General features: G+C 36.0%; 4 protein-coding genes and 1 non-coding gene across 12 annotated transcripts in view; 2 read left to right on the plus strand and 3 right to left on the minus strand.

Annotated features, from left to right (window-relative positions):
- The window catches only part of LOC103491238 (RNA exonuclease 4-like), a 20,002-nt gene extending 14,883 nt beyond the window's left edge, over positions 1-5,119 (minus strand). For 4 of the 6 annotated variants that reach the window (XM_051089429.1, XM_051089426.1, XM_051089430.1 and 1 more), the window contains exons 1-2: positions 4,850-5,119; positions 535-648 (exon numbers count right to left, since the gene is read on the minus strand). In XM_051089429.1, coding sequence (XP_050945386.1) covers positions 535-575 — 41 coding nt within the window. In that variant the 5' untranslated portion in view covers positions 576-648; positions 4,850-5,119. Of the gene's footprint in view, positions 1-534; positions 649-1,632; positions 2,263-4,849 lie in introns of those variants that run through there. The other 2 variants (XM_051089427.1, XM_008451106.3) reach the window with 2 other exon arrangements.
- Positions 5,120-19,041: 13,922 nt separating this feature from the next.
- LOC127150729 (inactive leucine-rich repeat receptor-like serine/threonine-protein kinase At1g60630) lies at positions 19,042-38,523 on the minus strand. Its single transcript, XM_051089237.1, has 6 exons — positions 38,353-38,523; positions 37,963-38,040; positions 37,231-37,431; positions 23,188-23,353; positions 19,635-20,693; positions 19,042-19,268 (listed from the first exon to the last, which is right to left on the minus strand). Exons 1-6 carry the CDS (start codon positions 38,521-38,523, stop codon positions 19,249-19,251), a joined length of 1,695 nt encoding a protein of 564 aa, XP_050945194.1. The 3' UTR covers positions 19,042-19,248.
- Positions 38,524-43,827: 5,304 nt separating this feature from the next.
- Positions 43,828-96,121, plus strand: LOC103491258 (TOM1-like protein 5). Of its 3 annotated transcripts, none has more exons than XM_051089378.1 (11): positions 43,828-44,207; positions 44,427-44,666; positions 45,446-45,559; positions 45,896-45,974; positions 64,202-64,249; positions 65,900-66,013; positions 66,798-66,952; positions 83,388-83,463; positions 94,498-94,583; positions 95,281-95,487; positions 95,562-96,121. In XM_051089378.1, exons 3-11 carry the CDS (start codon positions 45,459-45,461, stop codon positions 95,893-95,895), a joined length of 1,200 nt encoding a protein of 399 aa, XP_050945335.1. In that variant the 5' UTR covers positions 43,828-44,207; positions 44,427-44,666; positions 45,446-45,458; the 3' UTR covers positions 95,896-96,121. The 3 variants fall into 3 exon arrangements, with proteins under 3 accessions (XP_050945335.1, XP_050945334.1, XP_008449359.3); XM_051089377.1 differs by having other exon boundaries at positions 43,829-44,207; positions 64,202-64,300; XM_008451137.3 differs by having other exon boundaries at positions 43,829-44,207; positions 44,498-44,667; positions 64,202-64,300.
- A 28,446-nt stretch (positions 96,122-124,567) lies between these two features.
- On the plus strand, positions 124,568-140,105 carry LOC103491279 (uncharacterized). Its single transcript, XM_008451165.3, has 8 exons — positions 124,568-125,001; positions 125,240-125,375; positions 125,605-125,674; positions 125,819-125,912; positions 128,724-128,937; positions 137,025-137,166; positions 138,994-139,164; positions 139,701-140,105. The coding sequence occupies exons 1-8, from the start codon at positions 124,749-124,751 to the stop codon at positions 139,890-139,892; spliced, it is 1,272 nt and encodes a 423-aa protein (XP_008449387.1). The 5' UTR covers positions 124,568-124,748; the 3' UTR covers positions 139,893-140,105.
- LOC127150780 (U6 spliceosomal RNA) lies at positions 126,403-126,504 on the minus strand. Its single transcript, XR_007823360.1, has one exon. It is a non-coding gene; the product is annotated as a U6 spliceosomal RNA (small nuclear RNA).
- Positions 140,106-144,179: the final 4,074 nt, after the last annotated feature.

A 144,179-nucleotide genomic window follows, 5' to 3' on the forward strand; every position in this document is an offset into this window, starting at 1 on the left:
CTTTGTAAAGTAATTTTCAATCAAATTAGAACATAATTACTTGGTGTTCTGTCATAGTCCAAAAACTTTATCTACCCCTATTGGATAGTACACCACTAGAATTAACAACCAAAAAAAGCCAAAAGTTAAGGGATTACAAAAGAGCCCTCCAAAACACCCCTTATAAAGGAAGGGATTCCAACTAACTAAGATGTTACCAAGAGAACAATTAAAAAAAAAAAGAAACTTCGATACAGAAGGCCAAATCAACATGAAAGAAAAAAGAAGAGGGTCACTGCATTGGTATAAATCACAAGATCAAAATCATCTTTGAAAGACAAAAGTTATGGTTGATGTTGACGAAATTATCATCTTCATCAAATACAAAGAGGTGAATGGATGGGAAAAAACATGAAATAAACAACATTGATTCTCTTGAGTTCCACTAAGAATGATGGAGAACAACAGTTTGTTGTTTATACTTCATGTCTATCAAGGAAAGAATGTTGACAATTAAGAAACCTAAAAATAACAGAGTAAGGACGAGAATGCGACCTTAGGCTTGGTGTCTTGAGAGAGTCATGAATGGAGTCCATGTCAAGCTAGAAGTGTTAGTGTGTGTTCCTCTCCTTCGGAATTTAGGGTACCCGCCGGTGCTTTTCAATAGAGCTAGTATACAATGATGTAGAGAACATAACCATTAGAAACTTTAACAAGCAGAAGCGATGTATTAGAAACAATTTCTCAGATAAACTATAAAATCTTTAATTAAAAAAAAAAAAAAAAACAGTTTTTGATGTCTCATGCTAGATTGTCGAACTTTACTTCTTTCAAAACTATCAACCATCACTTAATCTTTCATCACAAAAAAAATATCGAAGAAAGCAAAAACGAATACAAAAATACTCAATCAGCAACGCCCATATCCTTTTAAATTCATTTTCTTTCAAACATGCATAAACGAAACATCTGGTTCCAAATTAGCAAATTCAATTCAAGATTCATAAAAGAAAAAACCCATTCTATCTTTTCAACAATTGCATGTGTGATAAATTTAAAACAAACCTACTTCCAATTCAAAATCAATCAAAACATTTTATTTCAAATTATCCAAAACCGTACTTTGGAATAAAGCATACAAAAGAAATTCGATCAACTTCAGATCATACAAAACACATTTTCAAACAATCAAAATATGATAAAACTCTATCTTTGGTATGAAATTCGTATTTATTTCAATATAGATTTACAATCTGAATTAATAGAATATCAATTCAGAAATACACTTTGTTGATCTTTCTCTCAAGATGCAACAACTAAATTTCACATAAAATGCCAACCCACTTTCCCGCCTAAACAACTCCTATTTATACTAGACAGCTCATCGACTTATCTCCCCCTACCACATTTTACATGTGTTCTTTATTCTTTCTTTTGTAATCAAACTTGATGAGAGGTCTAACAAAATATTCTTTCAAACGTTTGCTAAATTAAAACAATCAAAACATAATTAGGCCAGAATTTATCGTTGAAAAAGGATGTGGAAATTACTAAAGTTGCAGTATGTCACTTCCTAGAAGTCTAAACAATTAAGACAATGCTTAGAGGCTAGAACTCAGTTCATGAGAGATCGTTGAGAATGGGTATTCTTACCCAAAATTAACCATAAACCTTAATTAATCCCTTCGAACCAGTCCAAATCTACAATCGAAGTGTGGGTCAATGCCAAAACTCATCGAGAAGGAGAGAAAGAAGGTTCTGGTGGGTCACTATCAAGACGCCGACAATCATGTTTGTCGTAGTGAAGCCCCTAGAGTAGGTATTGCTGAACCGATTTCTGGGTGATTTCGCGGGAAACTTTCACTAGAGGGTGTTGTGGATTGAAAACTAGCTATACATCGATCACCAAAACGGGGGTGAAGATGTTTGGGAAATTCCAAAAAAAAAAAAGCCAATTTTGGAAGGGTCGACGGCTCCCTAGGATTGAGTTTGAAAAAAAGTTAGAGTTAAAAAATTGGGTGTGAAAGGTCAATTTTGCCCTTAGAAAATTTTTCCTAACGAAAAAACCATTTGATATTTGAGTCTTGCTCTCTTGCATGAAAACCCTTCTCCTTCAACACATCTGCAACGTCAACGGTGAACATTTGCAATGTCGGCAACAGTGGGGCAATTTCCCATTTTACACATTTTAATTAATTTATCATTTGTTCTTGTTGTTTTCCCATCTTCATCACCTCCATTTCAAACTTATACATACAAAAACCCACCATTTTCACCTACCATTTTCCCAACCTCCATTCCCTTTCCCCACCATTTTCATATGTTTATTATGAAGTTTGGAAGTTATGTTAGATCGGTTGTGGTGGTACTGTTCAGTTATAGAATAATTTGTTGTGGACACCATTTATTTGTTAAAATTCCTTAAAGAAGCAGTTGTTGGGCATTGGTAGAATTTTCATTTTGTAAGATTTTATATTTTTTATTTGTCAATGAATGATGGTTTTTGTGTCAAATGGGATGACTTACTAAATTTGTTGTTTGTTGATTATAGCAATTTGTCTATTTTCTATATGCTGGTTGGCCATGCTTTTGTCATCTTCGACAATCAAGATCGCTTACACTTGGGTGATAGAGAGGAAAGCTTGCACAACATGCATATTTCTAGAAAGCTAGCAATGCATGAATAGGAATGCACCTTTCAATGCATAACATCTTTCATCCGCCTAAAAGTCACTCACTTAGAGCCTAACACGACAAATCCTCAAAAGAAACTTATGCATAGATTATATAACAAGCACCCTAACTTGTAATATTTCTCGCCTTCTTTACTTCCCACTTGTATATTTTGTTGTAATGTATATTGTTCATATTGTACAGTGACCTAAGCATATATGACCTAAGCAATATACATTACAACAAAATATATTTTGTTCATATATGCTTAGGTCACTATACAATATGAACAAAAGGATCCCCCAACTCATTCAAGGCAATTAGAAAGGTTAGTTGTTTTGGCAGCACGTTAAATAAGCCTCTACTTTTGATCCTAATCACACAAAGATGACCGACTATCCAAAAATCAAGAGACAGATTTCTAACATTAATCCATCCCCCATAAAAAGGGCATCATTGAGGATCTTCCATGTTGAGCCTCGCTCTAAACTTCAAATTTCGAGTTAATGAACACCTAAAGTCACCGAACCTTTGATTTTAACAAGACGAGATGTCATTGAAGCATCGTGATAAGTCAAGACTTTGTTGGGACAAGTATTATTCTTTTCATTCAACTGTCCTTCAATGCTCCCGACGTTTATTTAATTTTTTTCATATTTTAAGAATGTTCTTAATGTTTATTAAACAGTGAACTTCAATGTTAAATGCTCTAAACTGCCCTTTACTATAAACATCACGCTTTGATTTCCAATCTTGGCAACCATCTCTCAACCCTTTATCAAGGTTGGCACTAACCATCTGAGATCCATTAATAGTCCAATGAAGATCTAGAGTTACATTTTTATGCCCTCTCAAAACCATAAAGTTCTTGCAATCCCCATGTACGTTCCATTTAAAATTCCTTGTCATTAGACCCAGATGCAATCACATTTCCATCAAGATTAAACTTTGTTGTATATATGACAATCTGATGACCTGACAATAACATGATTGATGATTCCAAACTTGATGGTCGATGTTTGCATTTGGTCTAAATCCTCAAGGAGCATTATATGGAACAATTGATCGTTCCATTGGCCGAAGATCAATGGTAGCCAAAGCATTTTCTCCTTTCGAAGGGACTTGATATTGAATTATGCTCAATATTTGACACTGCCTCTAAAATGACAAGAAAATAAATTAAAGTATGCAAGCAAATAGAACAAGATACAAAGAGAGAAAACATGAAATGTCTCTAACACTTGAATTACGTGAGTCTGCATGTCTTTCTTTTTTTATGCATAATTTTAGATACAAATATCTTCTGAAAAGATACGCTAAGCGATGCACTCTCTTCATTCAACCCAATCCAAATGGGAAGTCTAATAGACTTTTTAAGTTCAAATAAAACAGAAAATAAAAGAAAAAAGAACAACCAGAAAATCAAACACTTAAACCCGAGAATACTGCAATACCCTCTACCCTATCTATGTCTATACTTCATAGATTAAACGTAGGAAATGACTTGATAATCCTATCTTATATATTTATGAGCAATTTTTCTATAAAAACTACATGACTAAGAAACAATACCTTTTTTTTATTCTGAAACAAAATTACTTTCTTGAAGAATTGAAACGTAGAGGAATAAGCATTTTCACATTAAACCTCTCATCATAATCAACGCTTCAAAAACATTCAGCCACACAATCTCAGTGACCAAGAGCAGCTACAACCCTCTCTATTTCCCAAATCCCAATCCAGATGCAAGAAATCAAAAAATGAAACATAGGAAATGTGCTAAAAATAACCCGATCAACTAGTTTATATACGAAAAAGCAGCAACCTAGTCTAATATTTTTAGAAGAAATATAGTGCATTAAAACAAGGAGAATGAGCTACAACCAAAATTAGCTAAATTCATTGCTGAGTCCAACTCGATTTCCACATCCAAGGAAAAGCTGAGAGTGCGGCAGCCCACCGCTAATTTCTCTGTTTCTTGTTTCCGGATTTAGAAAGGAAAGAATTTAACCTGTTCTTGTTTTTTATTTCTCATTTTCAATGAACCTTTCCGTTAGCAATTTTGAAATCAAGTTCTTGATTTATTTTGATTTTAAAATTTACAGAACAAAATAATGAAATTACTATAGAGCAAATTACACGTTTCTATTTACTATTCAATAGAAAAAGAAAGACCAAAAGCACAAGAGACATTTACCGATTAAGAAGCACAAATATACGAAGAAGATGATTCCAGTGCGGCGTTAGGCGTTAAGTCAACGAAGAAGCAAAAAGCTGACGGCAACGAAGAAGGCCCGCAATGGCGTCAGTGGCACGCCAGAGTGCCGGTCGGTCGTCGGACAAAAGAAGATGAGAGGGATAGACGAACGAAGAAGAGCCGGTGTGCGGAAATGAACGATGAAGACCCAATTTGGTTTTTCATTTTTCATGAAGACACAAAAGGTAATGCGTTTGTATAACGAATAAGTATGCAATAAGTACAAACGCACGTTTAAGGTACTCTTTATGAAGGTATTTTACAATAAATCCACATAAATTTTTAATGCAGTTTTAATTTTCATGGTATGACTCGAGTGTTTGACCATTTACCTTAAATACATTTTTCTCATCTAAAGAGGTAATCTCTATAGCATCATATGAGAAGATTTCTTTGACCACAAATGGCCCTGACCATAACGACGAAGCTTACTCGAAATTAGATGTAAATGCGAATTGAAGAGTAATACATTTTGGATAATGTGCAATTCGTGTATACAGATGTGGGGATCATGCTCCCCTCACCGACGTCGTCCATTGCTTCCTACTGTTGATCGACCATTCTCACTGCCCGTTGTCTGCACCGCATGTAGATCCACAAGTCATTTCATTTGTAAGTAGCATCTATCTACTCTGTTTTACGTAGATCTACCCAAATCTACTTCATTTCGCCATAGCTTATCGAATCTATTAAGAGGGGTGAGTTTTGGTGTGGTTTTCTTCATGTTTTCTTAACTAGTTTTTGGTGGCCAATAGAAATTAATTTGGAATTTGACTCTTTATTATTGAAGGTTGTTTGGGACTTTGATTTTGAAATTTGGATTAGTTTGTGGACTATCCAACAAGGTCGGGATTGGTTTTCGGACAATAATGGGGTAAATTAATAGAGGATTAAGTTGGTTAATTAATTGATGATTTTGATGGATAAACTTATTAATTTATTTTGTTATGTTTATGATTTGTTTGGGAATTAAATTCAAGCCAATGAGTTTGTTGCTTAGACTATAATTTTGAGGTAAGGGCTTTAACTTTGACTTATCATTGGAAATTCTTGGAATATGATGATTGTATGTTTAGAATGAGAATGTAGATTTAATTTTAGGGAAACTTTTCCTAAAATTAGCCATTTTTTAAATATTCCAGATTTGCCCTTCCATCCTTTTCTCTTCTATGCTATTTTTTAAACAGATGTATAAAGAATCTTGAAAAAATTAGTTAGAGATTTAAATTAGAGTAACCAAAATTAAAATATGTGTATAAAGAATATTGAAAAAAATAGTTTATACCAAATTTTGAAAAAAGAAATCATTTAGATTTAGGGTAGTCAAATCTAAACGATCGTCTACCCAAATCTAAATGATCGTATACCAAATTTTGAAAAAAAAAATTTAGATTTGGAATCCCAAATCTAAACGATCGTGTAGCTAAATGTAAACGATCGTGTAGTCAAATCTAAACGATTGTATGCTAAATTTTGAATTTTTTTTTAGATTTGGAACCCCAAATCTAAACGATCGTAGCCAAATCTAAACGATCGTATACCAAAGGTTGAAAAAAAAATTAGATTTGAGGTAGCCAAATCTAAACGATCGTGTAGACAAATCTAAACGATTGTGTACCCAATTAATTAAACGTCACGTTACCAAATATATTACGCGCATTGTTGATGGAGCATTTTTAGTATTTTACACGGTGGGCCTCTGGGCTTTTTCTATTTTCGGAATTGTTCCATACAATGTAAATACTTTACCTTTTTTTATATTTTTGAAAAGACATGTATTCGACTGAATTGGACTGGATTTGACTAAAATAGATTGTTTTGGACTGAAGATGATTGTCCGCTTTGACTATTAGGTTACAATATCTCATATGTATGGTGTCCTATGTGTCAGGGGCATAATTGTCCAACGTATTATTTACCGTTGGTCGTATGCCCGAATACCCCTAAATCACTTTATCTTTATGTCTTGAAAGTAGTTTAGGTTAATTCTTTCGTTTAGGTGTCCCCGAGTCACAGTGTGACATTTCGGCTTTTTCATATACAAGCCTGCCAAGGCCAAAATTCTCAATATGTACTATAGGGGGTACATGACTAAGTCCGACCCCCGCCCAAGCCTTGTCGCACTCTTTGCATGTTGAGTTATTTTCCTTGCAATTGACAGTCTTCAATGCTTTCTTTATGACGTTTTCAACTATTTACTTTCTCTCTCCCGTTTTATAAAAACATTTTTCCAAGAACGGGAAGGGAGGCTACGTCATACCGCGAGTTTGACCGCGGATTCCGATTTTCGAACGGCTGACTTGCTGATCGAGCTAAGCAAGTGTCGCACAATCGTGTCGAGAAGTTACGATTGTGACAAGTGGTATCAGAGCCAAATTGGCTAATTGACGATTACACCGAAGCATGTCGTCGTCGAATCCATCGGGCAAGGCCCAGAGAGACCGACTAGTAGAGATAGAAGAGCAGATGCTCTACCTAGTCGAAGTTCCCGACTCCATCCGCTACTTGGAGTCTCGTGTCGACGAAATTTCTGAGAAAGCTAACATGATCGATGCGGTAGCTGGCCGTGTCGAAGGGTTGCCAATACAAGAGTTGTTGGCAAGGGTTGACGCCTTAGAAGAAAACACCAACGCCAGAAGAACTATTAACTACGAGCGTGGGGAGAGTTCTTCGGGTTTTGCTGCCCACATGGAAGAACGTGTCAGTGAGCTTGATAACGCTCAGAAGACACTCTTAGAGATGATAAACGGCATGTCGGAGGATTTTAGAGTCACCCTCGATGTCGTTAGAAATGAAATCGCAGACGTGAACGCAAGGCTAAGTCTCACGATGCGAGCAATGGCAAGCCAAGCTCCAGCTGGAGGAGCAATTTCGGTTAGCAAAGTAAAAGTCCCAGAACCAAAGCCCTTCTGTGGGGCAAGAGATGTAAAGGCCCTGGAGAACTACATTTTCGACCTTGAACAGTACTTCAAGGCTACAAACACTGTCGCCGAGGAAGCCAAAGTGACGTTGGCAACGATGCATCTGTCTGAAGATGCAAAGTTGTGGTGAAGGTCCCGATACGTAGACATACAGGAAGGACGCTGCACTGTAGATACGTGGGACGCCCTGAAGAGAGAACTCCGCTCGCAATTTTTCCCCGAGAATGTGGAAATCCTGGCTCGGCGAAAATTGCGCGATCTAAGACACACTGGCGAGATTCGGGAGTACGTGAAGCAGTTCGCAGGGTTAATGCTAGACATCCAGGATATGTCAGAGAAAGACAAAGTTTTCTACTTTGTCGAAGGGCTGAAACCGTGGGCCAGGGCCAAGTTGTATGAACAAAGGGTCCAAGACCTCACGTCAGCATATGCAGCAGCCGAACGGTTGTTTGATCTGACAAGTGACTCTCAAGATGCGAGGCGTAATCAAAGTTCCTCCCCAAGAAGGAACAGGGATAGTCGCCCGAGCTCTCCCAAAGCTGTCGGGGGAGACAAACGTTCTGGTAAGGACCGCAAACCTTACCAGTCAACCACCGAAAATACATGGCGGAGGTCGAATGATCGAAACCCAACCAAGCGTCCCCTCAGTTGTTTCATATGTCAGGGGCCCCATTTGGCAAGGGAATGCCCGAACAAAGTCGACTTCCATGCGTTTCAGGCCTCACTAATTGCGGATTCAGACGATAAGTCAAATCGTGCTGAGGAAAAAGCGGACCTGGTAGATGGAGGCGAGAAGACTCGGATTGGGGCCATAAAGTACATGTCGTCTCTCCAGAAAAAGTCAGGGGGGAGACATGTACCAACAAAAGGGGGCCTAATGTATGTTGACATCTGGATCAATCAAAGACAGACTAAGAGCACAATGGTTGATTCTGGTGCAACCCACAACTTTATTACAGAGGCAGAAGCCAGACGTCTAGGGCTCCGTTGGGAGAGGGATTCAGGAAAGATGAAAGCCGTGAATTCCATTGCCCTACCTACCGTCGGATTGGTGAAGCGAACGACGATAAAGTTGGGAGGATTGAGAGGCCCCGTAGACTTTGTAGTTGTAAAGATGGACGACTTTGATGTAGTGCTGGGAATGGAGTTCCTCCTCGAACATCAAGTCATTCCAATGCCGTCAGCCAAATGTCTAGCGATCACCGGATCCTTCCCCACGGTAGTGCAAGCAGATATTCGGCAGCCTAACGGGTTCAGAATGATATCGGCCATGCAACTAGACGGGAGTCGCACCCAAGGGGAACCACTGTCTGTGGAGATCCTGCTTGGGGCGTTGGAAAAGTTGGGGGAGACAGTCCTCAAGGACACTCTGTGTGTCCCAGAGAAGTGCCATGGTGTGATGCCAAGTAGTTGGCCCAAGTCCTCGTCGAGGCGAAGGAGGACCGACCATGGGAAAGAGCTGCCATTAGAGGCAAAAGCGCATGCGAAGAATGCTCATCGCATGGCGCCGCCGAAGTTGACCAAACTTCGGGAACCATCAGAGATGTTGTCGAATACAGGGTGTAGTATACCCGTACAAGCTCCGTATGGAGCCCGCGTCCTTTCCCTGAAGAAGAAGGACAGAAGCCCACAACAGTGTGCTGATGGCCGCCCACGTGGAGTGAAGCATCTCCCAAAGTCAGACGGCCGACCGAGGCAATGTCGAGTAAGAACAACGGAGGCAAAGGGATTCGAGAAAAATTCTGTCACTAGGCATGAAGCATACGAGTTCCCTGTGGTGCCGCTGGGTCTTACTAATGCCAAGGGAGGAAAGTGTTGTTCTGTGCAGGGCCAGACGAGCGTGCTGAGTCATGTGGGAGAGTGCCACCAAGGTGGGTCGTCGAGAGGAGAAGACACTCAGTGGAGCGAGAACCTCGAGTGTCGGGTCGCCTTCAATGGTTCGAAGCAAACCATGATCGAGGGGCCAAGTCTTGGGGTCGTCGATGCGACCAAGACTCCTGAAGTCGAAGCCGAGCAACTCAGCTGTGTGCTCGAAGAATACCTGCCTCATTGTGTTGATGGCAGACAAAAGAATTGGGTTCAACTGCTGAAGGTAGCCCAATTCGGTAGTAGTGCTCAGACAGACTCGCCGAACAAGAGAAGTCCGTCTGAGAATAAAGGTAAGAGGCATCTTGTATTGCCACCTCTTGCTGATGGTCCTTACGTAGGGGATTGCCCTCAAGTTCACAGAGTCGGAGAAGAATGTGAACAGATGGCCAACATCGCTCGAGTGTGCCTAGAAGAAGCTTTGCCCTCTCGAGTTCAAAGGCGATGCCCTCTCGAGTTCGAGGGGATGACCAAGCTTCCAATTGACGGTGCAACAACGCCGTACGATCATCGGTCAACCTGGACCTGGAGGAAGACAGAGAAGTCGAGCAGCCCTTGCTGACAGAGTAAGGATGGGTAGAAGGCCCACGAGGGAGGTACATAAATTCCTGGTGCAGCGGAAGAAGCCCCTCGTGGAGGTAACCAGTGGAAGACCTGTCGAAGATTTTGAAGCGTGGACGCAGAAGACCGAAGAGCTCCAGCTTCGCCAGTTGACGAGGACGTCAACCGTTTAAGTGGGGGAGAATGTCAGGGGCATAATTGTCCAACGTATTATTTACCGTTGGTCGTATGCCCGAATACCCCCAAATCACTTTATCTTTATGTCTTGAAAGTAGTTTAGGTTAATTCTTTCGTTTAGGTGTCCCCGAGTCACAGTGTGACATTTCGGCTTTTTCATATGCAAGCCTGCCAAGGCCAAAATTCTCAATATGTACTATAGGGGGTACATGACTAAGTCCGACCCCCGCCCAAGCCTTGTCGCACTCTTTGCATGTTGAGTTATTTTCCTTGCAATTGACAGTCTTCAATGCTTTCTTTATGACGTTTTCAACTATTTACTTTCTCTCTCCCGTTTTATAAAAACATTTTTCCAAGAACGGGAAGGGAGGCTACGTCATACCGCGAGTTTGACCGCGGATTCCGATTTTCGAACGGCTGACTTGCTGATCGAGCTAAGCAAGTGCCGCACAATCGTGTCGAGAAGTTACGATTGTGACACTATGCATCACCACTAATGACTGTTTGATGATTGATGTGTGCTCTAATGGGACCACAAGATTATTGTTATGGCACATTATTATACTATGCTTAACTGGAAAATAATAGTAGACCCCTTACTAAGTATTTTATATACTCACATTTTTCATGTTTTTATTTTTTTAGGCAAATTTAAAGGAAAGTTGACGAGTAATAAAAAGAACCACTATTTAGATTAATGCTTGGGGAATTCGTGGAAATGACAAATATAAGAATAGAAAATAGAAAAATAGCAAATTGTTATTTTTTTATTTATGGCAAAACTAACTACCTTAAGTATTTTTCCACTTTTTTGGCCCGAAATTACCCCTCCACGGATGACAATTGTCCATATACAAATACAATGTATTTTGTGAGATTGAAAAATCAAATAAAATATCACACATCTCGATTACATCTATTTGTAAACACACCTACTTATGATAATTATTAACTAAATAAAAAAAAATTATTATATTCTTTTAGAGATCCCTAAACATATTCTCAATATCCCCTAATTATCCTGATTTTTACCTTCAAATTAATGAAAAATAACTTCAAATATTTAATTTTTTATCCAAAGTATTATAGATTCAAAATTATATAATGCAATAATTAATTATTAGGATAAAAAATAAGAAATTAACGAAAAAGAGTTTCAAATATTCATTTTTGAATTATACATTCAAAGTGAATCCCTCCCTAAAAAATGGCAAAGATAACACAATAATTAATTATTAACAAAGACATTAAAAAATTAACAAAAAATAATTTAAAATATTCAAATTTAAATGCATAGATACCAATCCTTTCCTAAAATTAGGGCAAATATAATGCAAATAATTATCTTTGATAAATTAGTTAAGTTTATATTCAAAATCAAACCCTCCCTAAAATCATGCCGAATACAATGCAAATATTAATTATCTAGGAAAAAATTCGAAATTAAGGGAAATGAAATTAAAAGATTCGCCGGAAGCAACGCGTGGAAGACCATATTTACAATCAACTGAAACGCTAATGGCCGTAGAAACGAAAATTTGAATGAAGAATGGAGAAAAGGATATTGTTTTCGAAATTTTAACCTCTTTACTGTTTAAATACCTTCAAATGAAAGGTTGAAGAACGAACAGAAGGTTGAGGACCGATGAAAAGGGATCCTAAAAGGAAACAATTCAAAGCGATTAAGTGGGGAGCGATCTTAAAAGTTCCGATGGAAAGCAATCATTGAAAAAGGTCACGTGTATCTGTAGTGACGGTGCAAAGCGTTTAAAAAAGGAAGGGACAAAGCGATTGTATTTTAAGAAGGAAAAGATAAGGAAAAATTAGGGTTTTCTTGGAGAAGTGGAGTGGTTGCATGAAGAAGATGTGATGTCTTACAGAAGATGATTTATTTTGTTTGGGGGAAAATTATAATATTCAAGGGTGTGCATAGTATATATTAATTATAGGGTATTTGTGGTTTTTCTTACTATTGTATTTAGGAATCTAATTTGTCAATTAGGTAGGGGCATTTAAGGCATAGTTGTCTCATTTATTTTGTACAAATTAACTGTTTTGCTATTTTGCCAATTTAAAAATAAAATTGCCATTTATTCAAAGTAAACCTTATATTTTATTATTCTTTTTGTCGCCCCTTAATGCTTCTGCTATTTACGTTTATTCTTAGGACTTATTTGGCCCATGGAATAATGAAGTGGGCTAACTTTTGGCCCGAGGATTGGATTTAATCTGGGGATTAGGGTTATCATCACTATTTCACTGCCCTCCAAATCGTACGACCATTATTTCACACCTGGCACACCTCTCCAAACTTTACAGCGCACTGTTTCACTCACTTCCAACTCCACGGCATAGTGTTGGGCACACTGTTTTACTCCCCTCCAACTCCACGACGTACTTTGATTTTCTACATGAAGTTTTTTTTTTAATTCTTATTTCCTTTTTAATATAATAATCTAAGTTTTGCATGACTATGAGTTCTAAATTTTTATCTTTACTTAAGTAATGATTTCATCTTAAGTTGAAAAGTATGGTTGTCATAGGAACTCCAAAGTTAAGCATGCTTAGCTTGTACCAATTCTATGTTGTATAATCTCTTGGGAATTTTCCTAGGATGCAGTGAGTGAGAACAAAACATTTTGAAAGGACACATATTTGTTTGTGAAGACAACTTTCACTCTAATACGCATTTAAGACAAGTAAGAATAACATTGTAAGGTTACAAGGAACGCAAGGAAATGCTTAGGCCATCAGTTGTCGAATCTGAATTTTGAACTATGGTCCAAAATCCTAGACCTGAGGTGTTACATATGGTAACAAGATCCATGTACTGGATTGTTCGTAGCGCCACATACTGAATTCAAGACATTCCAACACATAACTTATTTTTGCAACCTTGAAAGGAATTCTTTAGAGGCAATTATTTCTCATACATTATTTTCACAACCTCGAAAGAAATTCTTTAGAGGCAACTATTTCTTATACATTGTTGATCAAGTTGTTTCTTTTAACAAGAGGTTTGCACAATGCCAAGAGTATGAAAAGTTTTGTGTTTTGTTTATTCTCACAAGGGCAAGTTTGTTTTCTCATTATGCTTATTTTGAGCATGCTCTTAAACTAATAGAAAATGGGAAATTGCCAAAAATGGGTTAAAAAAAGAGGTTTAAATGAATTTTGGGACAAGTTTTCAAAAGAAAGACTTTTAGGACAATTTGGGTGTGAATGGACAAAAATGCCCTTCTTTTCATTTCCCTCTTCCATGTTTGCTTTCCCTTCTCTCCACGATCGATTCCTTCTCTTTCGCGTATAGTTCCCTTTCCCTTCTCTTTTCTTTTGCGTAGAACACCTGAACCTACTCCGTCCATCGTCGCTTGCCTTTCGTCGATCATTGTCCAGTACATTTCGTTGCTCCTCTTTGAACCATTCAATCAACTTCGAGCGTTTTCTCTTATTTGGGTGAGTTTCATGTCTAACTGATTTTCAATTTATCTGCTGTAAGTAAATGTTTGGTTGGGGTATTTGGTGCTATTTTCATCCGTAATTGTCTGGTTTTTGAAATTGGACTTATTTGCCGTAAATTAGTTTAGTCAAAGTTTGGTTTTAGGTTCTTAGAAAGTTCAATGGGTAGTGAAAAATGAATTGAACTAGAGGATGAGGATTTAGTTGGATCAAATAGAAGAGGAGTAAGCAATAGGAATAGAAGGAATGAAGGTTTTTTTTTTTATCTCGCACGTATTTTTTTTTCACTGGCACGTATCTTGAAAATCAACTTGGTACACCTCCTAATCCATTTAGAGCTATTCTTTGCATGTTTAGTAACTCGCTTAGGCCCTCATGCTTTATCTCGCACGTATCTTGCACGTTTCAAACTTTCACTATTTATTTCAAAATCAACTTGGTACACCTCCTAATTCATTTAGAGCTATTCTTTGCATGTTTAGTAACTCTCTTAGGCCCTCATGCTTTATCTCGCACATATCTCGCACGTTCCAAACTTTCACTATTTATTTAAAAATCAAATTGGTACACCTCCTAATCCATTTAGAGCTATTTTGTGCATGTTTAGTAACTCTCTTAGACCCGCACACATCTTACAGTTATTTTTGTTATTTCTTTACATCTTGCACGCATCTTATAGGTTTTTAAGTTCAAATCAATTTTTGAAGATACAAAACTACTTAAGGTAGTTTAAAGATGGCACATGTTCAGATTTTAGTGCGTCACGGTGGTGCATGGGATGAGGGACGAAGAAAATATGAAGGAGGAGTGTTAAAAGGCATTGTTGTCCCTAAAGAAATAACGCACAAAGATTTACAGTCTGAATTATATGACCTTGCAGAAGTTGACCCTACAAAGTTCGACATAAAAATAAGATGTATATATGAGATCAAAGGGGAAAAGGAAGCTCCTCCATTTGAGTTAAGCAATGACCGTGATTTGAAGTTTTATATTCTTAGTGAAAATCCATTGGAGGTCCCCCTATACCTATCATTTGAGCCTACAAGCAACCGAAGCATGAAAGTGTTAAACAAAGATTACAATTCAGTATCTGGGAGCAACCAAGTTCAAAATTTAAACCCTCATCCTCTAATTGGAATGGATACATTAGATGAGAATGAAGTTGATATTGGTGAAGTTCAGGTTGGCTTGTGTGATAACATGATAGGGACCAATTCGGCTATATGGGAATCATATGAGTCATATCATTCAAAAGATGATACTTTTACATGGGAGTCAGTTGAGATGTACAATGAATTGTTTGACATCCCAGAACAAAGAGATGCTCCTACAAAAGATTGCAAAGGAAAAGGTAAAGTTGACTACAGCTCCTCTAGTCGGAAGTTGAAGACAAAAGGAAGTGGCTGGTCCGAAGAAAGCTCTACAAGTGAAGAGTTGGATGTAGGACAAATCTTTTTTGCAAGAGAGATTTGTCAATGAGATTAAGTGTGTTGGCAATGAATTTTTTTTTTCAGTTTGTAGTAAAAAAGTCTACAAAAGAGGTTCTTTTCGTTAGATGCATCGACAACAAGTGTGCTTGGAGATTGCGAGCGGTTAGACTGAAGGATTCAAATATATTCAAGATTAAAAAGCATGTGAAAGTTCATTCATGTTCTCTTGAGTTTTTGAATCGTGACCATAGACAAGCAAAATCTTGGGTTGTTGGAGAATTAATAAAGTCCAAATTCAAGGGACCCGGTCGCATATACAAACCACGTAATATCATAGAAGACATGAGGCAAGACTATGACATAAATATGAGTTATGAGAAAGCATGGCATGCTAGAGAAAATGCATATGAACGAGTGCGAGGGTCTCCTGAAGAGTCATATATTCTTTTGCGTAGATATGATGAAGCACTCAAATTTACAAATCCAGGTACAATATTTCACATGGAACTCAAAGATGATCGTTTTTTTAAATATCTTTTTATGGTTGTTGGTCCATGTGTTAGAGGATTCTTAAATTGCATTAGACCGGTCATAGTCATGGACGGAACATTTCTTAAGAACAAATATCGGAATCAGTTGATAGTGGTCGTTTGCTTAGATGGTAACAATCAGATCTATCCTCTAGCCTTTGGAGTAGTTGATAGAGAAACAGATGACTCAATACAGTGGTTCTTAGAAAAATTGAAAGGTGCAATAGGGGAGGTGCCTAATCTAGGCTTCGTGACAAATCGGAAAACATGCTTCTCCAAGGGTATTTCATCAGTTTTCTCCTCTGCATTCCACGGCCTTTGTGTCCAACATTTGAGTTAAAATTTGCATGATAAATATAAGAATGACATGGTTGCTACTTTGTTTTATAATGCATCGAGAACATATCGTGAATAAACGTTTGTAGAAGCGTTGAGGCATCTTCTTGCATTTCCTAATGGTTCAGGGAAATATTTAAATGATGTTGGAAATCTTCTTTCTAAGTGCTAAAATTCAGAAAGAAACAGACCTGCCACAAATGATTACTACCCTTCCACTTGTGAGCCAACCTCTTGCACTTTGTGAATTGGCTTCATTGGATCAAACTGTACAAATTGTAAATGATGAATCTCAACTGGTATGTATACACAACAAATTTGTAGTCATTTGAATTAATAGTTTGTTACTTGTTTAATACGATTACATTGCAGGAAACAACAAAAAACAGGTTGAGATTTAAAAAAATGATGAAGCAGTTACTTTGGTTGAAAAAGAACCAGTAACTGTGCCTGATAAAGATGAACAAGAAAAACCAATAAAGAGAAGAAATCTATGTAAAATAGAAAATAAAAATGTGCGAGATGAAGATGAACAAGGTAATCCACCCACAACATTACTAAGATCATATCAGAATCTACAATACCTGTCCCAAATGTGGAAATCAGAGAGGTAGATAGATATAATCCGATGTGGCAAGTGGATCCAAAATTATGGAAGGAATACTTACAATGAAAAAGATCAAGAAAAACAACCCATGAACAAAGGAAAGTAGTCTCCACAACCAGAAAGAAAGACTTTTTCAGACAGCTTGAAGAAAACACATGGGTATATGGAGACGTAAGTACTCTTCCCAAACGATCGCTTCTATTAACTAAACGATCGCTTATATTAACTAAACGATCACTTCTATTAACTAAACGATCGCTTCTATTAACTAAACGACCGCTTCTATTGACTAAACGATGGTTAAGTTAATATTACACGATCGCTTAGTAAGTAAACGATCACATGTACATTTCTTAAGCGATCGCTTATACTCTCCTTTCATTCACTAAACGATCGTTTATTTTTTCTTTGTAGACATTGGATTTGCTATTGTCCCACTTGCAGAAAAAAATGTTGCATCTCAAGCAACTTTGCAAGCATTCTTTTAGAATATTACATTCCTCGTTTATAGTAAGTAGTTATTCTTTAATTTTTTTTTGTATAGAAGTTAAACTGCATCATTATATTCTGACTAAATTTTTTTACTTGTTCTTCAAGACTGGAATCAATAAACCAGACTGCATTGTTTGGAACCATATTTTCGATACCCATCTGGTGACACCAGATAATAACAAAGCTGAATGGACAGACCCAACAGCACACCTAACTATATGGACAGAAAAAGATGTGGAATACTATTTCAACACAGCTGTTGGTGATTACGACCAAATACCAGGGTGGGGACACTAGAAGAATTTTGGCCTTTAATGTCGGTTTAAAACCGACATTAAAGGCCTTTAATGTCACTTAGCAACCGACATCTTTGTGAGCGTTATTAAAGGCCTTTAATGTCGGTTGGGCTTTAATGTCGGTTTAAAAACGACATTAAAGGCCTCTTTAATGTCGGTTTAAAAACGACATTAAAGGCCTTTAATGTCAGTTTTCAACCGACATCTTTGATGGTGTTATTGAAGCCCTTTAATGTCGGTTGGGCTTTAATGTCGGTTTAAAAACGACATTAAAGCCCTCTTTAATGTCGGTTTGTCAGTTTTCAACCGACATCTTTGATAGTGTTATTGAAGCCCTTTAATGTCGGTTGAACTCTGATATGTCGGTTTTAGAAACTATAACATTTGTCTTTTACATTTGAATACACAAAATAAAATATTAATATTATGTTTATATATACAATTCTACAATAGTACATGAAAAAAGATTCTAATACAAGAATTAAATAATTAAAAATCCTAAATGCCTTCTCAGTCTTCAATTTTCAACGGTCGCTTGACCATTTCTACACAATCGCTTAGCTTTCAACCAAAGTTGTATTCTGACCTCCACTTCAAAGTTGCTTTCAACATTTTAGTTGCCTTCTTCACATTCCAGTTTCTTGCTCTTAGATATCTCAAAACGGATGGATCCGAACAGTAAATTGATGATTTGCCCGACAAGGGTCCTAAAAGCCTTCGCACCTCACATATCTGTAAAGGATGAAATAAAGGAAAACTGTAAGAGTCAAGCAACTAGAAAAATGGCAGCATTTCAACCTTCTTCGTCTCTAGATTAGCAGCAATTAACAGTTGCACTGGTATGAAGAGGCTAAAAGAGGCTGTAACTGTCAGAAATACCTTCATATGTTGTTCTTCTGATAATATAACTTTCTCACAACCCTTTGAAGGAGGTACCTCTAAATTTAAAGACATGGTTTTTGAATTATGCACCTGGCCAAAAAACAAATTTCAGATTTAAGCAATCTCCAGAATTCCAAGACTCAATACCAGTTTGTACCACATTTTTTAATTCAAACTACCCAACAAAGAGAGCATGTATGTTGTATCTCAATAACACTTATCAATATGGCAAAAGATGATGCATGAACCGAAGATAACAAAAGAAGCATCTAAGAGGCACGCACAAGAAGGGAGATCACTACTCACCCACAAACTATAAAGCTTGAGAGATCTGATGAAAGGATTTATACACGTAATAAGAATTAACAAAATGTTAACTAGAACACTTTTGATTTCTAGTTTTTTAAGCTTCAATATCAAAAATGTTAACTATCACAATTTAAACAGTTCTTGCAACTTATTATCATGATCAAGATTATAAATCATAAGGACTCAAAAACTTTTATTTTCATTATCCTTTAACATCCATCCAGATATGTGTTCCTAGAAAAAGAACATGAAATGGGTGAATGAAAAACAAAGCATGTCAACAAAACGAAGGCCCCATAAGATGGAAGGATTAAAACTTGCAAAAGGAGGTCAGCGAGGCAACGGTAAGCAAGGGGAAAGCCACGTGATGTGTGTATCTAAGTTCGAACTTTTGCCCAAGTCTACCGCAAGACACGAGGTTAGCTTTACCAGAGCGTGTCCCCCACGCCTCTCTTTCTATATGCCCAGGGTATCTACCCCCCAGCTCTCCCTACTTTACGCAAAATTAAAATTAAAATTATTGAATGCGGAAAGTTATAAATACTTTTCACTGAATTTTGTCTTAGATGTTTAAATTTAATTTTTATTCAGAAAAAAAAAGGTTCTAAATTTAATTTTATAACAATATCAAATCAAGTTGGGTACGGAAGACCATTTTTTTTTTGTCCCCCTTAGCAATTGCATACATATTTTCTCAACAAGACATCATTCAATGCTAAATACTAACTTTACACTTTACTGGCAGTAATATACTATTGAGTATTAACTATTAAGAACCCAACTCGTGTTCCTAGAAAATATTCAGCAAAAGTTCAACAAAAAAATGATTAAAAAAGTGTAGAGAGTGACCGACACTTACCATGGATGAGAGAGAAGAGACTGCCATTGGGGAAATAATCGTATACGAGCAAGCGTTCCTCCTTGGCCTGGAAATATGCCCTAAGAGGGACCAAATTAGGGTGTCTGAGCCGCCCAAGAACCTCCATCTGCCGTCCGAATTCCTCTGCTCGTGGGTACCTTGAATCCTTCAGCCTCTTCACTGTCACAATATACCCAGATTCCATTACTGCTTTGTATGTGCTTCCAATGGTCCCTCTGCCCAAAGTCTCCGCCGAAGCTTTCAACAAATCTTCCAAACTATAAGTCATTTTCTGATCCCCTGCTCCGCAGAACACTAGACTCCCTAGTCCTTCACTTTCCCACGAAAACCCCCCTTGTTTTCCCCCGTTATTACCTCCTCCGCCACCACCACCGCAACCTCCGGCAGTACCAGGTGTTTCCTCCACCCCCTCCTCTCCAATTCCTTTGTTTCTAACCTCCGATAGGCTTTTTCTTTCCCTACATTTGCAAATCATACATAGTAAAAGAATGATTAACAACAACCCAACAAACCCACCAACACTTCCAGCTATTATCTTGACCAATTTGTGTCGTCTTGAAGACGAGCTTGAGCCAGGGATTAGTGGAAAAGAGGGACTTAATGATGGCGCAACGGAAATATTTCCACAAGGGTTTTGAACTTGTTCTCCGCAAAGTTCTAGGTTGCTGGAAAATGACGAGACATTGAATCGGGCTAAGGTGGGGGTTACTGGGATGTCGCCCGAGAGGTGGTTGTTAGAGACATTGAAGAATCGAAGACTGGTTTGGTTGAAAGGAGGGATGGAGCCGGTGAGTTGGTTGTCTTGCAAGTGTAGAACATAGAGACGCCGGAGTTTAAGCAATGTTTCTGGAATGGGACCAGATATTTTGTTACCGGAAAGAACGACGACCTTCAAGCGGTGGAGATTGGAGATGGAACTCGGAAACTCGCCGGAAAAGTTGTTGTCGCTTAGATAGAGGGATTTTAGATTAACGAGACCCGACAAATCGTTACAGAGATCGTAGCCGAAGCCGATAACTGAAACCGCTTTCTCGACGGCTGATTGAGGATTGAACCGGTTGATGTTGAAAGACATTTCTCAACGACGGACAAACACCAAAATTTCGTCGAATTGGATGGAATACCTTTAGGGTTTTGATGGAAAGGGGAAAAGGTTTAGGGTTTTGATGGAAAGGGGAAAAGGCGACGACTAAAGAGGAAAAAGAAGAGAGGAGGAGAATTTATATAGAGAGAGGAAACTTGATTTTTTACCAAATTAAAAAAAATAAAAAAGAAATTACAAAGGGGCTTTAATGTCGGTTTTCAAAAGGGGGTCGTTTAATGTCGGTTTTAAACCGACATTAAAGCTCCTTCTTTAATGTCGGTTTAAAACCGACATTAAACATCCGCTTTTTGAAAACCGACATTAAAGCCCATTTTTCATTTTTTCCACCCGACATTAAAGGCCAGATTTGTTGTAGTGGGAGATGTCAACAACGTGATTAGCTGCATCAACATAAAAGAATACTGGTTGGCTATTGCAGCTGATATGAGAAAATGTAAGATCTACGTGTTCGACTCAATGCCAAATTATGTTGAGCAGAAACTTGTTGATGAAGCTCTTCAAATGCCTACACGATGCATCGCCTCACTCGTAATTGCAATTGGAGTCAACCTCCATTCAGATCATTTCACATATGGCTCTTGGCCAATACGCAGATCGAAGGCCACATTACAGAAAGGGCATTCATTGGATTGTGAAATTTTCTGTTCTAAATTTGTTGAATGCCTTGTAACTGGTAGTGACCTTGGTTGTCTAACTGTGCCAAACATGAAACTGTTTAGACAACAATATGTGCTGGAACTTTGGGCGAATAAATACTTTTGGTAAATAAAAAAATATATATTTGGTTCTTGTACTTTTGAGTTAATATTTGTATTCGTTTAGATACATATCACAAAACATTCGTGTAGAGAAATACTCATCGCGCACATATGTTTAAGAGATGGTTTAGTAAAGTCTAAACGATCTTCTTAATAAACGTCAAAATATTAAGCGATCATTTAGTAAAGTCTAAACGATCGTTTAGTAAAGTCTAAACGATCTTCTTAATAAACGATGTTTAAGCGATTTCCTAAACGTTCAAGTGAAGAGTATTAAGCGATCGTTTATATGTATGACACTAATGTAAAAGATCGTGCACATATCTTTACACGATCATTTAGTAAAGTCTTAACGATCTTCTTAAAATCATAAAAAATATTAAGCGATCGTTTAGCTACAAGTAGTTTTGCAACATAGAGAATAATCGATACTACTAATTGAAATGCCAATTGATACTAATTGAAATGCAACATAGAGAATAATCGAAAAGCCAATTGATACTTGTGATTTATGTAAATATTTCAATACATAGGAGTGTTGGTCCATAATTGAAATGCTAATTGTTTTCTAAAGTAGGACATGTTTTCTTGACATAATGTATCTAAACCAACACCACCAGCTATGTATTCAAAATACTTAATTGTGAATATACCACAATCACTATTATTTCGTTGAAGTGGAATTGAGCCAACAATGACAACTGGCCAAGGTTCCTTGTATGTCGATGATCTACCTCTCCTATCAAAGAAGCCAGTACTATCTAACAACTTTGGCACCAACTCTCGAATGGGCAGTAATATGTTTGTCATCTCTTCGGCAGTTGTAAGTGACGGAAGCGAATCTCATACCTTCACTTGACAACTTACCAAATCCAAGCATAATAGAACCCAATGGTTGCCCTAGACATTGAATGGAGAATAAACGTAATCAACACTTGCCCAAGGATCTTGGAAGTCCTCTTTTGACCCGACAAATAGTCAACCAACCTATACTCTTCCTCCCAGTCAAACGGGTGATTCTCTTTAATACATTCTTTGTATAGGGGCCACTTCGCAACTAAAATGCGCTGCAAAGAAAAACATACAAACACAAATATCAGACCGAAAGACAAATATCAAACGCAAATACATACATAAAGTAACGTGACGATTCCAAACCATAAAGATTGTGTCTGAAGTTGTGAAGTTCTGAGAAGAAGGTATCCCAGCTGTCTTAATCTTCAAGCGAATGAAAAGAAAAAGTGCATCCAAATGCTAATAGAAACAAAAGTAAGCAGTAAATGTATAGAACCATAACAATGAAAAAATTATAATGGCATAAATGATAAGATAATCCCTTACTTCATCTGCCAACCACCGACGACACATAAACAAGTCTCTGAAAAAAACCTTCGATTTTTTCCCATGAAAGGTTTCATGCACCTCATCGTCTGTACGCTTGTCTGTAATCCAAGCTCGAAATCTATCTAAATGGACGTCAAGTATTTTGTGCATAGGATCATAAACAATTGGTTCAGACTGAGAGGTGCTGGTGGTTGATGTCACAGACCGTTTAGATAGAGTTGTGAATGGGGTTGATAGGTAAACACTTGCACGCTTCCTACGGGCGGGCGTGGTCGTTGAGTGAGAAATGGTTCTATCTCTGTGACGTCTTCATCAAAATGAGTACGAAGTTTTTTCCCACTGTCTTCAATTTCAACCTCATTGTCAACGACATCTATTGGCTTCTCTAAACCAATATTAACCTTCTTCTCCAACACATCGATTGGCTTCTCTAACTCAATATTAAACCTCAACCAAGGAGGTGTACCAACAGTGTGAACATCTTCGTCGCCCTATGGAAGCTCATAATGCATTAGTGTGGATAATGATAGAAATTAAACATCAATATGAGCAAGAACATGGAACCAAACCTTCTTTTTAAGTTCAATGTGTTCATCCTCCTTTGGCATCCTCAACCAATTAGGGGTACCGCCTGTGTCAACATCTTCGGTCTTAGCATTATCCACTTCTTTACTTTCTAATGTATGATCTACTAAGCCTTCAGACACCTTGCGGTCTCCTTCGTCACCCTATGGAACCTCAAAATGAATTAGCGAGAACATGCAACCTAACGTATGAGTAATTACCAAATATGAAACAACTAACGTCAATACACTTAACAGTTTCATTCCTAACCTTTCTTTGAAGTCCAATGTGCTTCAATATGGTTGACATCATGCCCTTCAATTCGTCAATTTTAAAGGTTTAGTTCTTACTTTCACTACTCCAAAGCAACAATCTCTGCTAGTCATATCAACTAAAGATTAAAAAAGATGTAATAAAACTAACACAAGAATATAAGGGGCAATTGCATCATTAGCGAGAAAAAAAATTTTAACTAAATTCTAAATGGGATAATTAACTTACTATAAGAGCAATTACTAACAGGAATAAAAATTGTTAATTAAAAAATATAAACTACAATAAATATTAAAAAAATGAAATAAAAAAATTGAAATAAAATAAATTTGAAAACACTTAGCACTGTGATTGAATATTTTAAGTTTATAAAGATAAAATAAATATTTTTTTCTAAAATTGAAAACAAGTTGTAAAAGTCAAATAGAATTTGTCTCTATGTCCGAAATAAAAAAGGGAAAGCTGAAATTCAAAGTGGGACATGCGATAAGGTAGGGAGATTTTTGCCATATTGAAATATTTAATAAAATTAAATAAATTAAGTTAAAAATTTACCATATTTGTAATTTTAAAAAAATGGGGGTGACACAAGATTTCTTTTTTTTTTTTGAAAATCGATTGAGACAAGGTGCAATTTCTCAAAATAGAATCTAATATGTATTCGTGAGATTCTATTAAAATTAATTTGTACACACTTTCAAATATATCAATTTGATGAATTACTAAATATGTGTGTTGGATTTTTCATTTGTAAAGTAAATTTATTTCTTCTTTCCTAAACTAGGAGTGACAGGTCAATCTTAATTCTTCTTTTGTTTATTCGTTTGTGCTGTGACTTGTGGGTGTCTATTAGCTTTTTATTGATAATTTTCTTTTTTACCTCTACCGGAGGATTTGGAGCGGGTTTTTTCTTTTTTGAAGTCCAAAGAATTATGATTTTTAATGCTAGATCAATATATCCAATTAATTAACGATCAAGTTTATTTTTTAACGTTGGTAAGGTTAAAATTTTCTTCATATTTCCTTTGATTTTCAGTTTGGAAGTTCTACTATTTAAGCCTTTCTACGTGGAATTGTTTATATATCAATGCAATGCGAGGGTGTTACTCATGCAGTAGTTATACCAAAATAGTCATATTCATGGATTCCATCCATATATTAATAAAATGGTTGGGAACGACTAACATACCAAACTCAAACCGTTTAATTAGTTCATTCACATAATTAATTTTTATTACTATTTTACAATTAATTTTTTTTCCATTAATGTTTAAAACATTTCTTTCTTTCTTTTTTTTCCTTACAAAAGACTCATGGTTTTGGAAAAGAAAAAGGTAGAACTTTATTTTTCTTCATCTTTGTTTTTTTTTTCTTTCGTTTCGTGAGCAATTTTAATTTATTTCCAAAACCATTTCTTATTTTTCACTGATCCAATCCCTTTCTCCATGTTAGCGTTCGGGAGTTATGTTAACCTTGTAGAGTAACTATGTCGGTCTAGTATCAAGATCGTATCAATTTTGTTTTCAAGGTATTGGATTTATCCATGGCACAACGATCCGCATTTGATTCTAACAAATTGAAAACAAAATTTTCAACCCAATTAATGTCGATCAAATCAAAACACAATGTGGCATTCTTAGTTTGATTGAAGGGATTAGAACACAGTTATCAAATTAAATTTGGAATTTGAAACATCAGTGAATTGGCAAAAATACAAAAACAAATTTATTGTAGATTGCTAAGCACACTTGCATAACAAAAAAATTTAGAATTATAGAATTATAGAGAAAAGGAAACTTACATTCGTTGTCGTTTCTGAATTCTATAGAATTTCAAATTGGAGTACACTACCACTTTGAGTCTTTTTTATTCTCTAATAATTCGAGATTTTGGTTAGTAGAAACCAAAACTAAAATGAATCAAAATCTCGAGTGGGATGAATAGAAATATTTCTTTTTTCTTCTAAGAGATATGTAGAGAATTATGTTCGTTTTCATTCACACAGAGCGTCTTGCATTACTTACTTCCCTTTTCTTGATCCTAAAGAAAAAGAGATTGGGATATGTAGAAAGCATCTCACATTTTGTATGTTAAATCTCATACATGAGAGTTATTAAATTAAATTAATTAAATCATATTTAATTAATAATTATATTTAAATCACATTTAAATGAATATCTTTCAAATAACATATATAGATAGTTTACATAAATGTATCAAAATTTAAAAATATTTACGGTCCGTGTAACAATTTATTAAAACCCATGAAGCTACCATTATTTTTTTATAAATTTTATATTTGTCATTTGTTGGTTTTGAATATTGGGGGACCATTCTTCACTTCACCTCTTTTTCTTCTTTGCAATTTATTCTTCTCTTCATATTATTAATTTCTTCATATTATTACTTATCCTTATTCATATTCTCACTTACTTTTGTTCGCAATTCTTTCATTTTCTCTTTCAGAATTTCTTCCTTTTTCTTCTTCTCTCATCTTATTTTTTTTCTTCTTGGTACAAGATTTAAACGATGTGCCAATATCTAACCGATCAACTATCTATCCCATATAGACAACTATCATGTACCAGTATCTAAACGATCAGTTCTTTATCCCAAATAGACAGAGATAGACCATATTACTAATAGATCATTTAGATTTGGTACAAGATCATTTAGACTGACTATAAGATCGTTGAGGTTGGGTACAATGGTACAAGATTGTTTAGACTTGGTACAAATGTACAAGGGTACAAGATCATGTAGCACGACCATTTAGATTTGGTACAAGATCGTTTAGCCTAAGTATAAGGGTACAATATCGTTTAGGTTGGGTACAAGGATACAAGATTATTTAGATTGGGTATAAGGGTACAAGATTGTTTAGATTGAGTATAAAGATACAAGATCGTTCAGACTGGGTACAAGGGTACAAGATCGATCGTGTACCAAGATCGTTTAGACTGGGTACACAATCGTTTTTTCATGCGTGTGTGACCAATTAATCGCGAGATATTTTTGTTATTCACATTGTGGGCTTGTGAGCTTTTTCGTTTTTCAAAATTATTCTATACACTGTAAATATTTTCGTGCTTTATTCTATTTTTGAAAAAAAAACTCTTATATAGTTCTAATTTAATCAATCTAATTAAATCAAATTTACTTAAATAGAATTAAACTAAGGTTAAATATTTTCATAAATATAACAAAACACCAAAATATTTACGACCCCTATAACAAAATCAAAATGTCTAGAGAGCCGATGAAATATTTTCATAAATTTCAAATTTGTCCTTGATCTTGGGACAATTTGTCACTTCTCTTTCTTATTCTTCTTTAGGATTTATTTATCTTCTCTTCCAGATTTCTTCAGCTCCTCTTCCAGATTTTCTTTCTTCTATTTTTATTCATTTTTTTTCCTTTCTTCATTGTCTAGAATATCGAGATTATTTAAATATCACTTTGATATGATCTAAACGATCGCTTACCAAGTCAACATGATCGTTTAGCATGGTCAACAAAATTTGAAGTTATTTTTTCACCATTTAAAAAGAACTACACGATCGTGTAGATATGATATAAACGATCGCTTACCTAGTCAACATGAATATTTAGCACATTCAATACAATCCTTTAGATTTGAAGCCCTTTTTCCATCATTTAAATATCACTTTTTTGAAATTGTTCTATAGAGTGTAAATAATTTGCCGCTTTGTTATATTATTGAAAAGACCCCTATAAAAAATAACAATACATTTAATGAAAGATATATGATTAATGTTCATAAATGTAACAAAGCATAAAAATATTTACGATCTGTGTAACAAAAAACAAAAGCCCATGAAGCCAGTACAATATTTTCATAAATTATAGATTTTCCCTTGTATATTGCAGATGATTCGTCACTTCTCTTTCTTCTTCTTGTTTGCGATTTATTCATGAAAAATTGTATTGGGTAGCAATATGAGAATATGTTTTAGCAATTATGGCACATACTTTTCAAATTTTGCAAATATGGTAAATTTTAATCTCAGATAAGCAAAAATTAGAGCCAACGAGTATGGGAAATTATACTTTGAGGCTTGACACATTTCTCTGTATTCTATTTTATCTTTTTCTTGTATTAATTTGTATTTTGTATGCTATGGTGATCAAGAGACCTAAAGTTATATTTATAATAGTAATGCATTTCTTCTATCATTTTCCCATTTCTCTTTTACTATTCATTTGTTATCTGTTTGATTAGTTTGCGAATAATGGAATGTGTTTTTAATATCAGAGAATCCTAATGTACGTGTTATGAATTTTCTTAAGCTAAACGTGAATGTCAAAACATTGTGTATTTGACAAAAAGACAATAGTATTGATCGAAATCACTTGACAAGTGAGAACACGCATTTAACTAAGCAAGTGGTGAGGAGAACGCGATATAATCTTGTCATCAAATTCATCATTCGCTAAGTTATACAAATGCTAAAATGTGTGGTGAATGCATTGAGAGGCTGCCTGCCTTAATCAAGGATCAATTACTAATAGTGTAAACAAGATGATTAGATATAAATCGTAGCTTAGCTTTAAGTATTTGAATCCTGAAAGGCGAGCAAGTATGACAAAGGCACCGAAAGGTCGCTCGCCCTAATTCGAAGTTAATATATGCTTTTGTATTGCCTTGAACTATTAAAGCATAATTCATTGCGATTAGACAATTAGACTTTCCTTCCTCGCCATGCCTAGAAATGAGTTCACTTCCCATCTCTCTTCATTACCATGCTCACCTTATACCGCCAAAGCACCGTAGTGTAAATAACTAAAATAAATTATATTGTTCATATTTATATTGTATAGATTATTGATAACTTGTAGAAATACAAGTTATTGTAGCCTTTTTTATAGAACAGCGAGACCAAAATGTAGAAGAAGTGTATCAAAATGCCATGATTATGTTGAAAAAGCATAAGTATTTAGAAATACACTTTACATAAGCATCAATGTCTGTTTTACTGTGTTTCAGTTCTTAACATAGGAATAAAAGCAAAAAAAGAGATTAGTGAATTGCAAAGGATATCACGCAAGAGCTACGCGAGAAGAGCTCATCTGGAAAGAACAAATGTTACGCAAGAAGCTTCATCATTTCGTAAGAACGGTTCACTAGAAGATAAGAATGGTAGTTGGAGATGATTTGACAATGGCAGCTTTCAACACTGACATGATCAGAAGAATAAAAGTTTTTTGCTGAACGTTGCCTATATAAAGAACCCTTCACCATCAAGAAAAGAAGTGGTCGACTATATGAAAAGCCATATGATTGTGCCTAGCCAAGGTCTGAATAGACCCAAAGGAGGCCTGAATAAGCCAAGGTGGCCAGCAGTATGAAAAAGTCATATGATTATGTCCGGCCAGGGTCTAAATGAACCCAAAAGTGCCTGACTGGGCCAAAACCTAAAGAGTGGCGAAAAAGAGTAGCCTTTCCGCCATCTGTAAAAGTCATCCTTTTCTTCTCTGACCAAGCTGTGAGTGAGAGCTTAGAGTTTGAAGGAAAGGAAGTCGATTTCACACTTCCCCTAACTTGTAACATTTTCCATTCTCTTTTCTTCCCATTTTTGAATACTTTGTAATATATGTGTTCATATTGTACAGTGGTCGAAGGCCTACATTATTTAATTTATCGTACATGTTTACATCTCTTCAATCCATTCATCTTTTTACTGTTTATTCGTCAATATGTTATTTGTAGTTTAGTCTTATGATACGTTTTTTATAAGTTGCTTTGTTTATAACTCTTATCGTGTTAGTTGAGCTACTTTCATCACTTGGTCAGTGCTTATCACCAACTACCCAAGAGGGTAAGTATCAAGGATATGGTTAATGCACACAAGGAGAGGTTTGAGAACAAACTCCACCTTGGAAAGATAACTCCCATCATTTGTACCCTAAAAGGAGGACAAGTGTAGGCAATAGGCGCCAAGAGGTTGTTGTCCTTAATCGCAAAGCCCTATACATTTAATAAGTAAATCCTTCTAGATATATTTTGCCTAACTAGTTCGAGTCATTTGTAACCCAAAAGGAGGATAAGTGTGGCGTATAAAGACTTTAAGAGGAACTTACCTTAATCATAAACTAGTTATGAGAGTCATATCACATTAAGACTTTCATGGTCTAATCACCTAGTCATGCATAGACATTTTCTCACCCATTCTTCATACAAGTTAGTTTGCATATCCATTTCGCATCCATTTAATTCCTCTTTGCAGATATCTAAAGTACATAAATAGTTTTAGTTTTACTTACATTCATTTATTCATTATTCTTTTATACCTCATAATTGATGAGTAAATCTTAGAATTAAGCTTTGATATCAATTCCCTGTGTTCTACTCAGGATCATTCGGATAAATCTATTGTTTCGCTTATACTTGAGGAAGCAATAGGAAAAATTGTATACGACAAGGACTTAACTTTAATATGATGAATAAAGACATGGGAGCATTTTACATGTAATGAACGCATAATGAAGAGATTCACAAGGAGCATTTTGCATGTGATCTTAAATAAATGACATATTATGACAAATGAAATATAGTTTACCTCATTAAGTCTGCAACAACAAACGAAATCGAGTCAATTATACTACATGATTTAAGAGCATTAACTCCCTGTGTTCGACCCTAGACTTACCAGGAAACCATTATTCGCTTGCACTTGAGCGATAGAGAGGAAAACTTGTACTACATGCATATCTTTAGAAGTTTTGCAACACATGAGTAGGTTTGCACCTTTTTGCGCATAACCTATTTCAGTCACCTAATAGTCTCTCAAGTAGAGCCTAAACATGACATAATTACGAGCCATTGCATATGCATAAAAATAAACAAGAAATTTTTTGGCATCGTAGTCGGGAATTTTAATGCTTTTTCTTTTTGAACTTAATCTGTGCGCTAATACACTAGAAGAAATATAGGCTTTAATGTTGGTTGGGAAAAATGAAAAATGAACATTAATGTCGGTTTTAAAAAGGCGAATGTTTAATGTCAGTTTTCCACCAACATTAAAGAGTAAGCTTTAATGTTGGTTTTAAACCGACATTAAAGGTCCTCCCTTTTGAAAACTGACATTAATGCTCCATTTTAATTTTAATTTTAATAATTTTATTTTGTAAAAAAAATAACAATTTCTCTCTCATACTTTACTCTTTCGCTCTTCTCCTCAGACAATCACTTCGCGGCTCGCGCAAACCCATTCTTCTCTAAATGGGATCTGCCCATTTCTTCTTCGAATAACCATCGCTGCCACCATTGTGCTTGTCACCACTAATGTGCTCGTCGGCACCTTTGTGCTTGCCACCACCATTTTGCTTGTCGCCACCATTATCGTTGTGCTCGCCCACACCTTCTAAACAAATTTGTCTGCATTTTCCTCCTTCTAAACAAACTCATCCGCGTTTCCCTCTCACATTCTCACCTGAGACTATTAATGTCGCTCCTACGTTTAACACTCACAGCTTCTGCATCCACCTTCTAAACAAAATCGCCCGCATGTCCCTCCCACTCACATTCTCACTTCTTCGTGAAATCACAGTTGCTGTTGATGAAATCACAGTTGTTGGAGCCTTCACTGTGCCATTCAAGCTATAAATGCATTTGGTGACGGCGTCCCTACTCGACGCTAATATCTAACTCTAGCGGTGTTAGCGGAAGCTTCACAGCAACAGTAATTTCCATCTTTCAAGTGGACACGATTTTTTTGATTTGGGGTTTAAGCTACAATATTTTTTTACTTCGATTTATACTGCAAACCACCCATCAATCTCAAAATTTAACACTCGTTGATTCAGTATTTGAGTCATATATCGAATGTGTGTTTATGAGTTGTAAGTTTTGGGTTTTATAATTTGTTGGATCTTCCCTTCAGTTCGACTTTTACAAATTTGAACCTTCGATGTTGTCATTCTAATCTACTTACTTAGGTTATGGAATGCTGCTGATTTTAAGATCGTGTAGTTTAGTATCGTATAAGAGATTAAATTGTAAATTAAATTGCATCTTATTTCTTTTTTAGATTAAAATTTATATTTTTGTCTAAATCATTAAATAATGTTAGATATTCTCTGCCTTTTTCCATTTATATACGTTCATAGTAAATTCTTTTCAATTCAGTTGTATCTATGTGTAAATTCTTTGCACGATACATTTAATGACTGCTTTATCAAACAAATATACATTTAATCAATTTGTGAGTGTATTTTTGCCCATTTATTTGCATCTGCATCTGCTTCTGTTTCATACCAACCCATTTTTCTTCCTCAAGATCCTTCAATTTCTCACTAATCTTTTTCTTCCTCCATTGTGTAATCAATCGTGTAATGGAGGTTTTACAGGCACTTGATTCTCAGGTTCTCATTGGTTTTTAGCAGCGGTGTTGGTTGCCATTGTTGTTGGTGTTATTTTCCTGTTTTGCATCCAAAGGTTTCTTCCTTTTTCAGATTTGCTTATTGTAAATGAATTTTTTTTGGGGATTTATCCATTTGTTGGGTGTTTTGTTGAACTCTTTGTTCAATTTTTGATGATTTAGGTGTAGATTAATCTAGTTTTTGGACTTTGATTCACTATTTCTTTTGTTTTTTGGACGTGGGGATACTGTTGGGTTTTATGTCCTAAAACTCGTAGATAGTAAATATAATCAATTGACTGCCATTAATAAAGTATTTTATTATTATAATTTCAATAAGTGTTATTGACTATATTATTAGTTTTGTCTTAATAACCTAAATCCAATAAACTAACATCCTAAGCTGTTTGATGAGTCTTGAACAGTATGTAAAGACATACGGGGATCAATGTTCAAGATCAGCTTAAAGGGTCTATAATATAGGGTTAAGGTTGGGTACCTTATCCTGTTAACACTATGGATACGACTCATTTTGTATTTGATACAAACACATTGATCCAATGTGTTCATGTATGCGACATGAGAGTGAGGGTATCCTATGCAATGAGTTTGCATAAGACTGGACCACGAAATAGTAATAATTAGATGTAACTCCGTTAACTAGTTGGATTTCTATTTCATTAGGATGACCTAGGTGACTTAGTCTTAATCCTGAGTGTATTATGAACTCCTGTTTGCGAGGGATTGTCCTTTGATTTGTACGGGTGAGAGTGGCCAAATTGCCGACTCAATATGTTTATCATTTTGGGGACAAGACCGAGTGGGGAGCTGGGAACATAATCACACAAGATGGAATTCACTCCTTCCCACCTTTAGGGTAAGTAGATAAGTGTTCCCTTAAATGGTGTGTCCTCGACTTGAACAAATGGCCCTACCCTCTCTATGGCACGAGAGGAGTTTCTGTTTAGTGGTTGGACCATAAACATGTTGTTCATTAGAGGAGCACTGGTATTTAAGGACTAGAGGTAACACAGGGGTAAAACAGTAATTTGACCCAGCTGGTGTTACGAACACTTGTGAAGGACTAACTTACTGGTATTGGTCTATATCCGTGGACACATAAATATATCTACAGTGAGAAGAGTTCAGCTGTGAGTCTTTAGTGGAGTGTACACACAGTTAATGAATATTGATTAATGTAGTTAATGAGTTTAGCTAATTAATCTCATATCGTTGTAGCTTCTAATCTGTAGGTCCATTAGGTCCCCTTCCTAGCTCATAAAGAGTAATGAGATTTATTTATATTGGTTGTAATTTGAAATGTTCAAGTTTACTTTGGGAATTAATATAATGTATATTGATACATTATAATATAAAGTTTATTAGACTTTATTATATAAATTTAATTTTGGATATGATTCAAAATTAAATTACGGGAGAATAAAATATTTGAATAAGTTCAAATATTAGTTTAATTTGAATTAGATTCATATTAAAACTATAAGTTAAAATTTAATGTGTATATGATACATATTAAAACTATAGGTTATGAGAGAAATTTATATTTGAATATGATTCAAATTATGGATTAAATTAAATATAAGATATTTAATTTAGAAATTAATTAATTGAAAAATTAATTAATAGTTTAGTTTAATTTGATTTAATTAAATTTGATTTAATTGAATTAATTAAATTAAAACTATAGGTTATGCGAGAGATATTCATTTAGATATGATTTAAATGAAAATATTAATTAAATATGATTTAATTAATTATTAAATTAAATTAATTAATTAGTTTAATATATATATTAATTTAATAATTATTATTAAGTTAATAGGGAACGTGGGTGGTTTTCCCATGTTCCCACTTATTATCTCCAACTTCCCACTTCTTTCGTCTGAAGAAGTGGGAATACTTTGCGTAACAAGGAGTGAGTTCTGCGAATAAGTTCTGCGAAAAAATTTTGCTCTCCCATTTTTCTCTCTGACCAAAAATATTCTCTCTGAAAAAATTCTCTCCATTCCCTTATTCCAATTTTTTGTTCCCACAAACCATCTCTTGAAGAGAATAGGAAGGTTTCCAAGTGATGGTGCCCAAATTGGTGATTGGTAGATTCAGAGTCGTCAACGAACGTAAGTTTTCTTCTCAGTATTTTTTATTCAAAGCATGTTTAACCATAAAAATTGTTTTTGTAATTTTTTGCCAATGTATTGGTAATTTTAAGGTTCCAATTAAAATTGGGTTTCTGTAATTTTTCGCTGTAAAGGGTTTTCATCCCTTCAGATACATATTGCTAATTGAAGTGTTGGGGTTTTTTCAGTTGTTGTGTTCTACTCTTTGTGTTCTACTCTAATGCTTGTTATCTTTTTCAGTAGCAAAATGATTGAATGGTTTGATTTGATGGTTGTTGAAGTCTATCTTGGAAGTTTAGTATTGTATAGGAGTGGTATGCTGGGATTTCTTGTGTTTGATCTTGTGCATTATATGTGTTTATTATTGGTTGTCTAGGAGGAGAACATGCATTGTTTGATATGTGATTATATGTAGGTGGATATATTGGAAGATTTGGAGTAATTGGTCTTATGGTGTTGAATATAGTTGTGTTTATTAATATGTGATTATATGTAGGTGTTAAATGATGCATATTTGTTGTAGTTTTATATGGAAGTGTGGAAAAGTGTATGTTGGAATTTTAGTTGTTTAATCTTATGTATTGTATGTGTTTATTACAGGTGGATATATTGGAAGATTTTGAGTAGTTAGTCTTATAGTGTTGAATATAGTTGTGTTTATTGATATGTGATTATATGTAGGTGTTGGATGATGTGTATTTGTTATAGTTCTATATGGAAGTATATGCTGGAATTTCAGGTATTCTTGTGTGCATTAAAGGTGAAATAGGGCCAAATAATGTCAATTTTGCCGTCATAAAAAATATACGATGACGAACATTTCCAGATGTAATTCGAGCCAAATAATGTCAGTTTTACCATCATAAAAAATAGTGTAAGTCTGACATTAAAGATGTCTTTAATGTTGATTTAAAACCGACATTTAAGACATCTTTAATGTCGGTTTAAAACAAAATTAAAGACATATTTAATCTCGGTGGAAAAACGACATTAAAGATATCTCATAAACGACATTAAAGATATCTTTAATGTCGGTTATCCATCGACATTAAAGACAAACCAACATTAAAGGCCTTTAATAACGCTCGCAAAGATGTCGGTCGCCAAGTGACATTAAAGGTCAAATTTCTTCTAGTGATATCATCCAGAAGTTCTATTTCAATTGAATCGCACGTTTTAGCTGAAGAGTGTGTGACGAGTTTATGAGTGAGGGTGAACAACCTGAATTCGTATTTGATCCTAAAACCGAACGAACTTTTTAGAGGAACAGAAGACGATGGCAGTGGAGAGAATGAGTGACTCCAATGGAAAATCAAAATAACCAAGGAATCCCTACCAGTAGAAATACCCAAGAACACAACCCTGCATACCACGACCTAAACAAACGCGTTAGATCATATGCTTCACCAAACCTTTATGATTTCAACCCGAGTATCACTATCCTACATTTGGTAAGAATTCAAGGTTTGAAATTAAGTCAGTAATGCTCTAAATGATACAGAATGTAGGACAATTTAGAGGACATCCACGCGAGAACTCATATGATCACATAAGAAATTTATACTCTATTTGTGCCTCATTCCACATGCCTGAAATTTCACGGGATGAGTTGCGATTTGCTCCCTTCTCGTTAACACTACACGATGGACAAACTCTCTGGATCAAGGAGAGGTAACAACATGGGATGACTTGATTGAAAAATTCGTGAAGAAATTCTTCGCGCCCATCGAGAACACTAGAAGAAGGCATGACCTGATGCTCTTCCGACAACATTACTACAAAATTGGGTTTACTTGACGCTTTTTAACTGTCAAGTATTGTTTTACTTGACTCTTTTCAATGTGTCAAGTAATCCAGTGTTAAGAATAAGGAAGGTTTACTTGATAGTTTTTAAGCGTTAAGTATACTTATTCTTGACAGGTAAAAAGCGTCAAGTATATAAATATACTTGATAGTTTTTATACGTCAACTAATCCGGTGTCAAGAATAAGGGGGTTTTATTTTTTACAGTTTTTACACTACAAGAAATCTGGCTAAAATCGACATTAAATGTTCGTCATTGTATATTGTGAAAAATATATAAAAAAAATTGCTTGCATACTAGCTATAGAATTCCTACTACTCCGTGGCAAACCTCTGTTGAACAACTATCAGTAAAGTTAGATAAATTAGAAGGAAGAAACAAATAAAGAAGTGAAAACAAACCAACAGATATCCCAATAAGAAGTAAAATAAATTAGAAAAAGTAAGACATAATATAATTGTTCATAATATAATCGTGATCAACAAGTTCATAATATAATTGTCATAAACATGTCAATGTATAGTCCAAAGACTCCAAACCAAACAACGAGTGAAGCACAAGCTTCCACAAATAATACCAATTTACTAAACTTAAAACTCTGATTATAATCAGGACATCCCCAACAATATTCGACTAAACATCAATTTCTAATTTCAAATAGCTATCTTGATAGTATCATATGCACACCTACTGAATACATATTCATATTTGTGAATGTAGCAACCTCAAATTCAAGAATTAACAAATACGGAACATCATTCACAAAAATGAATAAACATACAAAAGTAATCACCAAGCTGTTTCAATCCACGTAGCCTGCAATACATTGAACCTTCAAATAGATTGTATTGCACCTAGTAGAATATCGATCTTCTCATCTGACCCAAAGAAAATTTAAAATGAGTTGGCATGTCTTAAAGAATATCAATCAACGTTCAGATATTTATCTTTTTAAGGAAAAAAGAAGAAAGGGGGAAAATCAATTAACAGAATAATGCTTATACTCAAGTGAATTTGGTCATGGAAAATTTATAAGATTTCTTTATTGAAGTATTTATAGTGGGGGGAAACTAAAACTCTTACTGAGACTTTGGGCTTTCAGGAAATGCAATCAAATGAAAATATATATATATATATATATATATATATATATATATATAAGCATGAAAATCTAAGAGAATATCAAGTGCAATGGCAACAGCAGCCACCCTGAACTGGGTGAGCAAATTCTTTCTCTCCGATGGATCCGCATAGTTCTCAGTCCATGATGTCATAATAATGATCATACCAATGGCAAGAAAGCATGCAGCATCAAAAGGTGCCACTGGTCCAAGAGACAGACTATCGACTAGTACATTCCTAAACAACCCAGTAAGAATTGCAACAAGACCATTGCCAAGAAAAATAGCCTTTGAGAACGTAATAGACAACCATTGCTGTTTAAAGTTCCTTTGCAGAAAAGAAAGAGAATGGAGTAAGGAACATGTTATTATATTTAAAATTATCAATAAATAGGTACAATCATTGAAATGTTCATCACCAGGACAAAATTACGAGCATTATGCTAATGGATTAGGGAACCAAAAGAGTGAGCCAAAAAATTCCATAAAGATTATTACTATGCATATTAGTGAAAATGGGTGTCCATCCTATACATAGAATTAGTTACTGCATTAAGGTGACAAGAATTCAAGCAGACAAAAATTATCCAGCAATACATCACGTTCATGAATCAAATCAGCTGAAGGAAGAAAACTCAAAATTATAGTTTTTAACTAGTGAAGGAACACTAGAGTGAATTAGAATAAGAAACCATGGTTGCATCGACGGGCACATTTTACCATTAGTCACAACATCGATGAAATATTTTATTTCTGTAGATAAAATATTTTACAACTCAAATAATTCCAGCTCAAATATTTTACACTTTTTACCCTAACCTTACCACAGTCATGAGGTCCTTTCGAAAGAACTCCATGAGGAGGCTTTATTCCTACTTTGTCAAGCACTTCAGGATTCTTCAAGTATCCTTAACAAACTAAACAAGAAAATAATAAAAGGGTAAATCCACCGCTTGATTAAAACTTACGGCTTTCAATCAATAATAAATATATCAATGTGCATTTTTGAAATAGTAAATTGAGATGAGAAGCCTATCATCAGATACAAAATTCCAACCCACGACAAGATAAATGCCATATAAATGAACTCTTATTATTAGAACTAATTTAGAATAATTTACGTCTCACCAACAAAATTTAGAACTAATTCTCCTTGTTCAACTTTATAGTCTAATACATAAGGAATAACATCTCTTAAAGTACACTTACCTGAAGAAGATCAACATAAGATTTTCCTTCACACCTAGTAGACAAGCTTTTCGACCAGATTTCAACAGTTTTATCGATATTTCCCGCACCTATATAGCACAAAGCTGCTGGAAGTGTATAATCGGGAGCCATAAGTTTTGAAGCAAGAGTATCACAAAGCACAGTCCACATCTTTTTGTGCAAACTGTTAATTGAAACAATAACAACATTAACATCGCAATATAGTAGTACCCAAGATTTATAATTTTATGGAGCTACCCAAGTATAAGATGCAAGAATGCACTACAATTTGTAATGTAAACTGCACGATAATATGTTTAATTGAGTTTTTTAGGTCATGAAGTATATAATCCATATCTCATTGCAAATAATGACAAGCTTGGAAAAATCTTGATTCTCCATAATTTCGACTAACTAGTGCATTGAAAACAAAAGAATCTCACTATTGCTGTGATAGTAAATCTCAGGGTTGCTACCAAACTCAGTAAACCTTCCATCTGAAACTCAGTAAACCTCAACAATGGCAAAATAGAGACAGTAAAAAGAATTAAACTCGTTGTCTCTATGTATGAAGACATTAAAAAACAAAACTCTTGCACTTCTATGTGTCAAACTTATAACATACATAAACAAACCATAGAATGTAGTAGTTATAGCTTAGAAAACTCCTGCACTTCTATGTGACTACATTGCAATTATACTATCCTATTTATAAATCGAGAACAATTCAACCCTTGTCTTCATATATGTTTAATTCTTCTAAAGGCTAAAACTATATCATTCACATATGAGAATCAACAGGTACGAAGTAAGTAGTTTAACCTTTAACAAGATGGAAACAGAACTCATTATATTCAACGAGAAAATAGAGTTCTACTTTCCTTATGTTCAAACCATTGAATTATGAGAAAACGAACTTACAGTCTGAATAGGAATGCTAATTTTGAAAGCCTAGCGCAGAGATGCAAGGTTTTCCTTTTCTGGTCAAATCACAAGTTTCATTCCATCCTCTTTCATGTTGTAGCCTACTCTGCGATGTTCATGCGGCTAACCGATGAAAGTGATGAAAATCTCAAAAGTTCGAATGGAGTTGTTCGAGTGTAGCCGTTTGAGTGCAGCTGATTTGTTAACATCGAGGGTCGTCGCTAGAGTCGATCTTTGTCAAAGTTCATCAGCAGCAGTCGTCAGAGTCGATCATCGTCGAAGTTCATTAGCAGTCATCGTGAGAGTCAGTCGTCGTTGAAGGTCATCAGTGTCACAATCGTAACTTCTCAACACGATTGTGCGGCACTTGTTTAGCTCAATCAACAAATCAGCCGTTCGAAATTCGGAATCCACGGACAAACTCGCGGTATGATGTAGCCTCCCTCCTCGTTCTTGAGAAAATGTTTTTATAAAACGGGAAAGAGAAATTAAATAGTTGAAAACATCATAAAGAAAGCATTGAAGACTGTCAATTGCAAAGAAAATAGCTTAACTTGCAAAGAGTGCGACAAGGCTTGGGCGGGGGTCGGACTAGTCATGTACCCCCTATAGTACATATTGAGATTTTTGACCTTGGCACGTTTGCATATGAAAAAGCCGAAATGTCACACTGTGACTCGGCGACACCTAAACGGAAGAATTAACCTAAACTACTTTCAAGACATAAAGATAAAGTGATTTGGGGGTATTCGGGCATACGGCCATCGGTAAATAATACCTTGGATGATTATGCTCTTGACAATCAACAGCCGTAGTCATTCATGGCTGCCATCATTTTGCATCGTTCGTCGCTCCCGTGGCTGCTATAGTTTTAGGTTAGGTTTTCATAGAAGGAAAATGTGTGGAGATGAAGAGAAAAAAGGGGTTTTATATTTTCTTTTGTTAATTTTTTAATCAATCAATTTTTCAGATACGTCATTCTTGACATTTAAAAAATGTCAAAGCACATAAAATTATACTTGATATTTTTAAACTGTCAAGTATTAAGAAATAAAAATGAAAAATTATGCATTTTTTAGCTTTTTCGTTATTGTTGACGTTTTTTATTCTACTTGACAGTTTTTACTAAAAACGTCAAGAATTTCTAAACTATAAATGTCAAGTAAACCCAGTTTTGTAGTAGTGCAAAGAGATAGAGAGAACTTGAATGATGTGTGATGCATATTCAAGCATTTGATTAAATCATGCCCCTATCATGGCATACCTGAATGTGTATTGATGGAGCAGTTCTATTTTGGATTGAGTGAAGATACACAACAGACTGTTGGGGCTATGTTTGTAGGTGGGGAAATGCTTAGAAGTTCCTATAACGAGATCAGGGGTACGCTGGATGGTATGACCAACAACAGTCAAGAATGGAAGGATGACGGTTTTGGTTCGCAACAGGAAGACAGAAGAAATAGAGGAAACAAAGATAGAGATGATGGAGTGGATAGAAATGTTATAGTGGCACTGGAAGGACAAGTCACCGAAATGAGCAAGCTGCTCTAATCCATAGGTTAGCGCAAGTGAACTTCGGGGGCAGCTCATTTCATGTGGTGTAATAAGTAGTTGAGATGGATTGCATGGGATGCAGTGGTCCTCATAATACCGATGAATGCCCACTTAACACTGAAACAATTGCATATATTAAGAACAACCCTCACTCCAATACCTATAATGATGTAGTGGTCTTCAGAAAATTAGACATTTGAAAATTTTAAATTCTCATACTATAAATATTTATTTTTTAAAATTTTATTAAATATAGAAATAAAATTTCTTGGATCAAGAATCTATATCTGTATGTGCTAAGACGGATTACTGTTGACCAACGATCTCACCGCACTTCCTTGCGTCTTACTACCGGACCACAAACTTAGACACGGACGTACAGGCGGACGTAGAATCTGGATCTTCGAAATTGAATCTCTTGAATTCAACAAAATTTGACGAATAAAATTTATTGAAGAGAACTAAAAATTATCAAACTCTTCTCTCCTGGAAATGAAATTTGAAAACGAATTGAAAGGAATTTGAACTTTTATTGATGGCTCTGATACCAATTGCTCAATGCTAACCGCAAAGAGAAATCAGAAGCTCGAAGTCTTAGAGAATTGGCAGAGTAGGGTTTCAGAGATTTCAATCTCAAGTCTGCTTTCAAAGTACACAAAGCGAGCCCATTGCCTCGATCCAAACCTTAATGACGCTATCAAAATCCTCACTTCCTTTTAGATTCTTTAAGTTTTGTCGACTCTCCAGACAACTGGTACTAGATTCTTCAAGTGGAGTCATTCACTCACATTAACACACTAAAAAAACAATACAAGACTCGCTCTACTATTGCATCCAGATAAGAATCCCTATTTCGATTCTAAGGAGATGTTCAAACACATAGGCGAGGTGTATCATTTTTTATTCGACAAGGTTAGGAGGAAGGAAAGGGGGTAACTTTGGTATCTATAAAAATAAATTATCATTTTTTATTTGTCGAATATTATTAACAATTTTACCATATTTGCAATATACTAAATAAAGGTGATATGAGCTTAATTTTATTGAAAGATTTTGATGTCGGTGCAAAATTTCTACTACTAATTTACCTTCCACCTTTTAATACAATGGCTATTTATCATAAACCGTACACTAATTATTAATAATAAATAATAAGCAGAATTATAAGGCTTCCAACCATCTTGTAAAAAGTACCCTAATGGTATTTTTTTTTTACAATTAAGAACTAAAATGTGTTATAGTTTCATAGTAAAAAAAACATAATCATATTGGTGGTATTTTGTATGTGTATCAATAAGAGTTGTTCACGCTACTTTTGAAGATTTGCAGAAGAGTTGAAGAACAATACTTCAAAGTATTTTTCATTTATTATGTAGTGAGCATACACCAATCTATTGTATTATTTAGTTTTTGTGTTTTAATTTATTGAATTAAATTGAAGCAAAGTGATCACACGCTTCTGCACGTGATTTAATCCCTTTAATTAACCATATGCATAGATATTAAATCACAAAGGACTTCATCCTTATATCCTTATATCTTTCCAAAGTAAAAGGAATAAGAGTTTGTATGTTTACTTTCTCCTTTCTTTGTCGACCATTGAAGTTTATATAGTTTTAAATGTGGATGAGTTATACGTTGAAATATTTTTACATAAAGTCTACTTATCACATTTGTGCAACTTCCAATATCAACCACCAAGTTGTATGCGAAAAATCAAATATCCTCCAATTAGGCATCTTGTACGGAACATATTTATATAAACGAAACAAAATACCTCTATCTCACTTTTATTGTTTCGCAGCAAAATCTTTTAGTGGATGATTCTTCAATGAGTATGGTAGGTCATAAATTGGGAGAATTCGCACCCACTCGAAATTTTCGGGGCATGTGAAAAATGATAATAAACCTCGTCGTTAATAATTAATATTATGAAAAAAAAAGTGAATAGTGAATATAGGTACTTATCGTTCATTACCAAGAGGTAAACCTTATGAATTATGATAAAGAAGAGAAAAAAAAATCAATTTGAAGACGCTTTAGGTCAACATATATGTATGTCCTCTCACAAAGTGCGAAGAGTAATTGATAAGATTCGTGGACATTCCTACGAAGAAACAATGATGTTACTCGAACTCAGGACGAGACTTTCTGATCAAGAAAAATGAATATATTAGAATTTGAAAATTTATTGTAAATGACAAAACTGTTGAAAATATTGACAAAATATAATAGATTTTCACAAGGATGATAAATGAAATTGGAAGCGAAGCAACGAATTCATCACCAACACCGTCTTGCCTGAGGCATCGTTAGTGTGTTGTAAGAATAAAAAAAATTTAGTAATCAAATGCTTAATTAGTAAAGACAACAAAAATTGAATGGTCGTGATTGCCAAATTTCAATGAATCAAGACGGGGGAATAAAAGTATAGGAAAAAAAGTTCTAAAAAGTCTTGATTACCAAGGAGAGTTAAATATTTCAAAGATATGGGCTAATCCTCTATCTATTGCATCAAGTGAAAATATCACCTAAAAACCAAGATCATTCAATGTTTAGATTTGAACTAGAAGTAGTAGATGTAGCATGATGTATGTGTAAAGACAATTTATCCAAATCATCTAACAAAGCTTCTTCCATTGACATAAAAGAACACGAAAAATCATCCAAATGAGTTTAATAATTGTGTAGACATTTAAAAGATATATATTTTAATAACTACACTTTTTAGGTCTCTCTCGATACTAATACAATATACATTACAAATAGAAGTAAATATATATAAAAGACACAAGTAAAAGGTGCAAAAGTGGGGGGTGGGTGGTGTTATTTTAAAGTTAGTTAAGTCAGTTTTTTGAGGCGTGGCATGGGCCACGTGTCAGAAGGAGAAAGGAAGGAGGTGATTGGAGGAAGTGAATGACGGGGGAGGTTAGCATTGCTGAGATGGTTGAAGAGTTTGGGAAAACAAAGATTATAGCGAAGAGAGAGGAGAGTGATAAAATAAAGGGGTTTCGGACAGCGTAGACCATGGCGGTGCCGTTGCTTTCCTCTATAAGCTTTTTTGCTGAAACGCAACAACGCCCATTCTCTCACCAAAGGACAGAGCGACACACGCATACACTTTTAGAGAGAGAGAGAGAGAGAGAGATTCTCATTTCTTTCTCTTCTGTCGTTCAACTCCAAATCTTCATCCCCATTATTTGCTTCTTTATTATCCCTTCAATTCCTCCTCTTAATCATTCATCATTACGCCTACCCACAGAGTTTCCAACCATTTTTCTACCCTTTTTGACCCATTCCCATTTCTTCTTTCTTCCTCAAATGCTCATCCTCTTCCTCTTCTAGGGTTTTTCACTTCTCTTCTTTTGTGTATTCTGGTAACGTTAACTCTTCTTTCTTGCTTTTCACCTGTTTTTGAGTATTGAGTTTTTATTTAGAGATCTGTGTTGCTACTCTTTTCATTTTGATTGAAACTCCTCTTCTTTTTCACACATGGGTTTGCACTTTACTGGATTTGAAGTTGAGTATCAGCTGTATCGTGTTTCTTTTACTTTCATTTAATGTGTTTTGAACTTTTTCTTTTTATTTTTTCCCAGGTGCTAAATCCTCTATTATTGTCGTTAATTTGCTTGGTTTTTAAGCTTGGACTTCCTTTTCCCCATTTCAGAGTGGCTTATGGTTCCCACTTCGGAAGGCTTTCTTGATTTCTATCTCTGCTTCTATTGGTGCAGTATGCCTAAAAAGTCCAAGATATTGTAGAGCATTTTGGGGTTTTGTTTACCTTGACGATTTGTTACTCCCTTGACCATTCAAGCATATAGGAGGTTGCTGATCTCGGTTAGTTATTCTTTTACTCTCTACTTCCTCTTTTTATTGTTTAAGATTTTTCATTTTCTGTATGAAAAATTATGGTCAAGGTGTATTTGTTATAAGCATTAGTAAGTGAAAATTTCATTATTTTTACTAAATAAGTATGCACAGCAGAACATAAAGATAAGTCTGCATTTAATTCTTTCTTTGTAGAACTACAAGGCCTTTCACCATTATGCGCTGTTATTATAGATTGTTCATTTTAGTGAGCGATGTTGCATTTTCATTCAGTTTTTCTTTTGTCATATGTAACGAGTGATAACTAGCTCTGAATTATCTCTTTTCTCTCCATTACCTTGTCCGAGTAGGAACATTGCCTATATTTGGAGTAAGGATGCCAAGACTTATATAGTATAGTTTCTTCTCTTGGAAGTTTTTGTAGTTATTTATGAATATAACAAAATATTAGAGCATATCTGCGGTAGACCATCTGTGTCACGATTGACACAAATAGTAGTCTATCGTGGTTTATCATATATAGATTGTGATATTTTGTTGTATTTGTAAATATTTTAGTACGTTTAAAATATTTGAAAACATCCAAATTTTGTTATTATTATATTTAGATACTTCTTTCAATGTTGAAGGTTTCTGTAAAAAGTTATCACTTGATTGTATTACCTTTTTTTAGTAAATATTTCCTGAGTATTGAAATATTTTAGTTGCCTTTTCACTTTTGAATCTGCCTCTTCTATTCTTATGTTTTTTTATCGGCATTTTATTTTTTTAAAAAAACCTAAATTAGGGGTACTCAAAGGATGGCTGCTGAACTAGTCCACTCTGCAACAAGTGAGAAACTGGCTGAAACTGATTGGATGAAGAATATCCAAATCTGTGAATTAGTTGCTCATGATCAAAGGTGAGTCTTGTATATTCTCAAAGTATATTTTCCCACTTTTTTTGGTTTGATAAGGAAGAAACTCATTTGAAGTCTGCCTACAAAGCATGTGATGATAGATTAGGTTTTAAGTATGAGTTTGACTCCCAAGCCAGACTGCTTATATCAGATGTTGGATGACAATATCTCGTTATGCCTTTATAATATCTCATTGCCACAAGTTCTAGTCTTTGTAGAGGAGATGGTCTTATTACTCTTAGTTGTAAGATTTGTGCCACAATTTTGTCTCCTATAAGAAATGCATTTTATGAACATGTCATTTTCCTCAGTATCGGTTTCTTTTCTGTATTTGTGCAGGCAAGCAAAAGATGTCATAAAAGCGATAAAAAAACGATTAGGAAATAAAAATGCAAATACACAACTTTATGCAGTTTTGGTAAGATATTGGTACTAGTTACGTTAATTCTATTTTATATTTAATACAAAAGTCTGTGTGCCTCCTTTTCATGTTTTATGTACCAAATTCATTCTTTTAGGAAAAAGCATGCAATGAATATTAGGCCTTTTATCCTACATGCTTCCAATATTATTGGAGGTCCTTGAAGAGACGCCAGTTATCCTACATCACGTGTGAGAAAGAGCACAAAAGAGTATGTGGATGGTGAGGTGTAACTGGCACTATTGGCAATATACAAATATTAACATTAAGAATGGAGGAAGAGGGAGATTAGCAAATATTGGCAATATACAAATACAAATATTAACATTAAGAATGGAGGAAGAGGGAGAATAGAGGAGATAGTAAGGTTATTCTTCTTTCTCCCCTCTCTCCCTTCTCCTACCTTCTCCCCTTTGCGTCATCTCTTCCCCTCCTATCATCTTTCTCAGTTCTCCAGCGAGTGTCTAGCCTTTTATTTCGGCCGCTCATTTAGAACTAGAGATGGAAATAGAAAGTTGCAAAATAATCGACTTGTTTTACTGTATTTGGTTTGAGAATGGATTATTCCAAGTTGAAGATGTGGATGCCAACAAAATTCTGCCTTTATCAAATTTCGAACTTAGTTGGCTCCAAGAAGTTTTCTCAGAACTAAGCCAAAAACCAGAAAATCAATTCTTTCTCAAGCTAAGAAGCACGGACACTTCAGTTTGGATAGCGTGTCTGTGTCCGACACGTGTTGGACACTTGAACACTCTGACACTTGGTGGATACTTGCTAGTGCAACAAATGTATTAGACATGCATAGAATACTCGTTGAGTAGACTAAAAAGACACATATACGACATAATAATAACTTTTGAGCATGGAATACATCAAATTAAGTCTTTTAAGCATATAAATGCAACAATTCATTAACTATGAATTTTCTTTTACTATAAAAATGATATATCTATTTTAAAAATGAGTATTTTAATAAAGGTGACCTTGCCGTGTCGTGTCCTAGATTTTTAAAATATGGTGTGTCGCTGTGTCCGTGTCATGTCGTATTCGTGTCTCATATTCGTGTCCGTGCTTCTTAGTTCCCTAGAAAGAAAAGGCCGATAATGGAATAATAGAAGTATCTAAATTCATAACCACAAAAGGTTGCATATTGAGATTCACTGTTTGGTCCTATATTGGTGGTAGATCCTTCATTCATGTTCTTTCAGGTGAGGAAAAATAGGGTTGGAAAACTTTTATTCAATTGCTAGGAGAATTCAAATCGAAACTTGAATACTCAACGTGGATTTCATCCAATTCAATGTCAACAAAAGTCAACATGGGAAAGATATGAAGTCAAGGTGCACTTGGGAAGTCACACATATTCCTCTGTTTTTGACCTGGAAAAACAGAGCATGAGTTGTTACCGGATTATAAAGAATCCAAAAGTTCTCAAGATTGATTTCAACAATCTTTGGATTGTAACAAGACTGTTTGAGTTCGACGAAAGGTCAGCAATAGCTAGCTCACTAAAATTATACTTCGATATTGATGTCATTCTTAATACTTTGTCTGCAGAATGTGCCTTAATCCAATTGGATTAGAGTGAGTTGGAAGCTTTAGCTGAGTTCCCAGGGAAATGGCAAGAACGTGGTCAGTTTCATTTAAATTGAAAAGGGAACAAGCAAATACATGGTCGTCTGAATGTAATGAAAAGGTACGGCCGGTGGATCTCAATTAAAGACTTACCAATGGACTGTTGGAGCCGACAAACCTTTGAAGTTATTGGGTCTTACTTTGGCAGATTAGTATCTATAGCAAATGGAACTTTGAATCTTATTAATGTTGTTGAAGCAAAAAATCAAGTTAAAAGAAACTTACATGGCTTTATGCAAAGTAGTAATTTGTGAAAAAACTTGGAAGAAATGCACCACGGGGAGACGATCTGAATAAGCCAAAAGAATGCTGAAGCACAAAAAAGAACTCCATTCTTAAGTATAAATGTTCTATGTCTCTTAATATTCACGGGAGAATCTTCTTTTAGGACAAAACAAACATATGCACTTACTTTGATCTTTAGGCAAGTATCAATTCACAAAACTTCGACCGAAGAAATCAGCTACACGAGCGATATTAAAGGAGGTCTTCTATCGGATGAAATGATTTGGGAGAGTTTGAATAGATGAGACCTTTATGCTATCAATAGCAATTAGTGAGTCGTTGATCCCTCTCCCACGTGATGATAATTCTTGGAAAGACATTAGTCTGCAATTATTTTTCCTATCAACACCAACAACCTCTGCGTCTTGTATGAAAGTTGAGGCAACAGGTTTACATAAATAATTAATGATTTCAAACTGATTGAGATTCCGGGAAATTTGACGTTGTGTCATCATTGTTCTGATAGAAAACTCCATTGAGTAGGCCTGATTAAATGCTTCATCATGATGCTCCATGGTCAAAGGATTCCAGGATACTCCACCATGACATTCATTTCAATTGGGAAACTTTTATTGTTTAGTCATTTTAAGTCCAGCTAAGGAGAGTCAGGCGAGGGCTCTGTTTTTGCTTAGTTTAGATTTGTCTTTTAGTCTTTTGTTCAGGATAGGTTGCCGTTGTGGAGGTCTTGTGTTTTGTATCACTTTTACTAGCTCTATGTCATTTTACTTCTCTATTTTTTGGATATGATGAGGACGCTAAAAGGGTGTCAACCTAGTTGAGATGATCCCTAGTTCTTTAATGGATCATTGTACAACCCTTTTGTACTTTGAGTCTACCTCATTTTTCTAATAAACGAGCTTTGTTTCTTTTTTAAAAAATTGATATAATGAGTGAAACTAAAGCTTGAAGTACAAAGAAACAAAACTAAATACAACAAGAAAAAATGAACACAAAGGACCGACTCCAAAACAACTAATTCTAAAAGGACAAGCAAATACAAAGGGAAAATAAAAAGAACAGAGACAAAACATCCTAAAAAATAAACCATACAACTTTAGATAACAAACAAAAACCAAAACAAACAAGTCAAGAAGCTGTAGGTCAAGAAAAATTGCAAATCTTCCAAAAGAGGGATGAGACGGCAAAGATCGAGTTCCAAAAGCATAAGATGTCTTGCAAAATCTTGTTCAAGTTGAAATGAATAAACACAACTTCAGACTAACAAAATCCAAGAGAGCAATCTGAATAAATGTTAGCCCAAAATTATTTTTCTTTTGAAAAGGAGACAGTCTCTTTATTAATGTATTAATAATGAGACAACAACTATAGTACAAGAGAATTATACAATGAGTATGTAAACCATGGACTAGGAGGTGCACTTGGACATCTTAAATTTATTAAGGGGCCAGTGGGGGTATGTGCCCTCCTCACATTATTGGTTTTTGTATTTTAATATTAATTTTGAAGTTTTGAATTACAATATATACTAAATAATGCTTTATTTTTAATAAAATATGGTTGTAGTGTAGTGGTTGTGCCCCACCCTTACGACCAAAAATTGTGGATTCAAATCCAACATTTGCAATTTTTAACATTTGAATTTTTTAGTTGCGTTTATTATATAGTGCCCCACTGTATAAAATTTCTGAATTCGCCACTAGACACCCCGTAGCACTCTCATCCCATCCAAACAAGCTAAGACCCAAATAGAGGAGTAATGTCACGCCAAAATTAATTATAGTGGTGAACCAAAACAACTAGGTTGTCAGACCAAAATTAATTACAGTGGATTTTAGATGAGATGAGCTGGGATTTCAAAAAGGGGCAGAGGGGATTTAGTAGGAAACTTCTCTTTTGAAGACAAAAACTCTTCCCGGTCCTCATGAAATAGAGCAATCAAGTCCTCTCCCAAATGATCAGGTGAATCTTGAATTAAAACTTCCTTGTTGCCGGCTGAGTCCTTACAACTAACGCTAGAAGGATTCAACTTCGGAAGCATAACTCTTTTTCTTGCATGAGGACGAAAGAGAAATAGAAAGGTTTTTCACTTCGTAGCATCTTCATTGATTATATCTTCCTAATTCATGACTAAAAGGTTTCAAATAAGGCTTTACATTTGGAAAATAAAGTAAACTGGGGGGGGGGGGATGTACTTAAAATTACAAGGGTGGGAATTCTAGTCATGTCATGCCTCGCCCGACACGCGTCTTGAACCTCATTTTGCTACACCTCAAGATGAAATGCCATAATGGTAAACTTAAGTCCTTGCACTTAACTTTGATCGCCTAGCTTCCAATCAATTAACTTAATACGAACTTGATACTTAGACATTAGGCGATAATAAATGTATAAAGCAAGATATTAATAACGACTTCTCTTATTCCTTAATAATACGCGTTCGAAATATACATATTACTCACTTCCCCTAGATACATAAACTATGAAGTAAAATTTAAAACACCTTGCTCAACTTCGATGCATGTAGCTTGCCTTACTCAACCCAACTTGGCCTTAACCCCTGATTCCTTGAGGGAAGGGAAAACTTAAAACGTAAGTCAAAGATTACTGAGTGATAATTTTTGAAAATCTTTTTAGGCATACAATATATGTGAAATCATTTTCATAAACATGCCTCATTGCCTCTCATCGCCTTATTTCATAAAACATAAATCACACATTAGTCTTTCATATTCCTTCCTTCCAAGAACATGAACCATTCCCACGCATAGACTACTGTGATGTCCTTTTCATCAACAACATCCCTTGGAGAATTTTCTGGTTCACTTCCTGTTGCTTAGGCCACTAAGCTCAATACGCTCCTTTCATGCATTGGCCAGCTTCGTTCCACTATGCAGTCCTTTTTTACATGACTGCCTCTACTTCTTATGTGCACATAATAGTTAGCTTGATTGATAGAAAATAAGACTAATGATTTACTCACAAGCGTCCATACAATTATTAAACATAGAACTTTACTTTAAAACATAACACAAAGCTTTCTTTAGAAATCATTCTTTTCACAAACATTAACATATGAACAACATTACAACCAACAAGAAATTTAGAAGAAAGTTCTTAAAATCGTTAAGCAACTTTAGAAAAATCACTCACAAACTAATGACCTCTTCTCCTACTTATACTAATCCTAATTTGGATTAGTCATCCTTAAGTTCTTATAAACTTGCTAGCTCCTACTTAAAGTAACACATGTGTAAGCTTTATATTTCTCATGACCATGCTTAGCTTAAGTTCTTACATATGGCCCACTAATTAAGCATAATTAGGAAATTTCTCAGAAAATTCGTATTTCTCAATGCTTGACTTTAGCTCGTGTTGAACCTCTAAACGCCTACTGTATCTTGCTTGTAGATTCCTTGTGTCGCCTTGCTTAGCTCCTCACGCCTTCTTAAAAAATCATTTACAAACTTCCTTTCCAAATTCCTCTCTTCAAAATTTCTTACTTTTTGTTTGACCCTTCTATGGGTCTCACAAGTCATACGTGTGGCAGTGTTTAATAAGGTTTTGCACTTTGTAGCATTGACGAAAGTCTCCTTTAATTCCTTTCAAATTCCATTTCTTAATAGAGGTGTGTGGTTTACAAATGAAAGAAATTAGGCTTCCTTTACCCCAAATTAAGACTTAACTGAGGATCTAGGATATGATTTTAAGTTTCTTTGGTTATCTTTTTCAGTTTTTTATCATCCAAAGTTCTTTGGTTTTTTTTTATGAACCAAATAATTTTCATCGAGAAAGAATGAAAGAATACGAGGGCAAACAAAAAACTAGCCCAACAAAACACCCTAACTAACAGAAAGAGGACCAACTAAATAAAATGTTACCTATAGAGTAATTACAAAAGTGCTTCGAAATTGAAGCCTAAAGGAAAACAAGAAATCTAACCAAAGACCAAATCTCACTATGCTCCCTCTTTCTACCTGTAAAGACTTTTAGATTGTTCCTCTCACCCCAAATGTCCCAAATAACAGCACACACCCCGACCAACCATAAAACCCCCTCTATCTTTGAAAGGTGGATAGAGTAGGAACTACTCAATTGTTTCTTTGACACTCCTTGAGCCAGGAAAACTAACACTGAACTTATGCAAGAAAGAACTCCACACAACCCTCGCATAATGGAAGTCCTAGAAAAGCTGATCCAAATCTTCCTCCACCTTTCGGCAAAGCATGCAACAAAAAGGTTCGTCAAGCAAAATCCTCTTCCTAACAAGCCTATCCACGTTAACACGACCAAGCAAGACTTGCCAGATAAAGAAATTAACTTTCTTAGGAACCTTAGCCCTAAAAAACACATCAAAAACCGGTTAGATGGATCTAACAAAAGACTAAACAAGGATTTACACGTGAAGCCCCTACTAGGATTAGGATTCCACACACGAACATCGCGTGTCCTCTCTCTAAAGTTGCATCCCTCTCTAAAGTTGCATCCCTCTCTAAAGTTGAACCCCTCAAGCAAAGAAAGAAGGAGGCCACCTTCATCGCTTTCCTATTGGTCAAATTACGATGGAAACCAAAGGAAAAAGACTGGATTCTCCAAGCTAACCAGACAATCTGAGACCATACAATATTTGAGCAAGGATAAATGATAAAGATGAGGAAATAAAGAATAAAGGGTATTCAACCCTACCCACCGATCCTTCAAAAAGTATGCATCCTTACCATCCCCACATAATGAGTAAATCGAGAAAAAGTGGGAAGCTCAAAGGAAATATCCTTCCAGGGATTTTGGTGTATGCCTTTTAACTCCTATTAATCTTATGCCATAAAGAGTCTGATTCAAGAGAAAAGTGCCAGAGCCACTTAGCCAACAATGCTCTATTGCGGATTCTAAGATTGCCAATCTCTAACCCCCTTGATACACTGGACGCCCCACCATCTCCTAACTCACAAAATGGGAATCGTGAATTCGTCAACCCCCTCCCAAAGATTATCTCTCATGTACTTCTCCGTACTTTTACAGACTGGACTTGGGACCCTAATACACCGGTAAACCACTCAGAACAGATCTAATCAGAGTTACTCTCTTAGCTTTAGTGAAAAACCCTTTCTTTCGGTCTACCAACCTCTTACGAATTTTCTCACAGGATCCTAAAATGACACAACCCTCAGATTCCCCCAAGGGAGCTCAAGATAGAGCGAAGGGAAGGAACCAACCTCACAATCAAACACTTCCGCTCACCTCTATAACTCAACAACATCCATATTAATACCAAAGATAGTGCACTTGCTTCTATTGATTCTCAAACTAGACATCTCCTCAAAGAAAGCAACCATTTAATTGAGAGCAAGAAAGGACTCCTCTTTTCCGAAACAAAACAACACAGTATCATCCAAAAATTGTAGATGCGATAATGTCACTTCATTGCTACCAATCCTAAAAGTTCAACAATATTTCCTTCAACCCCTTTACTTATAAGCCGACTTAAGATATCCACAGCGAGTAAGAACAAGAAAGGGGACAAAAGATCCACTTGTCTAAATCCTTTGAAGCTTGTATTGATCCTTTGGGAGTTCCATTGATGAGAATTGAGTACTTCATGTTCCAACACCCCTACACATCCACATTCACCAATTTTTTGAAAAGGAAATGAGTCTCACGATTATTAATATTGAAAAATAAAAGAATAGAGAGACAACCCAATTTACATGAGGATTATACAAGGAGCAATTGGGGGAATCAACAGCCCCTTAGCGCCCTCATCATATCCCAGAAGCGAAAATAAAACCCTTATACTAGGTTTCTATTCTCAATACAAGATCAAAAGAAAAGGCCACACATACAAGGCCAAACATAATGATAAAATGATCTGTCCAAACTGAAACATAAAACATAGGTAGCAGCGTGAGAACAAAGAAGTATAATCCTTGATTGAGCAGAAAACTGGTTGAAGCAGAGGGTTGATCCGGAAGGCATAATGATCGAGGACTTCAAAGTGGGGAAGCTATAAAGGCTGGCCAATTTGGTAAAATTTCCTGTGAAGAGTAATCCTGAAAATATTTGGATAATGAACACCATGAAGATATGTTCAAACGAATAGAATCATAATGATCCATCCAAGTCGATGGTTTATCATGGAAAACTCTTTGGTCTCTTTCAAACCAGATCTCAACTAAGAGAGCGTTTACCCACAACAAATCCGCTGTCTTCTTCTTCAAGGCTGGACCGACAAGAATTTGAGTCACATTGTTCTTAAAATCTTGATCAAAAACCCAACAAATATTGAATGCTTGTAGAAGGTGGAACCAACATTTAGATGCAAAGACACAGTCAACTAAAAGGTGCTGGATATTTCCCATCCACATTATACATTTATAGCCAAAACTTTTTTCATCTATCACTCGGTCCAAAAATCCCAATCCACATGGTCATACGCTTTCTCAAAGTCAAGTTTAAGTATAACGCCCTCCTTTTTCTTTGACCTATACTCTTCTATAGCCTCATAAGCTATAAGAGCTTGATCTAAAATCTGCTTTCTGTCAAAAAGGCACCCCGAGTGTCAAAGATCGTCGATGACAACACTTTCCTTAGCCGATTAGCGAGAACCTTAGCCAAAATCTTATAAACACTGGTAATAAGGCTGATAGGTTGGAACTTCTTTAGTCTGTTGGCATTTTCCTTTTTAGGGATCAGACAAATGAATGTCTCCGCCATCAAGCTGTTCAAAATGCCTCTTTCAAAGAACTCCTTAAAACCCCCTCCAAATCCCTTTTGATCATATTCCAGTTCTTTTGGAAGGCCATAGAGAACCAATCGGCCCCAGGATATTTGTTACATTCAGAACTGAAGATAGCCTTTTTAATCTCTTGTAAAGGTAAACAGCACCACCAACACCTTATCTTCCCTAGACAAAGTAGGAAATCAATACCTTTTAGAAAAGGCTTAATCCTCACTTCAGGACCAAAGAGATTTGACAAGGATTTTATAATTTCCTCCTCAATGTCCTCACTATCTCTTGTACTAGCCCCATTGTCAAGAAGCAAGAGATCAATTTTTATTCCTTCTCCCATTTGCCACTCTATGGAAAAATCCAGGATTATGTTAAGACACTTAACAATAAAACACCTTACACACTAACTAATGGCTGAAACAGAGACAGTACTATGCTAGTTATTTATATAGCCATAATAGCATGAAACAGTCACAAGAAGATAAGGAAAACAAGAACAAATAACCATAAAGTTCATACTAGCCCTCCACAGTGAGCTGGGAATTCCCAGAGGCTACGGCAGCCTTTACACCAAATGGAAAACAAAATATGACCTCCCATCAAAAAGGCCTAAATGACCCTCTATATAGCACTCTTCAAATTCCTCCCTGCGGGCCCCACAACATGATCCACCTGCAAACTTTTTTTTCAGCACCTTTTCTTTCCAATAACTAATCATTTAATTACCTTTTTACCCCTTTTTTTATATGTATTAATCATGGGAGGTCTTACAGATTACAATCCCCTTCCTCAGGCCATTTGATTTTACACTTTTGGTTCCAACTCACCCTTTCTTTTCTAATCAACTCCGCATGAGCCTCTTTTAAACTAATCCTCTCTTCCTTAAGACCACGTTCAAGGAGACCTTCTGCCTCAATAGTGTCAATCTCATCGATCCTAGCTGTAACTTCTTTTTTCTTCAATCTAATGTCTCCAAAAACCTCTATAATCCACACTTTAAACTTACCCTTTAAACACGTCAACTTCCCCATAAACCGAAAACCTTTCCATCCTCCTTGAATTTGATCATTCCATCAATCTGGCATATTTGCTTTGAAAGACGAATTCAGAAAGGAAATGAACCCCACTTGAGCATACCATTTGTTAAATGGGAAGGATTGTTGAAGCAAGATAATGGTTTTTTTTTTTTTTAAAGTGAGATTTCATTTTGACCTTTTTCTTTGTATTTTCTTTTCTTTCTTTTATCCTTTTAGAATTCTGTTTGAAGATTTGGAGCTTTGATGGGCTTTTTCAATAGTACACATGCAACATTTTTTTTCCTTTTTGATGAGATGGAAGATTTTAGCAAGTCTTCCCAAGCTCGTGCTTGTTTTCTTAAATCAAGCTTGAAGCCGCTTGACTGGTTATCTTGTCTTGGTGTTCTCCTTTCCATTCATTTTTTGAAGCCATTTAGGATTAAGTTTTTAGATGATTTGGGGTGCTTTTTTTGAAAGTTCTTTCCCTGTGCTTTTGTATTTTTTTCTTGTTTTGGTTGGTTTCTAGAAGGTTTTGTCCAGCTCATTGAAATTTTTTATGTTCTCTCTTGTTTTGGTTTTTGTTGTATGTGTTTTTTTGGTCCTTTTTGCTCTTGGTAATCTTTTGTTCTTTGAGCTTTAGTTTTATTGAAAAATAAAGATGAAGAATACGTGGAAATCTTAATACAGGGAGGAAAACCACGATATGTATGTTTCTTATTATTTTTTTGATAATCATAAAGGTACATAATGGGGGAAATTAAAGGCAACACAAGCTTAATTAAAAGAATAAAAAATTAGGGCAAAGTAAATCTTAGCTACCCCTGGGATTTCATCAAGGTCCAATCCCACTATTTCTATCACTCTCCCTCAAGTTGGGAGGTAAATGTTAGAAAGTCCTAACTTGCTAACACATGAATCAAAGCTTTGTCTGAGGAGCCCCTTTATAAGTATATCAACAATCTGTTGGCTCGAGGGTATTTAAAGGATGTAGATGCTACCGTTGTTCAGTCTCTCTTTGATAAAGTGTCTATTAATCTCCATATGTTGGGTTCTATTATGTTGGACTAGGTTATTGGAAATGTTGATAGTTGGCTTGTTACCCAAAATAGTTTCATTGGCATCTCATAGTCCTGATTGGAGCTAGATTTCCTTATAGATTCCCAAACTCATAGCTTCATATTCAACTTCAGTGCTACTTCTAGCCACAACTCCTTGCTTCTTGCTTCTCCAAGTAACGAGATTGCCCAACACAAAGGTGTAGTATTTTTAGGTGGATTTCTATCAACAATATGTCTTGCCCAGTCAGAGTCTGTATAGGCATCGATGCACCTTTTGTCAGTCTTCCTGAATTTCAACCCTTTACAAGGTGTTGCTTTTAAATACCTTAGAATTCTGTTAACAACCTCCATGTGGTCTTTATAAGATGCCTGCATGAACTGATTGACAATACTCATAACATAGGAGATGTCTGGCCTAGTGTGAGACTGGTAAATCAACTTTCCCTCAAGGCACTTATATTTCTCTTTATCAACAGAAATTTTGTCACCTGAGTTTTCAAGTTTGGCATTGAACTCAATGGGCATATTAGCAGGACGACATCCCATCATACCTATCTCAGTTAATAAATCAAGGTTGTACTTTCTTTGAGACACAGAGATGCCTTATCTGGACCTAGCAACCTCCACTCCAAGGAAATACTTCAAATTCCCTAAGTCTTTAATTTCAAATTCAACCCCATCTTTTTTAGTTGGATGATTTCAATGGTGTCATCCCTAGATGGCACAATGTCATCACCATAGACAATCAAGACAACATTTCTCCCAGTTTGGAGACCTTTGTGAACAAAGTGTGATTGGAGTGCCCTTGATTGTATACCTGAGACTTGACAAAAGTGGTGAACCTATCAAATCGAGCTCTCGGTGACAGTTACAACCTATACAAAGACTTTCGAAGCTTACAAACCTGATTATCAAATTGAGCTTCAAACCCTGGAGGGGAAAATGTCTTTATTTACAGCAGTTGACAACAAGACTCTAACAATATTTGACTTTGCAATAGGGGAAAATGTCTCAGAATAGTGAACACCATAAGTCTGAGTAAACTCTTTTTAACTAATTTGGCCTTATGTTTGTCAAGGATATCATCTGCTCTGTACTTGAGTACATATACCCATTGCATCCCACGGTCTTGTGCCCCTTGGGAGTGTGTAGAGATCCCAGGTCTTGTTCTTTTTCAGGGTTTTCATTTCTTCCATGACACCAGTCTTCTATTTAAAGCATTCTAAAGCAAGGTGGATATTCTTGGGTATCGTGGTAGAGTCAAGGTTGACAATGAATGCCTTGAACTAAGGTGAAAGGTTTTCGTACGAAACATAATTATAGATTAAGTGCTTAGTACAGGACTTGGTACATTTCCTCAGTGCAATAAGGAGGTCAAGCGATGGATCATACTTACTGATGTTTCCTGGATGGTCTTGCTTGGTTTTGTTTTCGGTGAACTCTATAATGACCTCACTTTTATGTTGTGATGACCACCCTTCTCAACCATGTTTTCAGGGGCATCTGTCTCGAACCTATCATTCTCAAATCCGTCATTTTCACCCACCTTACTGTTAGTATGAGAGCTAGTGGAATTCGTCTCGAACTTGTCATTCTCATTGATTTTGTTATTAAAATGTGAGTCAATAGAGTCAGTCATATCTTGATCTCATAAAGGTTTAGAATCCTGGACCGGAGTCGGCTAAACACCAGAGGCCCAACTTCCATTCTGAGATTCCTCCTATAGTAGGTTCTCTAGGGAGCTTAATTTGTAGGTAGGACTGTACTGTGGGGATTTAGATCAGGTAAGGTAACCACAATACGACAGGTAGACTCCAAAGGAACCATGTAGTTAGACTCTTCACTCACACAAACCCTATGAAGTAGGCTATCAGGAAAGAAAGGACGATCCTCAAGAAAGGTGACATCCATGGTAACAAAGTACCTACAGGAAGATGGGTGGAAACGTTTGTAGCCTCGTTGATGTAGAGGATACTCAACAAACACGCACGCTTGTGCCCGAGGAGAGAATTTAGTTCGGTTAGGCCATGGCTATGACATAGGCTGTGCACCTGAACACCCGAAGGAGAACATTGGAGATGAGACAGGTGGTGTCTGGAGGTGTACAACACGCGAAGACATTTGGTTGATGAGATGAGCTACAGTAAGAACAACATCACCCCATAGATAGGAAGGAAGGGAAATATACAACATAAGGGAATGAGCACCTTCCAAAAGATGACGTTTCTTTTGCTTGGCAACCCCATTCTGTTGGGGGTGTAAGCACATGAACTTTGATGAACAATTCCTTTAGACCACAAACACTCGTTAAAGGGTGATTTTGAAACTCATGACCATTATCACTACATAGGATTGCAATCTTTGTATTGAATTGCGTTTCTATGGTGTGATAGAAGTCCTGAATGTAGAAACGACGTTGGTTTTGTTAGAGATAAGGAAAACCCAAGTAGGACGAGTATGGTCATCAATAAAGGTCAAAGACCACCTTTTTTAGAGGAGGTAGTGACCTTGGATGGTTCCCAAACATCATTATGAACAAGAGTGAAAGGTTGGGTTGGCTTGTATAGTTGTGAGGGAAAGAAGACTTGATGCTGTTTGGCCCTAACACATACATCACAAGCTAAAAAATTAACATCAACCTTATAGAAAAAATGAGGAAGAAAATGTTTCATGTATTGAAAGTTAGGGCGGCTTAAATGAAAATGCCACAACATACCATCTTTTTCAAAAGTAGTAAAGTATGAAGATAAAAAATCATGCCTAGAACTGCTACTTGAGGAGGCATCATCATCAAATAGGTAGAATACCCTATTGTGTTGGCAAATGCCGATCATTCTCTTTAAGCTCAAGTCTTGAAAGGAAACATAATCGGGTGAGAATGTTGCTTTGCAGTTCAGTCCACTAGTAATCTTGCTTACAGACAGAAGATTATAGGAAATTTGGGGCACATGCAACACATTGTGCAAGGTTAATCCTTCAAAAAGAGTAATCTGCCCCTTACTGGCAATGGGAGCCAAGGAGCCATTTGCAAATTTTATTTTCTCGTTCTCAGCACATAGAATGTAGATCATAAAATTCTTGGAGAAACTTGTCAAATGATTTTTGGCGTCAGAGACCAGGATCTAGGGGTTCTTCCCATCGATACTAATAAGACTGAAGGATTGAGGTATACTTGTCTGAGCAATAGCTCCTAGTGTAGTCGGATTGGAATCTCTAGGTGGTTGAGAGGGGCTGGCATACTCACTGACATAAGTTCGCCTCGGGTTCTGTTTGTCGTCGATAGAGTGTTTCTTACCTTTGATGGGGGACGACCATGTAACTTCCAACACTGTTGCTTGGTATGCAACCGTTTCTTGCAGTGCTCATAGATAGGAATGAGTTTTCCATTGTGCCTCTCACTGTCATGGCTAGGGTACTTTGCACTGAAGGCAACAAAATCAGTAGCGGGGGTCGTCAGACTACTCATAACACTGGTACAATCCTCCTCAAGGCGAACCTTAGAACAAACCTCCATTAGAGAGGGTATAGGTCTCTGACCCAGTATATGTCTGCAGGCAATATAGAACTTAGAGTTGATACCGGCAAGAAAAACATAAATCTTGTCAACCTCTTCGATCTTGAACTACTGTATGCCATTGTTGGGACAATTCCAAACAATTTCTCTGCATAGGTCCTTTTCCTATCAGATAAGGGAGAGTTTGTTAAAAAACACCTCCCACTCAACCCTTTTATGTCTTCAAATATTAGCTATTATCCTACTACAAAATTCACTTCTTTTGGTTTCCATCTGAATGACAATGTCTGAATCCTCTTGGCAAAGTATTTCCTTAACAAGCCTCCTTTTAGTCTGGCCCTCAGACCCCTAACGTTCGAAGAAACGATTCTTAACATTTACACCGAGCAAACCCTACCTTTAAAGAGGCTCTCTTACCACCCTAATTAATCGAGCTATCCAACATCTTTAACTCCCTAGTCATCCTATTGCTGCCTTCTCTCAATTTCTTCTCATCTCTTAGCCCTCCTAATAATTCCGTTAATCGTTTTTCCTTCTTTGGGCTCCACTTTCTTAATGTCCACCGTAGCTTACGTCTCCCACCACTCAAATCTTTTATTTTCACTAGGCAAGGCACCTTGCTTACTAGAGGGGATTTGCTGATCATAAGAATCACCAATAGAGACAATGTTGGTAAGAAGCACCCCACCAACTTCTGAATTGACTCCCACAGCTTGGGCCATTTGATTAAACACCGGCCACCTCTCTTCCAAAGAGTAAACAGGTGCAAAGGGTAAGGCACAACCCACACCTCCTTGATAAGGATACAGATTCACAAAGACAAGAGAAGAATACAGACACTCAATCCTAGGTTGCCTAATCTCCATTCAAATTGCACTGAACCAGAGAGAGAAATCGAGGGGAGAAGACTCCACCATCTCTTTCAAACCCACTGAAGGACAAGGAACCAAAGGAAGGGTACTTACTTGTTTTGTTCCACCGCATTTGAAACCCACCTGATAGGTGTTGGGAAGAGACCCATTTGCCTGGTCAATGAGAGCAACATCCTCCGAAGGCACTTCCACAATATTCAAATTGCAATCCACATTCTTCGACGAAAGGACTTGATTCATCATCATTTCAGATTCCCTCTCTGGTTAACAGCCATTGTTGGTTTCAGAGATTTAGACTGCTTATCGGGCATCGACGACGAAAAGATCTTTAATTCTGCCATCTCCACTTCTGAACATTTCATAAGCACCGACGTCACGGAAAAGGAGTCATCTTCTGACTAACTAATGATCGATGGGTCTGAACCATAATCACCTTCACTCTTCTTCATCAAAACTTGTATTCGAAGGCCCGCCACCCATCTCCTCTTCCAAAGAGCCCCTGGTTTTCTTTAGCCTGGATTGTAGAGTTAAAATCAAGCTTTGACTTTTGTTGTCTGGATCGTAGAGTTAAAATCAAGCCTTGACTTTTGTTGAACAGAGCTAGGGCCGAATTCTTTAACTTGAGTCACCTCCTAGGCCTTCATTCTAGACATTGGAGGCCTTTTTCTGATATTTCCTTTGCTTAACAGATCCCTTCTCCGGGCCCTTGGAAAATGCTCCAAAGAATCTGTGAAGTTCGAAACAATTTGGCCCGTCTTCAAACCACACCCACAGCCCACTTCAAAAGCACTCCCTAAGTCAACCCTCTTCTTTTCATGCTCATAGTGGGCCTTACCCCATTCAGCCTAACACCTTTAGAATAATTCAAATTTGACTTCCTTCTTCCCTCCTATTTTGACCTAATGACAGACTGAATGATCAGAGGGCCGCTACATCCGTACCATCTTTTGACAGTAACTGAACCTCACCTTCTTGACTCCAGCCAATGCAAAACCTCGACGAAAATGAGAACTCTTGGTAATTTACGATACAACACGCCAGAACAAATCCATCCTCATTGCCCAAGGCTTTGAAACACACTTCCCTCATCCAATTGGATTTAAAGAAAGGGTCTTCTTCTTCATCAGGACCACCACATGGAACCACCTATGATTCTATAAATTCCCTCCTTCATAAGAAAGGGGAACATCAAGGGCTGTAACCCACCCCCAACCAAACACCTACTTTCTCTCCTCTTTAATCAACGAAAGTCCTAAGGGTGAAAAGAGAAACCATTAGTTCTGGACAATGACCCAACCCTAATGAGTTTTTGGCCTCCGAATCTGACCCACCAATTCCCACTGCAAGATTTGCACAAAATTTTTTAAAGTTGCAGCAAATAACCGGAGGCTGCTCAAGCAACTGCTTCAGGGCCCCCCAATCTGACGAAGCTCTCAATTTCTTAATTATAACTGTTGATTTCCATTCAAATGCAAATTCCACGTCCTTTCCACTTTCATCTGTTCTTCTCCTTACCATCTTTCCCAACCCTTTGAATGCTTCTCGATTCTGATCCCTCATGTCTCTTATTTTTCTTTAGCAAAGTTACCGGCAGCTAAAAACATTCTTTCCCTTTCTTCGCAAAACCTTAGCTGGTTGGGACATGGAGCCTGTCTTCTGATTGATTGTACCTGACCACGGAAGCAAAGCTGATATCTCCCCTGCCAAAGATCTCCAGCCACTTCCTCTGCTCCCTTCTGGTATGAAGATTCTTGTTTTCCTTTCCTTAAAAGATTCTAGTGATAATATAGCAAACCTACCTTTTTCATTTTCCAACACTTGAAAGAAAATAATGGCGAACTCTAACCTTCTTCGCCAAAAGACCATAGAATTATTCGCGCCTGCAGCACCCACTAAACAATCCCTAACCCAAGCCGAGGTGCCGAAATCCAGCTCCAGTTTACCAAATATCCTTCCATTTCTTTCCTCTATGTAAATCTTCCTCGCCTTCACCATAAACCCAACCAAAAATTCCTTCCTATCGATCTTGAGCTTTCCCATCTCTTTTAGATTTTCTCACATTTTGAGAGAAAAGTTAGAGAGAAGTTATCAGAAGTTCTCCGGTTGAAGCTTCCTTTGAATTCAGTGTATCTTTCAGTGGGTGCACTATTTTTGGGTGTTAGTTCGCCTTGTATTTTGTTTTTTAATTTATAGTGATTTCTGTAGGCAATGGTTTCAGTTTGGTTGGGAATTTTCGATGATTTTTCTCAGTTGTTTTATTCACATCCATTGATAGATTTCTGTGAGGAGTTTCGCTTTGGAGAATTCCTTGAGTTCTTCAAGATACTGCTTTCTTAATTTTTTAGTTTGAGTTCACCCAAAGTTTTGCCTTTTCTTATTTTGTTTATGCTGTTTCAATTTTCTTTTTAGATGTAACACTTCATTGTAAAAAGATTTGTCTATCTTATTTTTCTTTTTTTTTTTTTTATTTTGTGTCTTGAGCATTAGTCTCTTCTTATCCTTTCACTGAAAAGTTGTTTTGTAAATTTCAATTTTATGAATATGTCGATGAATAAATTCATAAAATACCGTTATCAACGGATGTTTTTCTAAAGTTAAATATTAATAAACCATCATGGATTGGCTTAATGGTGAAAAGGGAGATAAACACTCAAATTGTTCCTGGTTTCAATTTATGGTGGTCAACTACCCAAATGTTGTAGAGTCAGTGGGTTGCCCCTTTTAGGAAAAAAAAAGTAGAAAACTAATAATTTATACTTAAAAGTTATTTTTATTTCCATATTAAGTTAAATATTTTGTTATTATTATTCGTATTCATATCATGTTTTTTGTTTCTAATGTTTTATGTTTATTATTGAAAGATATTGGAGATATCAATTAGTTCCTAATATTGAAGTTCTGCCCTTTGATTTGTGGATATATTTATATATTGATGGATTTTTCAATCCTTAACCTAGTTGGCTTTTTTTATTTTATTCATAATTCAAAATTTCTTGGTTAGGAAAAAAGAGAAGCTAATAAGGTCGAGTACTATTATATTATGATTTTGATGAAGTTTCTATCTACTAAATTTGTCCCCAGTCCAAAGCATTCTTCACATACTAGTCTGATGCTCTGTTGCTGGACACCTCACCATCAATATCTTAATCTTTTGTGCAGTTACTTGAAATGTTGATGAACAATATTGGAGAAGCAATACACAAGCAGGTGATTGATTCAGGGGTTCTCCCTATTCTTGTGAAGATAGTAAAGAAAAAGGTCTGAATTTGTTCTATTTATTTTCAACAAATAGTTGACTACAATCTTCCTTTAGAAGTATGGCATGGACATGGTTATGGATATGGCGGCATGTCATATTATAGATAATTAGAACATGAATGCCTCTATTGGAAGTGTTTCTTTTTATTAAATTACCAATCTACCCAAAAGCTTAAGCTGATGGGTGAAAGTAAATTTAATATAATATCTAAACACTCCCTCTCACTTGTGGGTTTGAAATATGAAGAAAGTCCATTAAGTGGAAATCAATATTAAATGCGGAGGAAATACATTGCTGGGTTTGATTTGTTTGAACCTGTTTTGATACCATCTTAAATCACCAATCTACCCAAAAGCTTAAGTTGATAGGTGAAGATAAATTGGATATAATATGTAACACTTTCAAATGTATTTGATTACTTTTTTTACCTATCAACAAATTCACACTAGATCTTGGTTTTATTTTATAATTTACTAGGTAATATAAAAAAGTGAGGTAATTTCCAACATTTCAAGAAGTTGACGGAACCAATGATATATATCTGATGATTCAAGTTCAGTTAACGAAGATTTCCAAATCCAAATAAAAAATTTGTGAATTGTTTTCCTCTCTTGAGAGTATTTGTAACTTTTAGCATTAGTTTTTCTTTTTTGAAATGGAGACGAGCCTCCCGAGAATCAAAGAAGAAGATGGGTTCAAGAAATGTTTCCAACCGGTTAACAATTATTGTTTTTTAGCAGTTCTGTGGTTTCATCCTAGTGAAGATTCAGCAAGGCTGGTTGTTCTGTGTTCCCTCTTCATCTTGAAGCTTATAGTGGGCCTGTTGTTAGTTTACTTTGGGTTCCTTTTGACAATCTGTTTTAATTACTTTGTGCCTAGTTTACATTATAGATTCCATTTGTTGTTCTGGGTTAGAGGATTTTGATTAGGTTGCTATTATTGCTGAGTTTGATTGGTTATTGTTTGTTATCTGTCTTAGTCTGTTTGCTCTCTGTATAATTTTAGCATTAATCTCTTTTTCGTTATGTGAACTTTCTACATTATTGAATAAATTAGAGTAATTGAGAGTCCATAATGACCTTTTACATAGAGGAATAAATAGGCCTAGAAAAACTACAAAAGGAAAATACATAAATGGAAATACCAAAAAGGATAATAATAATAATTGAAAATAATAATAAGCCATAAATCCTAATTTCCTTTTAACACACAATAGCTTTGTTTCCTTTTTAAAATAGAAAAAACAGAAAAAATTTATTAAACAATTCAACATCTTGAAAAAGATGAAAATTGACTTTGATTATGTTCTTACGATCCTATGCTTAAAAAATAAGTGATTTTTTTTTTTTGGTGTAAAGTTATTATATCTCTTGCATTTTATTTTTTGAAAAAGATACAAATTTCAACTTTTTCAAGATGTAAGAGAGGGGAACGACAGTTTTTTTAAAAGAATCTTATGTTTTTCCTACAACTTTTTCAATAAAATATTATGATTCAACATATTTCAACTTTTTCACGATGTCCGGAAAATAAATTTCAAATCTTATGTATTTTGCAACTACTTTTTTTTGCAATTTCCTGATTTTCTATTTTTGCAGTCTGACTTACCAGTGCGAGAGAGAATATTTCTTCTCCTAGATGCCACACAGACAGCTCTTGGCGGTGCTTCTGGAAAGTTCCCTCAGTATTATTCAGCATATTATGATTTGGTGGTAGGACATTGCCCCCATATTTGCTATATATCTCTTTGATTAGAAGTTGTATTTTGAAGCAAATAGATCTAATCATGCTAAGAGAATTAAATCCTTGTAGTTCAACACTATTTATAGTTTGAAGGAGTGAAAGAATAAATTCATCAGTAAAGTAGATCACAATAATATGCTTTCATGGTTCTAATAAGTTGAATGACATTGGCTTGAAGAAATGAGTTCAAGGCATGATGGGACCTTGCATAAGATATAGTATTATATGAATATAGGTTGATATAGGTTGATGCTTGCTAAATAATAGTTGTCCTTGTAGGTTCAGAATGAAAGATATTTTGATTGTGTCTAATCGTCAACTTTATAGCGTGGGATTATACTTTTTGGGTTCGGTGAAAATGAAGGAAGAGAGGGGAAAGTATCAGATTTCATTCCCACACATTATTGTTTATGACATTGATTCCTTTTGTTATGTGTACTTCATAAAACATTGCTGCTTAGATAATTCCCTGAAGAGTTCCATTGAGAAAACCTTAGTACTTCATAAAACAAAAGATTAGGAACTCCGAACATTGTGTTCTGTTTGTTGTTGTTTATTTGCTTTTGGTTTCTTTTGGGTTTTTGGGTTTATGGATTTTGAAGCACTAATCTCTCTTCATTTTCCTAATGAAAAGTTTGGTAATTTTCAAAGAAAGGAACTTGAACATATGTTCCATCTGTTATGATTACATTCAGTAACTATAGAATCTTTGAAGTTGGAATACTCCGAATGAATTTTTCGTTTGTATCTCAGAGTGCAGGAGTCCAGTTTCCTCAAAGACCTCCTGCAGTTTCATCACATAGTCCTACCCAGCTGCAAACTAATAATACTTCACAAAATGGCATAATAAGATTATCTGAGCAGGAGAATGTTGCTAGAGTGGAACCTCAGATATTACCAGAATCTAGGTATATCTTGTTGAGCTTATTCTTCTGCACTTTTCGTCTTGTTAACCACTTGTTTTTCTCTTTTTATTTTTGACATACAGAATAAGTTGTTAAAAATCCTAGAAATTTGTCACGAACTATTTATGAAACAAAAAACACATAACTCCCATCATAAGTGTTGATGATTGTGCAGCTAATGGTTTGCTAAAAGGAACTATTTATGGAATTGTGGTATTGTTGATTTATGCCATAATAATTGATTTTATTTGTTGTAGTTATGTTGTAGGATTCTTTCTTTTTATGTTTTATATATATTTTTTATTTCATTGAGGCTGTACTCTATTTAATTTAGGTTTTCTAACGGTTACAAATGGCAATCAACTAAGGATCAAGCACACCACCTAGAAAGTGGCAGAGGATAGCCATGTTTACAAATTTCTCACTAGCCTCAATGATGAATTCACCAATAGAAACCTCTCCCCTTCATCAATGAAGCTTTGTCTTAGGTTCTGTCACTCCCTCCTAGTATCACGGGCATGCTTGTCCAAGGCGTTGTTTACCTATGGTCGTATGCCCGGATACCCCTAAATCACTTTGTCTTTATGTCTTGTACGTAGTTTAGTCCATTGCTTTCCTTTTTGTGTCGCCAAGCTAGGGTGTGACGTTTCGGCATTTTCATATGCAAGCTTGCCAATGCTAAAAATGTTCAAAAATGTACTATAAGAGAGGCATAGTAGTTGAATTCCCGACCAAGCCTTATCGCACTCTTTGCAAGCTTAGCTTTTCTTTGCAATTGATAGTCTTCAATGTTTTCATTTATGATGTTTTTAATGATTTCCTTTTTCTCACGTTTTATAAAACAATTTTTCCAAGAACGTGAAGGAGGCTGCATTATGTCGCGAGTTTGTTCGCGACTTTCGAATTTTATGCGGCTGACTTGTTGATGGAGAAGAACAAATGCCGCACAATCGTGTTTGAAAGGCTACGATTACGACAAGTGGTATTAGAGCCAAATTGACTAATTAACAAAAAGACGCAAACATGTTGACGATGAATCAGTCGGGTAAGGCCTAGAAAGACTGACTAGTAAAGTTGGAAGAGCAGATGCTCTATCTAGTGGAAGTTCTCAACTCCATCTGCTTCTCGGAGTCTGGTCTCGGAGAAATTTTTGAGAAAGTTGATACGGTCGATGCGGTGGCTGGCCGCCTCGACGGATTGCCGATACAAGAGTTGTTGGCAAGAGTTAACACTCTAGAAGTAAATGTTGCAAGAACTGGTAACTACGAGCGTGGGGACAATTCGCGGGGCTCTGTTGCTCATATAGAGGAACGTGTTTGAGCTAGATAGCTCTCGAAAGACACTTTTAGAGATGAACTGCATGTCGGAGGATTTTCGAGCTACCCTCGATGTGGTTAGGAATGAAATCGCAGATGTGAACACAAGACTGAATCTCACAACATGAGCAATGCCAAAGCAAGCTCCAGTCGGAGAGGCAATTTCTGTTAGTAAGGTAAAGATTCTGGAACCCAAACCCTTCTGTGGGCCAAGGGATGCGAAGGCCTTAGAGAACTTCTTATTTGATCTCGAGCAATACTTCAAGACCACAAACACAGTTACTGAAGAAGCCAAAGTGACATTGGCGACGATGCTTCTATTTGAGGATGCCAAATTGTGGTGGTCCCAATATGTGGACATGCAAGAAGGGCGTTACACAATAGACACTTGGGACGCTTTGAAGAAAGAACTCCGCTCGCAGTTCTTCCCCGAGAATGTGGAAATCTTGGCTAGGCGAAAACTGCTTGAACTGAAACACACCGACAATATTCGAGAGTGTAAAACAGTTTGCGGGGCTGATGTTAGACATACGCGATATGTCAAAGAAAGACAATTTCTATTTTGTCGAAGGGCTGAAACCGTGGGCAAAGACCAAATTATATGGAACAAAGGGTCCAAGACCTCACATTAGCGTATGTAGAAGCCGAACGGTTGTTTAATCTGACTAGTGACTCTCGAGATGTGAGACGTCACCAAAGGTCCTCACTTGAAAGGAACAAGAATAGTCGCCCGAGTTCTCCCAAAGCTGTCAGGGGAAATAAATGTCCTAATGGAGACCGCAGACCTTTCCAATCAAATACAGAGAACACATGGCGAAGGCCCAATAATTAGGACTCACTCAAGCGTCCCCTAAGTTGTTTCATATGTAAGGGACTGGCGAGAGAATGTCCGAATAAAACTACCTTCTATGCTTTTCAGGCCTCTTTAATCCCATATTCAGATGATAAATCGAGTCAAGCCAAAGGTGAAGTGGACCAGATAGAAGTTGAGAACCCTATAATAGAGGCCTTAAAATTCCTATCGTCTCTTCAGAAAAAGGCAGGGGAGACAAGTGTGCCAGCGGAAAGGGGTTTAATGTATGTTGACACCTGGATCAACCAAAAATTGACCAAGAACACTATGGTTGGTTCCGGTGCAACTCACAATTTCATAACAGAGGCAGAAGCTAGACGTCTAAGACTCCATTGGGAGAAGGATTCAGGAAGAATGAAGGCTGTGAATTTCGTTGCTCTACCCATCGTCAAACTAGTGAAACAGACGATGATGAAGTTGAGAGGATAGAAAGGTCCTGTAGACTTTGTGGTTGTAAAGATGGACGACTTTGTTGTGGTATTGGGAATGGAATTCCTCCTTGAACATTAGGTCATACCAATGCCCTCAGCCAAATGTCTAGTGATCATTGGATTTTTCCCACCGTCATGCGAACAAACATTCGTCAGCGTAACAGATTGAAAATCATATCGGCCATGCAACTGGTCAAGAGCCTCGCTCGAGAACTAACATCTGTGGCCATCTTGCTTAAGGCATTGGGAAAATCGGGGGAGACAGTCCCCAAAGACACCGTGTGTCCTAGAGAAGTGCCATGGTGTAATGCTAAATAGTTGGTTCAAATGGTCGCAAAGGACGATCGACCATGGGATAAAATCGCTAATAGAGGCAAAACCGTCTGTGAAGAATGGTTATCGATGGCGCCACCGGAGTTAGCCAAACTTCAGAAACAGTTGAAGGAATTATTGAGTACAGGATTTAGTAGACCTGTAAAAGCTTCGTTTGGAGCCCTAGTCATTTCCCTGAAGAATGATAGAAGCTTACGGTTGTGTATTGACTGCCGTGCCCTGAACAAGCTCACAGTTCGCTATGAATATCCACTTCCCATACTCACCGATCTATTTGATCACCCACATGGGGCGAAGTATTTTCCGTAGATAGACGTCCGATCGGGATGCCGACGAGTAAGAATGACAGAGGGAGAGGGACTTGGGATGACTTGTGTTGCAAGATATGGAGCGTTTGAGTTCCCTATAGTGCCATTTAGTCTTACCAATGCCCTCACAACCAGGAATACTTTGGCAATTCTATCGTGGTCTACCTAGATGATATAATGACTTATAACCCCACGAGGGAAGAACCCAAAGACCACCTTCAAAAGTTTTTTCAGAAACTGAAGGAAAACCAACTGGATGTTAAGAGAGGAAAATGCTGCTTTGAGCAAGGACAAATAAACTTGCTGGGTCATGTGGTGGAGTTTGATCGAATTGGTATGGGAAAAAGGAAGATTGCTGCAATTCGTGATTGGGCAATACTGAAGTAAGTTACAGAGTTATGCTCACGTCTCGGATTGGCTAATCACAACAGGCAATTCGTGAAAGGATTCTCAAAAAGAGTAAACTCACTGACAGAGTTGGGAAAAAACATTTAGTGGGTTGGGAACCCCGAGTGTCGGGCCGCCTTCGATGGTTTAGAGCAAGCCATGACTGAGGGGCAAATTCTTGGAGTTGCTGAGGCAACCAAGCCTTTCGAAGTTGAGACCGAGCGATTCAACTGTATGCTCAAAGAATATCTGCGTCATTTTGTTGATGGCAGACAAAGGAATTGAGTTCAACTACTGAATGTAGCTCAATTTGGTCACAATGCTTAGACAGATTCGCCGACTGGGAGAAGTTCGTTTGAGATTGATGGTAGTAGGCATTCTGTATTGTCGCCACTTGATCGCCCTTATGTACGGAACAACCCCTAGGTTCACAAATTTTCAAAGGGATGGGAATAGATGACTAACATCGCTCGAGCGTGCCTAGAAAAAACTTCGGGGTGGATGGAGAAGATGACAAATTAGAAGTGATGCCCCCTTGAGTCTCGAGCGGAGGATCAAATTTTCAATCAGCGGTGCAACAATGCTGTGCGGTTATATATCGACCTAAAATAGGAAAAAGATAGAGAAGAAGAAATCCTTTCTGACAAAGTAAGGAAAGGTAGAAGACCCACAGTGAAGATACCTGAATTCCTAGTGAAGTGGAAGAACCTCCCCGTGGAAGTAACAAGCTGAAAACGTGTCGAATACTTTGAAGCGTGGAAGCAGAAGATTGAAGAGTTCCAGCTTCGTCAGTTGACAGGGACGTCAACTGTTTAAGTGGGGGAGAATGTCACGGGCATGTTTGTCCAAGGCGTTGTTTGCCTACGGTCACATGCCTAAATACCCCCAAATCACTTTTGTCTTTATGTCTTGTATGTAGTTTAGTCCATTGCTTTCCTTTTTGTGTCGTCAAGCTAGGGTGATGTTTTGGCATTTTCATATGCAAGCTTGCCTAGACTAAAAATGTTTGAAATATACTATAGGGGAGGCATAATAGTTGAATCCCCGACTAGTGTTTTAAAAGGCGCTCTGAGGCCCGCACCTAGGCGCAAGGCGTACATCTTGCGCTTATTTATGGAGAGGTGAGGCGTGGATGATGAGGCGCTGCTGAGGCGCTGCTGAGGCGCGTGCCTTCCTCTAGGCGCAAAAGGCCCAAAGGCGCGGGCTTTTACATTTGGGCGGAGCTTTAATTTTTTAAAAAATTATTATATTTATTCTTTACCTATTATGTGTAACTTATAAGTGAAGAAACAAAATGACTCTTATGCAAGAACATCTTCGTCCATGGCTCGACTTCTTCGACTTCAAGTTTCAACTCTTCCGTTCTGCGGAAATTTTGTCACCAGCGCGGGCAAGGGCCACCGGCCACCTTCTTCTTCTTTTTCCATCTGATCTTATTCAAAGAAAATCTTTGGTGTTGCTGTTGCCATTATTCTGTCTTTTGGTGCAAAAACAGAGGAGAAGACAAGACAAAGAAGCTTCCCGTTAGCCAAATTAGCAATTTTTTTAATCATATTACCTTCTGTTTTTTTATTTTTCTTAGCACAGGTATGTGCTGTTTTTTTTTAACTAAAACAAAAGTGTTAATCATTTAAATACCTTCTAAGTTCTACTTTCTAAGCTATTTATTTTTGTTAAAACAAAAACCTTATGTTTTTTTTTTAACTAAAACAATAGTAGGTTTTTCAATAAGATTGAATACTTATTTGGATTGCTTAGGCCATAGATGGCTGATGAAAGTTCAAAAAAAGATCCAACATGGAAATATGGTCGATCGCAAAATGACCAAGATATAAATAAGTTTGTTGTGGATTTTGTTCGAAAGTAACAAAAGAAGGGGTGTATCGATTGAAACAACACCTTGTTGGTGGTTATAGAAATGCCACAGCTTGTAGAAAATGTAAGGATTATGTGGAAGAAATTAAAGATTACACGTCCAAGAAAAAGGAGATCAAAGAACAAAGAAATTTGATTGTGGACATTGATGTACAAGATTACGGTTCGAGGATGAAGATGAAGGGAGTGTTAGTGTAAACAACAAAGCAATATCAAGTGGCTCGAGCTTGAAGAAGCCAAGACAAAAGGGTCCAATGGATGCATTTTTACTCCTAATCTAGAAACTGTGGTTCAAAATAGAAAGAACGATAAAGGAAAACAAACTTCCGGCGTACAACAAGGAAATGAGGGAGCACATCATCCAAAGAATTGCTCGATGATTATATGATGCAGGAGTGCCTTTGAATGCTTGCATATATAAGATAGTTTTGCCCCTATGATTGAGTCAATTGGGCAATTTGGTCCTGGATTGAAACCACCAACATATCATTAGTTGAGAGTCTCATGTTTGAAGAAGTGGTGTGAAACTAGCAAGCATCAACTCTCTTATGACACTCATTGACCATCTTGAAACTAACTTCTCCTAACCTTGAACAAACTAATAATATAAAATAAAGTAAACCTCAACTTAAAACCAAACTTTAAACTACGCAACGGGAAAAAAATATTTTACAATATACTCATGTACAATATTACTAAGAAGAGGTTAGGAAACCACAAACAAACTCAAGCTCTCACAAAACTAACCCCAAGGCTAATATAGGTATGGACGAGTCAACTATATAGAACTAGAACAAAAATAACATAATAAACCTTGTAGACAACGTAGCAGATTGGTAGCAGTAGGTTAGGTTCTAGATCACGATCACTACGTGGGTAAAAAAGAAATCATTTTGCAGAACATGAGTAGGAAGCCTAGTGAGTGACTAGCTTAAACAAATAAAAACACATGCTATTATACACTTTTCAGTAATAAAACTTAGCAAAAGAAATCTCGTTCCTCTAGTACAAGAACAAGTGGTTGAGCCTGAACTTCCCCTGGGATAAGGGAATGAACTCTAGCTAGGTTGATTTGCGTGCGTGGATCAGTCATTGTGCCAATGCCCCAAATCTAACAACGTTGTAGTAGGGCATGCCCAATACTTCCAACGTCTTTGGTGTTTCGAAGCTTCTCAACACAACAATGGCAATCTGCCTATGTGCATGTAATAATTATCCCCCAAGGGCTAAGCACCCTAGCATACGACCTAAAGCCTATCACACAATGAAGTAGGTCCTAAAGACCTATAAAACTCATCATATCTCTCAGCAACTGCCTCCTCATTTACTTGTCCCTTGGTACTGAGTTCTGGACAATAACTTGGGTATAGAATTATGACATAAAAACAAGCATATCATAGCAATATGGACACATCTTAACTTGATTTAATATGGTACAAGAGCAGGTGGTCTCGGGAGGTCTTGTGTTCAAACCTCTGCATTGTTGTTTCCACTCCAATTAAAATTTATTTCCACTTGTTATGCCTTTCAAATATTTCAAGCCCACAAGTGAGGGGGAGTGTTAGTGATATATAATTAAATTTTTCTTTAACCATTAACTTAAGCTTTTGAGTGAATTGGTAATTTAATACAAAGACTTGGGAAGTTTGAAATACTTTGTAGGCACGAAGGAAGCTTGATCCAAAGATGGTATTGGAATTTCTCAAAGAAAATACATTATGGGTTCGTTAAAAGAGATAGGAAAACTTGAGCGTCGAATTGCAAAAACACTCGTGGATCCAAAATTTTGTTTTAAACCAGAGTGAAGAGACTACTCTAGTTGACAAGGGAATGTATCAAAGACTCGTGGATAAGTTAATTTACCTTTCTTAGTTTATAAATGGGTCTCTCTAAACTTTAGTCTATGGGCAGGGTTAAGACAGATAGGAAAGATTTCGTCTTTCGTAAGGTTGGAAAGGGAAAGAGGGTGGTCATTGAAGAGCATTGAGGTTTGAGGATTAGCAACTTAGAGTGGAACTTGGGACACTAGCCTGGGTTAGGGATTGTTTAAAATTGGTGGTGACTGTAGGGAGGTTGAGGGGTTTTGGCGAAGACGTTGATTGGATGCGGCAATTATTTTCTTTCAATTGTTGTTGAACTCTGGGGGCCGCTTTGTGGTGGTGTCCAAAGAGTGGAAATCTTGTGTCTTTATTCCCAAGTGTCACAATAGAAAGGGTTGGGGTTTGGTGGTCGGTGAGCTCAATAGAGTATCTAAAGTTATGAAAGATCTTGGGAGGTCTTGAAAGGTCCTTTGGATTTTAAGTAAGCAGTGAGTAAGAATGTCGAAAATGGGTTGGTGAAGGATAGTAGTGATTGAGAACATCCTACTTTCTTGATGTTTTTTTAAAGTTTTTTAATATTTCTTTAGCTAATCCTTAAGTATCTTGAATTACCATTTTGTATCTTGAGATTAGTTATTCTTTAGTTAATTCTTGTATCTTGAGTTAGTTCTAAAATAGAATAATTAAATCCTAAAAGTTAGTTTTAAAATAACTAACTTCAACAACTCTTGTAATTTTCCGACCTATATAAAGGCTTCCCCTCTCATGAATAAAACACCTCAGAAGTAGTATTCAGGAAAATCCTTGAAGTTTTTGCATTACTGCATCAATTGGTATTAGAGCGTGGTCTAGCTCACCCTTCCCACAAAAACTTGGATCTTACCACTCATAGCCATGGACGTGGAAGCCTCTTTCGACCAACGCTTGCAGTTGGTAAAACAAGTTGTTGAAGAACTTTGACAAGGACAGTCGGATATACAACAATCTTTAGTAGAACTAACCAATCTTTTTACCCGATTTCATGTCCAACCTGTAGAAGAAGCAATCTAGCCTCCAAGAAACCCAATTGCAACAAATCAAGAAAGACAAGAACGACCAAGAAACTCAGCTACAAACCAAGGACGACCTTGACAGTATGACATAGACTACGTTCATAGAGGTAGTGCTAACACTATTGAATTTTATTGGATGAGTCGTCGTGTAGTTCTCTTACCTATAGGCAGCCTTTCTGAAACAAAAACCCAACCCTAATAAAGAAAAACAACTTTTTTCAGTAATTAAGGGTAAGGAGTTCCTGCCTTAAAAAACACCACCTATATTAGCCTTTGTTATTAAAGGAAACAACACTGTACCTACAAAAAATCACATACCTAATGAGATAACAAACCTTATAGCTGAAATTTCAAAAATTATAGAACCAACTGCTTCACTGCCACCTCTTAGAAATATACAGCATACTATAGACTTAATGCCGGGTAGTACCTTACCTAATCTGCCACACTATCGAATGAACCCTAGGGAATACAAAATCTTACATGAACAAATAGAAGAGCTCCTTAGCAAAGATCATATCCAACCTAGCCTAAGTTCTTGTGCTGTCCCAGCCCTACTTGCTCCAAAAAAAGATGCTAGCTGGAGATATTATGTGGATAATAGAGCAATTAATAAAATTACAGTCAATTAGGTAAGACTTCCATCTTTTCCAAAGTAGATCTTAAGAGTGGTTACCACCAAATTAGAATTAAACCAGGAGATGAGTGGAAAACAGCCTTCAAAACCAATGAAGGGTTGTTTGAGTGGTTAGTTATGCCCTTTGGTCTCTCTAGTGCCCCTAGCACCTTTATGAGATTAATGCCTTTTTTGAATCAATTCATTGTGGTATGCTTTGATGACATACTCATCTATACCTCCTCTAAGGAGGATCACCTAAAACACATCCAGCTACTTTTTACTACCTTACAAGAAAATGAATTACAAATTAACCTTAAAAAATGTGAATTTTTATGCTATATTCATTTTTTTGGATTTATCATAAGTTGTAATGGTATTTCTGTTGATCTTGAAAAGATTGACTCTATTTGTTCTTGGCCACAATCAAAAACTCCAAAAGATATTCAATGCTTTTTAGAGGCAATAGAAGATTCATAAAAAACTTCAGCACTATTGCAGCACCTATGACAAACTGTTTAGAAAAAGGAAGTTTCCAATGGGGTAAAGTCGAAGAGGACAACTTCTGTCAATTAAATTTAGCTTTAGCTAGTCCCCTGTTTTAAAACTACCAAACTTTGATAAACCATTTGAAGTCACTGTAGATGCTTCAGGTTTAGGTATAGGAACTATCCTCAGTCAAGAACACCCCTTAGAGTATGTTAATGAAAAATTAAGTACTTCTAGACAAAATTGGAGTACCTATGAACAGGAACTGTATGCCCTTGTGCGTGCTCTAAAATAATGGGAACATTATCTACTTGCTAATACTCTTATCTGGCTTACAGACCACTTTTCTCTTAAATTTCTGAATTCCCAAAAAACAATTAGTAGAATGCATGCTCGATGGCTACAATTCTTACAAAGATTCGACTTTGTAATTAAACATACTTTGGGTAAGGCTGCTGATGCTCTTAGCCAAAAAGGTATACTTCTTACCACCCTCCAATCTCAAATCATTGCCTTTGATCACCTACCTACATTGTACCCTTCCGACACTGATTTTAAAAGTATTTGGGAAACTTGCTCTAACCATAAACCTTGCAAAGATTACCACATTGTTAATAACTTTCTCTTCAAATGTGATGTTTTGTGCATTCCTCATTCATATTTAAGAGAGGCAATAATTAAAGAAGCACGCTTTAGTGGATTAGCAGGAAATTTTGGCTGAGACAAAACTTTGGCTGCAATTAGCTCTGAATTCTTTTGGCCACAACTCAATAGAGATGTTACTAACTTCATTCAAAGATGCTCTATTTGCCAAACAACTAAAGGTAATTCTCAAAATACATGTTTGTACACTCCTTTGCCTATTCCTTCTACTATTTGGGAGGATTTGTCTCTAGATTTTGTTTTAGGCTTACCAAGAACTCAAAGAGTTCATGATTTTGTTTTTGTAGTAGTAGATCGCTTTAGTAAAATGGCCCATTTCATCTCTTGTAAAAAAAACTTCTGATGCTTTGAATATAGACTTGTTTTTTCGAGAAATTGTTAGATTACATGGAATTCCTAAAACTATAGTTTCGGATAGAGATGTAAAATTTTTGAGTCATTTTTTAAGATCCCTATGGAGAACTTCGACACCAAACTTCTGTTTAGTACCGCCAGCCATCCTCAAACTGATGGCCAAAAAGAGGTGACCAACCGAACTCTTGGCAACCTCATTCGGTGTCTTAGTGGGGACAAGCCTAAACAATGGGACTTAGCTTTACCCCAAGCAGAATTCGTATTCAACCACATGGCAAATCACTCAACAAGGAAGTCCCTATTTGAGGTTGTATATACTAGTCTCCCTTGTGTCACTTTTAATTTAGCTAATCTACCATTTGTTGTTGATGTTAGTATGGAGGTGGCTGAACGTATTTCCAAACTACACCAAGAAGTCAAGAGTCATTTAGAGCTTGCTAATGACTCCTACAAAATAGCCGTTAACTCTCACAAACACTTTAAGGGATGTCAAGTGGGTGACCTAGTTATGGTGTACCTTCGAAAATCAAGATTCCCTGCTGGTCATCATTCCAAAATGACAAACAAGCGCATGGGTCCATTTCAAATATTGGAGAGACTCAGCCCCAATGCTTACTGAGTAGATCTCTTGACAAACTTAAGAATCAACCCATCATTCAATGTTGCTGACCCGTTCCCATACCATGCTCTAGATTCCTTTTCTTTAGCTTCTTAATTCTCACTCGAGGTCGAGTTTGTTCCTAGGGGACGGGTTTGATGTAGAACATCCTCCTTTCTTGATGTTTCTTTAAAATTCTTTAACATTTCTTTAGAAAATTCTTGAATATCTTGAATTACCATTTTATATCTTGAGATTAGTTATTCTTTAGTTAATTCTTGTCTCTTGAGCTAGTTCTAAAATAAACTAACTCAATCTTAAAAGTTAGTTCTAAAATAACTAACTTCAACAACTCTGGTAATTTTCCGGCCTATATAAAGACTTCCCTTTTCATTAATAAAACACGTCAGAAATATTATTCAGGAAAATTCTTAAAATTTCTGCATTACTGCATCAAGTAGTTTGTGGATTAGTGAAAAATTCTATCGTGAAGGTGAGAAGCAAAAGAGCTTGTTGGATTGGGTGCCTGATTTTGCGTTTAAGGTGCCCACTGTCGTCTTAGTAGTGAGACATTTTCTTTGGTTTGGTCTAAGATTGAGGAGGAGATTATACAAAAGAGTGTGGATTAGAGTTATGAGATTTATCCATTCTGTGCAAATTTGGCCGTTTTTATTTACAGCAGTAAATGAGCTATTAAATGAGCTATTAGGGCTTCGATTGGTGACTAGGGACTGGGAGAGTTTTTAGATGATGTTGTGAAGGCATGGGATCTTGGCTTGATTGCAGAAGGCAGAAAAGTTGCGTTTGTTGAGGGTAGGGTTTCAATTTTGGATGTTCCTCCATTTTTTAGGACTAAGGGGTCGTTTGGGAAAGAGTTGGGTTATGGAAGAGTTAGGATTATGATAAAACTAGTGTTATGATAAGATGTGTTTGGGGGAAGGGTTTAGGAAGGTAGTGTTATGATAAGATGCGTTTGGAAGAAGGGTTATGTGGGTAGGGTTATGATAGTGTTATGATAAGATGTGTTTGGGGGAAGAGTTATTAAGTAGTGTTATGATATTTTTTTTTCTAAAATATATAATGTAGATCCAATACATAAATTTCATAAATTTATTTTATTAAATAATCTTATTTTTCTTAAAATCATTTGTCTTAATTTTCTTAATTACCATGTTGTTGACGTTAATTCGAGAGGAATGTATTCTTTTTATCAATGTTATATATTTGTTCATTAAGTTAGTTCATAAATTACAAAATGCTACAATCTCATTATTGAAATTGAAATTTGTATATTTTTTGTTTTAATTTAATCTCCGATTCACATTTTTAATCTAAAATTTCAATATCATTTGTTAAATTCATTTTTATGTTTTTTTTGTATAATATATATAATTTAAATAGTAACTCATAACTTCACTCTGTGCATTTTTTCTAAATTACTTTCACGGTCACCCAAATTAACAATTATGCATTTCTTATTACATAATTGTGAGATGCTTTAGTAAACTAATACTCTCTATAGCCCTTTTCAAACAATTTTGCAAAAAAATGAACAAAAGAAACACCGAATGAATCAAAATTTCTTTACAGCTGAAATTGACAATCAAAATTTTTTTACCCAAAGAACAGTTGAAATTTCAAAATGCTACAATCTCATTATTGAAATTGAAATTTGTATATATTTTGTTTTAATTTAATCTCCGATTCACATTTTTAATCTAAAATTTTCATTAAATTTTCAATATCCTTTGTTAAAAATTCAACTTTATGTTTTTTTTGTATAATATATATAATTGAAATAGTAACTCATAACTTCACTCTTTGATTTTTTTCCAAATTACTTTCACGGTCACCAAAATTAACAATTATGCATTTCTTATTACATAATTGTGAGATAGTTCAGTAAACTAATACTCTCTATAGCCCTTTTCAAACAATTTTGCAAAAAAAATGAACAGAAGAAACACCGAATGAATCAAAATTTCTTTACACGAAGAAGAGTTGAAATTGACAATCAAAATTTCTTTACACAAAGAACAGTTGAAATTGACAATTAGTATTTTTATTAAATAAAAACTTACGTAAGGTATAAACAGATTGTTGAGAAAGATCATTTTGAAGAAGATTAGTGTAAATTAACGACTAATTCTACACACCCACCGAAGAAAATTGTTGAAATATAGTAAAATCCCAAAGTTATTTATCATCTAATATCTCAAAATCAAACCCCAAAAGATTAAGGGTGAAAAAAAAAGAAGAAAAAAACAGTTTCAAGAACAAGAAGAGGAAGAGGCAAAATCCATAGTTTAGATATAGGTTTAGTCACCCTCTTCCCTAAAACTCCATATGTATAATCAGAGAGTGATTTCAATTTTCCAAACTCAAAAGACAAAGAATCCCAAAAAAAGGAAACGAAAAATAAAATCTCTTCCCCCTTTTGCAGATTCTCAAACCCCATCTCTTCTTTTTCTTCTTCTTCCCGGTTATTTTTGTTGTTCTAACGAGTTCCTTTTAAAACCTAAGCGGTGGCGACGGTGCCGGCACAAACAGGGTACTCCGACGGAGGAGAAGATTTATTAAGAGAAGTAGATCTTCTTCTGAGGTTGGGAGAGGAAAACGAGAGGGCTTTAGTGTCGGAGATGGTATCGAATCGAAGAGTAAACTGGAAAGATTTAGAGGAGAAAACGTAGACAAAAACGATGAAAGAGGAAGAAGAAAGAGTTGGACGGAGAAGGGAAGGATGGATAAAATCGGGAAGGATTACCACGGTTTCAAGGGGTATTACGCAAGAGGCAGGAAGAGTGAAGGAGTAGTGTGAAAAGGATTTGGGGGATTATGGAAACCCTAAAACTAGGGTTTTCATAAATTGAGCCCCAATCAAGGGTTAGGGTTATGGAAACCCAATCCTACAAAAACAAATCAGGGCCTAAACAGCCCCTAAAGGTTTTTTTTTTCAGAACTGGCTAGTTGGTGCGGACTTATCAATTGATGGTGATATTGAAGGACTCAATCTTTGGGAGGAGGAGATCTCTTTTCACGCAAAAGGTAAGGAAGATGGCTTTATTTCACTGGTTTGCTCGGTTAACGTTTAAGAAGCTTTTTTCTAATCAAGTTTAGGGTCGGCTAGAGAGAGGGAGAAGGATTCCGGTGAGAAGAAGGTGGAACAAAGCCCAAGGCCTTCTGACACAATAAGCTTGTCTATTTCGGGACATCAAAAGGGCAGAAAGGTGTTTCAAAGGAAAGTCGGTGATGTAGTAGGAACAGGGTATTATGGCCAAATCCTTAATTTATTAGGATTATAGTTAGGATTATTTTCTTTGGTTTTATAGGATTAGGATTAATTTTTTATTATTTAGGATTATGATTGAGTTTCTTTTATTAATTAGGATTAAGATTAGGATTAGTTTGTTTTTGATATAATTAGATACTTGTTTTCTTGTATTCACAACTTTTGATATTCAATCAAATTCTCTCATTTGGTATACACCACAGAGAAGAAACCTCCGAAATTGAAGAAGAGAAACTTTAAGGATTTTCGGAGGGAAGTTCGGCGGTCATCGGGACGGTGAAGAAGCATGGGAAACTGACCTGTTACTGAAGGAGTTTGGAAGGGGACTTGACCGAATTAGGTTGAGAAGAGTTTAATTCTCGTTTAAGCCTGGAATGACTCTTGGACTTTCACTAGGCAATAAAGGAGACTCGGTCCAAAAACTTCTCTTTCTTCATTAATTGAGACTTTTCAATTTCCATACGCACATTCACACCAAAGGCGATTGCTGAATCTGAAACTTCGTGTGGAGTATCATCGGACGGGGAAGATTTTAAAACTTTCCAATGAGGTCTGGACTACTTCTGGTGTAAGCTTCCGCGAGAAGTATAACAAATTAACATTGCTTCCGATCAAATTTTAATGTAGCTCGGCTTGTTCTGTGTAAGAAGAACCCATTTTGGCTGTAGAGTAAAACAATCACTCCATCTTGAGCCACCTGGTTCAAGTGAATTAAATCCACTGTGTTGGTGATATCTGTGAAGAACAAATCTCCTTGGAGGATTTAAAAAGATACTTTCTTCAATTGATACTTGGAGGATCAATACTTTCAAGGTCACCAAAATTTAAAAAGATACTTCCTCTAGTTTCTTATTTAATTAATCTCTATCCTAGCCGATAAAATGCCACAGATATTTTTTTGGTGAAGCAGATTCAATCAGAGGAAGGTGCCACCTTAATTTCTTCAATTTTCTTTTTAGAACTTTAGGGCGAGATTCTTCTTTTTGAAGGGGTGGTTTTTTTGGGGCAAGTTCTTATTAATCTTCATTTAATCATTATGTTGTCCTTTTTACTTCACTTTTAAAATTTTAGTTTGCTTTGGATCCTCAATAAATAAAGAATTCCTCCTTTCTATCCATAAATTTGTATTGGTAATGAAGACTTGAATTTGATTCTTGGAGAATTCTTCTTGTTAATCTCTATTCTACACCATTCATAAAAGAATAGCGGTGGAAAATGTTTTATTCAGACGGTCTTAATTTGTCTGAGGATTTCTCTTGTAAGTCTTCTATTAGGATTTTAGTTGATTCCTCCCCTGTGGTCTGGTTGGTCCTTAACGTTTTATAGAGTATAATGATTCCATAAGAAGTCGGATTCTTTGCCTTACAAGTTCGCTTTGTCGTGTGAATCCATGGATAAGGTTTTGAGAAAGTTGCCTTTGTTAACATGTTCCTTTTCTTGCATTCTTTGTCTAAATGTGGAGGAAAATCTAGATTAGCGTCTTTGTCAGTGTCAGTATGCAAGATTGTCCGATTCAGTATGCGAGATTCGTTTGGAACTATTTCTTGTAGGAGTTCGATTTCTTGCTTACTAGCAGAATGAGTTTGTTGGATGATTGGAGAGTTCTTCTATCCCTTTCAAAGACAAAGGGCGCCTTTTTTGGTTTGCAACGGTATGTGCTTTATTGTGGGATTTGTGGGGCAAAAGAAATAGTGAAGTGTTTAAGGGTATGGAAAGGGACCTTAATGGGGTGGTTTTGGTGAAGTTTCATGTTTCTTTGTGTGCTTTGGTTTCAAATGCTTTTTGTAATTACACTCGAGGCAATTGTTTACCTAATTGGAGACCCTTTGTTTAGTTGGGTTTTTATGGGCTTGTATTTTTTTATGCCCTTGTATTCTTTTATTCTTTCTCAATAAAAGCAGTTGTTTCTCTTAAAAATAAAAAAAAAATAAAAAATAAAAAAACTGAGTAAAAGCACTTATTGCTGATCACGTTTGCCCTTTTTCATGTTATTGTGCTTTCGTAGCCTCTTTTCTCACAAGTTAAATTGTTCTCATTTAATGTTTTTTATGTAGTATAATTGAAAAGGCTGGTAATGCATTAGAAGTTCTGAAAGAAGTTCTTGATGCAGTTGATCCTCAACATCCTGAGGTATATTCTCTTGCCAATTTTGACTCTCTCTCTCTCTATATATATCTATATCTCTTTATATAAATATGTGTTGGCTGTGAATATGTTAATTAGGTGTAATTATCAATGGCTTATTTCTTATTTCAATTCTTTCTTTTTGCGTTTCGAGCCTTTTTTTCTTGGAAGAAGTTGTGCAACTTACTACTGAACTATAGTAATTCAAATATTCCTTTTCATTAAAATTAAGATAGACACTTGATCATGCAAGATTTAACTCTCTAAAACCCTAAAAAATCGTCGTCACCACTTATAGAGATTGCCAAGTTGAAATTCTAGTTGCTTATCCTAACTAGTGCAATCTACTTCTAGTCAAACTCGCAAGTTAAGGTGTTCATGTTTAAGTTGTCATTGGTTGGAATGTGTCAGCAAGAGAAGAGACGCTTGAATGTCTTCATGATCATTGTTGCATAAGCCTTTGCCTTCGCCCTCCATTATTGTGTGTTGCTTCTGCTGCTTCTCCATCACAACTTTTGGTCGTTGATGTGTTTGTGTTACTGTCTGTCTATCGTCATGTGTTGCCATGTGAAATAAGTTGGATTGATACTATCATTCATGGGCTTCATGTTCGTGCTCAATTGTTGACCATCATGACCGTCAATTGAAGGTTTTTTGGTCGTTGACCATAAGTGATGTTCGTACTTCATGCCTCCATTAGGTTTAAATTTTATTTAATCCAATTTGGTTGAATTTGGTTCAACATTTGGTTTAGTTTAGTTCAGAATACAGTTGGTTTCTTTCTATTTTGTTCATGTCGGTCTGTTATGGTATGGTTCGATTTGGTTTTTTGTCACAATTTGTGTATATATATTTATCGAAACAACCACTTCTCATATGTATATATATTGAAACAAGCACTTCCATTGAGAAAAAAATGAAAGAATACAACCACAGGCATACAAAAAGCCAATCCCACAAAAGAGAGAAGCCCTTGTACAAGTATGGACACCGACTATGGAAAAGAAACAAGATAATGAACAAGATAATGAACAAGAGACCAACTCTCACTAAGGTCCTTTTCCCTCCCTCTAAAAGTCCTATTATTTCACTCAGCCCACAGTCCATAAGATCACACACACTCGAAAAGCCATAAAGAGTGACTCTTTTCTCTCTTTGAGGTGGATTGTGGAGAAACTCCTCAATCATACTTGTAGTAACCCTCTAACAAGCCACATAGAAGCCAAACGTTTGGAAAAAAACTGCTTCCGAGTAGAACTGGTATACTCACACGACCAAAGTATATGATCCAAATCTTGCTCTGTCTTCCAACAAAGAAGACAATAGAACAACCAAACAAGTGAAGGTGACTTCCTCACCAGCTAATCCATTGTACTAGCAAAACAATGAAAAACTTGCCCGATAAAGAACCTCATGTTTCAAGAAATCTTAATTCTCTAGAGAATCGAGAAGTTCGAGACACCTATGGGAGATTGATCAACCAGAAAAAAAATTACACGAGAATCCGTCCAAAGGCTTGGTTTTCCAGACTCTCACATTCCTTCTCCCAAGCCTAAAAAGGTGACTTTCGAGTAAGACAAGAAGAAAGGCCACATCCAACATTTCCCTATTGAAAAGAGAAGGATATAGATCAAACATAAAGAAGCACGAGGTTGTAGACTCAACAATATTATAGTTTATAAATTATTCTATTGGAAAGACGTCTTTCCCCCACCAAATGATCTTTCCAAAAATATGTGCCCTTTCCCTCCCCCACCACACAAGGGACTAAGTGAACAACTGAATGGAGCTTCTTTGAAATATCCTTCCACAAGTCCCGTGTGTACCTGTCAGTGGAAAATCCAAATCTTTTAGAAATTTCCACCTTCAAAATTCAATCAGTCTCAGATATACTAGGTCAGTATCTCCTCGTCCCGCTAGTGCTCGTTTTAATTACTCAAGCTTCATAGATTCTAACACTGAAATCACTTTAATCCGAGGGTCTCCATACCAATCAGTTGAGTTAGTGCAGAAGTCAAATACAGAAATTATCTTTCCTTATAGTGTCAACAGTGAAAGATTCCCCGGGTTTAACGAAAATTCAAGAAGACAAAGTAAAGGTTGAAATTGAAGCAGTGGACTTGATTTCCCTTTTCAAAGTGGAATGTGGTAGTTTAGCAATATTCCTAGCTCCTCCCCAATTAATGTTGGTATAAGTAAGTCATTGTAAAGCATGTGCTCAGATTTTTCTCTCATGAAGATCATTTCTTGGAATACAAGAGGCCTAAAAGACCCATCCAAACTTTCTGCTCTTAAGAAGTTCATCAAAAGCCATCACCAGGATATGGTTATGATCAAAGAATCAAAAATGGAAAATCTGGATGCAAATTTCATTAAAACAATCTGGAGCTCATTGGATATAGGTTGGGAATCAGTGGATTCATTTGGCGCATACGGAGGCATTCTTATTTTATGGGATAAAAGCAAAATCACAGTGATGGAAACCATAAGAGGAAGATATTCCCTTTCAATAAAATGTGTCACTTTGTGCAAGAAGTGTTGTTGGGTTACAAATGTCTATGGTTCGTGTGGTTATCGAGAAAGGAAACTTGTTTGGCCAGAATTCAAACTATCACAGAATGTGGAGAAGAGGCTTGGTGTTTGGGAGGAGACTTTAATATAACCAGGTGGGCTTACAAGAGGATTCCAGTTGGCAGAAGCACAAGAAGAATGAGACAGTTTAATGACTTTATAGATTCGGCCAATACAATGGAAGTTTCCCTTCAAAATGGCAGATTCACTTGGTCAAGAGAGGGTGGCACAGCTGCAAGATCTTTGCTGGACAGTTTTTTTTTATCAATAATGAATGGGATGATGAATTTGAAAACTCGAGTGTCCTGTAAAGCAAGAACTTTCTCCGATCACTTCCCATTATTATTAGAGGCTAGTGCAGTATTATGGGGGCCATCCCCATTCAGTTTTTGTAATAGTTGGTGTTGATAAAAGAGTGCAACACAGTCGTTGAGGAAGCTTCGAAAAGCGCCTCAGACACTGGTTTGGGCTGGTTTTGTTCTTCATGAGAGCTTCGTAAAGTTAAACTTGCTGTTAAAAGTTGGCATGGTACTCATTTGATTGATCTAAAACCAAATGTTACTCATTTTGTAGAAAGTGTGGGTTTGAATGAAGTGGAAGTCACTCAAAATCAGGCATCCAAATAGAACTGGTATGTATTTACAGAATTGAAGAAAGAAACTTTGTACAGAAAGGTAAACTAAATTAGCTTGCTGTAGGAGATGAAAATACAGGTTTTTTTCACATATTTCTTAGTGCAAAAAAGAGGAAAAACTTAATCACAGGATTTGTGGATGAGCAAGGGGTGATAACGAAGTCTTTTCGTGACATTGAAAAGGTTATACCGGGGTTCTATGAAGGTTTTTACAAAAGACTTCTAGGAGTTAGATATCTACCTTTTATGGCAGATTGGTCTTGTGTCTCTGTTTCTCAAAACTTATCACTTGTCAACAGCTTCTCTGAGAGGGAAATTCTCAAGGCAATTAAGGCACTAGGAGGCAATAAAGCTCCTAAACCGGATGGCTTTGCCACAAAATTTTTAGTGGCCAAATCTTAAAGAAAGTTTCAAGAGATTGTTCGATGACTTCCACAAAAAATGGAAAGCTTAATGCTTGCATTCAAGAGAACTTCATTTGCTTAATTTAGAAGAAAGAAGATGTGATTCATGTAAGAGACTTCAGACCCATTAGTCTCACATCAATCACCTACAAAGTTGTTGCCAAGGTGCTATATATGCTCAAAGGGGTTATAGATTCAATAATCAGCCCTTTTCAAAATGCTTTCATTGAAGGTAAATCAAAGGGGTTTCTGATTTTGGAAAACTAATTCGACGATTCTTTTGGGAATGGAATTCTGGCAGCAAGATCAATCATTTGGCACCCTGGAGAAAGGTCAAACCTTCCCAGTTAGATGGGGGCTGGGTTTGGGTGGTTTAAAAAATAAAAATAAGGCTCTCCTTGCTAAATGGGGCTGGAGGTTTATGAAGGAAGATTCTGCGTTGTGGCGACAAGTAATTAAAAGCATTCATGGCTGCAAAAATTAAGAGTGGCAAACTCTAAACAAATCAGGAAACAACTTAAGAAGTTTGTGTTTCAGCATATTTAGAGAATGGAACAAGGTGGAAGTGTTGGCTACTTTCAAAATTGAGAATGGAAGGAGAGTAGCTTTCTGGTCAAATTCATGGGTTGGTATCTTCCTCTTAAATTTCAGTTCCCCAATATATTCAGATTAGGTCAGATGCCTAATGATTCAGTTGCTCCCCACTGGGATTTTGTCACAAAATCTTGGTCCTTAGTTTTTTGAAGATTGCTGAAAGATAAAGAACTTCAAGATTTCTAATGCCTATTAACCCTCATATCTTTGAAAGGATTAGCAGATTTGGATGATAGGAGAGTTTGGTCGTTAGAGACCTCGGTTCATTTCTCAGTTAAGTCCGTATCAAAACACCTTTGTCCTTCTTCCCCTTTAAAGCACTTTGGAAAACCAGCAGTCCAAGGAGAACAAATGTTCTGGTTTGGATTATGGCAGTTGGTCTTCTTAACTCCTCCAAGACTTCGCAAAGGAAGCTTCTCAATAATTGTTTGCTGCCATCAGTGGGTCCCCTTTGCTTGGAAGACAGTGAGCACCTAATACACTTATTCATCTTCTGTCTCTTCTCATCTAAATGTTGGTTTAACATATTTTCTATGCTCAAAACAACTTGGGTCTTTGATGGTTCTCTAAGCGCCAATGAGTTTCAATTATCGAGGGGGCCTTATTTATCAAGAAAAAACCTTTTCTAATATGGGTTAATTTGATAAAAGCACTGCTAGCGGAGATTTGGTTTGAGCGTAACCAACGCATTTTCCATGATAAAAAAGGGATTGGGTTGACATCGTAGACATTTCAAAAAGAAATGCAGCAGCTTGGTGCTCTTCGAATTCAGAATTCAAAGATTACTCAATACAAGATATCTACCTCAACTGGAATGCCTTCATCTGAAGAGAATCAGGGCTGTTATCCTCCAGATTAAAAAAAAATGGTTTCTTTAGAACTCAAGAACCAGCACATATTCATCAAAACTTGGGCACTACCATAGTATTCTGTTAAGACACTGCCTCGTTCCTTTTCTTTTACTTTCCAAAAACCAGATTACAGCACAAAAATCCAGTAATAAAACACTTCAAAGATTAAAGACAATAGCCTCTCCAAGGCTTGACAGAACAGACCAGCTGGTGAAATAAAAACACACACAGAATTTAACAACAAAGAACACAGACGAAAACAAGAACACCCTGAATAATTCCTTCCCCACTCCTCTACAACCTAAGGCTATTTAAGCACACAAAATAAACGGTAACCTGGTGTCGCCCCTCCCCTTTCCGGAGGTGGCTACTTCTGCCCTATCCGCTCAAAAACATTCGTACCCCTCTCTGCCCTCCTGTCCCCTTTTTATTGCCCACGACTAACTAACTGTGGGTCCCACTTTCTGGTCCCCATCCTCCTTGCTTTCTTCCCCTTCAACACGTGTTACCTCTGGGTTGGTCTCATGGCCATGATCCTCCTTGCCACTTGTCTCTCTTTCATTGGCTTCATGTTTCTTCTTATTTTCCTATGGTATGTAAATAGGATTGGTGGCCTAGCATCACTCTCCTCTTCCAAATCCACCTTGTCCTCAAGGTGAAAATCTGGAAACTGATATTTCATGTCAATGCAGCTTTCCCATGTTGCCTCGTGTGGGGGCAATCCCTTCCAACTGATCAGGGCTTCCCACTCCTTCGTTGCTGGATTCTTGCGATAGCTATATACCTCTTCCGGTCGTGTAATCCGTTCATGGTTTGCATTCATGTACGGATTCAGTGGTTGTACAGTCTCTCCTCTTCCTACAGCTTTCTTCAGTTGTGATACATGGAACACGGGGTGAATAGCAGCCGCTGCGGGAAGTTCTAGTTTATATGCTACCTTTCCGATCTTCTCTAAGACTCGATAAGGCCCGAAATACTTTGGTGATAGCTTTTCATTTCTTTTTTTTCTGAGGGAGGTCTGTCTGTAAGGCCGCAGTTTGAGGAATACCAGATCCCCTTCCTGGAACTCTACTTCTCTTCTCTTATTATCGGCGTGTTTCTTCATCCTTTCTTGGGCTAGTTTCAAATGCTCCTTCAGGGCTCCCAATGTTATATCTCTGTCTTTCAGCTGCTGGTCTAGTGTTGAATTAGGTGTCTCCATATCCCCATAGTAAATCAAGGGAGGAGGAAGGCGTCCATACACAGCTTGAAAAGGAGTAATTCCAATGGAACTATGATAGGTTGTATTATACCAATATTCTGCCCAATGTAACCATTGGCTCCACTCGTTCGGTTTTTCCCCACAAAAACACCTCAGATATGTTTCAATACTCTTATTCACCACCTCGGTCTGACCATCTGATTGGGGGTGATAGGAAGAGCTCCGGTTCAGCTTAGTTCCCGCCAAGCGGAAGAGTTCCTTCCAGAAATGGCTTAAGAAAACCTTGTCCCTGTCAGACTATCGATCTTGGATATCCATGAAGCCTGACCACCTCCTTTACAAATGTTTCAGCCACCATCTTGGCCGAAAACGGATGCTTAAGCAACAGAAAATGCCCATATTTACTTAGCCTATCTACCACCACGAATATCACATCCCATCCCTTGGATTTTGGCAGTCCTTCTATGAAATCCATGGATATATCACTCCATATTGCGTCTGGAATCTCTAAGGGCATCAGTAACCCTGCTGGAGATAAAGCCGATGACTTATTACGCTGGCAGATTGCACATTCTTCACAGTACCGCATGATGTCCTTCTTCATTCCCTTCCAGTAGATCTCTCCAGTCAACCGTTTATAGGTTCTTAAGAATCCTGAGTGCCCTCCGAACACAGAGTCATGGTATGTGTGTAGTATTGTAGGTAGCAATGCAGACTTGCTTGGAATCACCAACCGGCCCTTAAACTTCAACACCCCTTGATGCAGGGTGTAATGGGGTATCTCCATCCCTTCTTCGATTAGTCGGGTGATTTCTTGCAGTGCGGGGTCAAGCCTTGTTTCTTCCTTATTAATTTCCACGTCTATCATCGGGGGAGCTGTAATTTGATTCAGGTGTACTGCTGGAGATATCCTGGATAACGCGTCGGCTGCTTTATTTTCCAGCCCGGGTTGGTAAACCACTTCAAATGAATACCCCAGGAGCTTCGCTACCCACTTCTGATATTGAGGCTACACAACCCGTTGTTCCAATAAAAACTTAAGCGACCTTTGGTCTGTTTTCACTGTGAATTTCCTCCTTAGTAAGTAAGGTCTCCATCTTTGGACTGCAAGAACTACAGCAAGTAATTCTCTTTCGTATACTGGTCGTGCTCTGTCCCGCATACTTAGGGTCTTACTGAAATAAGCCACTGGCTTCCGGCATTGAGTCAGCACAGCCCCCACTCCAACTCCCGAAGCATCTGATTCAATTTCGAAAGGTAGGTTGAAATCTGGCATGGTGAGCACAGGGAGAGTCATCATGGCCTTTTTCAGCTTGCTAAAAGCGCCCTCGACTTCTGCATCCCATTTGTACGCTCCTTTCTTAAGTAGTTGGGTGAGTGGTGCTGCTATTGCTCCATAGTTCTTAACAAAACGCCTGTAATAGCCAGTCAGGCCAAGGAAGCCTCTAACTTCCCTCACATTGGATGGAGTTGGCCAGTCACTCACTGCCCTTATCTTTTCTGGATCTGCTTCCAAGCCCTATTCCGAGATGAAGTGTCCCAAATAACTAATCCGTGGTTTGGCGAAACTGCACTTCTCCATATTCACATATAACTCCCTGTCTTGTAGTAGTCCTAGCACCACTTCTAAGTGTTGAACATGTTCGTCCATCCCTCGGCTGTAGATTAGGATATCATCAAAAAATACCAGCACAAACCTTCTTAAGTATGGCTTGAACACTTGGTTCATCAGCGCCTGGAATGTAGAGGGGGCATTCGTCAATCCGAAAGGCATTACCAAGAACTCATAGTGCCCCTCGTGAGTTCTGAACGCGGTCTTCTCGATATCTTCAGGGCACATCCTAATTTGGTGATATCCGGCTTTGAGGTCTAACTTGGAGAATACGCTAGCCCCCTTCAGTTCGTCAAATAATTCTTCTATCACTGGTATGGGAAACTTGTCTGGTATCGTGACATTGTTCAGCGCTCGATAATCTACGCAGAACCTCCAACTCCCATCTTTCTTCCTCACTAACAGTACAGGGCTGGAGTATGGACTCTTACTCGGCCGTATGATCCCTGAAGATAGCATCTCATCCACCAATCTCTCCATTTCTTCCTTCTGATGATGCGCGTATCGATATGGTCGTACGTTCACTGGGTCAGTCCCACTCTTCAGGTATATGTGGTGTTCAATGCTGCGCTGGGGTGGAAGGGTCGCGGGCCATTCAAACACGCGGGCAAATTGCTTGAGCAGGGTCGCTATTGGTTCCGCGTTGACCTTTCCCTGCTCCTGATCCTGTTCATCTTCCAACTTCCCACATTCTAATGTCCTGCATTCTACTAGGAATCCCTGATCGTCAGCTCCCCACGTTTTCACTAGATTCTTCAGACTTACCCTCGTTTTGATCAAACTTGGATCCCCTCGTATCACAACCTTCCTCCCCTGGTGATGAAAAGTAAGCACTAACCTCTTCCAGTCGACTTCGGTCACCCCAAGAGAATGAAGCCACTGCATTCCTAGGATCATGTCAACTCCCCCCAACTGCAGTGGTAGGAAGCTATCGGTCACCTTCCAGCCATCCAATTGCACTTCAACACTTCGGCACAACCCCTTACCTTTGACTGCTGTTCCTGAGCCCAGGATTACTCCATAGTTTGGGGTCTCCTGCAATGTCAATCCTAACCTGGTCACCAAGTCCTCTGCGATGAAGTTGTGGGTCGCCCCACAATCGATCAAGATCACCACTTCTTCTTCTCCCACCTTTCCTTTTACTTTCATGGTTCCCGGATTGTTCAGTCCCACCACTGAGTTGATCGACAGCTCAATGTTTAAATTCTCCACGGTCTGCACTTCTACTGGTTTCATCTCAGTTTCGGCATCAAAAAACTCTTCCTCCACAATCTCCAATTCCTCCCCTCCTTCTTTGACTACCAGCATTCGTAGCTGCTTATGCTCCTTTGACTTGCACCGATGCCCTGCGAAATATTTCTCCCCACAGCGAAAACATAACCCCTTTTCCCTTCGAGCTTGGAACTCGGCATCAGATAATCGCTTTGCGGGCCCTTCCCGACGGTTGTCTCCCGTACCCACCTCTCTCAGTGTTATCGTTCTCATTGGCCAACTTCCACTGACCGTTCCCTCCTTCGTGGCTGCTGCGATGGGGCTCTTAGCCTGCTGTTGTTTATGGCCCGCTTTGCTGTCATAGGCGCTGACCAGCCCGCATTCCTTTCGGACCAGCTCTCTATTTTCTATCTTCAAGGCCAACTTCATCATTTGGGCCAGCCCAATGGGCTCCAGGGTTTCTACCTCCGACTTCAACCATGGATTTAACCCATTCATGAATGTTTCCTCTAGCACCACCGTAGGCAGGGAAGCCACCGGTGCCAATAGTTTATCAAAACGGTTCCGGTACTCCTCGACAGTGGACTCCTGCTTGATCGTTAAGAATCAGCCCACCAGTGTACCTTCCCTGGTCGCGCGGAATCTCACCAGCATTTTAAGCTTCAAGTCATCCCAACCGGTGAAAGCTTCCCTCTCTTCTTGTGATCGGTACCAGTCCAACGCCGGCCCATCGAAGCTGATCACTGCCACGGTAAGTCTCTCTGAATCCGTCAAGTTATGTATCTTGAAGTATCGGTCTGCTCGGAACAGCCACGAGTCGGGGTCGGTCCCGTCGAAGACCGGCATTTCAACTTTCTTAAATTTGCTCCGATCCACTGATCGCTCCTCCTCTGTTTTAACTTCTAACTTCGGTTCTTCGGCAGTCGCTGGATATATTGCTTCGGCCATGGTGACCTTGCTCGTGGACCCTTCTTCGGTCCTTCGCCCAGGAGAATCATCCTTAACGATTCCCTCAATATACTTCAGTATCACTTGCTGCTGCTGCGCCTGCTTATCGATTTGAGAGTTCATTTCCGCGATGCTTTTGGCTAGTAATGCTATGTTCTCCTCGATCATCGGCAGCCTTTTCATTTCCATCTCAACCGTCTCCAACCGTTCATCTGTAGCCTTCGTCATTGACATGATCTGCCCAGGTATGATGCTCTGATACCAAAAATGTTAAGACACTGCCTCGTTCCTTTTCTTTTACTTTCCAAAAACCAGATTACAGCACAAAAATCCAGTAATAAAACACTTCAAAGATTAAAGACAATAGCCTCTCCAAGGCTTGACAGAACAGACCAGCTGGTGAAATAAAAACACACACAAAATTTAACAACAAAGAACACAGACGAAAACAAGAACGCCCTGAATAATTCCTTCCCCACTCCTCTACAACCTAAGGCTATTTAAGCACACAAAATAAACGGTAACCTGGTGTCGGCCCTCCCCTTTCCGGAGGTGGCTACTCCTGCCCTATCCGCTCAAATACATTCGTACCCCTCTCTGCCCTCCTGTCCCCTTTTTATTGCCCACGACTAACTAACTGTGGGTCCCACTTTCTGGTCCCCATCCTCCTTGCTTTCTTCCCCTTCAACACGTGTTACCTCTGGGTTGGTCTCATGGCCATGATCCTCCTTGCCACTTGTCTCTCTTTCATTGGCTTCATGTTTCTTCTTATTTTTCCTATGGTATGTAAATAGGATTGGTGGCCTAGCATATTCTTTTTCTTTGAGAAAGAGTTTCATAAAATCAATTGATATTTTCAATGAAAATATTGAAAGAATTTACTTGTTGGGATTTGAGATAAACATGGACATCTCGTGGAGGTAAAAACTAAATTTGAATGGTAGTTTAGATGTTTACAATGTCATCGAATAAGAGAAGCATGTCATTTTAACTGCTACATTGTTATTTTCCAGGGGGCAAGAGATGAGTTTACCCTTGATCTTGTCGAACAGTGTTCATTTCAGAAGCAGAAACTAATGCATCTTGTGTTGTCTTCTCGGTATGGTTCCATCTTCGCCTGTTTCTTCCGCAATGCATCAGTAATTGATTCCATTCAATGAATGGATGTTTTTCCTAACTCAATGCTTTGTAAACAATAACGTACTGTGTTGTGAAACGATAACGTACTATGTTAAGTAAATGAAAAGGAGACATGAAGCTACAAAATATTGTTGATATCATAATTGACAACTTTGGTAAATGAAAAACTGTGCAGTGATGTTTTTGTTTTCGTAACAACTTTGCGTGTAACAGAAAGAATCTCTTATATTGCTCACCCTATGTTAAAAATTGTAGATAGCTCCAAGGATGCTGAATTTGACACATCTGTAGATCCCATAAATTAGTACATTATGAGAAATAAGCTTAACATAAAATGTTGCTTCCTTTTTTCAATTTGCTGACCTTGAACTCTCTGCTAGTTTTGATTTTCCTTTTCTATTCCTATATTGTGGTTGTAACTCTTGTTTGCCTGCCTTGGATATCCACTATTAATATTGCATGAGATAATCATTGTGTATTCTCTTTCACATCTCTCAATAAAACACGGTTATCATTATAATTTTATTTAATTGAAACATAATTGCTGTCACAAAAGAAAAATTAAAAAAAGAAAAAAAAACTGAAACACACTTGCAATAGCTTGTAATTCTATTGGTCTATCATTCTGATTTCCAGTTGCTTTCACTGTGTTTCAGGGACGAGAAGATTGTCTGTGGTGCCATTGAATTGAATGAGAAGCTCCAAAAGGTCCTTGCAAGACACGATGCCCTCCTCTCTGGTCAGTTTATGTCGACTCAAAATCAATTCAACGGCGAAGAAGTCGGTATGTCCAGATTACCTGCCAATCATTATAACCATGACGAAGGAGAAGATGAAGAAGAGGCTGAGCAACTCTACCGAAGGTAATACACTACATTCGATGTTGAGTTAGTATGGGGTGGTGTAAATATAAGCTAAGTGATATGGTCAATAACAGGTTGCGAAAAGGAAAGGCTTGTGTAATGCCTGAAGATGAAGAGGATTCTTCAGAGGAGCGACCATCATTGGGTTTGCTAGGATTGTCAATTCCAGTTGAACGAGCAAACCGTCCGATCATTCGACCTATCGACGAGAAGGTGTCGACGACATTGGAAATTCAGCATGGTCAGGGTGTTGGAATACCACCACCACCAGTAAAACATGCAGAAAGGGAGAAGTTCTTCAAGGAAAAAAAAATGGATGTTGGAGTTGGACATATGAGAGGACTTTCTTTACACAGTCGTAACGCTAGCAGCTCTCGAAGTGGAAGCATAGATTTCAATGAGTCATGAGGAGTGGTGTGAAGAAGTGTTTAGGAGTGCAATTTTATTTATTCTCACTTCAACTCATTATTTGTAAAGTTGAGTCATTTTTCTTTCTTTTCTATGAGTTTGATATCTTTAAATTAAGGTGCAAGGGCCAGTGACTTGCTGAATATATCTTTTATTCCATTCGTGTATAATTTTGTAATTTAAAGGTGGTTAACTATATCAAGTTTGCTGAAGGTGAAGAAAGCAAGGGGGGGGGGGGGGGGGGGGGGGGGGCGCGGCAATTGAAAGACCTTTATTTAATTTAATTTCTTTTTTTATTATAATGCCCGCGAACACATTTTTTGGTTTGACAATGTTATTTATTTATTTATTTGAACCAGCTATTATTCTTTTTGCTGCTCCTTTATACCATTTTGATGAGAAAAATGGTTCTTACCCTTCTTTTATATATGTTTTTCAAAGGATACCTGTTCCCTTCTACTCCAAGTTTGTTTCTTTAATACTATTATTTATATGTTGAACATAAATAATATTTCCCATCTATTGAATACTTACTTTGCTTAAAAAATGGATTATTATGTAATCTAGATTGATTTGTTTTGCTTTTATTAGCAAGTAATATATTCAGATCTCACAATAATGGCAGGGACCAAAGTTGAAGGTAGATGTGGTGAGTTGATATCTTGGGGGCTTAGAGGCTTTGATGAAGGAATCACAATTTGGAGATGACAGAGGTATTACCGTTAACCTAGCTCATCATTTGCAACAAGTATGCTTGGTAGTCCGTGGACTCTTTCCGTACCCCTCAGGCCATTGCTTGGGGTTGAACATAGAATTCATTGGAGAAACTCAGTTTCTTTGTCAATTGTGTAATAATGTTTGGAGTTGTGTTGTTTGCTCTCGCTTCTGGATCTTCAAACTTCTCCTTAGCCTGCTTCTCTATTGGTCGAGGTTGAGGAATTTCATTTTCATGAATTCTCCATGGGTGTCCATCTTGATCAAAATCTTCTCCATTTAGGATGTTTGCTCCATGATGAAAATGGTTATCCTCACAATTTTATGGATATAGATATGATCCTATCACAAGATTTCTCTTCAAAAGCTCAAGTATAAACTTCTAAAGGGTGATTGATTTGGTGAGTACCGAGGTCAGACTTAGGGATTTTTTAACCAAGTTAACCAATCTAAGGTGTTTTTCTTTGGTTTTATCAAATTTCAAATAGAACAATCTTGTAACTTTTGTTAACTAAAAAGTACAGAAACACATAAATGCAGCTGAGATTGAGGTTGCTTAGGGTACATGGCAAAAGAAGATAGGTACGGATGTAAGAAAAATATTAGTGGAGAGAAATAGGGTTGTGATGAATACCACCCATCCTCTGAACATTTAGTGTAATGACCGACTTTCTAACGCGCTTCAAGGGCTTTACTATATATATGCATACACTTAAACATATGTTTCTTATAGATGAATGAAGTAAAATTTGTTAAACTGTTTCATTAAATTAAGTTCCAAGTTCGAAAAGAACAAATCGGGTACCTCTACTCTAACTTTTAAAAAATAAAACAAATAATTGGGTAAACCATCAAATAATTAAATGTCACGCTCCTAAATCAAAACATACATATTTGGAAATATATGTGTAGAAGTGATGACAAAAACTCCCCAGAGGCTCAACCAGCGATTCTTCATGTCATTTGTTTGGTCTGTCCTTGTCTTTACCTAGAAACATGAAAAGAAAATGATGTATACTCAGCAAGTGACTAGGTCATAATAGATGTACCTGTTAGTCTTCTTCATGAAAGTTATGGACATCACAACGTAGTCATAGGGCGAACTTGAGTGCATGCTTTCATAGGTAGTGATTCCAATGGGGTCACTAAAACATAATCGTAAGTATCGAAACCAATAAAAAATACGAAACACCGACTTACGTGGAAACTTGAGAATTGCGAGTAAAATAATGATTTTTTTCTTATTATTTTTTGATGATTTGCAATAGGTACAATGAAGGAGAATAAATAGAAAATACAATGAGGTAAAAAAAAAAGAAAACATTTTAGGGATTGGGTAAATCTTTCCCTAAACACTTTATGGACTAAGCATACTAATTCTAACACTCCCCCTCAAGTTGGGATGTAAATATCAATGAGGCACAACTTGCTAAAACAATAGTCGAAGTTCGGTCTGAGAAGTCCCTTTGTGAGAATATTAGGAACCTATTTGCTTGAAGGGACGTACGAAATGCATATGCTCCCACCGTTAAGTTTTTATTTGATGAAATGTCGATCAATCTCAACATGTTTAGTTTTATCATGTTGAACTGGGTTGTTAGCTATACTAATAGTGACTTTATTATCACAAAAAGCTTCATTGGTGTTCTACACACCTGATGAAGATCAGAAAAGACTTCTTAGAGCCAAATTTTCTCACGTATTCCCAAACTCATAGTTTGGTGTTCAGCCTCAGGGCTGTTCCTGACCATAACACTTTGCTTCTTACTCCTCCAAGTTACAAGATTGTCGTATACAAAGGTACAAGAACCAGAGGTAGACTTTCTGTCTACATCAGATCCTTCTCAATCCGAGTCAGTACATGCCTCAATGGTCTTTCTATTTTTCTTTCTAAACATCAACCCTTTACCAGTTGTCGTTTTCAAATATCTCATAACTTTGTTGATAGCTTCCATGTGTTTCTCATAGGGAGCCTGCATAAACTGTTGATAACGCTCAGAAATATCAGGACAATTATGAAATAAATCAGTTTACCCAGAAGGTGCTGATATTGTTCTTTATCAACTAAAACTTGATCATTAATGTTTCCTAGTTTACAGTTGAATTCTACAGAGGTGTCAGCAGGACGACATCTCAAGATACCTGTCTCGGTTAGAAAATCAAGGGTGTATTTTCTCTTAAATATGGAGACACCTTCTTTAGATCTTTTAAAATAAATATTTCATATTTCCTAAATCCTTGATTTCAAATTCATCACCCATTTTTGCTTTAGTTTATTGATTTTTACCTGATCATCTCTAGACAAAAGCAATGTCATCAACATACACTATCAAACAACAATCTTCCTTGTCCTTGAAACCTTTTTAAATAAAGTATGATATGAACGTCCCTGACTGTACCTCTGGGACTTGACAAAAGTAATGAATCTATCAAACCATGCTTTGGGTGATTTTTTCAAGCCGTATAAGGATTCTGGATAAAGGTCAATCTTTGTTAACAACAAAAGATAGTAGGACTCTAATAGTGCTCAAATAACCATATTGCCCTTGAACTTAGCTAGTGAACTTAGTTAATGTTGAAATTTTTCCACTAACAGTTAGTGGGATAGGTGGCTACATGAGATGTAAACACATAGTCCACTAAGTTTCACTAATTAATAGTGGAATATTAGATGTTGAGATTTTATATACAAATTATATGCATTTTGGTATGTAATTTGCTTATAAATATGTTCTTTTTCAAGTTGGTAAAGATTTTTTTGCCTTTTTTAGAATATTAGGAAATTAAAAGAAAATTATTTCATTTTTTTCTCTCTATCTCAGCCCTTAATCTCTCCCTCCAAATTCCATTTCTTTCTTAAATTTCCTTCATTGAACGAGTCCTACAACCCGGTTCTAAGTCTAGAATATAGCGGGTCAACTTTAGTAGTGGTCCAGTTTGAGTTCGGGAGGAGATTTCGAGATTTCAAAAAGCTACAAAGGTATGTTTCTTTTAACCCTAATTTAGTGTAATTAAGGTTGTGTTTAATGCATGTTAATCTCTAAGTGTTTAGATGCAATTAGAGTAAGATTAGATCATTTTATTCTGCTGCGTTTGTATGCTTTCCATCATGTGGTATCAGAGCATGATTAATTTTACTCAATTGCATATGGCGGGTGTTTCAATTTATTTGATAAGTTATGTGGATGAACTAAAATAGATTAGTGGTTTAGGCCTAAATTAAGTTTTTTTATTGTACTAATTATTGTAATTAGTTTGGTTTGTGGCTTATTTTATTGTTGCAAAGGATCTGTAATTTTATTTGAGTCGTTAAAGTTGTTTTTAGGTTGTAATTGTTACACCGGGAAAGAGAAATTCAAAGAAATTGGTGATTTATTAAAGACAAACTCGAATAGAGGCTTTAGACTCGAACGACTCCCCATAACTAACCCGGAGACCCACACGCGACCTAGTTTTGTTCAGTCCTTCTTGCATCCGATTCGCTTCCACCTGTCTGACCAGTGTATCGCCTGCCCGACCCGGTTGCCTTCTCCCATGTCCTCTTGCGTGCAGCCCACTTCAGCGTCCGACCCTTCTCGTGTGAAACTCGACCCAGCTTACGTCCTTGCGCCACGCGTCCTTTTCTCGCTCGTGAGCTCGTACCTGACCTGGGTTTGACCCGATTTATGATGACTCGCTTGCCTGGCTTGTTGATTTTGGGTCGGTTCAAGCCCAATTGTTGGGTCTTGGGCCAGTTCAAAGGGTTTTTGGCCGGTTCAAGTAGATTTTGATGTTTTTTCAGTTGGTTCGAGTGGTTCGGGAGCATATTTGTACTTCACCAAATTATTGATGTCATAATTTAGTTTTTAGGAGCCAAAGCCAATTTATATTTAAGATGTTCTTAATTAATTATGCATGTGATGTATGTTTTAATTAAATTAAATTGTATGTGCAGAATGTATGTCATATAGTTTTAAAATACCACCATAGGTTAACATGTCATGCATTGAAAGTATGTTATAATGGTTATAATGTATAGTATGAATGTTAATAAATTAATATGGATATTAATTAATATGATTAATTAATTGAATTAATTTGATTAAATATGATTTAATAAAATTAAGGGGTCTTTTAAAAAATATAACAAAGTGAAAAATTATTTACACTGCATGAAACAATTTCAAAAATGGAAAAAACCTATAGGTCCACAATGGAAAATACCAAAAATGATCCGTCAACCATGTCATCAAAACGCGTGTAATATATTTGGTATACTATCTTTTAAATTTGGCTATTGTTTGGTACACGATTGTTTTGAGCCAAATCTAAATGATTTATTTTTTCAATTCTATCGTTTAATTTGGTTACACGATCGTTTAGATTTGGTCATTTAGATTTGGTCATTTAGATTTGACTACCCGATCATTTAGATTTAGCTATCCGACATCTAAACAATTTTTTTACACGATGTTTATTTTTTCAAGATTTTTTGGTTCACAATTGTTTAGATTTGGCTGAACAATTTCTTTTTAATTCTTTTGGTACACGATCGTTCAGATTTGACTACTTCAGTTTAAATGATTTTTTTAAAGTTTCTTTATACATGATCATTTAAATTTGGTTACCTAATCTAAACGACATAAAAAAAGAGGAGGAAAAGAAGAAAGACAATGGAAAGAAATCGTGCGAAGAAAAAAAAGAAAAAAAGAAGAAAGACGATAGAAAGAATCAGATTTGGTTACCTAAATCTAAACAACGTAAAAAAAAAAGAAAAGGAAAAGAAGAAATATGATGGAAAGAAATCACAGCAAAAAAATAAAGAAGAGAAAAGGAAGAAAGACGAAAAAACCGCAGCGAAGAGGAGAAGAAAGATGGAAGACAAAAAAATCGGAGCGAAAAGGAGAAGAAAGACGAAAGGGCAAACTTGGAATATTTAAAAAGTGACTAACTTTATGAGTTTTGTTACACGGGCTGTAAATATTTTAGTAGTTTGTTATATTTATGAAAGTTATGCTAAAATTAATTAATTAATTAGTAATTTATTTAATTTAATTAAATATGATTTAATTGTAGGAAAACTTACATAAATGTAAAAAAACTGAAAACTATTTACGACCTATATAACAAGCCCATTATGGCAAAAAAAATTTAGAATTCCTTATTTGCCTTTAATCTTTTATAACGATCTTTCAAATCTAATTTTCTTCTTCTTCCCAATTTTTTTCACGATCGTCGTTTTCGAATTATTCATCTCGTCTTTTATATATCTTTCATCTTGATCATTATTTGCCTTTTTCGTAATTTTCGACAACATTTGCTCTCATATCCATCATCTTTGATAACATTGTTTCTCTTCTTGTCATCTTGGACAATCAAGATCGCGTATATTGCTCTGTTAATATCGTCCCAGTTATTTTGGTTTCGATGAGTATTCTAAATATTGTTTTTTCTTTGAACTATTTAGTTGATTATTATAAAATTTCGCTTAGAATTATATATTTCGACGTGAAGATAGAATGTTTAGAATATGTAGGTATTACTGTAAGACATCTTGTATTTGGTTATGAAGATCGTTGAAGATTTTGATTACTGTTTACGTTGATTTAAGAATTTATATTTCAGTATGAATGTAGTTTGAGTTTTTTGTTGTTTGTAAGAATTTAAGATTTTTTTTTTCGTTTTGAACTTTTAAGAATCATTATAAGAATTGTTTATTTCATTATGAAGATCGATAGTTTGAAGTTTTTCAAGATAATTTTCATTGAATTACTTGATTGTTTACCTCTATCAACATGATCGTTTAACAATATACAAACGATCATTTTGCTATATGAACACGATTGTTCATCTTTATAAACACGAAAATTTTTAATATTTTGTATGATCAGTGTCTTTAAACGATCGTGTATCAAATTCAATATGATTATTTAAACGATCAGCGTCTTTACACGATCATGTATCAAATTCAATACGATTGTTTAAACGGTCAGCGTCTTTAAACGATCGTGTATCAAATTCAATACAATGGTTTAAACGATCAGTATCTTTAAACGATAGTGTATCAAATTGAATATAATGATCTAAACGATCAATGTCTCTATAGCTTATTCTATACGATGATTTAATTTATTATATACGATCGTCTATTGGTGTTAAACGATCGTTTTGTATTTATTAACTTCTTTGCACGATAGTTTAGTATTCTCTTATTACATATAAATACTTAATTATATTTTCTTCTTTTTCAGATTAGAATGTTTATTCCTATTGTTGTTTTTTATAGAGGTCAATGGAATGGCTGCAATGTTTATGAGAATTTCTCAGTATCTGAAATTTTGGTAGATATGTGAGTCAACTTTAATTCTTTGGTTGCTTTGACATGTGAACAACTTGAATTGGATGAATCGTATGCATTGATTCCAAGATTCTTTGATAAATTGGTTGAGTATAACCCAGGTAAGATCAATTTTTTTAGATAGATGTGGATAGACTAATATCATAGTCTATCTAGATAGACCAATATTGGCATCTTTCATATTCTTTCTGTTCTTTTTTGTTTGTGCTGATAGAAATGTGTTTTTAATTATTATAGGTACATGCACTGCTTTAGAAATGAACGATAGTGGTCATTTCAAGTTTTGCTTTATGACTTTTGGTGCATCAATTGAGGGGTGGAAATATTGTAGACCTATTATTTTTATTGATGGGACATTTTTGAAGTGTAAGTTTGGTGGCATTCTATTAACAGCCTCATCACAAGATGGTAACAATCAAATCTTCCCTCTTGCTTTTGTCATTGTAGATTCTAAAAATGATGTATCATGGACATGGTTTTTTGAGAAGATACGAGGTAGTTTTTCAGACATCTTAGCATCCCCAAAGGAGTTTTAAGAGTGTTTCCCGATGTTGAGTATTGGGTGAGCACAAAACATCTTTTAAGTAACTTGAAACTCCATTTTAAGGATCCACTACTTGATAAGTATTTCTTTAGTTGTGCTTATGCCTACACTGTTGAAGAATTTGAGTACCACATGAGATGCATGGAGTCTGTTTGGTCAAATATTGGAGATTATCTTAGTAGTGTTGGTTTTGAGAAGTGGTCTTATGCATATTCATGTAGACGAAGGTATAGAATAATGACATCAAATTGTGCAGAAAGTGTAAATTCAGTGTTTAAAGATCTTAGAGAACTACTTGTGGCAACAATGCTTTGTTCAATTAGGGATGTATTGCAAAAGTGGTTTTATGGACGAAGTAAAGCTGCTTCTACAATGAAGAATCATTTGACTTCTTGGGCTGAAAACGTTCTGTGTTTAGAACATGAAAAGTCGAGAAGATTATTGGTAAGATTTTTTCTTTATCTCGGACAGTTAGAGATAGATTGCTATCTTTGTCTATCCAATAAATAAAGATAGCAATTTATCTGTTCCTATCTCAGATAGGCACTGATAAATTGATATATATATATATATATATATATATATATATATATATGATGTACACAGATATTGAAATCTATTTCATCTTATTTTATTAATTGTCCTTATTTGTGTTATGTAGTAGGTTGATCCAATAAGTACAACTGAATACCAAGTAACGGATGGAAATCAATAGTTTATTGTGAAGTTAAACGTAGAATGTTGTAGTTGCCGAGTATGGGATGTTGAAGAAATTCCTTGTGCACATGCTCTTTCTGTTCCACGAATGCTTAATTTAGATACCTATTCTTATGTATCTGAGTTTTATTATAGAGAAACACTATCAGCAACATACAATGGTTGTATTCAACCTGTTGGATCTCATTTTAATTGGAGAGTTGTAGATTCTGTCATGAAAATATTACCTCCAGTATTTAAACGACAAGTTGGAAGACCAAGAAAACAAAGAATTCAATATGTTGGTGAATTTAGTAGTTCAACCAGATGTTCCAATTGTAATCGTAAAGGACATAATAGTAGGACTTGTAAGCAAGACAAGGTTTGAACAATTAATGAAAATGCATACTCTATCTCTTTCATTATTATGTATACACGTTTGATATTAAATTTGATGGAGAGTTGATATCATTTAGAAATTAGATGTATAAACGATCGCTTAATATTGTTAATGTGTATTAAGAAGATCGTTTAAACTTTACTACACGATCACTTAAACTTTACTAAACGATCGCTTAAAGATATATGAACGATCTTTTATATTAGTATGATACATATAAGTGATCGCTTAGTATTCTATACATGCACGTTTAGGAAATCGCTTAATATTCTTTTAGATATTAGTGTGGTTTATAAAGGATTGCTTAATATTTGTTATGTGTATTAAGGCGATCATTTAGACTTTACTAAATGATCGCTTAAAGATATATCCACGATCTTTTACATTAGTGTGATATATATAAACGATCGCTTGATATTCTATACATGCACGTTTAGGAAATCACTTAATATTCTTTTAGATATTAGTGTGGTTTATAAACGATTGCTTAATATTTTTTATGTGTATTAAGTTGATTGTTTAGACTTTACTAAACGATCGCTTAAAGATATATTCACGATCTTTTATATTAGTGTGATACATATAAACGATCACTTAATATTCTTCACATGTACGATTAGAAAATCGCTTAATATTCTTTTACATATTAGTTTTATATAAACGATCGCTTAATATTTTTTATGTGTATTAAGAAGATCGTTTAGACTTTACTAAATGATCATTTAAAGATATATCCATGATGAACATTTCTCTACATGAATATTTTTATATGTTTATACAATTGTTTTGTGATATCTATCTAAACGAATACAAACATTCAGTCAAAAGTACAAGAACCAAATATATATTTATTTACCAAAAGTATTTATTTGCCCAAAGTTCCAGTATATACTGTTGTCTAAACAGTTTCATGTTCTCCATAGTTAGACAATCATGGTCAGCATTTGTTACAAGGCATTCAATAAATTTTGAACAGAAAATGCCACAATCTAATGAACGCCTTTTTTGTAATGTAGCATTCGATCTGACTACAGGCCAAGGGCAATACTTGAAATGTTTTTGAATGGAGATTCATTCCAATTGCAATTGCGAGTGAGGGGATGCATTGTGCAGGCATTTCAAGAGCTTCATCAACAAGTTTTTTCTCAACATATTTTAGCATTGAGTCGAACACGTAGATCTTGCATTTCTTATATCAGCTGCAATAACTAACCAGTGTTCTCTTATGTTGATGCAGCCAATTGAAATAGAATACATATTTCTCAAGTATAAAATAAAGAAATTTTCGAAAGTTAAATTTAAAGATTTGAAGCTTTACAAACACTATAAATCATCTCTAAAATACTGAGAAATTTGTAGGTCGAAGGATGGAGCAGTATCAATGTATTCTTGAGTTGACAATCTTCTTTTGTTTCTCTTGCTGCTTTCTTCTTGTGTTGAGACTTTTGTCTTTTTTTGCAGACTAACATTATTTTCCTTTTGCATTTCTTTAATGTCTCTCTTGTTTTCTTTTTTTTCAACTTCTTGTGGTTCTTGACTGCTATCAGTGTCAATTTCTTCTTCAGTTTCAGTTTCGTTGTCATTTGGATAGTGTTTCACCTATTGAATGACATAATAAGTAGTATGTTTCAAACAACAAGGATAAGTTTAAACAAATTTACGAATGCAGAGCGTTATAAAGAAAAAGATACACAAATATACAACGCTATACAGAAAAATATTCACATTCTAGTTTGTTGCCTTTATTCCTTTTTCTTTATTCCTTTTTCTTTCTTCTGTCTTTGCTTTACACCTTATTGATTTTCTACATGATGCTTATTGATTTTTGCTTACCATCTATTTGTAGAAAAGAAGACTAACATAAATTATATTTAATGAAATATATACAATCAGTATAGAAACATACATGTTTGTATGTGGGATAGATCGTGATAGATATAGATTGATCGAAACGAATATAGATTAAGACCTCTTTGTATGCAATATAGATCATGCTAGATATATGTGGATGATGGAGATAGATCAAGATGAATATAGACTCAGACCTTTTTGTACGCGATATAGATCGTGGTAGATATATGTAGATGATGAAGATAGATTGAAATGAACATAGATTCAAACCTTTTTGTATGCAAGTCAGATCGTCGATCGCGATAGTTTTGTTAAAGTAGTTATTAGGATATAAACGATTGACAAGGAAAACGATGACCGAAGTCTGAGAAAGTTCCTTCACCTCTTTATAGCCCCTTCATTTTGATGACATTTTTTTAATTACGAGTTATTGGAGTTTTTGTAAATGTTCGTTTATACTTATATAAACGATCGTTGAAATTTCTCTACACGTTCATGTATACTTAAACTTTTTCGTCATCTTTTACTGTTTATTACCTTATCGTTTATATAATGTATAGAATCGTGTATGATTATCATTTATATTTTCAAACGTGATCAGACTCACATATGAGATAATCGTTAAAGATAGTTTGCGCGATCGTTAAAGATAATCGTTAAAGTATTTTGTTATCATTTAGCGTTTGTTGTTGATCGTTTATGTATTTGGTAATTTACAAGATCATGTATTAATTGTATATTATTCTACACGATGCCATCTAATAATCATCTATTAACATTAGTCGGCGCGGACGATTAATCGCGCGCTTATTGGGGTATTTTTGGTATTTTGCATTGTGGGCCTATGGGCTTTTTTCGTTTCTGAAATTGTTCTATAGAGTGTAAACAACTTGCCGCTTTGTTATATTATTGAAAACACTCCTTAATTTTATTAAATATGTTTTAATTGGAAGTTAAATAAATTAAATCAATATTAATTAATTTGTTTATAAAATGGTTATATATTGTTAATGAATGTTATAGTATTATTGTTTAAAGTTTTTATAAGTGTTATAAAATGAATTAGACTTTTAAAATTTATAACAAAGATAAGTTTCATGCTCACCTAAGTTAAAAATATATCTTCCAAATTTTTCATAGAATTAGGTCGATATCTTGTAAAAATTGATTACAAGAGGCTCACCTGATTCGATCTTGTCAACAAGTCAAATAAGATGACTAAGGTTGGAGGTTCTTAAGTTGATGATTTACGGAACACCTACTACCTGGAGATTCATTTCTTGAGCCTAGTTAACCTAGTTTTTTGAGCATGCATGAGAGATGTGCGGTAATAAAGTTGGTTTATCACCTAGACATCGTAGGTTAAAATATGGTATAATGGTTATGTTAGATGTTTCACATAGCATCGTAGATTAAAATCCGGTATAATGGTTATGTTGGATGTTTCACCTAGACATTAGGATATGTTTAAGTTATCCTAAATATGATCCTATTATTCTGAGTACCCGTTAAAACCGTCTTAGAACACTCCAGCTAGAGAAAAGTAGCCTACTCTTAACTCCAGCGTCCCTAAGAGTTGACACTATGATGTATATGCAGCGCTTTGGGTCGTGCATAGGAGCGGACTCCCTTCGAAGAGTATCTGCATGGATCAATATCAAGGTGAATAGGGAAGTAGTTCATAGTAGGTGGGTGAAGGATATGTGACAATACATCCCATGGTCTCTTCCATTGAGTCGTATCGTGAGATTCCTATAATGCGTCTGTTTGTCTGCCCTGGAGCGACGTTTCCTTCGGAGGATTCAGAACACCGCGAACTCCTTATAGGGATAGGGTCTCTTTTATCAGTTTTCATATTGACTTTCCACTTTCAGGAGCATAATGATTCTTATCTCTGAGATTTGAAAATGGAGGGTTGCACTTACAAGAATTACTAAGTTGTTAGTATATTCTCGATCGAACTAGTGGTACCTAAGCGCTAAGCGAGTATGTGATATTCAGGAGTTAGCATTTGGTCAAGATTGTCTTGGTTCAAAGGAGAAGTAATCGACTACTCTTTGGTGGAGGTTATTCTAAACCTTTGAAACATCGTTGCAAACCATAATAATGATTGGTACGTTATTAATATTTGCTAAATTAATTGGTTCTAAAAGGATTGTAGTTTTTTACTAAATAGAGTATGTTTTATTTTTCAGCATGAATAGCTCAATAGTACAACTCTTAACTTTTGAAAAACTTAACGGCAACAATTATGCAACTTGGATATCAAACTTAAATACAATACTTGTCGTAGATGATTTAAGGTTTGTCTTAACTGAGGAACGTCCTCAAGCCCCTACCTCAAATGCTAACCGAAATGTTTGGGAAGCATATGATCGATGGGTTAAGGCCAATGAAAAGGCTCGTGTCTATATTCTTGCCAGCATGATTAATGTTTTAGCAAAGAAACATGAATCCTTAGCCACAACTAAAGAGATTATGGATTCATTAAGGAAAATGTTTGGTCAGCCTTCATGGTCCCTTTATTAGAGAACATGTCCTAGACATGTTACCTGACTTGGCCGGGGACATCTGCCTTTCTCTTCTTTTGATAATGAAATTCATGTTCTTGTAAGGAAAAACAAAAGGTTTTATTTACTAGAGTTCATTCCCCAAAATAAATATTGCGTCAAATCTTGTTCTACATTCTACCTTCTATTTATAGGTAATTAGTGTATCCACTGAACAATTGCCAATTTTATGATAGGTTTGAGAAAAACAAGAGGATTTTTAGAAGTGGAGATGTCTTGGGGATGATTTGGTCTTTCAATTGGGTTTACTTTTGTTCGTTGATTACAATAGAACTGGCAACGATAACATTCATTATGACCCAACCAAGGATTAAAATATCGATGGTGGTATTGATATCAAGATTTCAATTTTATAGATATATCGTAGATATATCGATAAAATATCTATATCAATGGATATTTTTGTAAGTCAAAATTTTGAAAATTAGTGTAGATTAATATTAAGTTGTTTTACTCTTAACTCAAGTTATAGATATTGTTATTAGTATTTCTATTTATATCAGATTAAATAGATGACAATTTTTATATTTTTCGAGCATATTAAAGATGTTTGTAGATATTTAAAATCGATATCGAACTCTTTGATTTACGGATAAATCGTTCTGTCGATAGATATTTACATTCCTGGACCCAACCTACTGCTTTTGAATCGGTAATATGGATTGTGCTTCACTAGATGGCTAATTTAGGAAACAAGTGTGCTTGAGAAATTTAAAGCGGTGATATGGGGGGGGGGGGTCTATGGAGGACTGTTTTTGTTTTTATTCGTTGTAATTTTTACTATCTACGGATGATTATGTGCTATTATTGGGTGTGTAATGTTTAGTCTTTACTGTCTTATTCTTTTCATATTTGTAATATGCCTTTTTTCCTATATGAGAATTAATTTTGCATATGGAATTATTAAAAAGAGAGTATTTATTTATTTTGTTGTTTCTTGGGTCATCTGGATGAAGAGAAATAATTGTAGAGTGGGGAGGAAGTCTGGTCCTTACATTTAACACCTTGCTTTGGGCTTGTGTCGAAGAATTTATTTATTATTTTTTTAGATCTTATTTTCTTGGATTGAGCCGTTTTCATCTCTGCAAGGCTAGTCCCTGTTTGTTACCCCTTTCCCCTTAAAAAGAACTTTTTTAAAAGAAAAAATGAAAAACAAAATGCTGGTGTACATATGGTGCAAGTACAGCTTCTTAAGATGAATTTCATGTTTTAGTCCTCTTGATTAGAAACATTTTGTCTCACTTGCAGGCTCCTCCTGTGATTGTATTTTCTTCGGCTTGTGCAGGAGTGACAGATTAGTTACTTTGTTGTTATCTAATATTTAATAATTGGAGATGGCTTCTTTTTTCCTTTCCCCAAAATATTTAATAGTACGGTATGGCAATTTGAGTACATTACTTCTTTAGGATGGAGTAGTAGTGAGGTGCACTTCCATTTTGTTTAGCATCGGTAATAGGAACACATCATGAGTAATTACCTTAAAAAATAACTTTGATACAGATTATTTGTGATATTTTCATTAGAAGATGATATAAGTACAAAATTTGTTACTAACTGGTTGGTTACAGGTGGTGCGGTTCCAGCTTTGGCTCAACTTGTTGCTTCATCTTATCATTCGTTAACATCATCTTCAAAGGATGATAAGACTCAGGATTCAAGATCCTCTTCTACCTTTTAGTGGTAATGTATATAGTGGGGATTCTTTATAGTATAGGTTTATATATACATATCTTATATTTTGCTTGAGGTTTGTGGTATTATTTTATTAAATAAATAATTCTATATATGTGTTTACATCAAGGAGGAGGGGGATAAATAAATTGTGTTACATAAATAAGGAAACAAATAAAATAAAATATTTTACTCCTAATTACAAAAATTTTATACATTAATACGTTCCCTCAAAATTAAGGTGGTAGAGTAGCTGTTAGCTTGAGTTTGGTAAGTAACTGATTGAAGCGGGTAGATGGTAAAGCTTTGGTAAAGATATCTGTTGGTTGCTCAGTGGTGGAAACTGGGCGTAAAAGGAGTGTGTTGCTTAAGAGATGATGACGAATGAAGTGACAGTCATTTTCAATGTGCTTTGTACGTTCATGGAAGACATCATTGTGAGCAATCTGGATGGCATTACGATTGTCACAATGAAGGAGAGTGGGACCCTATTGGAGAACACCCATATTAGCAAGGAGCCAACAAAGCCATATGAGTTCAGCAGTAGCATCAGCAAGAGCATGATATTCTGATTCAGTACGGGAACGAGACAACACTTTGTTTCTTACTACGCCAAGAAATGAGGGAATCTCCTAAGTAGAAATAGTAACCTGTTGTAGAACGTCGATCAGTAGGATCTCCAGCCCAATCTGCATCAAAGTAACCAGATAATACGAGGGAGGATTGAGAAGAAAACTGAAATCCGCGCCCCAAAGTTCCCTTGATATAGCAAAGAATATGTAACACAACAGTAAAATGGATGGTTTGAGGAGCAGCCATAAACTGACTAACAATATGAACAACATATGCAATGTTTGGATGAGTCACTGTTAAATAGATGAGACTGCCAATGAGTTGCCGATACAAACTGATATCTTCAAGAGGAACACCATCCTAAGGGTTCAAATGAACATTGGGATCTAAAGTCGTTGAAGCTGTGTTGGAGTCAATGATTCCTGAGTGAGCTAAAAGATCAGAGACATATTAAGCTTGAGACAATAAATACCCATCCGAGCATCGAGAGACTTCAAGGCCAAGAAAATAGTTGAGAGACCCAATGTCTTTCATTTCAAAATGTTGACCAAGATAATGTTAGAGATCGGATATGGCCTGTGAATCATTACCAGTGATAATCATGTCATCAACATAGAGAGAAGAAGAATAATACCCTGGGGTGTGTGGCGAGTAAAGAGCGCAGTGTCATGAGTGCTAGAAATAAATCCAAGTTGAGTGATGGTAGAGCTAAATGTGGCAAACCAAGTTCGTGGAGCCTGTTTCAGACCATATAGTGCTCGACGCAGCAAGCACACCTTGTGAGGAGGAGGAGGAGAAGTACTAGGAGGTGGCTTCATATAGACTTCTTCAGAAAGAGTCCCATTAAGGAAAGCATTTTTAACATCCATCTGAAGAAGAGGCCACTTCTTAGAGGCAGCAACAGCTAATAAACTGCGAACAGACGTCATCCAAGCCACAGGAGCAAATGTTTCTTCCTAGTCAATACCATATTCTTGTGAATATCCTTTTGCAATAAGGCGAGCCTTATAACGCTCAATAGAACCATCAGAGTGAGTCTTGATTTTGTAAATCCACTTGAAACCAATGAATCTTTTACCTGGAGGTAAATCAACAGTCCCAAATGTGTGTCTTTTCAAGAGCCTGTAATTCATCATTCATCGCTTTCTGCCATAAAGGGTCAATACTAGCTTTTGATAAGTGGTAGGTTCAACAAGGAAAAAAATAGTGGAAAAATAGTGATAATCTTGGAGATGGATGAGAGGTTCCCTTACCCGAGTAGAATGACGACGAGAGGTGTCTGGAGTAGGTTCAGGACCATCATTAGAGACAATGGTTGGTTCAGGTTTGTAGGAGCATGTGCAGATTGAGTAAGCTCGGTATCAGGAGTGAATTTGGTAGCAAGTTCTTAAATGACGAAGTTTTTCAGGAGAAGCATGACCAAGACGAAGATGCTACTGATATGTATCAGATTCAGTGACAAGAGTAGAGATGGATAAGGGAGGAGGAACCTGAAGTGATAGAAGCTTAAACAATCTTCCCACTTTGCGACCCGTCCCAATCGTCTGTCTCGTCTACGGATCCTGAACCTGACAACCATTGGGAGAAAAAGAAACAATTAAGCCAAGATTACACAGTTGACCAACAGACACTAGATTAAAGATTAAGTTTGGGATATAGTAAGTATGGGGAAGACTCAAATTGAGGGTATTAATGGTGACAATGTGAAAGATGTTCATACAATTGCCATCAGCAGCATAAATCGGAGGTAAAAATTTAGCAGGACTAGGAGTGTTCATAAGAGAATAATTAGATGTCATATAATTGCAACAAGCAAAGTCAAGCCATTGATTACCTGGTGAGATGGCAAGTGCAGAGGAAGATGATGAAATTAACTGATTTAATAGGCTCTAAAGATCACTTATCTGACAATGCGGGGAGGTGGAATTATCTGAAGCAGCAACAACAATAGAGGAGGTACTAGGTTTAGTAAAGTTCTTTACTTTTGTAGAATAGCTTCGAGGTCGAGGGGGTTTATGGGACAATGATCCAGAATATGACCTGGCTTATGGCAATACATGTATTCTATTTTAGGACAATTAATAAATTTGTGACCAGTGAGCTTACAATTGTTACAAAATGTGCTTGATGCTTCAAACGGTGGATAAGTGCCTGCAAGAACAACATCAAAATGTTTGGAGAGATTGATGTCAAAACGTTTTTCTTCAAATAATATCTCTTGGATAGCTGCATCTAATGAGGGCAAGGGACTTCGGTTTAGTAAGGTGGCCCTAACAGATTCATATTCTGGACGAAATCCCATAAGGACCACCATTTTCAAAGGCATCAAATTGTGTATGGATAGCAGGGATTGATGTGTTACTAAGCCAGCCGATAATCTGATGATTTTTGCTATCCCATTCTTCTAGGCATTCGATATATTTGCTATCATCTTTCTTATCTTGTTTGGTTGGTTTAGTAACGTCATCGGTGACAATACGCCATAATTTTCGTCCAATTAAAAAGCTTTTCATTTCATTTGCGCATGTAATATGATTAGAGCCATCAAGAATCGTGCAAATTGGATGAGCAATTTCAGTTTTCTCCATCTACTCACACAAAAATTCAGCTGTCAGAAAAATAAATCACAAACAAATCAACTAACATAGATTTGAAAGAAATCTTCAGAGAGCAGTGGCGGATTGGGGCAATGTAATTTAGCAAAAGATAGCAGCTATGACAGGCTACTAAAGTAGGGTGGATGTGAATGGCGAATGACGCGAGCGGTATGCAAACGAAGAACAGATGGGCTGAAAGGGGAATAGAGCATAGCGGAGAATAGATGGGCCGAATGGAGAACGAAGCAGGGCGGACGCGAACGGAGAACTGATATGTCGTATGGAGAACGGGAATGCGAATGGATGGTTTTCGTTGATGGGGATGAACGAAAGGGAGACATGAAACGATGTTGATGGGTTTCGTTGGAGATGGAGATCTAGAAACGTCAGAGATGGACTGGGAACATGGAGAGGAGGCACAGCGGCTAGGTCAGAAAATTAAGAGCGCCGGCTAGGTTATTTTTTAGGCTCTGATACCATGTGGTATTATTTTATTGAATAAATAATTCTATATGTGTTTACATCAAAGAGGAAGGGGGATAAATACATTGTGTTGTGTGATAAATAAGGAAACAAATAAAATAAAATATTTTACTCCTAATTACAAAGATTTTATACATTAATAAGGTTAAGCCAAAGTTTTTATTTATTTATTTATTTGTGTGCTACATTCATTTTCCTTTTGAGCCACACAATCTCGAGCCGACTCTTTTTTCAACTTTGAAGATGTCTCTCTTTAGGTTTTGGCCTTCTCTTAAAATGAAATGCATGGTTCTTATTATAGGGGATGATTATCCTTAATTGATATGTGTATATATATATATATATATATAGGACTTCTAAAACACTTTGGGAATCTTAATCCTAGATAGACTTGAGAATAATAATGAAATTGAGAAGAAATTAAATGATTAGAGAGAAGGAAAATCAAAAGTGGTTTTTTCCGCCTTTGTGGATTGTATGAACCTTTATGTCCCCATTCCTGCACAACTAGTTGAAGCATATCCTAGCGCATGTGGCTCTCTATGCACCTGTAACTCACTCTTTTAAGCACGCTGTGAAGACCTTTTATGGTCAGGATCACAACCACAAGGCTCTCACATTCTTTGAATTCTCAAAGAAAACTTGGTTCATAATAACGAAGAGAGAAATAGAGGATAGGAAAGTGAATTGCCTTGTTAAATTAAATGAGAAGTATACAAAGTATGTCACGAAGCATAAAAGCTTAGCATCTAAGATAAGTCTAGGGCTAATAAGAGTAGTTTAGCTAAACTGTCACCTATATATAGTTAGAGTTTAAGAAGTTTTAGGTTCATATCTTTACTCCCAACTTTTATTAAAAAGAAAAAGAAAACAGAAAGAAAGGAATAACTTAGTTATAAATCAATATTTCATATATGTTCTAATTTGGGATTTATTTCGTTACTACATTTGCTCTTAAATTTAACACTAATTTACCCTTATATTTGAATAGGTATTCTATTAAAAAAATTAAATTATTTATCATTAATCGGTGAAACTGGTTGATCGATGGATTTTTTTTTTCAGAATTTCGTGTCAAATATTTAACCGAATCATACACCAAACACTAGTGTTAGTGGTAAGTCTGGGTTGAACTGAATGAGCACTATAGTTTTTCAAGTAAAACCATTTCTAATCGAAGTAACTAGGGGAGGGGTATGGTTGGAAATAAATTGCAAAACAAAAGTGAATTGTAAAATTCAATGACGAAATGATCTTAGCTTGGGTCTAAACAATACTTCTTACTTCAATTTGTTTGATTATGACATTTTCATTACTAGATCTTAATGTTAAATTTCAACCAATTTAATTAGAAACGCTAACCAAATTGTCCTAACTACAAATTAGTGTAATTCAACAAGATGAAAAGCATATGTAAACCTTGGATCCCAAAAAACTTTCTTTCTCCAAATCTTTTAAGGACCTTAAGAGATGATTACACGTTGATTTTAGTGGTTATAAAAATAAATTTAGCTTGAAGATTATTAAACTCGAATCATAAAGCCTTTTAAGACAAGTATGGTGACTTGGACAAAAAGGATTTTTTTTAAGACTTGGTTAAAAAGGGCATTTGAGTAATATCTTCCAAATTTCACCAAAAGCATGTCGCTATAGGAGTGTCATGTTTGGAGAATTATGGAAACTTAAGAGAAGAATAAAGTCAAAGAAAGAGGCTTGGTGATAAGGACAAATCTTAAGAGAGATGAAGAAAGTCAAAGGAAGGGTTTGGTGATAAGAAATAAGCTTGCCATGGCAAGAAAGTTTTGTTCCTATTAAGTAGGAGATGGAGGGCATGCAAGGCACCTAAGATATGCCTAGAGTTGACTAGGAGAAGGCATCAAGACCAAGGTATATGTAAGCATGATGTGAGTGTTAAATGTCAATTTCAGGCCATGCAACCTTTCTATAAATAGGAAAACTTTGAAGGAGAAGAGCATTACATCCACTCGTGCCATTTCCTTCTTTCCACTCACAAAACTTCTTAAATTGAGTCTAACTATGAAGGTGAGGCTGCTGGACTGAAAAGAGTTGAGGAGAAAGGTTGAAATTGGAGTTGAAGCACCAAAGGTCATTCCTTGGGCAGTTTTGAGCAGTGTTTACTTTTTGGAAGCTATAGAACAAATCACTTAAAGTTAAGAGTGAAAATTTTGAGGTAAGATACTTAAGAAAATTCTAAGTAACTTTGCAGAAGAAAGTTTTGTCATCTGAATTTTGGATTGTGAGTTATTAGCCTCTAAAGTTGAAAAAAGGATTCTGGTCGAGAACCTAGTTTTTGGGCATGACACAAGGTGGCCATGCGCCCCGCCGCCAAGCGTACGACACCAGGTGTGTGGCACCCAGTGCGCAACCATGCACGTGCGCATGAGGTTAGCGGCAACCTAGGAACATGCGTGCATGCCAACCCCCCAACTGCCCCTTGCGTGCCAGCTAATGCCAAATGGCATTTTTTTTAACTGTTTTTGGTATTTTTGCCATGTCTAAGTAAAGTTTTGATATTTTTATAATTATAGGGAATTAAATGAAATTACTGTTGGAATTTATGTCATAAAACTCATAGTTTGTAATCATATTCTATCAAATAAAGTCATTATTGAGAAATTGAATACTATAATCTTAAATCCAATAAACTAAGGTCCCAAGGCTATGTTTGAGTAAACTTAAACTTTATGTAGAGACATAAACGTGGATCAAGTTCAAGTATATAGCCTAAATAGTCTATAGTATATGAATAAAGGTTGGGCGCCTTATTCAGAGAAACTATTGATGCGACCCACTTTGTAGTTAGTACAAACAAAGTGATCCTGAATCGTTCATGTAGAGATATGAAAGTGAGGGAATCCTATGTAAATTGTTTACGTAATGCTGAACCATGAAAAAGTCACTTTTACCGAAACCATAAATTTAATACACAATAAAAGGATACGATAAATCTTTGTTTATTTATTTTCAATAGTGAACGGAGTTCTTCCATTCATTCTATCCTATTCACTAGTACTTATTGTTTGGTTTTATGTCCTAAAACTCGTAGAGAGTAAATATATTCCATTGACCGTTATTAATAAAGTATTTTATTATTATAATTTCAATAAGTGTTATTGATTATTAGTTTTTTCTTAATAACCTAAATATATTCTATTGACAGTTATTAATAAAGTATTTTATTATTATAATTTCAATAAGTGTTATTGATTATTAGTTTTGTCATAATAACCTAAATCCAATAAATTAACATCCTAAGCTATTTGATGAGTTTTGAACAGTATGTAGAGACATACGAGGATTAATATTCAAGATCAGCTTAAAGGGTCTATAGTATAGGGTTAAGGCTGGATACCTTATTTTGGTAACACTATGGATACGGCTCACTTTGTATTTGATACAAACGCATTGATCTAACACGTTCATGTATGTGACATGCGAGTGAGGGTATCCTATGCAATGAGTTTGCATAAGACTGGACCACGAAATAGTAATCACTAGAAGTAACTCCGTTAACTAGTTAGGTTTCTATTTCATTAGGATGACCTAGGTAACTTAGTTTTAATCCTGAGTGTATTATGAACTTCTGTTCGCAAGGGATTGTCCTTTGATTTGTATGGGTGAGAGTGGCCAGATTGTCGACTTAATATGCTTATCATTTTGGGGACAAAATCGAGCGAGGAGTTGGGAACATAATCACACAAGATAGAATTCATTCCTTCCTGACTTTAGGGTAAGTAGATAAGTGTTCCCTTAAATGGTGTCTCCAGGACTTGAACAAAGGGTCCTACCCTCTTTATGGCACGAGAGGAGTTTCTGTTTAGTGGTTGTACCATAAACAAGTTGTTCATTAGAGGAGCATTAGTATTTAAGGACTAGAAGTAACTTAGAGGTAAAACGGTAATTTGACCCAGCTGATGTTACGAACACCTGTGAAGGACTAACTTATTGGTATTGGTCTATATCTATGGACACATAAATATATCTACAATGAGAAGAGTTCAGCTGTGAGTCTTTAGTGGAGTGTACACACAGTTAACGAATATTGATTAGTGTGGTTAATGAGTTTAACCAATTAATCTTATATCGTTGTAGCTTCTGATCTACAAGTCTATTAGGTCCCCTTCCTGGCTCGTAAAAGGTAATGAGATTTAATTTTATTGGTTGTAATTTAAAATGTTCAAATTTACTTTGGAAATTAATATAATGTATGGTGATACATTATAATATAAAGTTTATATTTTAATTAAACTTTATTATATAAATTTAATTTTGGATATGATTCAAAATTAATTTATAAGAGAATAAAATATTTGAATAAATTCAAATATTAATTTACTGTTGATTAGATTCATGTTAAAACTATAGGTTAAAATTTAATGTGTATATGATACATGTTAAAACTATAGGTTATGAGAGGAATTTATATTTGAATATGATTCAAATTTGGATTAAATTAAATATATGATATTTAATTTAGCAATTAATTAATTGAAAAATTAAGGGTTTAGTTTAATTTGATTTAATTAAATTAATTAAATTAAAACTATAGGATATTTTAAAACTATAGGATATTTGAGAGATATTCTTTTAAATATGATTTAAATAAAATATTAATTAAATATGATTTAAATGAAATATTAATTAAATATGATTTAATTAACTATTTTAATTATTAATTTATTTTAATATATATTAATTTAATATTAATTTATTTATTAAATTAAGGGAACGTGGGTGGTTTTTCCACGTTCCCATTTATTCTCAGAACTTCCCACTTCTTTTGTCTGAAGAAAATTAATTTTTTTTTTTTTTTTTGCGTAACAAAACAGAAGAACTGTTTTATGATTCTGCAGATGCTCAAATTCTCTCTGGAAAAGAAAATTTTTCTTTGAAAAAAAAATTCTTCCCAATTGGTTCCCACAAACCAAATCTCAACTAGAGAATTGGAAGGTTTCATGGACTCTGCTATATTTGTTGTCATCATGTTATATCGTCTTCCTGGGCAGTGAACACGAGACCACCGTGCTATTCCAACATCATTTAAATATTTTCCTGAACCATTAGGAAATGCAAGAAGATGTCTCCACGCTTCTACAAACGTTGATTCACGATATGTTCTCGATGCATTATAAAACAAAGTAGCAACCGTGTCATTCTTATATTTATCATGCAAATTTTGACTCAAATGTTGGACACAAAGGCCGTGGAATGCAGAGGGGAAAACTGATGAAATACCCTTGGCGAAGCATGTTTTCCGATCTGTCACAAAGCCTAGATTAGGCACCTCTCCTATTGCACCTTTCAATTTTTCTAAGAACCACTGTATTGAGTCATCTGTTTCTCTTTCAACTACTCCAAAGGCTAGAGGATAGATCTGATTGTTACCATCTAAACAAACGGCCACTATCAACTAACCCTGATATTTGTTCTTAAAAAATGTTCCGTCCATGACTATGACCGGTCTAATGCAATTTAAGAATCCTCTAACACATGCACCAACAGCCATAAAAAGATATTTAAAGAAACGATCATCTTTGAGTTTCATGTGAAATATTGTACCTGGATTTGTAAATTTGAGTGCTTCACCATATCTACGCAAAAGATTATATGACTCTTCAGGAGACCCTCGCACTCGTTCATATGCATTTTCTCTGGCACGCCATGCTTTCTCATAACTCATATTTATGTCATAGTCTTGCCTCATGTCTTCTATGATATCACGTGGTTTGTATATGCGACCAGGTCCCTTGAATTTGAACTTTATTAATTCTCCAACAACCCAAGATTTTGCTTGCCTATGGTCACGATTCAAAAACTCAAGAGAACATGAATGAACTTTCACATACTTTTTAATCTTGAATATATTTGAATCCTTCAGTCTAACCGCTCGCAATCTCCAACCACACTTGTTGTCGATGCATCTAACGAAAAGAACCTCTTTTGTAGACTTTTTTACTACAAACTGAAAAAAAAAATTTCATTGCCAACACACTTAATCTCATTGACAAATCTCTCTTGAAAAAAAAGATTTGTCCTACATCCAACTCTTCACTTGTAGAGCTTTCTTCGGACCAACCACTTCCTTTTGTCTTCAACTTCCGACTAGAGGAGCTGTAGTCAACTTTACCTTTTCCTTTGCAATCTTTTGTAGGAGCATCTCTTTGTTCTGGGATGTCAAACAATTCATTGTACATCTCAACTGACTCCTATGTAAAAGCATCATCTTTTGAATGATATGACTCATATGATTCCCATATAGCCGAATTGGTCCCTATCATGTTATCACACAAGCCAACCTGAACTTCACCAATATCAACTTCATTCTCATCTAATGTATCCATTCCAATTGGAGGATGAGGGTTTAAATTTTGAACTTGGTTGCTCCCAGATACTGAATTGTAATATTTGTTTAACACTTTCATGCTTCGATTGCTTGTAGACTCAAATGATAGGTATAGGGGGACCTCCAATGGATTTTCACTAAGAATATAAAACTTCAAATCACGGTCATTGCTTAACTCAAATGAAGGAGCTTCCTTTTCCCCTTTGATCTCATATATACATCTTATCTTTATGTTGAACTTTGTAGGGTCAACTTCTGCAAGGTCATATAGTTCAGACTGTAAATCTTTGTGCGTTATTTCTTTAGGGACAACAATGCCTTTTAACACTCCTCCTTCATATTTTCTTCGTCCCTCATCCCATGCACCACCGTGACGCACTAAAATTCGAACATGTGCCATCCTTAAACTACCTTAAGTAGTTTTGTATCTTCAAAAATTGATTTGAACTTAAGAACCTACAAGATGCGTGCAAGATGTAAAGAAACATGCAAAGAATAGATCTACATGGATTAAGAGGTGTACCAATTTGATTTTGAAATAAATAGTGAAAGTTTGGAACGTGCGAGATACGTGCGAGATAAAGCATGAAGGCCTAAGAGAGTTACTAAACATGCAAAGAATGGATTAGGAGGTGTACCAAGTTGATTTTGAAATAAATAGTGAAAGTTTGGAACATGCGAGATACGTGCGAGATAAAGCATGAGGGCCTAAGAGAGTTACTAAACATGCAAAGAATGGATTAGGAGGTGTACCAAGTTGATTTTGAAATAAATAGTGAAAGTTTGGAACATGCGAGATACGTGCGAGATAAAGCATGAGGGCCTAAGAGAGTTACTAAACATGCAAAGAATAGCTCTAAATGGATTAGGAGGTGTACCAAGTTAATTTTGAAATAAATAGTGAAAGTTTGGAACGTGCGAGATAAAAAAAAAAACCTTCATTCCTTCTATTCCTATTGCTTACTCCTCCTCTATTTGATCCAACTAAATCCTCATCCTCTAGTTTAATTCATTTTTCACTACCCATTGAACTTTCTAAGAACCTAAAACCAAACTTTGACTAAACTAATTTACGACAAATAAGTCCAATTCCAAAAACCAGACAATTACGGATGAAAATAACACCAAATACCCCAACCAAACATTTACTTACAGCAGATAAATTGAAAATCAGTTAGACATGAAACTCACCCAAATAAGAGAAAACGATCAAAGTTGATTGAATGGTCCGAAGAGGAGCGACGAAATGCACTGGACAACGACCGACGAAGGGCAAGCGACGAAGGGCAAGCGGTGAAGGGCGGAGTAGGTTCAGGTGTTCTACGTGAAAGAAAAGAGAAGGGAAAGGGAACTATACGTGAAAGAGAAGGAATCGATCGTGGAGAGAAGGGAAAGCAAACGTGGAAGAAGGAAAGGAAAGGAAGGGCATTTTTGTCCATTCACACCCAAATTGTCCTAAAAGTCTTTCTTTTGAAAACTTGTCCCAAAATTCATTTAAAGCTCTTTTTTTAACCTATTTTTGGCAATTTCCCAACTTTTTGGTCATCTCCATCAACTATTAGTTTCATGTTATTAGTATCATGTTATTAATTTTTTTTTCTTAAATTGTGTAATATAGTATACAACATATAATGAATTTCTTTTCCATTTCTTATTTAATACTTCTGTGTGATTAATGAGCATTTTTTTTAGTTTTTGGACTCTGAACCATTTATTCCTTTTTAGGATCAATGGTGCATCTTGTGAATGTATAACATAAAATATATCATATAGTTTACAGTATACATCATATATCATTAAGCATTACATATTAAGCCTTAAGCATCACACACATAATATATAATTGAGCAACATACATGATATTTCATATATGTTACAGTATCTATTAAATATCATTAAGAAATAAACATTAAACATCACATAAAAATATACCATTAAGCAGCAGACACATAATATCATATGTTATACAGTATATATAAAATATAATTAGCAATACCTCATATACATCCTCTCTTGCAGATTTGCTTTCCCCACCTTTCTTCTCCATTTTAGCTTTTTCAATAATACCCGCATATATTTTAAATATTACAAAGTATATCTACAAGTATGATAGACACAATATATGATATATTATACAGTATATGATGTATATCATTTTAGTTTCTTGGTGATCTATTTGAAGTTCTCTCTATATTTTCTCCTTTCTCTCCACTTATTTTTTCCCTTTTAGTTTCCTTCTCTTTTGATTTATTTTCTTCTTTTCTTGTTCCATTCGTATTCAGTCTCTTCCTTTTCCTTGATATAAATTTGTACTTTCACATAATGTAAAATTTGCTACAAAATTAAAATACAACGTAAAATATGCGCACAAACATTGTTATCTAATATTATGTTAAATATACAAGAGTATATAATGATATATTTTAATTAAAAACAATTTAAGTCACAGTAAGATTTAGAAATTAACTTCCAATATATGAAAATCAAAGCAAATTTGATGAAATATAATAAGTATATATTAGAAATTATTAAATTATTTGAAATATATGAAAAACAATGCAAAACAAAAGAAAATGACGTGATATATATACTTGACTGACTTTAAATAGAAGTATTGTAAGGAAAAATTTATCGAAAAGTTTCACCGACATACTATATTTCGCAATTTCATACACATAATTAATAATATGAAACGAATATGCACTCATCGGAAAAATTTGATGGAGATGAATGAAATAAGAAAGAATGGACGGAGAGAGATCGTAAAGTGATAAAGATCAGATAGAGTGAAATTTTTTTAAACAAAATCACCAAAAGAAAAATAATTAAGAGGTAATTTTGATTATAATATTATCACAATAGAATTAATCACAAACCATATTTACATAGATATCTAATAAATGAAAATCTTTATCACATATAATGATTCACTTACTTATTTCATTTTTTTTTATTTTTTTAATATATTATTAATAATAAAGATGGGTAGTTTGATGTTTTGAGCTCTATATTTGTTAAAATTAAAGCTCAACATTTATGAAAAATTTGGTAATATTAGATCTAACTTGTAACCAAGATTAAAGCCTCTAATTTTTATGGTAGAAAATTTGAGAGCATAATTTTTAGGGGTCTTTTAAAAAATATAACAAAGCGGCAAAATATTTACACTATATAGAACAATTTTAAAAATGGAAAAAGCTCACAGGACCACAATGGAAAATACCAAAAAAAATGCTCTGTCAACAACGCGTGTAATATATTTGGTATACGATCGTTTAGATTTGGCTATTGTTTGGTATACGATCGTTTACATTTAATTATTGTTTGGTACACGATCATTTAGATTTGGTCATTTTTTTTTTCAAAATTTGGTAGACCATCGTTTAGATTTGGCTAAAAGATTTTTTTCAAGGTACACGATCATTTATATTTGTTTACACAATCGTTTATTTTTTTAAGACTTTTGATACACGTTTAAATTTGGGTAAACGATTTTTTTACGATTTTTTTCAAGATTCGATCTTTTAGATTTGGTTACCCTAAATCTAAACGACGACGTAAAAAAGAGGAGGAAAAGAAAAAAATACGATGCACGCAACGAAAAAAGAAAAAGGACGCAACGAAAAAAGAAAAAGGATAAAAAGAAATCAAATTTGGATGGTAAAAAAAGAAGAAAAAAGAAGAAAGATGATTCGCAACGAAAAAGAAAGAGAAAAAAAGATGGAAGAACAAACGTGAAATATTAAAAAATAACTAAGTTTATAGTATTTTGTCCCACGAACCGTAAATATTTTAATAGTTTGTTATATTGATTTAGTAAGTTAGAGATGTGATTGGATAATTTAGTATGAGATTTTCAGACGCAGCAAGTGTCGTCTTGGGTGGAAAAGCCAAGACGGCAGCAGCATCAGCATTTGAGATTTAAAAATGAAGCCTCGGCTTAGTTTGGTGTCAACGCAACGCCGATCTTAAAATATACAAATCCAACTCAACAGACCATCATGCTCAAGCTCATTCCAATCATCCATCTGTATCTCTCTCCAGATTCCAACAATGACGTTTTATCCCTTCATCCGAAGAGCTATTTCCTCTAAGTTCTTCTCTGTTCACAAATCACATCTTCTTCGCTCTCCCTCAACCTTCCATCATGCACTTACTCGCATTAACCATTCCCCTTCTTCTTCGTATTCTTCCTTGCCCTCGTACATGCGTGCTGCTGTGTTTTCCGAGCCCAATAAGCCACTCACCATTCAAGAATTCCACATGCCCCGTCCCAAAGCTGGAGAAGTCCTCATCAAAATCAAGGGTTTCCCCCCCTTTTCTTCGTTCTCTTTCTAATTGTGCTTTTCCGGGATTTACAAACTCTGAATCCTCAAGAACTTCATTATTTTTTTTTTGTTGTTGTTATTTAGACATTTTCTTCTGCATGTGAACCCTTTCTTGTTTTCTTTTCACATATTCTGATCGCGGGAGTGATTAATTTTTAGTTTACTCTTCAACTTCCACTTACTTTTTCTTTAATGACATTACATTTTCAAATGCAGCTTGTGGAGTTTGCCACTCTGATCTGCACGTTATCAAGGGCGAGATTCCATTCCCTAGCCCTTGTGTAGTTGGCCATGAGATTACTGGTGAAGTTGTCGAACATGGACCTCTCACGGACAGGAAAACTATAGAAAGGTTTTGTTCTCTTAATGATTTTTATGATAGTTATTATTTAGATGTGATTTTGCATGAATGAAAAGAAATATTTCAAGTTCTTTCTCATTGCAGATAATTTAAGATAGTTAAGCAAGCTTTTGGTTATCTGCTACAATTAAGGGGAATAATGAACAAACTTATATGTGCAAGAATGGTTGACTAAAAGGGGAGTTGCAAGTTTATTCGTTATGTTTTCCTGGTGTTTCAGACTTCCAATTGGGGCTCATGTTGTAGGAGCTTTCATCATGCCTTGTGGAAACTGTTCCTACTGTTCCAAGGTTAGTACTATTTGCATGCTTTTGGTTCTCTTCAGTTTGTCTTTTATAATCTTTCAATCTTGATTCTTTCTTTTTGAAATGCCTGCTGACAATATCCGTGATAAAACATGTGGAGAACTAATTTGATTACTGAATTGGAGAAAGGGCCATGATGATCTATGTGAAGATTTCTTTGCTTTTAATCGGGCCAAAGGAACACTTTATGACGGTGAAACTCGGTTGTTCCTTCACAGGGATGGTAATACATGTTATTATTATAGAACCTATCAAACATTATATCTTTATCATTCTTGTTTTAGCTGCATAAAAATTGGTGAGTCAACACCAGGGTGAAGCTTTAACCTGAGCTAATTCAAAACATTGTATGGATGGTTCATTTTGAAATTATCACTATAAAGAATGTAGTTTCAGTTATCTTTTGTGGGATGGATGGATCATTTAGGAATTATCAATATTAAAGCTTTCCTGTTGGATTTCATTAATCCAATGACAAGGTCTTGTTTCAGTTTCAAAAAAGCTTCCCTGTTGGTGTTTATTTTCCAATTTCTTTGATAGTTACTGCTAATGATACTATAATAATCTGTGGGATTTTTTAAAGTGTTTGCAGATTTCTTGTCATATTTTTCTTTTTGGTTCTCTTTATGTTTTTTGAGCTATTTCCTTCCCAAGTGTACTTTTTTTAGTTCTTGGAAGTTTGTACTTCTCCTTTTGTTTTTAATATTATCATGTATTTTTGGGACCGTTTCTTGATTTGTGTGTGTGATCCTTGCACAGGGGCATGCTAATCTTCTCTGTATTGTTCCAATTTTATCGGATGTCCCCGAAGAAACTTAATATTGTCATGTTTCTTTTTCAAAATAATACTAATAATAAAGATGTAAGGGTTATTTGTGCAATTTTTCTTAAGAGTTGAATGAAATAACATTTTGTTCGATACCTAGATTGGTATAGGGTAGGGGTATAAAGGTAATTAGTTTTGTGGTAGTTAGATGATTATAAATAGGAAGTTGGGGAGAGAGGGGGGGGGGGGGGGGGAGGTTGGTGAAGGAAAGGACTGCCTTACTCCTTGAGAGATAGGAGAAGCAGAAGGATCAGGTAATCTAGTTCTTGCTATTATTCTTGTTTTCTTTTGTTATTTTCCAGATTGTCGAGTGTTGATCCTCGTTTGGATTCTGTTACTGTTTGGTTATTTTGTTGTTGGTTTAAGCGGCCAGTTCTTGGTTCTTAAGTCTGGTTTTCAGTCTTTGTTTGTAATTTTTCTTGAAAGAAATTAATAGATGTTTAAGGAACTAGTTGGTATCCTAACATTTGGTATCAAAGCATCAAACCTGGGAAAACAGAGGAAATGGTGAAGAAGATGGAAGAAACTTTGAGGTCCTTGGCAGAGGAGATTGATCAGTTTAGGGTTCAAATGGAGAAAAACCAACAGTTGTTGTTGAAGTGCATTGAAATGATTTCGAAGAAAAAAACGACGATGAGAGAAACAGAAGAGTCGCTAATGAAATATATGGAAGATATGATACTTGAGAAATCTACAACAAAGAGAGCAATAGAAGGTTCATTCAGCCGAACAAAGACGAGTGAGAATAAGGTAGAGGAAGCTGAAGCTTCGATACTTGAAATAATTAAGGAATCGAAGACGAGCAAGAAAATTATTGAGCATCAAGCTGAGAAACAACAACAGATACCGTGTATGGAAAGCTTGGCGAAGGAAAAAAATGCAATGAGTGAAGGAAGCACAGCATCGGCAAGTCAAATATCGAGGATGAAGAAGAAATACAAGAGCAAAAGACTTCCTTTCCAATCAGTAAAGGAAGAACTTACCTGCGGACGACTCTTAAAAATCAAACAGAAAAAAAGGGACGAAGATTGGCAAGAACAAGAAGGATCAGTGAGACTTGAAACGAAGACTCGAGTGAAGAAAAAGTTGTTGCTAAAGGAAGCTGAAAATGGTTGGATGCGATGGAAAAGGAAGATGCCAGAATTTTTCGAGATTTGACGGGAAAAGAAGAGGTCGGCAGCTGTCTAGTTGCGAAGGAAAAAGAAAACACCGGTAAGTGACAATTGACGATGGTCTGAGAGGGTGATTTGGAATTGGTGTAAATCGCGTGGAGAAGAAGAAGAAATCGCTCACTTGAAGCTAACGGTGTGGTAGAAGGTGATAGGAAAGAAGGTTAGGGCAAGAGAAATGAACCCTAAAATCTTGGGTCTTACTATTTCAAATGGGCTTCAACTTAGTTTAAATAAAACAGTGGAGGCCCATCATGCTGTAGATGAAGTGGGTGGTGATTAAAAAAAAAAAAGAAAAAAGAAGGGGGGTTCAATTTTGTGATCATATTTGTAAGCACACCTTGAGGACAAGGTGTTTTTGAAGGATCGGGTAATGTTAGATACCTGGATTGGTATAGGGCAGGGGTATAAAGGTAATTAGATATGTGGTAGTTAGATGATTATAAATAGGAAGTTGAGGAGGGGGGGGGGGGTGGGAGGTTGGTGAAGGAAAGGACTGCCTTACTCCTTGAGAGATAGGAGAAGCAGAAGGATCAGGTTATCTAGTTCTTGCTATTTTTCTTGTTTTCTTTTGTTATTTTCCAGATTGTCGAGTAAGGATTATATTACTGTTTGGTTATTTTGTTGTTGGTTTAAACGGCCAGTTCTTGGTTCTTAAGTCTGGTTTTCAGTCTTTGTTTGTAATTTTTCTTGAAAGAAATTAATAGAAGTTTAAGGAACCAGTTGGTATCCTAACACATTTCTTGTAGGGTAATTGGTTAGATTTTGTTTTGACAGTGTATGTAGAAGCTAGCTTCTGATTTATTTGAATTTAATTCAGAAAATTCACATGCTTGTAAAGAATGGTACTGAAGTTGATTAATTATAAACAAACATTTTTCTTGCCTCTCCTGTGTGAGAAATTTATATACGTTTCTTGCAACCTCGATTGTTGTTCAATTTGATTTTAATCTCAGCGCTTTCCTTTCTGGTTGGAGTTAAAATGTGTATACAATTGAATGTCACAATTTTAGGTTGATGATGAGTTTAATTTGTGTAGGCAAACCCATATATATGTATAGTATGGGTGGCCTTGCTGAATATTGTGTCACTCCAGCGCATGGAGTATCAATTTTACCAAAATCATTACCATACACGGAGTCAGCAATTCTAGGATGTGCAGTTTTTACTGCATATGGTGCCATGGCCCATGCCGCTGAAGTCTGCCCTGGGGATTCCATTGCTATTATTGGAATTGGAGGTGTAGGTTCAAGGTAAACCATTTCATTCTTTGTTGTATTCTGTGGGAGGTGTTGGGTGGCCAAAAGTTGGGCTCTTATTTCTCATTACCAATTGTAGTGGATGAGATCAAATAGACAACATATATGTTTTATTATATTTATCATATTTAGTAATGTTATTATTTTTATTATCATTATTTCAATATCTATGAATGTTTTAGTCAACTTATGTGCACCTCGGCTAATCGCACGGAACAACCGACCTGACCCTATAACATTTGGATTTAAAGAAAATATATTGTATTTTTAGTACATGTAATGGTTGCTATACAACCCACACCTAGTTGAGGAGATACATGTAAGACCTGCAATTATCCATACTCAAGCAATTCCCTTTTTACGCCAAGGAGTAGAGGGAGTACGTTTCTGTTATAGATGTGGGGACCATTGGAGTTATGAATGAGGGGCCGACGTGGAGGTTTATAGGGGGTTTTGAGGAAGAAATTGGGGGTGTGGGTTATTTGAGCTGAGACAAGTGGTTGTACTTGTCTTGAAGTTATATCAATATATCGTGTTATCAGGGTGTGTATTACCTGTTTTTCTTATTTGTTGGGCATTATTGCATGCAGGATTACAATAGATGTCTATTAGTAAAGATATAGTACTAATTAAATAGGCACTTTTGGTTATAAATTGAGAGTGGGGGTTTGTGAGAGGTCATATTTTGGTGAATCAATCCGAAGGCTATTGATATTATAATTTTTAATTTCTTTTGATAATGCAATATAATCTTTGTTTCTCCTCTTGTTTGTACTTGGGATCCAAAAACATTCTTTCAGAGGGGCATGCACGGGCTAGTGCCTTTGCTTTCTTTCCGGTATTTGTTTTACTTCGAATATAGCTAGTGTACAACAAGGTCTACTTCTCCAAATTGTACGTTAAAGGCTTAAGGGGAAGTCTTCCGTCAATCAATTATTTTGTTAGAACTCTAACTTTGGTATAGCTTTTCTCTTTATTTCAATATGAATATAGAATCCGAATTGAATGAATATCAATTCGGTAATACAACTTTTGTTGATCTCCTCTCAAGATTCAACAGCCAAACTTTACATGAAAACCATAACCGTCTTTTCCCGCCTAACAACTGGTATTTATACTACCTAACTAACTGACTTACCTCCCCCCCACTCTTTACACGTGTGTTTTATTCCTCATCCTATAGACAAACTTAATGGGAGGTCTAACATTACTCCCCCCTTTCAAATTCACCTTGTCCTCAAGGTGAAAAGTTGGATACAGCCGTTGTATCTCTTCATAACTCTCCCACGAAGCTTCATGTTCAGGCAGTTCTTTCCAACGAATCAAGACTTCCCAACCACCAGCACTGTTCTTCTGATACCCCAGCGTTTCCTCCGGTTGTGCTTGCCATTCTAGATTTTCATTGACATATTATATAGTTGGTTGCACCCCTGCCTTATCTCCCAAAAACTTCTTTTAACTGTGAAACATGGAAAATTGGGTGAATAGAGGTACTTGCTGGTAAATCCAGTTTATATGCCACTGTTCCAACTCTTTCCAAAAACGCGTAGGGCCCAAAATATTTGGGCGATAATTTCTCATTTCGTTTTTTTCTTAATGGGAGTTGTCTATACAACCGAATCTTCAAGAAAACAAAATCACCAACGTTATACTCCACATGTCTTCTTTTACAATCGGCATATTGTTTCATTTGCTACTGGGCTAACAAAAGGTGATCACGTAGTGCTGCCAAAACTGTATCCCTTTCTCTCAACTGCTCCTCCTACGTTGAATTAGATGTGGCACCTTCCCCATATGATAATAACGAAGGAGGCTTATGCCCATACAACACCTGAAAAGGAGAAACTCCCAGCGACCTCTGAAAGGTAGTATTGTACCAAAATTCCGCCCACGGTAGCCACGATACCATTCTTTTGGTTTCTCACTACAAAAACATCGTAGGTAAGTTTCCAACCCCTTGTTAACTACTTCCGTTTGGCCATTAGACTGTGGATGATAGGCAATGCTTTTATTTAACTTCGTGCCGGCCAATCTAAATAGTTCCTTCCAAAAGTGGCTGGGAAAAATCTTGTCTCTATGAGAAACAATGGATGAAGGAAAATCGTGCAATCGAACTATCTCCTTTACAAACAAATCCGCAACCGTTTTGGCTGTATAAGGATGCTTCAGTGGTAGGAAATGACCATACTTACTCAATCGGTCAACCACTACTAATACCACTTCAAATCCTTTTGCTTTTGGTAATCCTTCAACAAAGTCCATGGAAATATCACTCTAGACTTGTTGTGGAATTTCCAAAGGTACCAACAAGCCAACCGGAGATAATGCCAAAGTCTTATTACGTTGACATATTTACAAAGTCTTCACAGTGTCTCTACACATCAGCTTTTATCCCTTGCCAGTACAATTCGCCTGCCATTCTTTTATATGTTCGTAAGAAACCAGAATGTCCACCAACAACTAAGTCATAAAAAGTGTTTAACATTGCTGGAATTAATGACGAGGTTTTTGATAGGACCAATCGATCCTTATAATGCAGCATCCCATTCTTCACTGAAAAGTTATTGTTCTTCTGCTTACTGTCGTTTTTCCCTTTAGTGACTAACATATGAAGTTTCTCATCCTTTTCCACTTCTTCTTTAATAGTTTTTAGATCAACTAGGATTGGAGCAGAGATCCACAAAGCATCAGCTGCTCTTTTTGAGACCAGGTTTATACACCACTTCAAATGAATATCCAAGTAACTTGGCTACCCATTTCTGGTATTGTGGTTGAACCACTCTTTGCTCTAAGAGAAACTTTAGTGATTTTTGATCTGTTTTAACAATAAACCTTGTCCCTAACAAGTATGGACGCCAACGCTGGACAGCAAGAACCACAGCCATCAATTCTCTTTCATAGGCTGGTTTTGCTCTATCCCTCATGGCTAACGTATGGCTGTAAAAAGCAATTGACCTTTTCAACTGTGTCAGTATAGCACCAACTCCAAAACCCGATGCATTTGTTTCGATCTCAAAGGGCTGATCGATATTTGGAAGAGCTAATATTGGTAGAGATAACATAGCTTTCTTTAACTTTTCAAAAGCTTCTTCAACTTCTTTATTCCACTTGAATCCCCCTTTTTAAGTAGCTGAGTTAATGGGGCTGCTATGAACTCGTAGTGCTGCACAAATCTTCTGTAATATCCGGTTAAACCGAGGAATCCACAAACTTGTCTAACATTCGTCGGTACCGGCCAGTCAGCTATGGATCTGATTTTTTCCGGATCAACTTCCACTCCTCTAGATATTATATGCCCCAAATATTCAATTTTCAGCTGAGCAAAGCTACATTTATTTTTATTAGCATATAATGCATGATGCCTCAAAGTTGAGACAACCTTTTCCATATGACTCACATGCTCCTTCTCATTCTTGCCGTAAACCAATATGTCATCAAAGAATACTAGAACAAACTTTCTCAAATAAGGTTTGAAAATAGTATTCATCAAAGCTTGAAAAGTGGCCGGCGCATTTGTCAATCCAAAGAGCATGACAAGAAACTCATAATGTCCTTCATGCATTCTAAAAGCTGTCTTGTGAATATCTTGCTCCACCATCCTTATTTAATGATATCCAGATTTAAGATCAATTTTTAAAAATAAGCTGGCTCCGTTTAACTCATCGAAAAGTTCCTCTACCACCGGAATCGGAAACTTATCGGGCACAGTAGCATTGTTGACCGCTCGGTAGTCTACACAAAAGCGTAACTACCATCCTTTTTCTTAACCAGGAGTACCGGGCTGGAAAAAGGGCTTTTACTCGGTCGTATAACTCCTGAAGTCAGCATTTCTTCAACCAATTTCTCCATTTCTTCCTTCCGGTGAAAGCCATATCTGTATGGTCTTACGTTAATCGGATCAGTCCCCTCTTTAAGATGAATGTGATGTTCAATTTCTCTCCTTGGGGGAAGTTTTTCCGGCCACTCAAAGACATCCTCATACTGTTTAAGAACCATCTGCACCAGATCAGATTCATAGAGAGGAGTTTTAGTCATACAACGTTCTGAATATTCAGTATTTCTTACTTCTATTGCTCTGCATTCAATTAAAAATCCCTCATCTTGATCTCCCCAGGATCTAAACATGCCCTTTAGACTAATCCAAGCGTTAGTTAGACTAGGATCGCCTTTGATACATATCTGTTGTCCATTTCCGTGATGGTAAAAGTCAAAATTTTCCAACCCACCACTGTAACTCCCAAGGAATGGAGCCATTGCATCCCTAAAATAGCATCCACCCTCCCAGTTTAAGAGGCAAAAAATCCTCTTTCAATGTCCCATCTGCTAGTTGAATTTCAACGTCTTTACAAACGCCCTTACCTTGGATGGCTGTGCCAAAGCCTAGGATAACTCCGTAATGGGCTGTTTCCTTGGTTGCTATCTGCAAGGATTTAACTAGCTTCTCCGAAATGAAATTGTGCGTGGCTCCGCAGTCAATCATAATGATTATCTCCATGTCCCGTAATTTTCCCCTTACTTTCATAGTGCCAGGACCATTTAAACCAACAACAGAGTTGATAGACAACTCTACAAAAGCCTTGTTATCATCTTTCTCCTCTAACATTGTCAGTCCCTTCTCTGTTGGCTCATTTTCCTCAACTATCTCATATTCTTCATTTTCACCAACCACTACAAACATTCTTAGCTCACGTAACTCCTTCATTTTACACTTATGGTCGGCTGAATATTTCTCGTTGCATCTAAAACAGAGTCCTTTCTTCTTTCGGGCTTGGAATTCCGCGTTCGGTAACCGTCGTGAATTCGTTTCTTTTCTAACTTCATTAGCATTTGAACTTCTCAAGGTTATCGTTCGAATAGGGAACGTAGTATTTCCATTATTTTCGGACAGAGTATTTTCCTTGGTAGACTTGCTGGAGGGTATAGTTTGAGGAGGATATTTGCCGCTAGAAAATCCATTCAAACTTGCCTCATTCCTGATTAATTCTCTGTTTTTAACAAACTGAGCAACCTGCATCACTTAGCTAACCCTTTCAGATGACAGAAAGCGACCGCGACCCTTATCCATGGAAATAACCCGTTCATGAACGTATCTTCAACTACTTTTTCTTGTACATCAGATAAAGGAGCAACAAGTTTATCAAAAAGATTACCATATTCTTCTACGATGGTTTCATGTTTGATACGAAGAAATTTTCCCAAAATCGTTACATCTTTACTTGATCTAAATCGTATTAGTAATCTTTCTTTCAAATTCATCCAACTGAGGAATTTTTCTCTTTCCTCTTGCGAACGATACCAGTTCAAAGCTGGTCCGTCGAAGCTTATCGTCGATACTAACATTTTTTCCAATTCAGTGAGTTTATGAATTTGAAAATGCCTTTCCACGCAAAATAACCATGAATCCGGATTATCTCCTGTGAATACTGACATTTCCACCTTTTTGAATTTGCTCCTGTCCGCTGCAACATCATCGATATAGGATTTCCTCTCATTTCGGCATTCCCCAAAATTTGGTCCAACTTGGCCAATTTGCTCGACGTTGCTTTGTTCTCATTCCCTTTTGCTGACGCAGACTCGCACGCAGCTGATTCTGTCGTTTGTTCGCTGATTGCTGATCGCTCCTTTCCCATCGACTCCATCATTAGCAGAAGCATCTGTTGCTGCTTCTTCGACTTTGATCGCATTCCAAGTTCTTAACAATATCGTTTAAACTCGATTCAACCACTGGCATTTTACTTATCTCTTTCTTCATCACGGCGATCTCCTGCTCGATCAATTCTAACCTTTCTTCGATCTGCGTCTGTACCATTATTTCTCCAGAATTGTTGCTCTGATACCAAAATGTTAGAACTCTAAATTTGGTGTAGCTTTTCTCTTTATTTCAATATGAATATAGAATCCAATTTCAATTCGGTAATACAACTTCTGTTGATCTCAAGATTCAACAGCCAAACTTTACATGAAAACCATAACTGTCTTTTCCTGCCTAACAACTACTATTTATACTACCTAACTAACCGACTTACCTCCCCCCACTCTTTACACGTGTGTCTTATTCCTCCTCCTATAGAGAAACTTAATGGGAGGTCTAACATATTTCTCCTTCTGGATCTAATATAACTTAATTTAAGGGGTTTTAGCTCTTCTCCTCCTATGGAACCTGTCCCTCTTCACATATTCACGTTTCTTGATTCCGGTGGAGATTTTGAAATAAGTTTGAGTAGTATTGCTTGAATATCCTTATCTTGTGGACTTATTTCCTGATGCTTTTGTGGCATCATTTAAAGATGATGTCCAGGATAATTTGACTGTGACTTCTCAACCTCTATCGCTAGTGTAATTCCTTCCTCTATTTCTTCAAAGTTTTCATCTTTCATTAAGGCTTGTAAGATACAACTAAAAGAAATTTACACTTTATCATCTCTTGTAAACTTCTAAGAAGTTGAGGCAGCTTGTTTGTCAATCAGAGTTGGATTTTTGCTTTGAACATTAGTGATCGTGGAGTACTTTCTTTGGGGTTGCTTTTTAATGGTTGACTGGTTTCTTGTTGATTGTTTTTCGAAGTTTTAAGTGCTGGTGGTTTAATATCACTTGTGGGGCTTTGTTTTCGTTCTTTTGTGGAAGGTTTTAAAGTGTTAGGAGAAAGTTTCTTTTCAGGTTTCTTGCTGCTGGTTCTTCAAAAGCTTCTTTCATTGGATTTTTAGTTCGTACATCATCTAAGAGTTTTTAGCTTGCTCTTTGTTGGTTGGTCCTTGTTTTCTGGGTTTCTTAGGTAGTTTAGTGGTAGCATTTGTTATTCAGTAGCTGAAGAAGCCATGTTAGTCGAAGTTGTTCGAAAGTTTTTCTCTATTTAGTTGTATTTTGTTGTTTGTATCATTTCTTTTTCTCCTTTTGGGAGCTTGTACTCCTAATTGTTTTTTCCTTTTCCTTACGTCAATGAAAAGTTGTTTCTTGTTAGAAAAGGAACAAAAAGCTTAAAAGGGGAAATCCATTTTGGAGTGGTGCTAACTGTAGGCAGAATGGCCCTTTAGGATTTTAGAACATACTCGACGTTCCTGAACTGAATGGTTGGGGCCTTGCAAATGCTGGAACCGGAGTTTATGATTCTTCTGTTTATCTGAGGATTTACTTGTTAGAAATTTTACTAGCCAACAACTTGCTAGTTCTTGATGCAGAAATATAGAAAAAGAGTTTACAAAGGATTATTGGCTCAGGATGACGCTATTTTGTGGTTCTCATTTAGCTTAGATGGTCTCCCATTTTTGGAGGTGGTCAATGACTCCCTTGCTAGGCCTTTCGATGTGAAGGAAATTAAATGGGTCATGGGTGATGAATCATATGGACTCCAACAAAGCACATAGTCCTGATGGTTCCACTTTGTTTTCTGGGAATAGTCTGGTGAATTTAGCCATTTATGAAATTTTCCCTTTCTATAAAAAATGAAACATATTTTCCCTCATCCCTAAGCAGAGCAACATGACAAGAACATGAGGATGTGTAATTTCTATACGAGTTGAAATATGTATATGTATGTAAATTTAGTAATTCAGAACAATTAAAACCTAAATTTAATATAAAAGTAGTGAGAGGTGTGGACCTCCCTCTATCCCTCCACAACTGTATCATATTAAATCCATTGAACACCAATGGCCCTGTCATAGCAATGTCTCAATTGCTCTAACCACATTAAATTACTCATTGATTTGGCATTCCGCTTGCTATCCATTACATTTCCAAATATTTAAGAAATGTGATTCTGTAATGAATACTTCTGTTATGATTGAATATATCTTTCAAATAATATCTACAAAATGAAACAGGTTTTGTAGCTTGAGAATGCTGAACACAGTATGTAAAGGATAAAAGAAAAAAGAAAAAGAAAAAGAAAGATTGCAAAGCTAATAAAGAAAACAAATTGAATGATGGGCATTTTGGTGAAAGTCAGCATTCGTATCTGAATTTTTAAGATTTGACATTTAAACAAAATTTTTAAGGAGGCATTTAGCCCAGAAGTCTTCCCAATTTCCAATCTGGTGTTTTTTCCCCTCCTTTTTGTAACATTATATTTCTGATTTCTCCAGTTGCTTGCAGATAGCAAGGGCCTTTGGTGCTTCTTATATTATTGCCGTTGATGTTCAGGATGATAAACTGCTAAAAGCGAAGACAATTGGTGCTACACATACCATTAATTCTCATAAAGAAGACGCTATTGAAAAGATAAGAGTATGTACTTTATCCCTTGATAAAAGATTCCAAGATTTTGCCCAAGAACAGGTTATATCCTATGTAGGCTAAATTATACAAAATGACCTTGAAGTTTGCACATTGTGTCAAAAAGACTCCTAAACTTTAAAAAATACACTTAATTTCAATAAGAGTTAAAAAATACCATTGTTGTTAGTTTCCAACCCTTGTTTTGGATGGAGTTTTGTTTCAAAAATATCCTTCAACTTAATAAAAGTTAAAAAGTACCCTTACTTTTTATATATGAACAGAAACCGTTAATATTTTATTACATAAATGCCTATATACTTTCAAAAATTGCATTAGTACCTTAAAAAAAAAAAGAAGGAAAATTATTGTAAATGACAGAACTACCGAAAATATTTACATAATATAGCAAAATTTTAGATTCTATTGATGGATAGAAGTTAACGTTAGGATGAACTTATATCAGTTGAGGATTTAGAATCTGAAATTCACTATATTGTGTAAATATTTGGGTTCATTTTGTTATTTTTGAAAATGATATAAATAAAAAATAAATAAAATGATATAAATAAAGAATAAATAAAAGTAAATAAATGTAAAAATGCTTTTACAGTTGATCTCTTGGAATTTTATGCTTTAACTCGAAGTTTTGGTTTATATTTTGTTGTGACAAAATTGGTATAAGAATTAGACAAATGAGAGCAAAATATAGCGTGTATAGAAGAAAAAGATGCTACCTATATAATTTGTTTCAAACTTGGTTCTTTTCCAAGTTGAAAAAACTTCAAACAAATTGTCATTATATTGATGGTAGGAGCATTTCTTTTATAGAAGTTCAAGGATATTTGAAATCAGTATTGTTCCTATATTGGCAGTGATGGTATTTTTGAAACAAAACACTAATTGTTTCCATTCAAAACTAACAACAAAGGTCTTTTGAATTGTTTTTGTAAGTTTAAGGGTATTTTTGAAACTTTTGGAAGTTTAAGAATATTCTTGATACAAAGTATAAAGTTCAGGGTATTTGGTATAATTTAGTCTTGCATGTATCATCATGCACCATGGGTGTTGAATTTTGTATATTAATATTGAAATTAGCAAAATTTTACAAATGTGATTGGAAGATTAAATGGACGCGAACAGACCTAACAAAAGAAAGAAATAGTAAAGAAGAAACACTGGAAAGGAAAATATAGATAAGGAAAAGTAAAAGAAATCTATAACAGAAATAAACCATAATTTACTTTAACACCTCTCACTCAAACTCAAATTGGTCTAACTCAAGGTGGTAGAGTAATGGCAAAGTTGAGTTTGTGAAGTGACGAAATGAATCGAATAGATGAAATTGAAGGTGGCAGATCACAAAAATTGAAACAAATTTTTGAATCAAATAATGACAGATCTGGGCTGCAAACAAAAACCCACGAAGAACTAATACACGAAAAACTTTTGGGCGGGAGACAGGTTGAAACTGAAAAACAAAGGACTAGAACGCAAAATCAACTAAGCAGTGAACCAAATTGAACCAGACTGGTCTAAAAGCTAAAAGCGAAGACAAGTAGTGGCACCACATGTCTTCGCGTTTAGCAATTTATGAGTATTAATGGTACAATTTTTAGAAGAAAACAAATGATAGACTCGAAAATGCCAAACAGACGAGGCATGGGTCTATCCACCAATTCGTTTTCCTTAAAATTTCGGCTTATAGGATATTTGAAAGTTAAAGATTCTTTAAATTTTTGTTTATGCAACTGGAGGTCTTTTTTTTTTTTTTCTTTTTTCTTTTTTCTTTTTTGGAATTCTATATTGCTGCAATATAAGTGACTGAGGTGGTGACAGGAAATAACGGGAGGAATGGGAGTGGACATTGCTGTGGAGGCATTGGGAAGGCCACAGACGTTCATGCAGTGTACTCAAAGTGTGAAGGATGGAGGTAAAGCTGTAATGATTGGACTTGCTCAAGCTGGTTCTGTAGGCGAGATTGATATTAACCGCCTTGTTCGTAGAAAGGTCCGCCTTTTCTTCTTTTGTTAATGTTCTCTCCCTTGGGTCGCATTGATGCACGTTTCTTCAGCATCGATTTTCTATTTCTCCAATTTAATTTGAGTATGTGGCGGTCTAACTTTGGTATTGTGCCAACAAGCAAATGCTTTTATTTACACTGTTAGGCTGTCTATTGTTAGTATGTATGCTAGGTAGAGAAAAATGGGGAACTGTATGAAGTGTTTGGTTAATATGTATGCTAGGAGGGGAAAAATGGGGAATCGAGTAAAGTAGTTATGTTAGAATGGTGCCTCATATAGGTGTAGAAAAGGGGTAGTGAAAGGGTATCTGTTATTTTGTGAAGAGTAGCAATTTATATTCTTGCTACAGATTGCAATTGTAGCTCTAACTTTCTATATTCATGCTGTATTTTCATCGTTTATAAAAACATATGTTTAACGAGGCTCCATGAACTGGAAGTTTTTGCCTCTTATCTCTTTATGTACATTATGAGCTGAGTTTGTTAACAATGTTTTACTTCAAATAAATGCGAGTTGGTGCAGATAAAAGTGATTGGGTCTTATGGAGGAAGAGCAAGGCAGGATCTGCCCAAGTTGGTTAAACTGGCAGAATCAGGGATTTTCAATCTTAGTGATGCAGTTTCTCGAAAGTACAAGTTTGAGGATTCAAACCAAGCATTTCAAGACCTCAATGAAGGAAAAATCATCGGTCGAGCTGTTATAGAGATTGCCTAATTGCTTCACTGTCACCAAATCATCACTTATCTTGTGATACTGTCTATTCAAATAAATAATATGTTACTTTCAAATAAGTCTGTATTTTCCACGTGCCTAAAATGTGGAACTTGTCTTGGCTTCCAAACATTTTTCTTTCTAGTTGTGTTTTGTACATATTTAAGGAAAACTTCGTGAATCAAACCCCTCTGAACTTTAGTTTGATTCGTCAAATCCGTTTGATTCCACTGAATACTTCTCCAATTTTTATGGGCAGATGAAAAGTTTGGTGTCCAGAAGTTTAGTGAGTTTATGATAGAACACCACAGTAATGTGTTCTTATTCAATTGATATTAGTAAAAGGGGATATAATGGAGAATTGATCATCAGAAAAAAACAATGGAAATGTAAAACAAAATACGAATTCCCTCCATCTCTGTTTGTCCTTTCTTTCAAGGATGGAACAGAACCCTCAACAAAATGACCTCCCCTCTCTCCTAAGAACTTTAGTGAGTGCTGATCTGTTCTTACATCAAACTTCCTTTCAAGTAAATAAGGTCTTTATCTTTTTACTGTTAGTACCACTATCATTAACTTCCTTTCATACATTGGTTTTGCTCGATCCCTCATTGCAAGTGTATGACCGTAGCATGGTATAGGCCTCTTGGTTAGGATTAATACAACTCCCACTCCATATCTTAAAGCATGCGTCTCTATTTTGAAGGGTAGATTAAAATTAGGTATAACTAACATAGACAGTATCATCATGGTGTTTTATAGTTTCTTAAATGTCTCCTATGTTTCATCTGTCCATTTAAAAGCTTCCAACTTAGGTAACTGCGTCAAAGGAGCAGCATGGTTCCATAATTTTGCATAAAACATCTGTAATAACCAGTCAGACTTAGGAATCCCCTTACTTCTCTTACATTCGTAGGGATAGGCCACTCTTTGATTACCCTTATCTTCTCAGGATCAACTTCAACACCCTTTCTAGATATGATGTGCCCCAAATACTCTTCTCTAGCTCGAGCAAAGTTGCATTTAGTTATTTGCATATAACTCATGTTCCCTTAACACTTCTAATACCAGTTCTAGATGCTGCAAATGTTTCTCTAAGCTTCTACGGTTGATTAGGATATCATCAAAGAATACTAATATAAACTTCCTCAAATAAGGTTTGAAAATAGTATTCATTAAAGATTGGAAGGTGGATGGAGCACTAGTCAACCCAAAAGGCATGACTAAGAACTCATAATGGCGTTCGTGAGTTCTAAATGCAGTATTCTCTATTTCACACGTCCTTATTTGATGATACTCTTCCTTCAAGTCGATCTTTGAAAATGGTGTTGCACCATTTAATTCATCAAAAAGTTCTTCAATTATGGAAATAAGAAACTTATCTGGGATAGTCACATTGTTTAGGGCACGACAATCTACACAAAATCTCTAGCTTCCATCTTTCCTTTTCATTAACAATACTAGCCTGGAATAAGGGCTGATACTTGGATAGATTACACCAGAAGCTAACATTTCATCCATTAATTTCTCCATTTCCTCCTTCTGTTGATAAACATACCTGTATGGTCTTACATGCACAGGATCCATGCCCTTCTTTAGGTGTATATGATGCTCAATGCTCCTCCTTGGAGATAATTCTTCTAGCCACTAAAAAACATCTTCGAATTTGTCCAATAATGCTGGCATTGATTCCCTTATCGTTGGCACCTCTTCCACTCCAAAGGATTCTGCGAGTGTCATTTCCCCTTCCATTTCTCGACATTCCATCAAGAATCCCTTGTCAGAATCTATCCAAGACTTAATCATGCTCTTTAAGCTTACTCTAGTCTTTGTTAAACTAAGGTCTCCCCTTATTACCACCTTGTGATTCTTATGATAAAAAGTAATTGTAAGGTTCCTCCAATCCATTTCATTTACTCTTAATAAATGCAATCATTGCTTTCCTAAGATAATATCCACCATTTCAAGCTCCAATGGTAGGAAGCTTTCTATTACACTCCATCCCAAAGCACCTACTCACTAGGCCTGAGATGTGGCATGTAGCCAACTAACATTGTTCTTCTTTTAACAATGTCTGCCAATCCTACTTAACCTTTAACTCTTATCTAAATCCCTTCATGACTTTAAATATAAAACGTGGAAGAAAAAGTCTAACTTGAAGTCAATAGTTTAAAGCTTTACATAACACTTTCAGGTTTACCCAACCATTGGACAACCTGTTCACAGTCTTATATAGCCAAAACTAAGTTTAGAGTTCCAACTAGACAACACCATTACAAATCTCAAGAGATTCAACACTCTTATACTAATCAATTACATAAAACGACAACCAAGTCTCCTATTAGCTTAATTATAAGTTATCATGCATGCATGGAATGCGTTGTACAAAAATCTAGTCAATCTTCTAAAAGAGTAGGCAGATACTTTAACAGGTGCCGGAACCACGATCTCTACCTATAAGGGAATTAAACATTGAAAGGATGAGCTATAAAGCCTTGTGAGTGACAACTTTTAAAACAAAGCATGATAATGAAAACTTTGAGCAAAGAAATCTTCTCTTCAAACTTAGCTTTTAACTTTCTCTTTTCTTTCTTTCTTGCAATACCTTGAACTCTTCGTATCTACAGGATAAAACTCTAGGCGTGGAAGTCCTATCCCTCGATACAATACATACAAGACGAGACTCTAGGCACCAATAGCACCCTATCTCGCTATAACTATCATGAGATGGAAAATCTAAGCATTTGTAGAGACCCTAATCTCTTACTTGTTTATGTGATGAAAACTCGAAGTATTTACTAGATACCCTCATCACACAACCATTGTGCACAGGACAATCTTCCCATAGGGTTGCTCTCAAATTAAGACATCTCACTATAGACTTACACATATTAAAAAATCTCATGCTTAAAACTTTAACTTACTTAAGTTAGTCTGCTTATGAAAAACTCTTGCATTAAGAAAGTCTCAAATCTAGTTTTGCTTTAAATAATCTCTTTGTTCAAATATTTGCAAAAGTGTAGCATTCAAACACATTTTCATAAATCTCATGTTTTAAGAAACATTTCTCAATTTGAATGTTTTAGAAACTTAACTCAATCATGCTTTCTCATAACTCTTTTCTAAACTTGGAATTGGTGTTTTGTAAATAATTTCATAAATCTAGCATATTCAAATGCTTAAACTCAATGCATGCTTTAAAACATAAATTCTTAAATCAAGTTTAGAAATTCATTTTTAAATTCATTTTAGTCACCCACAACTTTTGGCTAGATTCTTGGTTTATAGATTTGCCTTATTTTCTCTTGCCCTGAAAATAACAAGAAACATCAAGTAAATCTTAGGTTCCAACTCAAGGAAGCTTTTTCAACTTCTTACCTTTTTCCTTTTCTACTTAAGAAAACTTTTTCTTACTAACCTTGATTTTCTTTGAACTCTTTGGGGGTGGTCTTAGCTTGCTCAAAATCAATTTTTCAAGCTCGTCCTAGCTCAACACGAGCTCCCAATAGATCTAGAGGCTAAAATAACAAGCCCTTACTTAGTAAATTTGCTCTTAAACTTCTTAAACAATGAAGAAGAAACTTGGACTTACTTGGATCTAACCTCAAGCTATACATTTCCTCTTTAGTTCAAACACGCCAACACCCTAGCCTTCTCGGATGTCTCTTGATCGAACATCCAACTGAAACTTGGCACTGAACTGCCCTCTTGCCTTGACTTCACTCTTGCAAGGAAACTCATCTTCATTCTAATTTGCTCTTAAAGTGAAAACGGTGAGAAATGAGTCTTTGGTATTTAAAATGCTCCTTGCATTTGAAAAACACTAACCTCACGCAATAGAAATTTTCAGAGATCTGTCTATCACGTCTCTTTAAGTGATCTCGATCAAGATCGGTCCAAGATCCACCGAGATCTACAGTTTTCTTGATTGAAAATGCCCGAGAATCCTAATAATTTCCTTTTTTGCTTCTAGTCCTAGTCAAACACGACCGCGAGATGGCTCGAGACCCATCTCTAAAACCCTTCTATCTTTTGACTTGGTCAACAAGCTCCGAGATGCTTTTGTCTTAGCACCAGGGTTTGCTATTTGTTTCCATCTCGCCTGATATTAGTCGAGGCTGCCCAAGATTCTCATTTCTGTCTTTTCTCTGTCTCGCCTCTCGATCGAGGTTAATCAAGGCTGACTCAAGATTCTCACTTTTGTCCCAAGACTTCTTTGGGCAAAACTCTTTGCCTCTCAACTTTTGAGTAAGCAAATGGGATAGAAGATACATGTATTACACTTTCAAC

This window comes from Cucumis melo, chromosome 8 (assembly GCF_025177605.1).
Source record: "Cucumis melo cultivar AY chromosome 8, USDA_Cmelo_AY_1.0, whole genome shotgun sequence".
NCBI classification, from domain to species: Eukaryota; Viridiplantae; Streptophyta; class Magnoliopsida; order Cucurbitales; family Cucurbitaceae; genus Cucumis; species Cucumis melo.

Excerpts from the sequence above, each read along its gene's own strand:
- LOC103491258 (XM_051089377.1), top strand. The coding sequence starts at position 45,459 with ATGGCTGCTGAACTAGTCCACTCTGCAACAAGTGAGAAACTGGCTGAA. Across the intron at positions 64,301-65,899 it reads TGAAGATAGTAAAGAAAAAG|TCTGACTTACCAGTGCGAGA; the intron begins GTCTGAATTTGT and ends CTATTTTTGCAG. Across the intron at positions 95,488-95,561 it reads GCTGAGCAACTCTACCGAAG|GTTGCGAAAAGGAAAGGCTT; the intron begins GTAATACACTAC and ends GGTCAATAACAG.
- LOC127150729 (XM_051089237.1), bottom strand. The coding sequence starts at position 38,523 with ATGTGGACTGTGCTTTGTGATACTCTTGCTTCAAAACTTATGGCTCCC. Across the intron at positions 23,354-37,230 it reads ATTTGCTCACCCAGTTCAGG|GGCGACGAAGATGTTCACAC; the intron begins GTGGCTGCTGTT and ends GAGCTTCCATAG. Across the intron at positions 19,269-19,634 it reads TCTCTTCTCTCTCATCCATG|TAGGGAGAGCTGGGGGGTAG; the intron begins GTAAGTGTCGGT and ends TTTTGCGTAAAG.
- LOC103491279 (XM_008451165.3), top strand. The coding sequence starts at position 124,749 with ATGACGTTTTATCCCTTCATCCGAAGAGCTATTTCCTCTAAGTTCTTC. Across the intron at positions 125,002-125,239 it reads AGTCCTCATCAAAATCAAGG|CTTGTGGAGTTTGCCACTCT; the intron begins GTTTCCCCCCCT and ends TTTCAAATGCAG. Across the intron at positions 137,167-138,993 it reads ACGCTATTGAAAAGATAAGA|GAAATAACGGGAGGAATGGG; the intron begins GTATGTACTTTA and ends AGGTGGTGACAG.